The sequence below is a fragment of the Hyperoodon ampullatus genome, assembly GCF_949752795.1.
Source record: "Hyperoodon ampullatus genome assembly, chromosome: 19".
Lineage (NCBI taxonomy): Eukaryota > Metazoa > Chordata > Mammalia > Artiodactyla > Ziphiidae > Hyperoodon > Hyperoodon ampullatus.
The window spans coordinates 14,289,302-14,421,089 of NC_136932.1; the positions used below are offsets into that span (position 1 = coordinate 14,289,302).

The 131,788-nt window shown below is 53.6% G+C and overlaps 4 protein-coding genes across 7 annotated transcripts; 3 read left to right on the forward strand and 1 right to left on the reverse strand.

The window, feature by feature from the left end:
• Positions 1 to 2,303: 2,303 nt before the first annotated feature.
• On the forward strand, positions 2,304 to 58,215 carry NPLOC4 (NPL4 homolog, ubiquitin recognition factor). Of its 3 annotated transcripts, none has more exons than XM_079726233.1 (17): positions 2,304 to 2,389; positions 5,543 to 5,623; positions 13,273 to 13,385; positions 18,095 to 18,271; positions 20,112 to 20,160; positions 20,900 to 20,994; positions 23,187 to 23,310; positions 25,242 to 25,421; positions 28,556 to 28,642; positions 30,592 to 30,663; positions 31,079 to 31,205; positions 36,062 to 36,237; positions 46,985 to 47,056; positions 49,740 to 49,835; positions 50,985 to 51,101; positions 52,717 to 52,819; positions 55,868 to 58,215. In XM_079726233.1, the coding sequence occupies exons 1-17, from the start codon at positions 2,375 to 2,377 to the stop codon at positions 56,023 to 56,025; spliced, it is 1,842 nt and encodes a 613-aa protein (XP_079582359.1). In that variant the 5' UTR covers positions 2,304 to 2,374; the 3' UTR covers positions 56,026 to 58,215. The 3 variants fall into 3 exon arrangements, with proteins under 3 accessions (XP_079582359.1, XP_079582358.1, XP_079582360.1); XM_079726232.1 differs by having other exon boundaries at positions 36,077 to 36,237; XM_079726234.1 differs by lacking the exon at positions 49,740 to 49,835 and having other exon boundaries at positions 36,077 to 36,237.
• Positions 58,216 to 61,078: 2,863 nt separating this feature from the next.
• Positions 61,079 to 71,274, forward strand: FAAP100 (FA core complex associated protein 100; the record flags this gene model as incomplete). The annotated part of the gene is made up of 10 exons (XM_079724603.1): positions 61,079 to 61,243; positions 61,449 to 61,567; positions 62,438 to 63,369; positions 64,569 to 64,725; positions 65,264 to 66,036; positions 66,130 to 66,266; positions 67,527 to 67,643; positions 69,651 to 69,737; positions 70,155 to 70,292; positions 70,598 to 71,274. 9 exons carry the CDS (start codon positions 61,079 to 61,081, stop codon positions 70,284 to 70,286), a joined length of 2,619 nt encoding a protein of 872 aa, XP_079580729.1. The 3' UTR covers positions 70,287 to 70,292; positions 70,598 to 71,274.
• A 2,221-nt stretch (positions 71,275 to 73,495) lies between these two features.
• On the reverse strand, positions 73,496 to 79,016 carry FSCN2 (fascin actin-bundling protein 2, retinal; the record flags this gene model as incomplete). 2 transcript variants are annotated; one of them, XM_079725938.1, is made up of 5 exons in its annotated part: positions 73,496 to 73,701; positions 73,837 to 74,004; positions 74,359 to 74,480; positions 74,861 to 75,017; positions 78,191 to 79,016. In XM_079725938.1, 5 exons carry the CDS (start codon positions 79,014 to 79,016, stop codon positions 73,496 to 73,498), a joined length of 1,479 nt encoding a protein of 492 aa, XP_079582064.1. The 2 variants fall into 2 exon arrangements, with proteins under 2 accessions (XP_079582064.1, XP_079582063.1); XM_079725937.1 differs by having other exon boundaries at positions 74,251 to 74,480.
• Positions 79,017 to 94,282: 15,266 nt separating this feature from the next.
• Positions 94,283 to 97,116, forward strand: ACTG1 (actin gamma 1). Its single transcript, XM_079724948.1, has 5 exons — positions 94,283 to 94,350; positions 94,779 to 95,147; positions 95,423 to 95,861; positions 95,963 to 96,144; positions 96,235 to 97,116. The coding sequence occupies exons 2-5, from the start codon at positions 94,785 to 94,787 to the stop codon at positions 96,376 to 96,378; spliced, it is 1,128 nt and encodes a 375-aa protein (XP_079581074.1). The 5' UTR covers positions 94,283 to 94,350; positions 94,779 to 94,784; the 3' UTR covers positions 96,379 to 97,116.
• The last annotated feature ends 34,672 nt before the right edge of the window (positions 97,117 to 131,788 follow it).

A 131,788-nucleotide genomic window follows, 5' to 3' on the forward strand; every position in this document is an offset into this window, starting at 1 on the left:
GACTCCTGTCCAAAGGCCGACTCCCCTCCACTGACAACCAGTGGGCAAGAGCTTTTATAGACGGAGGGAGGGGGCTACATGCAGAGACAGCACAGTCAGCTCTGATGGTCATCTTGAAATTGGTCATCAGTGGTCTGACCAGCATCACCTTGATTGTTTTAAGTATAGTTAATCTTCAGTTCCAAGGTCAGTTTGTTCCCATTTCCATGAGTCCAATTCTCAGAATTGTGGCAGCTTCTGTCATGGCTACAGTCTGGACATCATGTAGTTAACTTCTTCCACCTGGTGGGGGTTTCAGTATCTATAAAACAGCTCATATGGGCTTCCCTGGTGGCACAGTGGTTGAGAGTCCGCCTACTGATGCAGGGGACACGGGTTCGTGCCCCAGTCCGGGAAGATCTCACATGCCGCGGAGCAGCTAGGCCTGTGAGCCATGGCCGCTGAGCCTGCGCGTCCGGAGCCTGTGCTCCGCAATGGGAGAGGCCACAACAGTGAGAGACCGTGTACCGCAAAAAAAAAAACAAAAACAAAAAAACAGCTCACAGGACACGGCTCAGAATACTATCTATAGCCCTTGAGGTGGAACTAAAGGTCCTTGACTTTGCTTACTGACTTAAACTATTATTGTTTTGTCCCCTTTGACTATTTTCCTTTGTTTCTGTATTTTCTCATTTCTCTGATTAAACTTATTCTTTGGCTAAAGTTTTTCCACAGACAAAAGGTAGGCGGAAGACATGGGGGGCATAGACCAGGGTCCTGTCCTGCTTCAACACTAGGCTGATGTGTGCAGGAAGAGCGTTTCAGGCCTGTAACGTACCTTAGGTGGGAGCAAGCCTGGAAACTTTGAAGAAGGATGGCTGTTCGAATTTTGCTCCAAGTGAGATGGGGAGATGACAGGTGTTGAGTAATGTGCATCCCGACCTGACTCACGCTTTAAAAGGACCACTCAGGCTGCTGTGCTGCAGGCGGAAGGTCAGGCCTTGTGCAGCCAAATTGTGTCTCGTCTCTTCCTCAAAGGGGACACACCCAGCCTCATCAGTTACCGAAATCAGGCTCCAAAGCCAGGCTCTCTGGGAGATGGTCATCACCTCTCAGGCCCCATCTCAGCCTTGTTCTGATATAGAGTAGCCTTCGGATGAAATCATAGTTACCACTACTGTTGTGGGCCGAACTGTGTCCCCCCAGATTTATATATTGAAGTCCCAACCCCAGCACCTCAGAATGAGACTTAGAGGTAGGGCCTTTAAAGAGGCAATTAACTTAAAATCAGGTCATTAGGGTGGGCCATCCTCCAATGACCTTATAAGAAAAGGAAAATGGGATTCAGAGAGACACCAGGGATGCACCTGTACAGAGGAAAGACACAGGAGGAAGGCAGCTGTCTGCAAGCCAAGGAGAGAGGCCTCAGAAGAAACCAAACCGGCTGTCCCCCGATCTCAGACTTCCTGCGGGGAGAGGAAATGAGAGTAACAACCTCCTAACTGTTTTCAGCTCAGGAGACAAACACAGTCTGAAATTGAATCGTGGGATTAAAAAACATACTTTAGCCTCTTAGAGGTTTTCGTAACTTTTTTTTTCATAATCATAGGCAAGGTCAGCTACCAAATGTGCAGGGCCCAGTGCAAAATAAAAATGTGGAGCTCCTTGCTGAAAACTATTAAAGATTGTAAGCCGGTGACGGCAGAGCATTGAATCAAGTGTGAGGCCATTCAGAGCCACACACGTGGGTGCCCGTAAAGCTGGCCCTGGGGGCAATTTTAGGATATTGTACCTCCGTGGCAAAGGAGCATTTATCTAAAATGTGGTCGAAATTCATTCGTTTCTCTTATGTTAGATTCAGGGAAAATGCCTTCTTAAAAAATACATATCATGAAGGTATGATGTCACCTTCCCGAAGCTATTTCTCCATTTCCGTGGGACCAGCGAGGCGCTGGGAATGTCCAGTACGAGCCGACCGACCGCTGTCCTGGGCGAGACGCTTGTTTGTGCTTCCCTCCCAGCTTCTCCGCAGCGTCTCTCCACCGCGTGGCCAGCGGGGGGCGCCCCTCCGCGGGGAGCCCGGCGCGGGGCCGCCCTGCGCAGGCGCGGGCCGTTGGTGGGGCCGGAACCTGGTTGCCAGGCCGGAATCTGATCGCGCGGCCGGAACCTGGTTGCGCGGCCGGAACCCGGTTGCGCGGTCGCGCGGCCGGGGGAGCGCGTCGGGCGAGGCACCGGACGTCGCGGCGGTGGCGGCCGGGCGGTGAAGCTGGAGCGGCGGTGGCGGCGGCGGCCGGAGGCCGGGGCTGGGGCTGAGGCGGGGATCAGGGCTGCAAGGCCCGTGGGGCGGCAGGCAGCGGCGGCCCGGGGCTCAAGCCCGGATACGGGAGCGGCCACCATGGCCGAGAGCATCGTGAGTGGGGCGGCCGGGCGGGAGGGCACCGGGATGAGGCAGCAGATTTGCCGGCGCGGCCTGCGGAGAGGCCCAGCGGCCCGCCCTCCTCTTCATGGGCCGGCCGGGTGGCCGGACTCCCGACCTCCTCTCTTCAGCTCCTCCCGTCCCCGGCCGACGGGGGAGGCCGGGCCGTCCGCGGGGTATGGGTTGTGCCGGCCTTTCCATTCCTGGTCGCGGGGGTCGTGCTTGGAGGGGCTGCAGTTCCTCGGGGCCGGGGCTACGATCCCTCCTCGCCTCCTGTCCGTCTGTCTTGCCTCCTTCCGTCGCCCCAGTGAGTGCCTTGTCATGGGTCCCTTAAAAGGAGAGCACTTTCTGTAAACGGGGACCCCCTCCCACGAGAGGAAGCTGCTAAGAAGGGGAACGGTGGCCTGGTGGATGGCAAGGAGACCTTGACAGCTACTTGTCTGTAAAGGGATGTTATAAAGGTTGATCTCATTTTGTACCCGAAGTCAGGGATTGACACACTCCCTTTCCCCGCTTTAAGTTAAAAAAAAAAGTGAAAATCAGAAAAAACTGGCCATCCCTTAACTTGCGGAAAGTTTCCTCTCAGAAGTCAGTGTGGCCGGAAAAAACCCAACAGACCAGCTGGACAGAAAAATTTTTGGTTAACCTTAAGGACCACTTGGGATTTCCTGGAGGAAGCAGAAGCAGTATGGTGGCAAGTCCTGTTCAGAATTTGGCCATGGGAGAGCCCCTGCAGTTTTGCCAGGTGTCGGGAATGGCATTCATCCTCCTCTCTGGATGCTCTGGGCTGCAGGAACCTCCAGCTCTGGACTTTCAGGCTTTCATCCAGTGACTCCTCCTAATGCAGCTCTCCATTCAGGGGCCCTGGCGTCTGCTCCGTGTTTACCAGCCTGGAGATGAGCAGAGGGCATGAATGCCCCAAGAGAAACGAGCAACTGATTCCTTTTAAAATAAGATTTACTAGTCTTTGGTGACTCATTCTAGAAATAGGTTAAGAGTTAGCACTCAAATCTGCTTCCAGACTTTCTCTTTACTGTAATATTTTTAACCAAATTGAAGTAACCATGGACACGCGAGTTGTTTCAGAGAAGGCTACTTTTCTACTAGTGTATATAAGGCTAGGGTCTCATTGATAGCATGGCTCTCTTGTCAAATTTCTCAGATTGTGAGGAATAAAACATGATTCTTCTGAAATTTATTTCAAAAGTTTTTATTTATTTATTTAGAAAGAGGTCTTCTAAAAATTTCTATGGGATAACTAATTTTTGTCTCACCAATTCTTTGACTCCCCCAAGAAATATTCTGGGCTCATTTTCTTATAAATAGGGAAACTTAGTTACCAAGAAGCTATGTGTCCATGTTGCCTGGTCTGTCTCTTGTGTATTTTACTTTATACCATGTGTCAAAGGCCACGTCATACCTTCCCTCAGTATGAATTATCTTTGTCTCTTGGAGTTAAATACTGAGCTTAGCTTGGAAACCTGGACTGCCATGCCCTGTTGTAAATGAACAAGTAGAATAAGTTCTTAAGCTTTAGAACTCTCCAGAAACGTGTAATCCTGACCTTTAGCTTCTCAAGGTGTGGAGTGTCATGCTCTTGGTCCTAAGTGAACAGTCAAAGCAACAGTCCCAGAATCCCTCAAAGAGAAGCAGAGCTCTTTACTTCTTAACCTGCCTCAGTGTTGGAGACAGATTTCAGAAACAAATAAATGGGAGTTTACCTAATGCCCAGGCTGTGTATTAAGAAAACATTTTTCTGGATATTGAATCCAGAGTAAAGCATACTAGAAATCAAAAGTCAAAATAATTTGAGTGCACATAGATGAGTGAGAAAGTAAAACAGATGTTGTTGAGAAGCAAAAAGAAAATATTTTAGGCTCTTAACAATTGGGATTTCATAAGGCTTGTTCAAAACAAAATCTTAAAAACTGAGAACAATATGGGGACAAAGGCTTCTCAGTTAAGCAAAAGTTATTAGAAAATGAGAAAGACATAGTCAAGCTATTTCAGCAAAATCTAGATTATTCTTAACTTGTTTGGCAAAGGTGGACAGATCGAAAGCCATTGTGGCATTTTGTCCTGTATCAGTGAAAGTCTTTTTAAAAACAACTGCTTGTGACATTTCTTGTCTGTATAGTGTTGTTTTGAATACAATGTACAGTGCAGTAGTTGCTGAGAGGAGTAACTACAACATGAGTACTTTCTGGCACATTCTGTTCATTGTTTCTCCCATGCCTCAGGTGGTTGGAACATCCTCTGTCTTGCTGGCTGCAGGGCATGCCGGTTCATGCTACCCACTGAGGCAGGACCTTGGATGGTTGGCCCGGGCATAATAGCACACATTCACTGGGCTTCGATCAGCATGAAAATGAAGTCTAGAAAGTGATGCTCCGTCCAGTTGTCTTCCAGGCCTAGCAACCATTTCAGGCTTGCCATGAAAGTATATTTTTTTAAAACCCTGCCAAGTTTTACCGTGGTATTAAATACCTTTTTTCTTTTCTTTTATTCTTTTTATTGAAAGTAAATAACAAATTAGAAGATTTCCTGTGATCCTTTTTATGTTTTAAATTGTTTTTTGTTTGTTAGTTTTGGCCGTGTGGCTTGCGGGATCTTTGTTCCCTGACCAGGTATCTAACCCGTGTGCCCTCAGCTTTCACTGCGGAGTCCTAACCACTGGACCACCAGGGAATTCCCTGTGATCCTTTTAAGTTAGTCTAGTCTGTGTATGGATCCAGGAACAAAGTGAGATATTTTTTAAAGAACTCAGTTGTTCATGATTCATGGTGGGTTTTTTCCTGCTGATTTAAAAAAAATTTTTTTTTTTGTAAATCGGAAGAGAAAAATGTTAGTGTTTCAGATATATTCTTTATAAATAATGGTTAAAAATTGAAGTCGTATTTTTCTGAGTGAAACGGTGAGAGTTGAGAATTAGGGCAGTCCTCTTAGGATGTCCTCCCATGTGCTGATGTCTCTCAGACCTCTGCTTCATTTTCTGGAAACATTGGGTTGGGTGTTGGCAAGGGGAAGGGTGAGGTTTGGTTCTAAGTTTCGGTGACCCAGATGCTGAAAGACTGCAGAGGTTAGTTTCAGTAATAGGTCAGGACCTTCCTAGTCTGTGCAGTAACCAACTTGTTTCATTTACCACAGATAATTCGTGTTCAGTCCCCAGATGGGGTGAAGCGGATCACAACAACAAAGAGAGAAACAGCTGCAACATTTTTGAAAAAGGTACTTGTGGCTTGGGTATTGACCTTTCTTCATCCTCTGCTGTTATTCCCTTCCTGTTGTGTACCTTTTCTCTTTTCCCCATATCCTGAGTCCGCCCCCTCCCAAGTTCAGTCTCCTGTGTTGCTTTTCTCTGTCATGATTGGTGGGACTGATACAGGATCAGACATGTCACAGCTGACTACGGCTAACCATTGCAGGACCAAGGGCCCAAAGGTCAGTGTAAAAGGATTTCACAAGAGGAATATTTATGAGTGAAAAATCAGAGAATGAGAAACTTGAATTGTCCATCAAAGGGGAATTGCTAACATGTATAGAATGATCCTACTTTGTTCTTAAAAAATTAAAGCCACATACACAAATTGTTGTGTGAGAATACGGTTTGAAAGAGCACAAGCCAGAGCTAAAAGGGGCAACCCCAGGAGGGGAGGCCAAAGTGAGGACAGTGGCTTTTGCTTTATACTTTGTACCAGAGGTAGGCAAAGCATGGCTCGTGGCTGGCTGCCCGTTTTCATTGGAACACAGCCACACTCATTGGTTTATGCACTGTCTGGCTGCTTTTGAGCTCCAGCAGCAGAGCTGAGTAGTTGTGACAGACTGTATGGCCCTTTACAGAAAAAGTTTGCCAGCCTCTACTTTATACATTCTTTTTTTTTTTTTTTTTTTTTTTTTTTTTGCAGTATGCGGGCCTCTCACTGTTGTGGCCTCTCCCATTGCGGAGCACAGGCTCCGGACGTGCAGGCTCAGTGGCCATGGCTCACGGGCCCAGCCGCTCTGCGGCACGTGGGATCTTCCCGGACCAGGGCATGAACCCGTGTCCCCTGCATCGGCAGGCGGACTCTCAACCACTGCGCCACCAGGGAAGCCCTATACATTCTTTACTATTTGAATTTGTTGCAGGCAGCTGTTACCTTTGTAATGATAAAAAATATCATTTTTCACTGTTCATAAGCAAAAAAAAAAATTGTCAGGTCACAGACTGTTAGAGTCAGAGGGAATCTTAGGTGTCATGTAGTCTGATCTTTTTATTTTCACAAAGGTGGAAACTGAAGTCCAGGGAGTAAAGAGATTTGCTGAGGATCACACTGTGTTCTGTTAGGGAAGCCACAGCACTTACCTGGGAAGTTTGGCTTCTGAAAGATAGTTGCTATCCTGATTCCAACAGTGCTGCTTAAGTGACCATATTTACAAGAATAAAAGGAAAAAATCGGGTGCAATAGACGGCAGAGAAGAGAATCTCTATGTCTTTAAGGACTTTTAAATATCTTACTCTTTGCTTTTTTAGTGACAGCTGACCATTGTCAGCTCGCTCCTGGAGATGGTGCTGGGATACACTAAATGCTCGAGTTCTTGAGAGATTGTCTGAGACAGAGATTAAGCATTACGTAGCTATTGCTTGGACAGTTGTGGGGATAAACATGAGATGTAAGAGGACTGCATACAGTTGTTTTTTACTTTTCTGAGTCTTTGTGATACGGAAATTTCTTAAACTTAAATCTGTAGTAACCAGGGGACTTCCCTGGTGGTCCAGTGATTAAGGCTCTGCGCTTCCACTGCAGGGGGCACAGGTTACGGATTTGATCCCTGGTTGGGTAACTAAGATCCCGCATGCTGTGCAGTGTGCCCAAAAACAAACCTAAAAAAAAAAAAAAAAAAAATCTAGTAGTCGTGTAGAGATATGATTTTGTTTTTAACTTGAGACTTTTGTGCTTGGCATCAAATGTAGAGTTGTTGGACAGGTTAAATTCAGATGATTTCAGAGTCAGGATTGTAGTTCTGACTTTTATTTGCCTCAGAAGTATTCCTAAAATTCTGGTGTTTCCTCTGTTGTTGTCTTGCATAGGGAATATAGACATAGTAGCTGTCATTGGATGTGGGTGGAGTCAGGGAGGTACAGTTTAGTGTTGACTGATTAATCGCTGAAGCCATCATCAACACGGTAGTAATTGTTTAGGAGAAATTTTCTTGGGAATACTCAAAAACAAACATATTTATTACTCTGAAGTAATGTTTCCCCTCAAGTGAAAATCGTTTTCTCTGATTATACAAATAATATAGATTAATTATAAGAGGCTCAAAAACAATACAGGAAAGTATAAAGAAGTAAGAATAACTCAAGATTTTATTAGCCAGAAATAACTGTTAATGTAACGTCTTTATGTGTACACATGTGCAGACACACAGACACACACACACACACACCTCTCTGCATGTGCATGTACACATACTTTCACCAAAATGGGATCGTACTATACTACTGCTGTATTTTCATCAAATCTGACTGAGTTTAAGGAGAAACATTTACTTATTTATTTTTTAAAAAATTAATTAATTAATTTAAAATTAATTAATTTATTTATTTTTGGCTCTTCCAAATTTATATTTGGGTCTTCGTTGCTGCGCGCGGGCTTTCTCTAGTTGCGGCGAGCGGGGCTACTCTTCATTGCGGTGCGCAGTCTTCTCAGTGCTGTGGCTTCTCTTGTTGCGGAGCACGGGCTCTAGGTGCGTGGGCTTCAGTAGTTGTGGCTTGCGGGCTCTAGAGCGCAGGCTCAGTAGTTGTGGTGCGCCGGCTTAGTTGCTCTGCGGCATGTGGGATCTTCCTGGACCAGGGCTCGAACACGTGTCACCTGCATAGGCAGGTGGATTCTAAACCACTGCGCCACCAGGGAAGCCCAAGGAGAAACATTTATGTATCAGTAAGAAAGAAAAAAACGCTGTCACACCTACTTGTAGCATTTTATTTTATATGTAAAGTGCTTTTTTAGACTGATTTGGAAAATAATGTATTTTAATCATGTATTATGTATTTGTAAGGAGGAAAATCCAATTGAAATTAATTGGGTAGGCTCTCCCTATGAACTCATATTCAGAGTCCAGCCCTCCTGAACCTTTTTTTTTGACTCAGCTGTCAATGTCATGCTTACTGAAGGGGTCACTGTCTGCCCTCTCAGGAGGGTCAGTGTGCCAGCTGCCGACAGCTGTTCTGCAGGTGCTGGTGCTAGAGTGCTTACGAGCAGGGCTCAAAAACTGAGATCCCTGTCCTTCCTTGATTGATCATTAAATGGATTGTTTGATAGAAATGTTGAGGGGTGACAGTTGTTTAGCTGACTGGGTGACAGGTTTGCATGAGCCCAGGCAGTGACCTGTATGTCAGCCCTGCTGCCCTGCAGGCAAGAATTGTAAGCCTCTTGCTGTAAGATGCACCCATTCTAGCGAAGTTCAAATCTCACCTTGTGATCATTTGTATCCTGCTTTTTTTCACTTGACAATAGGTTATGGACATAGTTCTATGTCAATAAATGTAGTTTTACGTCTCTTTTTTTCTGTGGTAAGAAAAATAACATAAAATTTGCCGTGTAAACCATGTTTAAGTCTACAGTTCAGTAGCATTAAGTATATTCACAGTGCTGTGCAGCCATTCCCACCGTCCATCTCCAGAACTTTTTCATCTTCCCAAACTGAAACTCTGTCCCCATTAAACACTAACTCACTCTCCCCCTCCCCCAGCCCTTGGTAATCACTCTACTTTCTATCTCTATGAATCTGACTCCAGGTATCTCACATAAATGGACTCATACTGATTTTTTTTTTTAAGATTTTTTTGAGGTGGACCAATTTCTTAAAGTCTTCATTGAATTTGTTACAATACTGCTTCTGTGTTATGTTTTGGTTTTTTGGCTGAGAGGCATGCAGGATCTTAGCCCCTCGACCAGGGATGGAACCCGCACCCCCTGCATTGGAAGGCAAAGTCCTAACCACTGGACTGCTGGGAAAGTCCCTTGATTTTTAATAATTAATAAGTTGTGCATTTGTGCCCTGTAAGTGGGCTTTGAAATGGCCTTCCTGTCCTTCACAGACTTGCCTGAAAAGTGTATGTTGACCACTGTGAACATTGTTGGCTCCAACTTGCTGTCCCCATACTTGACAGCCTTAATCCTGATTTAATATGTGGCATTATGCCCTCTAAGGAAATTGGTTTTACAAGTGTGATGAGATGGCTTGCATTGAAAATCTCTCATAGGATCTTGAGTTACTGGTTCCTTTGAGACCATCTAATGCTTCTCACTCAAGAAGTCCTTCTCGGGCTTCCCTGGTGGCGCAGTGGTTGAGAATCTGCCTGCCAATGCAGGGGACACGGGTTCGAGCCCTGGTCCGGGAAGATCCCACATGCTGCGGAGCAACTAGGCCCGTGAGCCACAACTACTGAGCCTGCACATCTGGAGCCTGTGCCCCGCAACAAGAATAGGCCGCAACAGTGAAAGGCCTGCGCACCGCAATGAAGAGTGACCCCCGCTTGCCGCAACTAGAGAAAGCCCTTGCACAGAAACGAAGACCCAACACAGCCAAAAATAAATAAATTAATAAATTAATTTAAAAAAATAGGAACAGTCATTAAAAAAAAAGAATTCCTTCTCTGTGAACCACCAGACCATAAACCCCTCCAGGACAAGTTCTTCTGGCTATCTTGCTCGCCGGCGTCTTCCTTCACCTCCACGACCCAAGAGTTTGCTTCTGTTGCTGTCACTCCCCTGAATTGGCCCTTACTGAGTCACCCCAGATCCTACCTCTATCTTTTTTTTTCTTTTTCTTTTTCTTTTGGCCATGCTGTGTGGCTTGTGGGATCTTAGTTCCCCAACCAGGGATTGAACCTGTGCCCTCGGCAGTGAAAGTGCTGGACCACCAGGGAATTCCCCTCAGTCCTATCTTAACTGACCTCTCAGCAGCAAGTGACGTTTTCCCTTATAATACTTAAAAGTTTTTTTAACTGTGAAATAAAATACTTGCTAAGAAATGCTTGAAAAATATGAACAGCCAAAATGATTGATGATGAAGCAAATACCCAGGTCTGAGTGGGGGGCAGTGCCAGTCTCCAGCAACCATAGGTCAGCCTTCCTCCTCCCTCACCCTGTCACCCCTCTCCTGACTTGACGGGGGTTGCTCCCCGACTTTTCTGTGTTTTACCACACAGTATGCATTCCTAAACCCTAAATTATAGTTTTGCCTATTTTGAACTTAAGATAACTGGGATCATGCCATGTATTCTTTTCTGTTACCTTCAATTATAAACATTTGTATTAATTTTACTCCATAGCATGTTTCTGGTTTTATTACAGTAGTTACACATCAAGATTACCTCAGGTGTGAAATAAAATTTTTAAGATTTTAATCGTGCTTTTATAAGACTCTGCTAAGATTTTTTTTTTTAATGCCCGGTACCTTATGTTAGATTTCTGTATCTTTAGATAAAGAATTCACAGAGTTCAGAGAAGCAGTTATTTTCACAGGAGCATCATATAAAACCTAATACATGTATTTCTTCATCTCCCAAAAGTGGACTTCAACATATGTGAAGTAATGTTGTTGGTTATTGTATTTGAAAATGCAGCTGAATCTCAGTCCTGGTATAAAGCACAGAGCTCAGTCATGTGGTCACAGGGACATTCCCTCTGCCCACAGGGCTGCCCACATAGCACTCTGCTCCACTCTGGAGATTGCCTTACATCCCAGGAGCGCTGTGCTAACTCACACAGCCGACATTCCTGGTACAAGAGTTCTTTCTCATTCTTGGCAATAATTGCAGTGCTTTGTCTACAGAAAAACAGAATGGTTTTGCAGAATAGATAAAGTGCCACAATTTGTTAATTTCGGTTTATATCTGTTTCAGAAAAAAGAGCCATTATTTTTACCTTTTTTGCTCTTGGGAATACAAATTTCATGGTCTTAATTTCCTGGTGCTTTATTTATTAATGCCACTTTTACCTTGGAGAGAAAAAATCACATGGTATCAAATACTTGTAATACATTTGATACAAAGTCTTAACTTAGTCTTAAAGGCCATTTCTTGTTAGCATTTTCAGAATTTCAGAACGACAAGGTGATTCAGAGTTACCTTCTAAAATTTTTATTTATTTATTTATTTTTGGCTGTGTTGGGTCTTCATTGCTGCACACGGGATTTCTCTTGTTGCAGTGAGCAGGGACTACTCTTTGTTGTGGTGCGTGGGCTTCTCATTGTGGTGGCTTCTCTTGTTGCAGAGCATGGGCTCTAGGTGCGCGGGCTTTAGTAGTTGTGGCTCGCGGGCTCTAGAACGCAGGCCCAGTAGTTGTGGCGCACAGGCTTAGTTGTTCTGCGGCATGTGGATCTTCCCGGACCAGGGCTCGAACCCGTGTCCCCTGCATTGGCAGGTGGATTCTTAACCACTGCACCACCAGGAAAGGCACTAGAGTTACTTTCAATCTTTTTTTTTTTTTTTTTAATTTTTTTGCGGTACGCGGGCCTCTCACTGCTGTGGCCTCTCCCGTCGCGGAGCACAGGCCCCGGACGCACAGGCCCAGCGGCCACAGCCCACGGACCCAGCCGCTCCGCGGCACGCGGGATCCTCCCAGACAGGGGCACGAAGCCGCGTCCCCTGCATCGGCAGGCGGACCCCCAACCACTGCGCCACCAGGGAAGCCCTCAATCATTTTTTTTAATCAGCAGAAAATACTGTTAGTACATAAAGTTAATCTTTAAACTCTTGTTTTCCTTACAGTAAATAAATTCTAGGTTTTATCAATAATTCCGTGTTAAAGGGCGAATCAATCATAGGTAAAAAGCAGCAGGTAGAACAAGGTATAAAATGGGGGGAGGGGGTGAGCCTTTGGGTGCCTCAGGGACATGCGGCTCCTCCCTGGTCCTGTTCCTGACCTGTGGTGGTTGCTCTGTCAGGATTCTCCTGGCAATTCTGTGATGGTTTCCTACTGTGTGATTTGGAGTTCTTACCTTCGTGTGTCCTCTGCGTCGGAGTTTCTGTCTGGTGTTGTTCAGCCTGAAGGACATCCTCTGGCATTTACTGTGGTTGAGGCTACAGGCAACAGGTGCCCTTGGGTCTTGTTGACCTGAGAACGTTTTAATTTTGCCCTTGTATTTGAAGGGTATTTTCTCCAGATGGAGAATTCTGAGTTGACAGATGTTTATTCCTGCCTCAGCACTTTAAAGATGTTGTTCCATTGTCTTCTGGTCTCCATTGATCTTTGGATTTTAGCAGTGTGATGATGACATGCCCAGGCATTAGTTTTCTCTTTATTTATCCTACTTTGGTTTTGCTGAACTTCCTGGATTTGTTACTCTTATGTTTTTCATCAAATTTGAGGGTTTTGGCCATTCTTTCTTCAAATGTTTTTCAGTCCTAGCCTTATTCTCTTCTCCTGAGGATCATTTGATATTGTCCCAGGGGTTCCTAAGACTCTGTTCATTTTTCTTTCAAATCTCTGTCTTCAGATTGTCTGGTTTCTGTTAACCCATCTTTAATTGACTTTTTGTCATCTCCCTTCTGATGATAAGCCCACCCAGTGAATTTTCTATTTCAGTTATTGTGTTTTTCAGTTGTAGAATTTTTGTTTGATTCTATTTTATCATTTCTGTTTCTCTGCCAAGATTCCCTGTCTCTTCTTTGTTTAACTCTATTCTGATGACCCTAAAAGTCAAGCTCCAGATCTGACCCCTCTCTTGGCCCCAGACTCAAATTTCCTCACGAGAGAGCAAAATAACAAGAGAAATTTGGTTAATGAGGAACAGTTTCTAAACTCACTAGTAACGTCTGATGTATATGTGGTCAGAGTAGTGAGACTTCAATATTTTATTAAATCTCTGTTGTTTGGGTCTTGTTTTAGGTCGCAAAGGAGTTTGGCTTCCAAAATAACGGCTTCTCGGTTTACATCAATAGAAACAAGACTGGAGAAATAACAGCGTCATCTAACAAATCCCTCAACCTGCTGAAGATCAAGTGAGTGCCCGAGGGGAGAAGGTGGGGAGTGGGGAGGGCATGTTGGCACCAGTTACCCGCCTGAGGCCGCTCAGTTCTCTCCTTTTTCCTTCTCATGCTACTGTGATTACGGTCCTGAATGCGGACCAAAGTGCAGGTGACTGTGCTTCTTACCAGGTGTTTGGCAGCCACGCTGAATCTGTAGTTACTGTTGAGCCGGTTTGATTGACTTGCGTAATTCGGGGATGTATGTCACAGAGAAGGAGTTATGGTCCTGGATTGTGTGTGCACCTGCACACTCAGCTGCTTCACTGCGGAGAAGGACCTTGAATGTAGCTCTGTGCGTCATTCTTCCTCGGGACCTGCTTGGTAGGTTGGGGAGCCTGGCAGTACAGTGGCCCGTTGCCCACGCTGTATTTCTTGCTGGCAGGACACCCTGGAGTGCCTTAGAATTGATGGGTAATGTCAGAAGGAGTTTCTAGGGTGCAGAGACCTCTTCCTGCAGCCTGCTGCCTGTTTTTCTAGTTTTATGGGAGCATAGCCACATTCATTCGTTTATGTGTTTTCACGCTACAAGGGCAGGGCTGAGTGATTGTGACAGAGACTGTATGGTCTGCAAAGCTGAAAACATTTACTATTTGGCCCTTTACAGAAGAGGTTTGCTGACTCCTGTCTGAACTGCCTGGGCACACCTCACGTATCAGTGAGCAGAACCCTTCAAGTCATCTTTATCCTCAGACAGAGGGCAGGGATTTCTCCCATCGGGGCTACAAGCAGCCTGGCTGCTGTAGCCACTGGCTGAGGGTTGGGCTGGGCTTTGCTGGCACTTGGCTGTGTGCCTTTTACCAGTCAGAATAATAGGCTATTTTGGCAGTTTGTGTGATCATTTTTAGTTTCACAACTAGTATATCTAGGGGGGGAAAAATACAATTTTAGCATTAATTTATTTGTTCTTCAACAAATATTCGCTCGGTACCTGCTCTTTGCCTGTCGCTGTGATGATGTAAAGCCTTTCCCTGTTTTAGTTCGTTTCCAGTGGGTGAGGGTCATCTTTCCTCCCAGCTTGCAAAGGGTTTTCACCTCTTGAGAATCACTTCCTATGGGCGTTACTCGGGTTTGGACTCACACCCAACACTCACAGGCTGTGTGCCTGGGAAGTCACCTAACCTCACTGGGCCTCACCACCCTTGTCTGCAAGGGGGTGGCGATGCCTCCTCCACATGGTTGTCCGGTGCCTGCGTGTGATGAGCGCTGCAGGGGTGGCAGCTGTGTGTCTAAGCTATTCTGATGACTGGATGCCAGAAACGGGGGCTGCAGAGTGAAACACCCTGTCTACCTGAGGTGTGGTCACAGTTGGATGGCATGTCTTTCTGGATTATCCTAGAGCATGTCTTTCCAGTGATAGTTGTGATGCTTGTTGAGTAGCACAAGCCCAAACTTGAGAACCTTGTCCTGTCACCACTCGAGAGTTATCTGACCATGTCTGTGGTCACCCTGAGCTCCTTGTAGGTTTCACTCCACTGCCTCTGCTTCCATCGTCGCAGTTCAGCTGGCTGTTATAATTCTCTTGTTCATTTGTAGGTTCTTTTTTTCCCCTCTGGCTGCTTTTAAGATCTTCTGTTGGTCTTGGGGTCCTGTGGTTTCTGTTTGACCTGTCCAGGTGTGGATTCCTAGTTGGTTGGTTGGTTGGTTGGTTTAATGCTATCTGATGTAAAATGTGTTTTCTGTATCTGCAGGTTAGGTCTAGAAAATTCTTGATCATTACCTCTTTATTTATTTTTTTAAAGATATTTTATTTAGGGGCTTCCCTGGTGGTGCAGTGGTTGAGAGTCCGCCTGCCGATGCAGGGGACACGGGTTCGTGCCCCGGTCCGGGAAGATCCCACATGCTGCGGAGCGGCTGGGCCCGTGAGCCATGGCCGCTGAGCCTGCGTGTCCGGAGCCTGTGCTCTGCAATGGGAGAGGCCACAACAGTGAGAGGCCCGCGTACCGCCAAAAAAAAAAAAAAAAAAAGATATTTTATTTAATTTATTTTTATATTTTGTTTATTTATTTATTTGGCTGCGTCAGGTCTTAGCTGCGACACATGGGATCTTCGTTGCAGTACACAGGCTTCTCTCTCTAGTTGTGGCATGAAAGCTCCATAGTTGCAGTGCACGGGCTCTAGAGCACGTCGGCTTATTAGTTGCCTCGCAGCATGTGGGATCTTAGTTCCCCAACCACGTATCGAACCTGCATCCCCTGTATTGGGAGTCAGATTCTTAACCACTGGACCACCAGGAAAGTCCACATTATATCTAAATATTACCTCTCCCCCATTCTCTCTATTATTTCAGTGATTACGTTTTTCACTTTTTTCTATTTAATTCTGTTTGATTCCTTTCAGCCCTGGCTGTTAGGTCATGTGCTCACAGGGGCTCCTTCCCAGCTCCTGCTGTGCTCTCACACTGACCCCCAGGCTTCCAGTGAAGACTGCTGGGTTCCCTGGAGGCTCTGCCTTGGCCTATCACACACCTGATGCTTCCCTCTCGGGTCTTGAGGTGTCTGGGGTCTGTCTCCCGCGAGTGAATTCAGGGTTTGTGAGGACCCTTTCACACTGTTGCCATTGTTGTCTAGCCTGTCCCTAAGCAGGGGATTTGGGAAGAGCTGCCGAGTCTGCAGCCCCTCCGCCCACTCTCCGAGCCCCTGGTCATTGTGGATAGTCTCTTGTTGCTTGTACTCTTTTTGTTCCGTTTCCAGCTAACATTCCATACGTAAGTTTATATTCTTTGTCTTGAATTCCACACCTGAAGTCCTTGGCTGTCTAAATCTGTTGATTGTTGTCTGCCCTCTGTTGCTCGCAGTGGCTTGTTTCTCTTGTATATTTGGTGACCTTTTTTTGAGAGCTTATATTTGGCCAGTCTTGGTCTTAGGGGGCACTGAAAGATCTGGGATTGGTGACTTTTCTACGGAGAAGCCATTTGCTTCTCTCGGCACAAGGGGGCGTCATGGGCCCAGCACTTGAGTTAATTTCTGTCTGGTTTCCTGAACCAAGTAGCATCCCTGATTTTACCCCGGACACATGGCAGAGCAGGCCTTTGGTTACAGACTTCTCAGCAGTGACTTTTTCCCCTACAGCATAGTGGATGGAGGCAGACAGGATTCCTCCTTGGTTCCTGTTTTCAGCTGGTGGGTTTTTCCCAGCGGTTTAGACATCCTTCAGACATCTGGCTTTGTGTGGCATTTCAGGTTCAGCAGCTCGCTTTGGGCAGGCAGGCTCAAGGCCTCGTCTCTGTCCCTCGTGGCCCAGACAATGGCTATAAGCCAAGCTCAGGGTTCCCATAATGGGCTGGCCAGAGGTTCCTTCACTATTCTTATTTGAGCTGCTGTGGGTTTTTGGACCCTTGGGGAAACTCTTTTCTTTAGAGCTCCACAGTGCATTTTAGAGGATATTTGTTAAAACTGATGTAGCATTTGAGCCATGCATCCTGAAGCTGGAAGGTGTTCAGGAATATCTCATTTGCTCTTAGAAACAAATCTTCAATTACAAGTTGGTGATTTTATCACCCTAAATTATGGGAGGGAAAAGAGGGGCGAGCAGACCCGTTGAAGAGCTGCAGCCCAGCCTCCTGCCATCCCAGCTGTGGTGCCTGCTCCCGTTCTCTCCATTTGTTGGTTGGGGGCTGCAGGCAGTTCTTTCAGTCTTTCTTCCTGTATGTGCATCTTGTTGAGAGCAGTGAAATACTTGCCTGGTGGTGCTGCTACAGCTTTTCCTCCTGTACTGGTGTTGAACACGCTGAGTGTCTCGGGACCTGCAGCGCTCCTGGGTGGGGACTGTTCACCCATACCGGCGGGGTGGCAGTCAGGCTCTGGCAAAGTCAGCGGTGGGTCTGACGGTGGAAGGACACCATTCACATTGAAAATGATTGAAAACCAACTATTGTCCTTTGCACTGTGAATCATGGCAGCCTTTGTGGAAAGCAGTACGTCAGTGGCTTTAGGAACAAACGAACCTCCTGAAGTCTAACGGGCCCTCTCCCGAAAATCTGCCCCAAGGCCGGGAGACCGTGTGACTGCCCGTCTCTGGGCGTTTCCGCAGTGGGGCCTGTGGTGGCAGGTCCCAAGGGAGCCATGTCCGTCATGCGGGAGCAGCAAAGCGTATTGTGAGGCAACTTCACTGCAGAACGTTGATTAGACCTAGACCGTGTTTGGAGGGATTATGAGAGAACAGTAAGTGCAGAAAGTGTGTCTCTTATCTCCTCAGTGACGCCTGTTATGTACACATGTATTTGTGAACGTAGAGAAAGCAGTGGAAGGATATGTCCCAGGCAAGTAAATGGGGGGCAGCTGAAGAGAAGGCCAAGGAACAAATGAGGGAAAGTGGGAGCTAAGCAGAGAGGGAGGAGGGAGGGGGCCATGCAGCTCCAGTGTCAGCTGTGATTTTGTGTGTTCTTTGTGGAACCAGGTGCGTGTATGCATGTGCAGCATAGATTGCGCAGTGTGGTTGTAAGGAAGTTATGTTACAGTCCAGAGAGCCTGCTGCTGACCTTCATAGGGGGAAGAGGCATAGGGGAGGTGGGAAAAGAGAACTCTGGTCTCTTAAAATTGGAAGCCTCATTGTTTAGGCCTGCAGGGTGGTTGATGTTGCTGTTTGTAGGTGTCAGAGGTTCTCACACCTGAGTTGATCTTCTGTGCAGCTTAGGTTGTGAAGAAAGGAAGGTGGCCTCTACTTAATATTTGTCATTTGAACAGGCATGGAGATTTGTTGTTCCTGTTTCCCTCGAGCCTTGCTGGACCATCGTCTGAGATGGAGACATCGGCCCCACTGGGGTTAAAGGCCTGTGGTGCTCCCAACGTGGTGGAAGATGAGATCGACCAGTACCTCAGCAGGCAGGACGGGAAGATCTACAGGAGCCGTGACCCACAGCTGTAAGTGCCTGCAGGGCCACAGTGTCAGTGAAGTGAAATGTCTGTAACGTGCCCTGATAAAGAAATGTAAGTTTTGAGTTTGACCATCTATTTTCAGATTACATCTCACTTCAAGTTCTTCTGTGAGCTTTTTCTCATTGTTTGAATCTCAAAGTATGCTCCATGTGTACTTTATTATTATTATTCTTTAAAATACACTGCGATTGTCTTTTTTTAAATTAATTAATCAGTTTTTACTTTTGGCTGCGTTGGGTCTTCGTTGCTGCATGTGGGCTTTTTCTAGTTGTGGTGAGCGGGGGCTGCTCTTTTTTGCTGTGCGCAGGCTTCTTACTGCAGTGGCCTCTCTTGTTGCAGAGCACAGGCTCCAGGTGCACGGGCTTCAGTAGTTGTGGCACGCGGGCTCTAGAGCACAGGTTAAGTAGTTGTGGCATCAGGGCTTAGTTGCTTCGTGGCATCCCGGACCAGGGCTCGAACCTGTGTCCCCTGCACTGGCAGGCGGGTTCTTAACCACTGCACCACCAGGGAAGCCCCACATGTAGTTTAAAATTTTCTAAGTGTTGAGAACTAAGAGTTCTAAGAAGTCCTCACCGTGGTGTGCCTCTGAGACACCTGAATGCATGTGCAGAGTGGGCTTTAGCAAGTGTGACAGGGTGGAGGGGGTGGTACCTGGGCACCTGCTGGTGCAGGTCCTTGTTCACGTTGTCTCACTTAATTTTAGTGGAGGAATCTCAATCTTCCATATTCAGTACACTCTTTCCGTTCTTCTAGGGAACACTTTATTTGCTGAAGGTGCTGCTCTTTCTTTGAATATTCACTTTTCACCAAGGATTGTATAAAATGCTTATCCTTGTGTACATTTGTTTATTGTAGATTTTTTGCAGTTCTTTTTAAGGAGACTATTTAGAGACTATTTAGAAACATCTGAGTTCACACTCAATGATGTAAAATTGTCTGAGTGAAGGTTGTCTCTTCAGTGGAATCTTTGTAACTGCATCACCCTGTAATCAAGACATTGAGATATTGGGATTCCACATGCTGCATTAGTGACCTGTATGTCTCAGATCAAAGGGCCCCAGATGGTTCCGAGCTGCAGTTGGCGTGGAGCCACTCTGTGGCCGTGGCCATCAACTGGCTCTCTGCCCCCATTTGTGTTCCTCCCAGGGACCCAGTGCCACTCCTACCCCGATCCGTGTTTGTGAGGCCTCATTAGGAATCGTTTTGAGTGTGCATGTGCCTGTGCGTGCATCACCTGCAAGAGTCTGCCTGTTGGGAGACTCAGGCCCTTTCTGCTCTGAAATATAGAATGAGGTGCACCTAGGAGTTCCGACCCCATGTGGACAGTGCTGTGACTGAGCCTGTTGGCGCCCGAATGCATCTCCACCGTCCTACTGTGTGCAGACTGAAACCCACAGAGCCAAGCGTTCTTTTCATGCTTTTTTCCAAAATATGCATGAAGTGGGTGTTTTCCACACTTTAGCTATTTATGTACCATTCTCAGGGTTTTTGCCATGTCCATGTACCAACTTTCTTAGTCTTTACCAAACATTTTTATTTAAATTGACTTTAAATCCATTCAGTTTTGCTTTTAGTTTGTGTTAATATCCATGAAATCAGTTAATATCCATGAAATCACAGGTTTGGTGCACTGGTCGGTATTTTCTAATACACACCAAAATATTAAACCATTAAAAACTGTTCACCACATACCATTTCAGATAATTTCATGTGGATGGGGAGGTACTTTATTAGGTATGAGTGCCTTTTAAGTATCAACATTCAGGGAGGCAGCAGCAGAAGAGTAGTGTGCTGACGCTGTGCGTTTCTCTCCCCTGTGCTCTAGGTGCCGACATGGGCCTCTGGGGAAGTGCGTGCACTGCGTTCCTCTAGAGGTGAGAGTCCGAGTAGAGTGCATTCCCAGAGCCGTCTTGACAATTCCCCTAAGTCCCTGGGCTGGGTCGGAGTGGTTCAAGGAAGTTACCTATTTATTGCCCTGGGCCTCGTATTCCCACTAGTGCAGGCTGCACTGAGAGGACGAGCCTTTATTTATGGGAGTGACCTTCTGGGTGGATTATGAACGGCTGGGGCATGGGTATTGCTGTGATAAAGGGGCAGCATTTACACTGGGCTCCCTGGACAGTCCTTTTAAAACCTGACACAAAGCCGGGCCTGGCGGTTTTCGTGCTCATCATTGTTTTGATTTACTCTACCCTGAATCTCACGTCTCCTCTACTGATTTGTCGTGGTGAGGTTGAGAGTTACCACAATAATGCTGGCTGGTGACTGGTTAACGCTCAATTTACGGCAGGAAGGCCAACCTGATTTTCTTCATGAGGCTCCTCTTGCTTCATCGTGTGGCTTTTTTTTTGGCAAAATTTACCTGATATTTATTTGACTTGGAGCATTTTGTGTTTAATAGAGATTCATTTCAATCTTGAAAAGATAACTGGAACACAGAGAAGAACTTGGTTCTGACTTAGAACGATAGTGAGGACCCATTGCCAGTTCTCCCTCACTGCCTGCCCACCCGCCTCGGGGCTTGGCGGGTGGAGGCTGCGACCACCGCGACCGCGACCGCGACCCCGACCCCAGTGGCAAGTGCATGACTGTGTTGACTGTGTGTTTTGGCAGCCTTTCGACGAGGACTACCTAAATCACCTGGAGCCTCCCGTGAAGCACATGTCCTTCCACGCCTACATCCGGAAGCTGACCGGAGGGGCCGACAAGTAAGCGGCCTGAGGGCAGGGGGCGGCACCCATGTGGCTTTGGGGCGCAGAGTTCTTTTCTGTCTCTGGCACGTGCTGCCTAAAGCCCCTGGGCCTATGAGTGAGAAAAGTAAAGATCAAAGTCTGGGCATGAAGTGTTTGTATTCGTGAATCTTGTCCTGATTCTAAAAGAGAAACAAGTGGGGGGAGACTCTGGTGCCTGCTGTAATCCACAGTGCCCAGTGCATGGGCAGAGGCCAAGCAGGCAGAGGCCAGGCTGTGGAGGCCCGGGGGCACCCCGCTGACCTTCCTTCGGGTATGCGGTACCCTGGCAACTTAGTTGTTTCTGAACCTGGATGAGATAAGGCGTGATGGTGGCCAGTCCTGTGTCCGTGGAGTCTGCCCTTTGCCCTGGAAGCTGCCTCTTTTTCAGCTCAATTTCACAGCTGTAGCGGGGCTGAGGCAGTGGCGCTGTCCATGGCTTGGCCTCTGGTGCCTCAGCATTGCTGTCTGCAGGCTCGGCCAGGCGGCAGCGTGGGTGGGGTTGGGCAGTGGGGGCAGCTGTCCCTTGGCTCTTAGAGAGCACGCTGTGACAGTGGCGAGCTGAGAGCAGTTTGATTTCTTTTAGACTACGTCAGGCACTTGCCTGTGCAACCCCCTTCTGTTGATATGCTCACCTCACCAGAAAGTAACGGACTTCTTACTGTGATTTTATGATTCCTATCCGTGCAGGGAGAGGAGACGGTGGCTGAACCCGAGTCAGCAATATTTTATGAAGAATGTCATGTTGGCCTGCTCGTAGTTTTTCTCTGACAACTCGCTAACATCCTAAAATGACTTTTTAAAAAAGTTAGACCAGGAAAAAAAAGATCCCACCAAAAGCCCATTTTTGCCCATCTGTGGGGTAAGCTCTGGAGCTGTCTTGACCAGAGCATGAGTGTGCTGGGACCTGTCTGCCTTTTGTCAGTCTAGGTCAAGGGCTCACTTGTTGCTGTTGTTAACATGCAACCTAGGTGGCAATCATTGCTTCCCGAGTGCCATCGTTCCAGCATGTCGCTGGCTTGTGAGGACAGGACTGATCACTGGACCATTTGTGAACGGGAAAGTGGCAGAGGGTGAAGTCACTTGTGCAGACTCACCCCAAGTCCACAGTGGGGCCCAGGACATCCTCACTGACCAAAAGCAGAGTGAAGATATCTTTGTTATGTATCCTAATCAGGTTTCTTCTATGAATAAGAATTTTGTACAGAAGTCTAAGTACTAGACTCATAAAGTAAATGTTCCTGATAAATTGATGGAACTTAAAAAGAACTTCATTTTCTGTCAGTGGCATAGGTTAGATCTAGATATTTAGCAGTACTGTTGAAAATCTTATGTGGTACATATATACAATGGAATATTACTCAGCCATAGAAAGGAACGGAATTGGGTCATTTGTAGAGATGTGAATGGACCTTAGAGTGTCATACAGAGTGAAGTAAGCCAGAAGGAGAAAAACAAATATCATATATTAACACATATATGTGGAATCTAGAAAAATGGTACAGATGAACCTATTTGCAGGGCAGGAATAGAGACGTAGACGTAGAGAACAGACATGTGGACACGGGGGCATGGGGAGTGTGGGACAAATTGGGAGATTAGTTTTGACATAAATACACTACCACGTGTAAAATAGATAGCTAGTGGGAACCTGCCGTATAGCACAGGGAGCTCAGCTCAGTTCTCTGTGACGACCTAGATGGGTGGAATGGGGGTGTGGGAGGGAGGTCCAAGAGGGAGGGGATATAGGTATACATATACGTATATATGTAGTATATATGTGTATACATATATATGTGTGTATATATATATATATATATATATACAGATACTTCATTGTACAGCAGAAACTAACACAACATTGTAAAGCAACTATAATTTAAAAAAAAAAGAAAAAGGAAAAAACTCTTCATAGATGTTAGTGGTAGTGAAAATTAAAACTTTTTATTGGAAAGTAGTTCTGTATTCCTGTACAGTCCAGTGTACAGGACAGAAGCTACAGCTCCATTAGAATAAGTTTTAGCGCGTTTTCCCTGCTGTGGATACCACGTGCTTAGCTCCTGAGAACTCCCTTCAGGAAGTGTAAGATACCTGACATTTTATTTCCAGCCTCCTGCTACACTTTTCACCATTTTAATGTTTAATTAATTAAGTTGCCTTTTCTTTTTCAGGGGGAAATTTGTTGCCCTGGAGAACATCAGTTGCAAGATTAAATCAGGGTGTGAGGGACACCTTCCGTGGCCTAATGGCATCTGTACTAAGTGCCAGCCAAGTGCCATCACGCTGAATAGACAGGTGAGATGTTCGCTGTATCCATCTAGACGCAGAAAGCAGTAGATTTGTGTTCATGGCTGAGGAGTGAAAATGTCTGGAAAAGCCCCTCCTTGGAAAGGAGCTGCCGGTAGCAGTGTGAGTTACATGGGGCAGAGTCTCGGGTATTTTGGGGCTGATTGACGTTTTTATGGAAATCATACACTGAGGACATTATTTGTAAGATCTCTAGCTCTTTCAAGCATAGAGGGGAGCCTTCAGTTTTCTGTTTTGTTCTGTTTGTGTGGAGGCAGAATTTTCTTGGTGACTGTTGAAAATGCTCAGTGGTTGTGACTTTACCTTTTAAGAAACTGTGGCTCTGGAAGTTGGTAGTTGAACAGAACTGCCCTGGGACCAGCTCAGGGTATCTGTCCAGGCCAGGTTAAGAGGGGAGCTGGGCTCAGGAAGGAGCGAAAAAAAAATCAGGGAAAACTGTGTGCAGTTATTCTGGCTTTTTCCACTCTTATTGTCCAGCCCTCCAAAAATAGCCCTCCTCATCTTTCCCCTGCCACTGCCAGCCCATGTTTAGCTCCTTAGAATTCCACCCCTCCTTAACTGTTTGAGAACCTTTCTTCCCTTTCTTTCTCTCCTTCCCTCCCTCCCTCCCTCTCATTCTCTTCTTTCCTTCCTTCCTTCCTTCCTTCCTTCCTTTCTGTTTATTTTGGCTGCATTGGGTCTTCATCGCTGCATGCGGGCTTTCTCTAGTTGCGGCGAGTGGGGGCTGCTCTTTGTTGCCGTATGTGGGCTTCTCATTGTGGTGGCTTCTCTTGTTGCGGAGCACGGGCTCTAGGCATGCGGGCTTCAGTAGTTGCAGCATGTGGGCTTCAGTAGTTGTGGTCCTTGGGCTCTAGGGTGCGCGGGCTCAGTAGTTGTGGCTCACGGGCTTAGTTGCTCCGTGGCATGTGGGATCTTCCCAGACCAGAGATTGAACCCCTGTCCCCTGCATTGGCAGGTGGATTCATAACCACTGCACCATCAGGGAACTCCCCTCCATTTTTTTTAAAATTTTGTTTTTATTTTTTTTGGCCGCGCTGCACGGCATGCAGGATCTCAGTTCCCCAACTAGGGATCGAACCCTCGCTTCCTGCAGTAGAAGCGCGGAGTCTTAACCTCTGGACCACCAGGGAATTCCCCTTCTCTCTTTCTTTCTGTCTTAATTTCTTTTTGAAAACTGTTTTTTTGACCTAGAGATTGTGAAAACCTGCATTTTAGGCAAAATCCCAGTAAGATTAATTTGAATTAATTTAATGAGAGTCCCACCCCTACCCCTCCCACCCACTAGAATCTGAAGTGGTCTTAAGGGCATAGCACATTCTTTTTTTTTTTTTCCCCCGCCCCGTGTGGCATGCAGGATCTTAGTTCTCCAACCAGGGATTGAACCTGTGCCCACTGCATTGGGAGCACAGAGTCTTAACCACTGGACTGCCAAGGAAGTCCCGAGAGTACATTCTTTTTTTTTTTTTTAATAAATTTATTTATTTATTGGCTGTGTCGGGTCTTCATTGCTGTGCTCAGTCTTTCTTTCGTTGCAGCGAGTGGGGGCTACTCTTCGTTGTGGTGCGCGGGCTTCTTGTTGCGGTGGCTTCTCTTGTTGTGGAGCACGGGCTCTAGGCGTGCAGGCTTCAGTAGTTGTGGTGCATGGGCTTAAGTTGGTCCACGGCATGTGGGATCTTCCCCGACCAGGGCTCAAAGCCATGTCCCCTGCATTGGCAAGGGGATTCTTAACCGTTGTGCCATCAGGGAAGCCCCTGAGAGTACATTCTTAAAGTGTGTGTGTGTGTGTGTGTGTGTGTGTGTGTGTGTGTGTGTTTTAAAAAGCTAGGTAAAAGATACTTGTGAACAGTTTGTGATAAAATAGTAAATTATTTATTTTTGATGGAGTGTTTTAATTTAGCCCATTGTTGTTAACTCTGCAGAAATACAGACATGTGGACAACATCATGTTTGAGAATCATACAGTTGCTGACCGCTTCCTTGACTTCTGGAGGAAGACAGGGAACCAGCACTTCGGGTACTTGTATGGACGGTACACGGAGCACAAAGACATTCCTCTTGGTATCAGGGCTGAAGTGGCTGCGATTTATGAACCTCCTCAGGTAGATGTGAACAGGATTTGCACTCTACGGGTCTCTGTATTGCTTTGTTTTGAAGGCTGTATGGGAGCCCTTTTCAGGTTGCATGCTGCTTCTCTTACTGTATCATTTGCCCAGTCTATCTCTCTCTATATATACACACACACAGTATTTATTTTCTGAATTATTGGAGAGTAAGATCATGGCCCCTAAATATTTCAGTGTATATTTCCAAAGAATAAGGACACGTTCTCATATAACAAGTACATTGAGCAACTTAAGTAAATTGAACTTCGATACAATATTTTTATCTAATCTGCCATCTTATTCAACTTTTGTCAGTTCCCCCAAAAGTGTCATACAGTTGCCCTCTTTCTTCTGCTTCTGTTATCTCCTCTGCCCATGCCTACAATCAGCTGTCCCAGGATTTATGGAATTAGAGTCACAAAGCTACTCAAGTTCTTTATCTTATGCCACACATGTAACTGTCTTAATAACAATATCAAAATTACCACCAATGTAGGACTGAAAACAGTTCAAGATTGTTTTGGTGGGAGGGGAGGGCCCCTAGGGTATATCCCACTAGGGACCAACAGCTGGTTACTGTGTTTTAAAGTCACTTGGAAGATCTTCCCTGTATGATTACATCACCAAAGAGTTACACATTTATGTTCATCTGTTTTATTTTCAGTAGTTAGGGATTGGCTTTATGTATATATATATATTTTTTTTTAATTTATAAAATAGATTTATTTACGGCTGTGTTGGGTCTTCGTTGCTGCCTGCGGGCTTTCTCTAGTTGCTGCAAGCGGGGGCTGCTCTTCGTTGTGATCCGTGGGCGTCTCGTTGCGGTGGCCTCTCTTGTTGCGGAGAATGGGCTCTAGGCACGCGGGCTTTAGTAGTTGTGGTGCGTGGGCTCAGTAGTTGTGGCTCGTGGGTTCTAGAGCGCAGGCTAAGGAGTTGTGGCACACGGGCTTAGTTGCTCCTTGGCATGTGGGATCTTCCCGGACCAGGGCTCAAACCCGTGTCCCCTGCATTAGCAGGCAGATTCTTAACCACTGCGCCACCAGCGAAGCCCGTATATATTTTTTAATTTGTATAATTATGTAAAATGTTTATATGGTTGTATAGTGTATGTTATATAAAATATTTATTTTGTTTTATTGTATATAAGTTTACTACAAAAGTGAAGATTGGAACCGTATTGCATCCTGGTTCATGATGTGCTGAGGTAGTTGGGGGAGGGTCCTGTGCCTGCAGGTGACTGTGATGTAAAAACACAAAACAAGGTGCACTGAGGCATGGCCAGAGGGGTGAATGGAACAGAGGAAATGTTAGTGGCTGAATTAGGTGGTGGGAAATTGGTGTTCACTGTAAATTCTTTAACCTTTGCTGTATGTCTGAAATTTTTTATTTAAAAAAATGTTGGAAAAGTAAAAAAAAATTTGCACATTTGCAAAGTGAGATCTACAAACAACGTCTTCCCCTTCATCTAATTTCCTCCCTCTCCTACAGGTAGCCCCCACTTTAAGCAGTTTTTGGCTTAGATCTCCAAAGTTTGATTTTTTTAGTATAAGCAGATACACAGATATTTCACACTATCCCCTCCTTTGTCTCTGGGTGGGCACCACGCCATACACAAGTGTGTCACCTGTGCCGTGTTCTGGAGATCTCACCGTGACTGGTCAACTTTTTAAATAAACCAGGGTCTGAAACTGCAGGCCTTGTGGCCACTGGCTGGTGTGCAGGTGTGTGGCTCCTGCACAGATGCCGTTTCTTCCCTGGCTGTGTTTGTACAGAGTGTGTGTCGTCTGCCCCCTTGGATATTCTCATTATTTCCTGAGAGCTACAGAGGAAATGTTTGACCAGGCCTTTTGTGATGGCTCACTTCCAGGGAGACATGAGATGGCAGTAGATGCTCACCCAGAGACCCTGCTTGTCTGACTCTTCGGGCACTGAGTGTGCTCTGTCAGCGGGAGCTGCTTTTGGAAGCACAAGACGTTCCAATTCAGTTTTGAGGAGGGTCCTTTCATGAAGCATTTCAACAGTTCTGTTAAGAGTATGATTGAACAAAAATCGGAACAGAAGCCTCTGGTGTCCAGGCTGCTAACAGCATCATCAGAGCTCCCAAATTGGGGATCTTGGAGGTTGAAACACTTGACCTCTAATAACCTCCAGCTCATTAGAAGTTGAAGCTCATGCTGCCACATGTCATGAGACAAAATCCTTAGGTTTGTTCTGAGTTTGTGCTTTGACCTGTGCCCTGGAGGTATTAATGATCTCCATACGGGTCATACCCACCAACATAAAGTTCTTTTGTTGTTTTGCCGGGATTTGACTAATTTACAAGGATATACCCAATTAGTATAACTCAATTTGGAATTACCTTCGCTTTCATATTCTATAGCCGGGTCTTCTGCTCAGTATGATGCTTAGCTTTATGAGCTGCATTTCAGTGCAGATTGAAGATTTCAGCAAGCTTTGTCCACTGCAGGAAGTGGGATCCTGTGGCCGGTGTAGGTTGCATGTGAGCCAGCCCACGCCCCCCGCCACTGCCCCAAGCTGAGGGCTCTGCCCACCGGTCAGCAGGTTACCGATTTCAGGTGCCCTATCCTTGGCTTAGGGTGTGTGTATCTGTTGTACTCTCTCACTCTGCCTTGCCTGTGAAGCTAAGCACTGTCCCTGCAGGAGCTGCATACGAATTTTCCAAGGCTGTTTTTTGGGAACGAACGTTCCCTTACAGCTCTAATCTTACCTAATCTAGCCAAGCCTATTTGGAGTGAAAACTATTTATCCAAGGGAGTTTTGAAACTAACTTCTATCCCCAGTGAAGGAACCTTAAGGTGTAGAGAGCCTTCCCTAGTCCTAAACAACCACATGTTTCATGTGGAGCTGCTAGCATGAACCAGCCTGAATATAGCCTCTTCATGTTCTCTGAATCTTGATTAAAAGCAAAGCACAGCCCTAGAAGGGAAGAGCCTGGAGGGCTTGGCCTGTGTTATCTAGTCGAGCTTTTCCTGCTGCCTTAACTCTCCTTTTTGGCAAGGGGGAGACTGGTGTTCCTTTGTGACACCTGAGCCAGAAATGGAACAGAGCTGCTGTGCAGCTTTTCTGAACCCCTCCTCTAAATCCATCTTCTCTCTTTAATACCCCCACAGATCGGTACACAGAATAGCTTGGAGCTTCTTGAAGACCCAAAGGCTGAGGTGGTTGATGAAATTGCTGCCAAACTTGGCCTGAGGAAGGTACTGAAGTATTCTCTTGGCCTTGAGGGGAGGCCCCGGCTCTGTGTTGGGGACATCTGGGTGGGTGGTATGGCCAGGCCTGGTCTGGGACTGAACTCCCAACTGCACAACGTCAGGTGCAGGCCTGGCACGTTTTGAAACCTCGCTTGTGTTTATTGGGTGCTCATAGGATCCCAGTGCAGGGACCGTTATATTTAAATCCGCCAGACATACTTCTTGAGGCTTGCCTCAAAGTGGGGGAGGAAAGAAGCAGCAGGAGCAAGACCCCTACTTCCTGCCGGAGGGGACCTTGACGCCAGGCTCTTAAGGCACATCCTCCTAGGTGTGAGCTCTCCCTTCACGTGTCTGTCTGCGCTCATCGTTTTCTGTCCCTCACACTTGGAGCTTCTCGTGGTCCCTCTTCAGTCCTCATTGAACCTCCTGTTTATAGTTGAGGCAGCTGAGCGTGTAAAGCCTTCTTAGTTTTCCTGGGCAGTTAGAAGACAGAGGAGAATTTTCTTTTTGAGTCTGACGATCTAGTTTATCTCACATCTTTGGTTAAGTTCTATAAAGATGGCGTTTTATAGATAATGTTGAACTGTGAATTTGAACACATCTTAGGAATTCACTCTTAATAGCTATGTATGTTTTATCCTTTGTTTCCTAATCAATTTAGACAATGAGAAATAAACTCCCTACAGATAAACAGGGAAAACTGGAAATGTGCCTTATAACCCAGGAAGGCTGTGGAACAAAGTCACTGTGTCGTTTTAAGAACAAAAAAGTCCTGTTGTTTCTAACAAGGAGTCAGCATCATGATTTAGGGGCATATTTTGGTTTAAATTCTGGAATTTTCTCTTGTTCAAAAGAGAAATCAGTGTAATTTTTTTTGCCTATGTTTGTTATAACTATTTGGTCATGATAGTCATACTTAGAAGATCTTGAAGTTACTTAAATGCCTTTCTCCAAACACTGGTTCCTTAGCCCTAATTTATCTCAGCTTGATTTTGGCTCTGCTTTATTTACTGCTAAGTTACATTTATCCTTTAAGTCTCATTTTCTCCATTGCCATCCTCCTCGGGGGTTTTGTTCATTTGGCATTTTTAAAGAAAATGAAAGTCTCCAGATTTTCCTGGTCGTGTCTGCAGGAGATGGAATTGAAGAGTTTCATGTCAGGGTTGTGCTAGAGAGGGTCATAAGCACCAGATCACTTCTCCGAAGGACAGAAGTGGGTGTGTTTCTGGATTCCAGCCCCGCTCTTAGACCTCCCAGCCAGGTTCTGGTTCAGGAATGGTAATCAGCTGTGAGGTTCGTGAGCACAGGAAGGCCAGGGATCACAGAGCACACAGACAGGCACTGTTGCTGTAGCAGGACGTGCCAGGGAGGCCGACCCTGCCCCAAGCCCTGGGACTGGCGTTTCAGATCCCTGTACCCTCAGATGCTTCCCTTAGCCCCACACCGGAGCTCAGAGGAGCAGCTGCGCGAAGTCTCTGTTCTATCATTCTTTTTTATTTTGCATGCATTCTCTGGGGAGTATGTTTTCCTGTCTTACTGAGAAAGCCCTAGTATCTTAAGTGGCATTGTCTTTATTTGCTTGCTCGTTATCTGTCTTCCTCTCTGTAGTGTAAATTCCCTTTTCACTGACGTTCTGTTAATTTTATGCCCCCCGGGGTCCCCTGCACCTAGCATAGTGCAGGGCACAGAGGTGTTGCTGAGAAGACTTTTTCTAACGAATAAATGAGATGTGCTCGTTTGCCCTCATCTCCACCCGACAGCACCAGGGGGAGGACGGCCAGTGTCAGCCGAGTAGAGTTTGAGAGCCCTGGTGTGGACAGTGGCTTAGCTGAGGAGCTGACTCACCTAGAAAGAAAGAACTGGCTTCCAGGAGTCTCCTCTCTGGGCAGAAGCTAGAAGACATTCGTCACCTGTTTCAGGGAGAGACTCAGAAGGTATTCTTCTCTTTTATGCAGGTTGGCTGGATATTTACAGACCTTGTCTCGGAAGATACCCGAAAGGGTACAGTTCGATATAGTCGAAATAAGGTGAGATGGGGCAGGGATGCTCGCTCGGCCAGAGCTTGTTATGGACCAGCTCTGGGCTGCACTCTCCGGTGTCTCTGCACAGCTCACCCTGGCTTTTAGACCACGTTATTTTCAGCACAGTGTTCTTGATAAATTAAGGCTGGGTCTGTTCATTCTGTCTCGGAGATCAGAGAGACTTTTCCTTTATAAACCACTGCTTTTTGGAGGTCAACCCATGAGGTGGATTGCCTGTGCTTCTGGCGTTACTGGTTACACGTGTTTTTCTGTGAGGAGTTGGTAACAGGAATTATAGGTACTTGCTTCACCGTAGTTTGTGATGTGTCATAGTTTAGTTCTTAATATTTTCTAAAGAAGAAATAGAAGCATATTTTGACATGATGCTATAAAACTTGGTATGCTGATTCTCTTTTCTTAGGACACCTATTTCCTGAGTTCAGAAGAATGTATCACTGCAGGAGACTTTCAAAATAAGCATCCCAACATATGTCGACTCTCTCCAGATGGACATTTTGGATCCAAGTTTGTTACTGCAGTGGCTACAGGTATAAATGGGGGGCATTTATATTGTAAATATTACTACCTTGTTAATATGTTTTGTTCCTCTTTCAGTAGCTTTGCATTCTTAACTTAGTTACAATAGATTTTCTTTCTTTCCTTCTTTTTTTTTTTTGGCTGCATCGCGTGGCATGTGGGATCTTAGTTCCCCGACCAGGGATCGAACCCGTGCCTCCTGCAGTGGAAGTGTGGAGTCTTAACCACTGGACCGCCAGGGAAGTCCCTACAATAGATTTTCTTAATGGGCCTGTGAGACATAAGATTCTTCTTTTTTGGTTTGCGGCAAAAATCTTGAACTACTCAGCATCACACAAAACTACTAGAATTGCGGCCTCAGTGTAGCCCTCCTCTAGTCCATTCTCTTGGCCTCAGTCCAAGTTCACTTGGTTCTGGATCTGAGTTCTGGGCTATCTTTGACCCTTTCCAGTAACCAAGGATGACTCTGTCTAGCTGTGCAGGAGAAGAGGGATTTACTGTTTCTGTTACTTTTTTATTTATGAGTGGGAGTGTCATTTTAAGAAACCATTTCCATAAAGCTTTTTTTGGGAGTGATGAGTGTGTGTGTGTGAGATGTTGTGCACATCATACTACATGTTATGTACATCATGAATATATAATAATAAAAGACTGTGGCCTGTAAAAAAGTGCCACCAAATCTTTTATAACATACTTGAGATGCTGTCCTAGAGAAAAGCCAGGCATAAGACCATATGATTTAAAAGAAGTAGGAATTTGAAACTTGGAGAACCAACTAATAAAAACAATCTCTTTGGTCAGTTTTTTAAAGTAAAAGCTAACCTCTGTCCTGTGAAGACTTGGGTTCTACCATCACAGAGATGATAATCCAGTTTGTTCATGGTAACCATGCTTCCTCTAGTTCAAAATACCAGTTTACAAACAGCCCAAGCATGTAAGTAACTAGATCCCTTATTAATCCCAGCTGAGCCTGTTACCACTGCCATGGGAAGGAAAACATCTTTCATACTGTCTGAATTTTTAAGATCCATTTGATTTGAGATCCATTTAGAGTGACCAGCACCTTCTTTTTTTTTTTTTTTTTTTTTTTTTTTTTTTTTTTTGCTGTACGCAGGCCTCTCACCGTTGTGGCCTCTCCCGTTGTGGAGCGCAGGCTCAGCGGCCATGGCTCACGGGCCCAGCCGCTCTGCGGCATGTGGGATCTTCCCAGACCGGGGCACGAACCCGTGTCCCCTGCATCGGCAGGCGGACTCTCAACCACTGCGCCACCAGGGAAGCCCAGCAGCACCTTCTTTTTGAAATGAATGTACTTTGGGGGCATGAGAGGCCATGGCTGCATTGTTCACATGTTAGCATAAATTAATGGGGTCAGATGCTTAAGGAAGTGGATGGGAGTTTGGACTGGGATTTGCGGAGGCAGTATTTCTGTAGCATAGAGTCCTTCCACGGGGGCAGATGGGGCAGGGGGCCTGTTGTGATGAGAGCGCTCAGGGTAGCAGGAGCCAAGGAGGAGAGCAGAGAAGAGACACGTTTTACATAATCAGAATCTTGCCAAGCCAGCTTTCTGTTTGATGAAGGGGAGGAAAGTATTCTCTTTCTACTTCCTGCATCACATAAACCCCTGCCCCCTTCATTTAGGCTGAGATTCTGGGTCCAGGCATTTAGGCTGGTGGTTCTCAAGCCTATCAGACTGGACACCCTCTCTTTAGAACATTTGTGACACCTCTTTACTATCCAGAAAGTAAAATTCATAGATAGTATACCTGCCCACACATCTGATTCTAAAAAAGAAAGCAGAGTAGTAGGCTGACTGTAACATTAAGGAGAAATAATAGTGAAAGAGCATGCAGGTAAGAAGACAGTGCATTCTGCGTGCCAGTGCCTGGGGACTGGTGCCTGCTGAGGAGAGCACAGGGGAGGAGCCGGAGCTGCCAACCTTGTGGGGCGGGGCCTGCACAGGCATGAGTGACGTGGGTCCTAGACCCTCAGCAGCTCTCCACGGAGCTCTGAGCCAAGCAGGGCCCTTCCTCAGCTTACGTGGTATCATGCTCCTAGAGGAGTCGCTGTGTGTTAAAGCTGGGCGTGTTTGTTTCTGTGGCTGTGTATACAATACAATTGATTCTAATCCTAGATCATCACAAATAGGGGTTTTGCCTACAGGAGTGTTCGAGGGACATTTCAAGGCCATGTGGAATGTGGAACAGTTCTTTATTGTGTGGGACTCCCTGGACACAGCAGGACGTCTGGTACCTTTGACTCTAGCCTGCTAACACTGGCAGCCCCTGCCCCCCGCTGCCCCCTTCGCTGAGACAACCAAAAATCACCTCCACAGATTTCCAGAACTGCTCCTTGTGAGAACTGCTGTTTTAGGCTTCCGTGGGCTCCCATTGGTAACCTAACCCCTTTAATTACTGTTTCTATGGGGAATTATTCAGTGGGCCCAAAGAACTGGTACATGTTTTGAATTATAAATAGTTTCCACCTTGGGGGCTGCCTGTACTTTCAGTTATTGACTCATACCTCTTGTTGGGAATTTGGAAATTAAAGATTGTCCTTGGAATTTTTGCCTCCCAAATTGGCACTTTACTAGGGTTTTAGAACTATAAGGCAGAAAATCACTTAACTTATAATAAGATCTGCAGTTAGAGTCCTTTCACATCTGTGCTGATTTGTCCCTCTTGGTAATGCTGTGAGATGCTCAGACTCATAATTCCTCTCCCTTTCCCAGGGGGCAGCGATGGAAGGTGGTTATCCAAAGTGTCAGAGATCTTCTGACTCCAGACAGATTGTTCTCTTCCTCCGCATCAGTGGTTCTTGACCAGGGCCATGTTGGTACCCTGGGGAGCTGTTTGAAATGCCCTTGCTGAAGTCCCATCCTTAAGACCCTGATGGGACAGGAAGGAGCAGTCCTGTGTGTTTATGGCTGTCTCCCGGGAGACTGGCCGGTGTGTCCCGGGGTTCATGGTGCTTCCATGGTCACGCTGCTGTCAGCTCCCCACAGCTGCTGCTGATGCTGCAGGCCCAGGTGCTGGCTGGGGTGTGGGGGCCTTACCATTTGGCCTTGTGTCTGCGGATCCCATCTAAGAACTTCTCTAGCTTGAAACCTTTAGGGGAAAAGAGTGATGATTACATGTGGGGTTTGCTCATGTGCACATGAAGGAGCTTGTGGAAGGAGAATCATCACAGAGCCCAAGTTTAAACTCCCTGCCACGATGCTGGTGTCTGTGTCTCGGTCACCTGGCACACTCGCACTCATTTCTCAGCTGTGCATGTTACTTTCTGGGCTGCATCTCAGACTCAAGAGCAGCTGTCCTTTATCACCACCCCTTTCCATCACACAGTGGACTTCCTGATGGACTGATTTGGAAAGGGAATGAGAGTTAACTGGCCTGGCCTGCTTAATCTCAGGGATGGTACCAGGTTTCCAGCAAGGTTCAGAGAACCCCTCAGGACCTGGTTTCTTGCTTTTCCACATGGAATGGGGAGCCTGAGGTTCCTGTCAGTGACTCTGCCTTTGGAGACTATCCATATGGACTGAGTTTGCTTGTTTTAAGAATCTTCCGTTTTACAAATACTGCTTTCCATTTGTCCCTGGTTCTCACAGGCCAGATCTATCTCAAAACCAGCACAGGTTTACAGTACACACACCAAGGGCGGCTCCTCCATGTTCCTTCCCGACCGCCTCTGCTCCTTGTGAACTGCACATTCATTGTGCTGCTATGACGTTCATTCCCCGGATTGCACCAGAGGGTCACATGCCCTGCGTTTGCTGCCTTGACCTTAGTTAGCGGTCATTGTCCAGGGCTGGCCACCTCCCCCGAATGTGTGAGTTGAGGGCCAGAGAGAAGATGCTAGGCTTGACTGTCCACCGGGCCTTTGGAGCCCAGCGTGACGCAGCATTTGGAAGCCAGCTGCTGTTGGCCTCTGGTGTGCAGAGTCGAGCAGACACAGGCCCCTGTTTGTCCCTTGGAGGCTGGCTCTGCCCTGTCCTTCACATTTTTGATTGCTTGGCCATCAGATCTGCTTTCTGGTAAATGTTTGAAAGCCAGACAGATAGAATTTCTGTTCCCTGATCAGTAACTTATTCTGCTTTTGTCAAAGAAACTAAGATAGAGGTATTGAAGGTTTTTTAAAATTTTCCAAAGCCATAAACATGAGGCTGTTACAGTTGTCAGAGTGTGACCCTGATTCTGCAGGGGAGGAAGACGGCTGCGTGCTCGGTAATGCCTGACCTCCTGACCCATTTGGGATGGGTTTTACCCTTGTCCCAAACTGTAAGCCCTACTGTGGGTTTCTTTGGAGCAGGGCCTGAGAGAGGTTAGAGTGGAAGGCGTGGAGGGCAGGGCTCGGTGCAGGGAGAGCAACCTCCTAGGCATTGTGGTGGGGTCCACGCCTCCTTGATGTGCCAACTGCACAGGCGTCTGAGGTCAGGGCTGCTCTCCATGCTGTGCAGATACTGACACTGTTTGTGCTGGGAAAGGTTTCTGTCTTCTCCCATCCACTCCCATTCGTCTCCCTGCATTCACTCAAGAACAGAATTTGCTGGAACACAGGGCTCTGTCTGTTGTTCACATCTCTGTGATACTAAAAACCAGGAGCCCAAGTATGCTTTTGGGTGGGTGTCGGAGAAGGTTTAACAGTCTTGCGTCCCGATTCTGAGAGAGCGTGTCGCTGGTGGGGCCTGTTTGAGGAGCTGCAGTGGCATCTGCACACCCTGTGTTCAAGGTCTTGTGCCCAAGGCTGTCGTAAAACTGCTGTTAATCATTTTTGATTCTTACCCAAGACACACTCATGAGAGTTGGTTCTGCAGGTCCAAGGTAAAGGATGACACTTGTTTTGAACGTCCTTTGGAGGATTCTCGCTGAAGGTCTCTCTCTTGCAGGTGGCCCCGACAACCAGGTGCACTTTGAAGGGTACCAGGTGTCCAATCAGTGCATGGCGCTGGTCCGAGATGAGTGCCTGCTGCCCTGCAAGGACGCCCCTGAGCTCGGCTACGCCAAGGAGTCCAGCAGCGAGCAGTACGTGCCTGATGTGTTTTATAAGGTAAAAATGCAATGGTACCGAAAGAGAGAAGTGGATGGAGAGCAGCGGGACGCTGACCTGTCCTGGACGTTGCTAATTTTGGTGCATTCTGGCCATAGGAGCTGTTGGTCAGCCGTGGTCGTCTAGAGCCTAGCTTGTGGATAAGGGACTCTGTGGCATTTCCAGGGCCTTTGTTAGCTACTCAGGCAGGCTTCTGTGGTGGTAGGGCTTATAAGCAGAAGTGCGGGTGACATGCACTGGGTTTAGGGGTACATAATACAAGTGAAACCACTGCAACTCAGACTGTTTCAGTTTCTGAAAAGGAGAAATGGTGCCTAACAGGGCCTCAGCAGGAGTGAAGGTTGGAGCTGCTCGGCAGAAGTTAGGCTCTCCTGAGGGGACCCAAGTTTAGGTTAACCGCTTAGACAAGCAGTTGTCTGTTTCTAAACCTTTGTTTCCTGTGAAAGCTATAAAAACGATTTTTTTGAAAACTGTGATCTGGTTTGAACAAGTCGGAGTTGGGTGCTTCCCTGGGAATTAGCAACATGGCTCCCATCCTCCTCATGGGAGTTGCTCTGGTCACAGGCAGGCACCCTGCCTGTTCCCCATCCTGGGCAGACTTTGGTTTCCATCTGGCACCGCTCTGTCTGGAGGACCCCTTTAATATTTCTTGTATTCCCGGCTGCTTTTGTGTGTCTGAGAAGTACATTGTTCTCCATTTCTGAAGGATATTTTCACTGTGTAAGGAGTTCTAAGTTGACAGGTCTGCTCACCATATCACTGCACTTAGGCCACAAAGACCTGCTGGCAGAAGGGGCCTGGAAATAAAATAGGCAAGCAATGAAAACCCAGAAAGAGTGATGATCTAATTTCTTTAAAATGATTTGATATCTTTCAGCAATTTTTTTATATCAGTGTGTGCACATCTAGTCATTGTTTTCTTGTTTTTATTGTTCCAGCAAGTCTGCATTTTTATTTATTTATTTTTTAAAATTTTATTTAGTTTAATTTTTAAAAATTCTTTCTTAAAAATATTTATTTATTTGGCTGCACCAGGTCTTAGTTGCCGCATGTGGGATCTTTGTTGCCGCATGCGGGATTTTCGTTGCGGCATGTGGGATCTTTTAGTTGCAGCATGTGGGATCTAGTTCCCTGACCAGGGATCAAACCCAGGCCCCCTTCATTGGGAGCACGGAGTCTTAGCCACTGGACCAGGGAAGTCCCTAAGTCTGCATTTTTAAACAGCTTTATTGAGATGCAATTCACATACCACACAATTCACTCATTTAATGTGCCCGGCTCAGGGGCTCTTAGGATGTTCGCAGGGTTGTGTAGCCATCACCACAATCTAATTTTAGAACATTCTTATCCCCAAAAAAGAAGCCCTACATCCTTTAACAGTTACGCCCCAATCCTCCCAACTCCTGGCAACCGCTGATCTGCTTTCTCTGAGGTTTCCCTGATGGAATCCTACAGTGTGTGGTCTTTTGTGACTGACTTTTCACCACTTACCGTAATGTCTCAAGGTTCCTCCATGCCTGCAGCCTGCAGTACTTCATTCTTTTCATTACCAAATAGCATTCAGTGGTATGGGCGCAGCTTACTACCTGCGGGATGCATCAGACACCCAGGAGAGTGCCTAGAAGCTGAGGGGCTCCGGGGCCTCGTCCTGGTGGTGATTTGGAGACCAGAGACTACCTGATGTGACAAAGACTTCACCTCTTCAGGGATCAGAAGTGGGGCCGAGACCCCGTCTGGAGCTGGCTTGTCCATGCTGTGGGTGTCTGTGGCAGCGGGTGATGTGCAAAGGAAGGGCACAAGGGCCTGAGAGTCTTGTCCCTGTTCCTGGTCTCCTGCTCAGCTCTTTGGAATGAAGGTCTTCAATCTGCTTCTGAATCAGTGCTGCTGCGTGGTCCGAGGGCTGCGGGGGCGGGGACTGTCACTGAGCCAGGAAGGCCAGGCCAGTAGGTAGCAAGCAGTCTGTCTTTCCTCTGCAGCAGGCAGGCCTCGCTGTTGTATATGCTCCTTTCAGGTGGTAGCAGTGGAGGGATAAAGTGAGGCTGGCCTGTGACAGCTTGCTTAGATGACCCCTCAGGTTTGGGGACAGTAAGGAGCCCTGGGAAAGGGTTCTCCATATCATTCTTGAAAGAAAATATTTCCAAAGAGCCTTGTTTAGGAACTCTCATTGTCTCTTCCCTCCTGTGGTTTTTAATAGCAATTACCTGGCTTGATAACACAGATCTCACCCTTACACAAATCCTGTGTAGGCATCAGGTACTTTGAAGAATCACACATCAAGTCACACCACGCTGGGAAACAGTGTGAGGGTTCAGTCTTTCCCTCAGAAGTTTCTATCTTATAAGATACATTTGAATGGCACTGTTTTGGAATGCAGAATCTACGTTTTGACTCATTTTTAGACCCTGAGACCTGGTGGTCCTGCTGGCTGCCGTCCTGAGCATTTTGGCACAGCTCACTGGTCTGGGGGCCGTAATGGGGCCTGTTGTCCTTGTGGAGAGCCCCTCCCCTTTAGCCACAGAGGCTTGTGCGGCCCCGGTGCGCTCAGTGTGCATGAATACATTGCTCCAGGGTCATCAGGCTGCCATTTCTTTCTCTTTTCAGAGTTTTAAAAATTAAACATAGGGCCTCCCTGGTGGCGCAGTGGTTGAGAGTCCGCCTGCCGATGCAGGGGATACGGGTTCGTGCCCCGGTCTGGGAGGATCCCATATGCCGCGGAGCGGCTGGGCCCGTGAGCCATGGCTGCTGAGCCTGCGCATCCGGAGCCTGTGCTCCGCAACGGGAGAGGCCACAACAGTGAGAGGCCCGCGTACCACAAAAAAAAAAAAAAAAAAAAAAAAAAAAAAAAAAAAAAATTAAACATAGGGACTTCCCTGGTGGCACAGTGGTTAAGAATCCGCCTGCCAATGCAGGGAACCAGGGTTTGAGCCCTGGTCCAGGAAGATCCCACATGCCACGAAGCAACTAAGCCCATGCGCCACAACTACTGAGCCTGCGCTCTAGAGCCTGCGAGCCACAACTACTGAGCCCGCGTGCCACAGCTACGGAAGCCTGCATGCCTAGAGTCCATGCTCCGCAATAAGAGAAGCCCCTGCAGTGAGAAGCCTGCGCACCACAACAAAGAGTAGCCGCTGCTCACCGCAACTAGAGAAAGCCCACACACAGCAACGAAGACCCAACACAGCCAAAAATAAATTAATTAATTAAAAAAATTAAATATTGAGTAGATATGAAAGATTATTTATAAAACATATTTAAGGAATAAAAAAAGCAGAAATACCAATCCCGAGTCTCTGCCCCAGAGTTAAGGACCAGAACGTTCCTGTAGCCTCTGTAGCTGCTGGATCCTTCTCTCTGCTTCTGTCTCCTTTTCTCCCCCCTCCAGAGGGAGCACTACCTTCGGGGGTGCACTGTGACTTTCTTGCTTTTCTTCTAGTTTTACCTCCTTTGTGTGTTTTCCTAAAGCAGCTATTGTGAGTTTTATATGTTGCTGCACACTGTAGACCCAAAACTGTGTTCTTCTGTCCTTGGAGATGGGCCACATTCACTTACCCTGGTGTGGCCTGAGACCTGCCTGCATGTGGCCATCGTGTCACCTCGGCATGTGCCCACTGCGAGCAGAATGCTGTGCGAACCACCACACTCCGCAGCCTTGGGCCCGAGTCCCACTCCCCACTCAGACACCCATGGGGCATTTCCTTGAGCTGTAACTGTGCCGTCCTGATCATAAGTGAGGCCAGGCTCCTTTTTCATCGTTGGTTGGCTCGTCCTGTCTCCTGTGACGTGCTTGTTGTGTCTGTTTCCTCTTCTTCCCTGGGTGGTTCAGTCTTTTTCTCCCTGCCTCTAACCCTGTCAGTCAGGGGTGTGACACCTCTGCCTCTCCACTCGCCTGGTGTCATTGAGACAGAAGGTTTACATTTCCGTGTGGTCAGCTTTCTGGATCTTGTCTTTATGCTTGGCATTTTGAATCACAAAGGAAGTCTGTTATCTTGTCTTCTCCGGGGTTGATGTTTTTGGCTTCTTCTTCCACCTGGGATTATTTCAGATGTGTGGTGTGAGATAGGGGCCCAGTTTCCTTCTTAGTTTTTTTTAGTCATATACTGTCTGAACACCATTTATTGGGAAAAACCCTCTTCTTTCTCTGTTGATCTGTGGTGCCTTTCCATTACCAGTCGTCTCTGGGATCGTGGCTGTGTCTCTGTCCTCCCGTCTGTCCACTGGCCGGTGTTCCTCACCCAGCACCAACGTCGCACTGTCCGAGTCACTGTAACTTGACTCTTCGTCCCTGATCCATCACAGCCCTTCCCCGCTTTTCTTCCCGAGAGCTCTGACTGTTCCTGACCCTCCACTCCGTCATGGAGACTTGCTGCAGGTTGCACAAAACAAATAGGTCACGCCCACCCCACCCCACCCCACCCCACCCCACTCCCCGCAATGTGTGATGCTGCCCTTTGTTTCTTGTTCTTTGACCTCTCTCAGAAAGTTAGGATTTTTCTCCTTGAGAGTCTTGTCCATCGTTTGTTAGATTGTTCCTACGTACTTTATAGTTTCTACATATTATAAAAACTACCATTTGGCAGTTCAGCTGTTACTTGTTCCTCTAATTTGTATGTGTGCTCTGGGTTCTCTACACAGATGAGTTATTATCCAGGAGTGACAGTTCGTTTTCTCCCTTCCCTTCATTTTCACTCCTCGTGCTGGCTAGGGCTTCTGGAACAATGTCCAGTGATCAGCACTTTTGTCTGTTTTTTAATTGTAAAGGATGTGCTTTCGGGATTTCATCATTAACTATGAGTTTGCTGTGGGTATTTTTGGTTTTTTGTAGTACCCTTTATCAGGTTGGAAATTTGCTTTTTATTTCCATGTCTTGTAAGTTTCTTGCCCTTAAGAAGAGAGCTCCCTTTTGTCGTGGAACACATGTTATTTCCTTAATCATGTGGCTGTTTTCTTAGATCGCTCACTTGCCTGTTAGTGAGAGCAGGCTAGAAGGGCTTCCCAGGATTGTTTATAGCCCTGTAGGATTTGAGACGCTCATTTCTCATACGTTTCAGGAAAATATCAGTTTGAGCAAAGAGACCTATGAAAACAAACATTTAAGTCATCCTTTTAGTCCTCCTGTGGGCTTTGGGGTTGGATTTAAAATATACCTTGTAAACAGGACATGTACCCATATTTGTCTAAGGCTGTTCATCATGGTGTTATCTGTGGTAACAAAAACTTAAAGCAATCTAGAAGTCTAATAACGGGCATTGAATTACAATACATCTATATGGTGGGATATTCTGTGATCACTAAAGGTGTGTGTTTGAAAATTACTTGAAGATATGGGATAAAACTCATGATGTAAAATTAAAAATGTATCTATATACAGTAAAATCCCAATTAACTTTTTATTTTTTAAAGGCACACTTGTAGATGTTGATGCCTGTACGTATACACGTTTGTATGTGCGTTCACACAGGAGATGGGGGTGGAAAGCTTGAGGGTCCACCCTTGTCTACAGCTCTGATCTCTCTGTCCTGGGAAGTCCCGTGCAGCCAGTGAAAGAATGGCCGGGGAGCATCTCCTGTAAAGGTGGGGAGAGGTGCACACAGGAGGGTTTTGGAGCGAGGATCTAGGCAGCCAGCGAGGGGATGCTTGGGGACGGGCAGCAGAACAGTGAGGTGGATGGTTCCATGTGCATTAGGAGTGCAAGCCTTCTAAATATTAACTAAGAACATTTTATTAATGTGAAATCAAATGTATATTTTTATGGGAAATCCTGCATTACAGGTTAATAAGAAAATAGACACCCCAACACCCGCCTTCACCTGTCCTTCCAGCACCCCGCGTGCATGCATGGACACGTGGACGTTGACAAGGCCTTTCCTCTGGAACCGCAGCCTCTGCACTCAGTCCAGCTGTGGATAGGGTGCAGGGTCCCTCGCCAGACCCCGGGGCTACAGTGATGAGCAAGTCACAATCATCCTCTCTTCCCAGGTGGTCTGTTGGTGGCTGTTGAGGTGTCCAGTGTGGCGTGGAAGTTAGCCAGGTGGGGAGGAAGCCCATCTGGGGGCCACACGTCCAGAGGGCATGGTGCATCTAGGGGGCCCAGGCTCAAGTCTAGCTGGAGTGTGCATGTGATGGGGGTGGTGGGCAGTGAGAAGCCAAAGAAAGAAAGATGGAAGGTGATTCTGGAACGATCTTGCTGGATGTGGCGTGAAGAGGGGTCTGGAAGCAGGAGGCTTTTGCAGCAACATGAGTGTCACATGCCAGGGCCGATCCAGGAGGGGCAGCAGGAGAGACATGTGCAGTGGGGCCTGCCGTCCAGCGTGAGGTGTGGCTGGAGGAGCTGAAGGCCAGGCCGTGCGGAGGGAGCTCCCCGGTGTGGAAGATTCTTTCTGGGTACAGAGTCCGGTGGCCAGTGAGAAGGCTGGTGCCACAGTCCAGGTGACATGTGTCTGCTCCCCATGGCGTTTGGGGATGGAGAGGGTGTCCTGGAGCCAAGAGCTCCATGGGCCTTGCACGGTCCCGGGGAGGACAGGATGGAACTGGGTCTCTGGTTTGGGTGAGTGGTGGGTGCTGGAGTTGTAAACCTTGATGAGTAGTGGTGAGAGCAGGGTGGGTGGGGTGAGTTCAGGTGCCCGTGTTTGAAGTTTGATGTGGTGGGACCGGAAGGAGGTCGAGAGGTCCTTTTCACAGTTATCTGCCCAGAAACCCCAAATTAAAGCCTTGGAAGTAGAGGAGAGAAGCCGAGACTGTTCAATGGACAAAGAGGGTCTTGGAGACCCCAGGGAACACTGCTCTTAGGCAGCTGCCCAGGCGGAGGGGCAGCAGGGTGGGTTCCTGGCGTGAAGGGTGGTTGTGGGCTCAGTGCTGAGGAATTGGAAGAGCTGACAGGTGGCTGCAGCAGGGAGGAGAGAGCATGCAGGCAGCTGCGGCGTCGCGGCTGTGGAGGGGACCAGCGCTCTCTGGGGGGACTGTGGAGTCTTCTCTGTCCTAGGCATCATTTACTGACCTGTCCTCAGCCCGACACGGGTTTGTCCCAGCATCTGGCACTTACCAGAAGTGCTTTGTGGCTCATCCAGGAGCTCACTCCATGTGTGTGCTGAGTTACTTGAGACATTCCAAGCAAACCATTCCAAGCGTTGTTTTGTCAAAGGATGACATACATTTCCAGGGTTTCGTGTGGTCTCCCAAAGTTCCTCCAAGAAGGCTGCAGTTACATGCTCAGACTGTGCCGCAGGCCAGCCCTGCGCTTGTCTGATTGCCTGCCTGGGCCCTGCTCTCAGGACCCCATGCTCTGCACTCACTCTATCCCAAGTCTTCTGTGTGTGTTGGTGTTTTCTTTATGAATCGCCTCTGTGTGCCCTGAGGTATTGGTAAGGTGGTTCATCACTTTCGCATTCGTTTGTGAAGTCTTTATACATTAACCCTCTGTCATATGTTGCAGACATATGCCAGGATATCATTTTCTTTATACTTTTTTTTTTTTTTTTTTTTTTTTTTTTTTTTTTTTTTTTTTTGCTGTACGCGGGCCTCTCACTGTTGTGGCCTCTCCCGTTGCGGAGCACAGGCTCCGGACGCGCAGGCCCAGCGGCCATGGCTCACGGGCCCAGCCGCTCCGCGGCATATGGGACCCTCGCGGACCGGGGCACGAACCGGCGTCCCCTGCATCGGCAGGCGGACTCTCAACCACTGCGCCACCAGGGAAGCCCTTCTTTATACTTTTAATAAGGTGTACCATTTTGTGATTTCAAAGGTACGTTAATCCTTTTTCATTGTAATTCCTGCCTTTGTCATCATACTTAGGAAGTAATTCTTTACCTCAAAGCTGTATATTTACCTACATTTTCTTTTAGTGCTTTTACTTTTTTAAATTTTTAATTTTTTAATTTTTTTTTTATTTGGCTGCGTTGGGTCTTTGTTGCGGTGCGCGGGCTCCTCATTGCGGTGGCTTCTCTTGTTGCGGAGCACGGGCTCTAGGCACGCGGGCTTCAGTAGTTGCAGCATGTGGGCTCACTAGTTGCGACACGCAGGCTCTAGAGCGCAGGCTCCGTGGTTGGGGCGCATGGGCTTAGTTGCTCCGTGGCATGTGGGATGTTCTCGGACCAGGGCTCGAACCCATGTCCCCAGCATTGGCAGGCGGCTTCTTAACCACTGTGCCACCAGGGTAGTCCTAAACGGGATTCTTTAAGAGACTTTGTCCTGAGAACTTTTTTTCTTGCTTTATTCTGCGAAGTCTCAGAAACTGCTAGTTTCACTTGTTACCTTCTTGCCAGTTTTGTAAGAAGAAAAGCAGTACATTAAGGATTTCATTTTCCTTTTCCAAAGCAAGATGGTGCCACCCAGTAAGTGGAGTTTGCTGTCGTCCTGGCACAAAGCCTGCCTGCCTTTGAGCTAACAAAGACAGAGATCCCTGGATTTCTTGTTGATGTTTACAGACATGGCCGATAGCAGGTAGCGAGGCACCAGGGACCTCAATTTCTGACTCTCCCAGTGTCTTGCTCCAGGTGGAGATAAAATTTCTGACACTTTGGCGGCTGCCAAACTAAGAATTAAGATGTCTTCCTCCTAGTGTACTCTGCCTGACATTTGCTAATGCCCATAAAAAGTAATTGCCTTTTAAAATGGTACGTGGGGGCTAGGGCTTGGTTGGCAAAAACATTTGAGTGAAGGCATGGGGGAGAGATAGAAGGTACCTGCTTTTCCTCCAGGGAAGAGAAGGGGATGCAGCACCTTTATTTTCTTGGGGAGCAGAAGGGTGCAGTGGGGTAGTTAAATTTGAAAGAGAATAGCATGACACACAAAAAAGAGAGGGGGGCATTTAACAAGAATCATCCCTAGAGGGGAAGATTAAAGCGAACAGGTGCTGGGAAAATGTCTCTGCATATTAGAGCTTAATTAGATTTGAAGATGAATTCCAGACGGGCTAATTATGTGTGAATTGTTGCAGGTTGTTTCTTGTAGGGGCAAGCGTATATTTTTGGAAATGGTGATTTAGTTTGATTGGGTTTGATTCCCGCCTCCTACCGTATTTCCTCCAGTGAGAAACTACCGCTTCTGGGGCCCCAGGACCCACTCAGCAGGCCATACCTTGGGCTGCCACTGTCAAAGCTGGTAGAGCCACGGAAAGCCAGGCCCAGCCTACCTGCTGCAGCAACGAGCATGCGGAAGGACCAGGGACTCTTGCCCAGGTAGAAGGGACAGTATTCCAACCTCAAAGGAAGGCAGACAGAACGGATATTGTTTCCAGGAACCTGTCCTTTGGTGGTGCTCCTGCTCGCTATGTAGCTGGCTTAGATGTGTTTGGTTAGGTGTATTTGGACCGTTTTCTGGAAGGGCAGAGGGGCAGGTTCTTGCTAGCAACTCTCTGGGTTGTGAACAGAGAAAAGGTAGGGAAGGTGTGGATAATCTGAGATGTGCTGCGGACCACAGAGTTTAATTTCTGGGAGAAGAAAAAAAAAAAAAAGAGCAGGGCCACATGGAGCCTCTGGAATTCCTGTTAGGATAATGGACTCGGTTTAATGCAGGACAGCCTGAGAAGGTTGTCTCAAAAGATGGCATGGGCCTCTGACATCCCCGGAAGGTGTGATGTGCTAGGGGTAGCTTTGTGTCACCTGCACACCTCAGGGAGATCTGCTTGACATCCATTAGGGTCTGAGAGCTTTAATAAACATAAACTTTTATGTAAGGCCCCATAATTGGAAATTATGGATGTATAATTTATATATGACTCGATGAGTGATTTATATAATGTTAAGTGATGATTTAGATAGAAAATATGACCCCCCTTGCAGAATCTTTAATGAAAAGTGTTGGTTCTTATGAATTTATTTCTAGAGCTGTGTTTGAACTCAGCAAGTTTGACATAAATCAGATCTAATTGTCATTTTATGATTAATGAACATATGCTGGCCATTTTTCCCCATAATTAAACTTTATGTTCCATGCATCTGATAAAGAAAAACAAGTTTAGACTTTGACAGATTGGTGGTGGTTTTCCATGTCTGCGTATTTGTGTGTATGTGTACTGATTTGTGTGTGTATTTATTTTATTAATGTATAAGGATTAAGTTTCCATTGAAGTTGCGTTTCCAGAGGTGTGTGTAAGGTTGTTAAGAGTTAGCATTCAGGTGTGAGACTAGGAGAGCTTATAGAGGAGGAGGGGCACAGATGTGGCCTGACGAGGTGGGAGCCCGGGGTCTGTGTCTCCACAGCTTTAGCATCAGGCTGGTGCTATATATATATATATGTATATATTTGTTTGTTTGTTTGTTTGTTGCTACGTTGGGTCTTCATTGCAGTGTGTGGGATTCTCATTGCGGTGGCTTCTCTTGTTGCGGAGCATGGGCTCTAGGCGTGCGGGCTTAAGTAGTTGTGGTGCATGGGCTTAGTAGTTGTGGCTCACAGACTCTAGAGCACAGGATTAGTAGTTGTTGTGCATGGGCTTAGTTGCTCCGCAGCATATGGGATCTTTCCGGACCAGGGCTCGAACCCGTGTACCCTGCATTGGCAGGCAGATTCTTAACCACTGCGCCACCAGGGAAGCCCCCAAGGCTGCTTTCTTGAGTCGTGGCCGTCATCGAGAGCTCCAAGAAGTGATGGAAGGTGGATTCACTGCAAAAATATGTACATTTTCCTCTCTGCTTTTCATATACTTCAACAAGAATTGTAGTAATTTAAGGGGTGAGACAAGCATGTGAATGGAAAACCTGTCATAGGTCGGCACACCTGCACTCACGCCCTGGACCTTTGTCTTGTGTTTCAGGACATAGACAAGTTTGGCAACGAGATTACCCAGCTGGCTCGCCCCCTGCCCGTGGAGTATCTGATCATAGACGTAAGTGTGTGTCATCTCCCCACTGGAGGTCAGGATGGCTGGGGGTGGCCTCACAAGGGCGGCGGCTTGAATACCTGCTCCTCTGCCTGCACAGGACAGGCATCCAGAGGTGTTTTGAGTCACTGAGCTCCTGGCATCCCTGAAAAGCTAGAAACCTTAAGGGCTTTTCGTTTTTTATTTCCTTAAAAACAATTTAAGGGGTTAACTTCTCCCAACCTAAAGTGTAGCAAAGGACCACCGACAAGACCAAGCAGCCTCTGGAGGTCAGCGAGCCTCTCCCTGGCTCTGTGCACAGGTGCTGCCCTGGCCACAGCTCAGCTGCCACAGCTCAGAGGCCCACTCGTGGAGACAGCATGGTCTCCTGGGGGGCACTCCAGGGGCCAAGAAGGTACCTGGTACCGACACGCCTTCCCCAAGTCTCGGCTCCTTTCTGGGGGCATGCTCTGCTCACGGAGATGTGGCCACAGTGCAGAGGGGAGTGCGTGCTGCAGGACTAGAGCCTGATGCATTTGCAGTAGTCAGCGCTCTGTCCAAAGGGTATGGGAGGCGGCTCATTTCCTAATTGCTGCCTGCCAGGATGAATTCAGGCTGCATTTGGACTAGGATGGGCATATGATTCAGGCTATAAAGTATCATTGCATTTGGAGCAGTGGGTCCCTGTGAGCTGAGCTCGCCAACGCTCCATTCCAACTGACAGCTCCCGAGAACATATTTATTACCTAGGCCATAAAGGCATCTGCTTTTTAGACTACCTAGGGTGTAATTAAGATGAAAACAGATTGATGGAGCATACACTTAGGAGGAGTCTGCGTGATTTAAAGCCAGCTTCCTGAGGTCTTCTCTCCCAGTGGCCTCCCCATCCCCTTCCTTTCACGAAGGAGCTAAGTTCTTTCTTGCCTTAGTGGTTGTCACCGTAGTGTTTGGTTGATGGGGGAGCATTCCACCCTGTGATACCCAAGCGCTCTCTTACTGTGGAAGGAGGTTGGAGCAGGTGCCCAGACAGGTGTGCTCAGCTCCTCACCCGGCCCCAGACCCCAACCTGACCAGGGCATCTGATGACTAAACCTCATGACCAGGTGGCTCTTCCAGGCTTCTGCAGAGGTGCTCTGCAGGTGGCCAGGCATCAACTAGGTGACAAGGCAGGCTGGGTAGGGAGAGGGTTTGAGCACAAAACAAAGTGCTGACCACCCTGCATCCTCTCCCCCGGCATCTGGGATGTTCACAGACTGCCGTGCGAACCTCGGTTCTGTTGCTCCCCAAGGTCTGTTGCAATTACAGGTCTAACAAGTACTTCCCTTAATTCCACATTTACTTAACTAGTGGGTCTGCTGTTGTTGCTGGTCCACTCCTTTATCTGCCTTCCAAAGGGAGGGGCGAGAGCAGGCCACAGGCCTTGCCTCTGCAGCAGAGCGGCCCCTCTCCCATCTCTAGAATCATGACAACAGCTGAGACTGAGCCCCACATGTGCCACCCATTCTGCGGGCTCCACGTGTCTGGGTGCATTTGATCCTCACGGCAGCCTTAGGAGGCTTGGGCTCTCTGGTCGTCCGTATCTCTCTGATGAACGGAGCGAGGCCTCACAGTAGGACTTGGCAGTGTGCTTGAGGCCACACCTTGTGCCCTGAGGCCACGTGGTCTCGTCCATAAAAGGCCAGCGGGGCTCGATTTAGGGAGCTGCTGATGGCTCAGCTTACTGTTCACAGCGCTGGCACGGTCACAGCAGGTCCTGGGCCAGCAGGCCTGGAACAGCTCGCTGCCTTCACTGATGCAGAAAACAGGCCAGAGCAACATTTTCATTCTTTAGAAATAGTCCCGAAGGAACCAGAATAGCTACGCTAAATCTGGACGAGGTATAATCTGCTGCTGCTAGTGTTATATTGCAGAGAAAAAGCTGTGTCAACCAAAAGATGGCTGATGATGGCTCACACTTGGGTGCGTTTTTGGGGAGGGGCATCTGCCAGGAGGAATGAGAAACTGTATTTGTATTGATTCTTGCACATTTGCCACTGTCCCTGCAGCTTCTATTGATTGTTGGATTTAAAATCCCCTCTGTCATTTCTAAAGCATGTCTGAGCCAAATGAAGGGCTTAGGCTCCCCTTTGGACACAAGCTCCTGACTCCAGCCATCTTCAGGCGAGAGCCATGCCTGCATCTCAGCGGCCTTGCTTCTCTTCCTGCCTGGACATGCCCTGGCTCCATGGAGTGGTGCCTGGGAATTCAGAAGGTTTCAGCCAGCTCGCTGGAGGGCACTGTGGCTCTCAAAACCATCAGGGGCTGGTTCTGCACATGCCCTCCAGACCCGGTGACAGGAACAGAGTCTGCTCCTGAGACGGCGCTCACACCTGTGCTCTTCCCTGTGGCCCACTCTCTAGTTCACCCGCGGCAGCAGGACAGCAGCTGTGTGAGAGCCCGTCCCAGTGGGGCTGGAGTTAGGAACCTGCCCACAGGCACCGTGATCTTACCAGTCATGAAAAATGGTTCTTCCGTTTGCCTTCCAGAGTCACAGTTTTCAGAGTTTTCATGTAGGGGCTGTCCTAATAGTTAAGCATTCCCTTCAGTGTAGAACAGTTAGGACTCCTGCTGCTGTGAGCAGCTCAGGGCTCCAGGGAGGGGTGTGCTCAGGGCCCACACCCTTGTTTATAGCACAATTAATTTATCACGGGTTTGTGTTTTCGTTCATTAGATCACAACAACTTTCCCCAAGGATCCAGTTTATACTTTTTCTATTTCACAAAATCCATTTCCTATTGAAAACCGGGATGTATTGGGTGAGACACAGGTAAGCTCTTTGTCTTTAGAAACATAATTTAGAGTCCCTACTGTTTGTTTATCTAGTGTCACTATTGTTTTTCTAGAAAGTAGCAAGCTTTCTGACTCTCCTGATTTGTTTTTGTGACAAAACCTGGCTAGGCCTTTTTCTAAGACACTGCTGATCACATGAGCCCTCTCCAGGGCAGGGGCAGTGGATGAGCACAGAGGCAAATCCCTGTAAGTCCTCAGGCCTGTGGATGTGCTGGAAGGATTCTCAGGGGGCCTGTTTTATTGGTCACTTTTTGTCCTCTCCCAACAACGTTATTGATTGTTGGTAAGCGTTGTCTTTTGTGACAGTGTCTCACTTTGCTGCATGTTCTGCCCCCTACCTCATCACCCTGCCATGTTTCTCAGGCACCATCCAAGCCGTGGGGGCTCATGTGGCCTGGCCACCTTGGCTCTCACCTGCACATCAGGCCCAATCAGAACTGCTGTGACTGCCTTGTCCTGCCACATCAATGGTCTGTGAACACACATCCCAAGTTGATAACAGGCACTACGGAAAGGGGCCTGGTTAAAGAATGTGTACAGTGAGATTGTCTTCTGAATCTGTGATTAGTTTACAGGGCCTCTCTGATGCTTTGGTTTCCTCACTGCCCATCTGCCCAGGTGCTTGTGGAGGTGCAAAGCCACTGACTGGGGTGGCACTCTTGAATCTCCCGCTTTCACTCCTGTTGAAAGTGTTAGTGTCACGTAATCCTCCCCACCACCCCCCAATTCCTACTCCTCACTACCGTGCTGCCCTGGATCAACAATGTACCTAGACAGACGGGGCTTCTCCCAGCCCCGCAGTGGCCCTTCCCACTCCCAGGCCCCCAAAGGTGAGTTTGAACATGTCTCACAGCTGGGTCAGCTTCATAGACATGTTGCTTACACTCTTCCATAAGTCAAATGTACTGAGAGTGTTTTCCTGGGAGACGAGGCCACAGCTTATTCTGCAACTGTGCATTCCTCTGTCCTTGGCTCCCAGTAAGTGGTTCTGGAAGGAGACGGGGAGGCCCATCCATCAGCGCCGAACGTGTTCAGTTCCATCTTTATAGGACAGTAGCTCTCCTGCGACTCTGGCTTGGGACTAACGGGTGCTTGTGTCTGTCTCCCCCCATACCTGGCGCTCCAGGACTTCCACAGCCTGGCCACCTACCTGTCTCAGAACACCTCATCCGTGTTCCTGGACACTATCTCGGATTTCCACCTCCTGCTATTCCTGGTCACCAATGATGTCATGCCTCTGCAGGTACGGGCCAAGTGGGCTTCCACTCCTCAGACCAGAGCACGCTGGGCAGCACCAGAGCAGCTAAGTCCCCCTTAACCTGTCCTGTGGGCAGCAGCTTTGCACAAAGGCCTTGATAGAAAGGTGAATTTTCCACTTTTAGCGTTTACACTGGAACAGCTTGTTCAAAAGTGTCTGCCCTCTGTGATGGAGGACAGTTCCTCCGTTTGTTAGAACCACGTGGGACGCAGAAGCCGCTTAGCTCTGTGTCCTTCTAGTGGGAACATGACGGATCCAACAATTTAAAAATTCCTGTTGGAACAGTTTGAGAATCCCAGCCTCTGCTTCTTCCCGATCTCTCTCCCCTCTTCCCGAATCAGCTCCAGTTTATCACCTTGGCCCAGAAGGTTGGCCAGCGTCCAGGCCCCAGGCACACAGCTGCACAGTTGGCGTTTTTAAGACATGCTGTTGGGGGAGATGAGGGCGAGTGTTACAGATGGTGGCTGCTCTCTGAGCAGCACAGGGCCAGCAGGGCCAGCCAGGGAGCCCCTTGCATGGGTTGTGTCATGGCTGTCCTTTTACTTTGGCCCTTTTTCTGCCTGGGACCCAAGGAAATGCATTTCTGCGAGGTGACAGAGTAGAAAGGAGAGGCTCAGTCCTCCCACTGCTTTTCTATGTCAGGTGGCCTGTAGCTATTCTTATATCTTGTGTCTGTGTTTTGTCCAACCTACCCATTTGTGATACTTGACACCAGGCACCCTGAAACTTTTCACTGGCTTTGCCTTCCCTGTTAAGCCCAGAGAGTTGCACCTCCAGCCCCCAGCTTAGCTGCTGCCCCTCCGGCTGGGGAGGTGGTGAAAGCTTAGGGCCTTCTCCCTGGAAAATGTGTGCTGTTTTGCAGTCACTTGCTAGGAAGCATTTTCTGTAGATACTGCCTGAGAGCCCCTGGAAGGCTTTCGAAGTCTCTCATTATAAAAACTATTTATGGCTTCCCTGGTGGCGCAGTGGTTGAGAGTCCGCCTGCTGATGCAGGGGACACGGGTTCGTGCCCCAGTCTGGGAAGATCCCACATGCCGTGGAGCGGCTGGGCCCGTGAGCCATGGCCGCTGAGCCTGCGCGTCCGGAGCCTGTGCTCCGCAACGGGAGAGGCCACAACAGTGAGAGGCCCGCATACCGCAAAACAAACAAACCAACCAACAAACAAAAAACTATTTAGTTCTCTTCACTTTGACCCTGGAGGCCTAGGATGCAGAGTGTATTGAGATACAGACGTGATGGAGAAAACAGAGGGCCAAGGGGGTTGTGAGGGAAGAGGGTGGGCCTCACGGCCATGAGGCTCCTGCCCATCCACCCAGGCCCTCAGGAGAAGGGCTGTGAGCTGTGATTACCTAGGGGGTGGGGCACAGCCAGCCTGGGACACAGAGTAGCACAGCGGCCAACGTGGGGATCTCTGGGAAGAATTTAGCACTTGTATTTATAAACCTAAGTGTGTGGGGTTTTGCATTTCATAGTGACAGCCTGTGAGATTTTTGAAATTCCCTCTGAAGTGTGTCTTGATGCTGGGGAAAAAGAAACTTGTGAACAAGTCTATCTACCGTCAGTGAAGCGAGTTGGAACCTTCTTTTTTGGCTTCTTGCAGGACAGCATCAGCTTGCTGCTGGAGGCCGTGAGGACCAGAAATGAGGAGCTCGCCCAGACGTGGAAGAAGTCTGAGCAGTGGGCCACCATCGAGCAGCTCTGCAGTAAGTGTCTTACCCTCCCGCAGTCCCCATTGCCAGGGCCCAAACTCCTGCCCTTCAGGGCTCCAGTACTTCTTCCCGGGCCCTGGACACCTGACCCCAGATGCCTTCTGACAGCGTCGTGGGCAGTGGAACAAGCAGACCTCTGCTGGGGCCCACAGATGTTTTCATCACTATAACATATGCGTAAAGGCCACAGATTTTGGGTATACAGTTCCATGGATTTTTGTACACGTACATAGCAGATACGCTATTCTTCAAGCATCTTAGGAGCCGTTTGAAAGTCATTGTTTTAGATGAACAGAAACTTCACACTCACCTAAGTGCTGAGTGCGGAGACCTTCTGGACTCCTCAGGCTTTTCTTTTCCCCTTTCCCATCAGTTCTCAGAGCATTCTTGGTGGATAAGGAGGAAAAGAGTTAGAGAATAGAGTTCGGGGATCTTGTGTCTCCCGGGTGAGCGCCTCTGTCAATCAGCCTTGGGAGCTGAGGGCGGTGACCATGGCGGCCCTTTTCCCTGTGGCTTTAAGTACTGTAACGCCCCCTGAAGACAACAATGAAAGTACATATAAAAAAGTGTTTAAATATTTTCTCAATCTAATGGGCTGATACTTGAGCCAAAATTAGCCAGGAAACCCTCAGTGGAACCCAAGCCACAGGGAGTCCAGCAGGGTTCTTATTTTCTCTCGACACTAAGTACCTAGAAGCTCAGGGGTTGAGGAGCTTTGGTATTCATTGTGTCGTTCTTCTTCTTAATTTTTCTTTTTATACGATTCTTACAACCAAACAGTAAAAGGGCTGAATGTGCCGTGTACTCTTCTTGCCCTCACGTTCTGAAACAGAGGACCCATTGTTCCCACCAAATTCCCTACAGCGAAGCCCACGGCCTTGTGTCCTTGGGTGGACAGTGGTGAGGTGCCGGCCAGAATCTCAGCACCTGGTCCAGCTCTCCCACGTACTGGGCTCTCCAGGCCCCTGGTGTTATTCTTCAAATGCTTCACACGCAGACATTGAGTGCAGCAGCTTTAGTAGTTTGAGTGCAGCAGCTTTAGTAGTTTGGAGCCCTCTCTCTCAGCCCAGAAAGTGCACACAGGGAAGCCGGGACAGGGGGTGGGTTAGCTAAGAGGTTATCCTGGACAAGCATTGGCCCAGTTGGGGGAAAGGAAAACTAGATCAGGAAAGGTTTCAGTCTAAGCATTTGGCTTGCTTTTGCCAACCCCATTAGACACTAATGAAAAACTAGCGACCCCATAGGAGCTGGGTCCCATTGGCTTCATGCCTCATACTTAGGGTGGGAAGAAACCCAAGCCCGAGTCAGGTGTCAGTCCTCCGGCAGCAGGGTGACACTGTCTGGACCTGCTGCCTGCAGCCTCTGTTGGGAGAGCGCCTGGTGTTCACCGACACTCACTTTGCTAAAAAAGTGCTACGTGATTGTCAAATGCTGTCAACAGATACACTACTCGTGGAATTCCAGTCACTGCATAGGGTTGGTAACACAAATTAGCAATAGAGTACCCTTTACAGATGCAGAGTCACAGAACACGAGAGATCTCGGGACATAGTCAGTGGAAGCCACGTAAGAGCTCTTTGCTGAAAACTAACACTGCCAGAAGAAGAGCTAAGCAAATGGAAAAGAAATCCCACTGTCTGGACTGGAAGACAAGATATTTTTAACATGTCAGTTTTCCCTAAATTGATCAGTACAATCTCAGTCAAAATCCCTGTAGACAGGGCTTCCCTGGTGGCGCAGTGCTTGAGAGTCTGCCTGCCGATGCAGGGGACACGGGTTCGTGCCCCGGTCCAGGAAGATCCCACGTGCCGCGGAGCGGCTGGGCCCATGAGCCATGGCCACTGAGCCTGCGTGTCCGGAGCCTGTGCTCCGCAACGGGAGAGGCCACAACAGTGAGAGGCCCGCGTACCGCAAAAAAAAACCCACAACAAACAAACAAAAATTGGTCAGGACTTCCCTGGTGGTACAGTGGTTAAGAATCTGCCTGCCAATGCAGGGGACACAGGTTTGAGCCCTGGTCCGGGAAGATCCCACATGCTGCAGAGCAGCTAAGCCCATGCGCCACAACCACTGAGCCTGCGCTCTAGAGCCCACAAGCCACAACTACTGAGCCCAAGTGCCACAACTACTGCAGCCCACACGCCTAGAGCCCATACTCTGCAACAAGAAAAGCCACCGCTGTGAGAAGCCCACACACCGCAACGAAGAGTAGTCCCCGCTCGCCGCAACTAGAGAAAGCCTGTGCGCAGCAACAAAGACCCAGTGCAGCCATAAATAAATAAATTTATTTAAAAAAAAAAAGATTGGTCAGTTGGACTTTATCAGAATGAAACACTCATTAAGAGACACTGTCAAAAACTTGAAAAGGCAAGGAACAGACTGGGAGAAGATATTCCACAGAAGATGTTCCATAAAAAGAATTACAGTGATGGTCACCATCAGTCATCAGAAGAATGAAAATTAAACGAGGTACCATTACACGTCTTGAGGGTGGCTGAGATGGAAACACTGGCCGCATCGCGTGCTCACGAGCTCCCAGAGCAACTGGAGCTCTCGCACGCCCAGTGAGGATGACCCAGCGAGCCCACTGCTACCCAAGAGACATGCAAACACAGATCCACACCAAGATTTGTTTAAGAATATTCATGGCAGCTTTGTTCACAATGGCTCAAACCTGGCAATGACCCAACTGTCCATCAGGAGGGGGATAGATAACTAGGGATGGTGTTCACACCGAGCTCTCCTGCTCAGAAGTGAGAAGGAAGGAACCACTGACGCAGCAAGCAGGGAGGGCGGGCAGGTGCATGAGTGGCCACAGCTGACAGCTTTCCGCTCTGCAGACAGCACCTTTACTTATCGGTGTTCTGTGTTTGAGCAGGGGACCCACGGTAGGGGCTCTCAAGCCGCATCTGTCCGCGCCTGCAGCAGTTGCTTTTAGAGTCCACTCCTACCCTGATAAGCAGCTGTGCAGAGCTCTCAGATCGGGTGGGACAGCTTCCCAGTGCAGCAATGATGCACACTGCTTCTCCTCCTGCCCCACAGGCACAGTCGGCGTGCAGCTCCCAGGCCTCCACGAGTACGGAGCCGTCGGGGGCTCTGCACACACCACCTCGGCCGCCATGTGGGCTTGTCAGCACTGCACCTTCATGAACCAGCCAGGCACCGGCCACTGCGAGATGTGCAGCCTCCCCAGGACCTAGGGCTCCCGGGCCCTGCTGCCCGGACTGGGCCCACCCTAGCCCTCTCTGAAGCCAGGATTGTTGCAGCCATGCCCCACCGCAGGCAGCGCTGAAGGCGAGGCGGGGGCGGCTGCCCTGGGGGTCTCTGACCCATGAAGCTTCTCAGCACCAGGCTTCCCTGGAGGGAGGGAGCCAGGCTGGTGCTCTGTGGGCTGAAACCAGTCTCTTGGTGGAGGCACCGTATGGCCCCATCCGGATGCCCTGCAGCAGCTCCCACTGTGGTAGAAGGACTAGGTGCCTCTAAACCATCACCTGGAATTGAGGGGGTGGGAGGGCTTGCTGGCACCATCCAGCTTTCTTTTTTCCTTCCTTTGGATGCTTTTGGTTCCTGCCCCTCCCATGTTTTTGGTTGGGAGCTCTTGGTGACCTCTGTACCCCCTTGCTCTGGGGCAGACCCTGCCTGTGAGGGCCACCTCTTCCCCTTCCAGTAGCCATCGTGTGGTGGAACTGCGTGGCCACGGGCTCGCTGGTCTCCTGTCCGCTTGGTCTGCAGGTGAATCTGCTGCCCGCCCTTTCCTGCTCTCACCCAGCGTCCAGGGGGGATTTTAAAGTCTGCTTTGGTTGTAATAACAGTTATCAGTAATTCCTGCGAAGAAGACTTTTATTTATTTTTTTTTTAAGATAAAAACTGCATAAAAGGAGAGAGACTAGTTTCCACCTTCGTCCCTCCTTCAGTGAGTCCCTGGAGGTGTGTGCAGCCTGGGTGGGTGGACGGGGGACCCACAGTCAGGTCTCCTCACAAATGAACCTCAGTGCCTGAGACTTTCCTGCCAAGCCACACGGCTGGGACAGGTGCAGACCCAGGTAGTCCGAGCAGGAACCTCGTGCTGGCTCCCACTGAGCAGGCACCCTCTCCGGGGGGCCAGCACTGCTGACCTGGCCTGCATGGGGTGAGCTGGGTGGCCCAGGCAGGGCTGGAAGCTCTGGTCCCCTTCACCCCACACACCATTCCTTCCTGTTGCCCTGCCCGGGCCCTGGCCTCTGACACGGTGATGTGGCCCCAGTACAGGCCAGGCCACAGTACAGCAGCTGTGGGGCTGCTGCGGGGACATTGGAAAGTAGGTACTGTGCTGAAGTATGGGTCCAGGCTATCCCAGGACAAAGGTTGTGGTCAGACTTTGCATGTGCTCTGGGGTCCCTGCGTTTCCTCTCTGGTTGGGCTCCGGTCTGGCCTTTCCCTGGGAGCCATGGACATCCTGATGCCTCTTTGCCTTAACAAGAGCCGTATCTCTGAGCTGCACTGCACCCACCCGTGGGAGAGGCTGACCCAGACACAGGCTGCTTGGGGACTTCATGTCTCTGTCCTAGAGCAGGAGGCAAGCCTGTGTGACCCTCCCTCGCCCTTGGCCTGTGAACAGAGAGCACTTGGGCATGTGTTCACCTGTGGCAAGGGCTGTGCCTGGCACTCCAGGTCCACCTGGCGTGGGACACCAAGTGGCCGGTGGGGTTGGGTCTGGCTACAGCGGATCTGTTCTGGGGGGCAGAAGGTGCAGGGCCCCCTGTTTGCCCAGTTCCTCTGTGGCCACCTGCCAGCAAGCTGGGAGGACCATCTGGCCCACGTCATCTGCTCCGTTGATCAGATGCGAGTCTGCAGGGGAAGCAGGAGGGCGCTGACCTCAGGCCTCGCGGCCCCGCTGCTCCTCCTGTACTTGCTCTGGTCTTCATCTACTGAGCTAACTTCCTTTTCTCTTTGACCAGTGTCCTGCTCACCCTGAAGTTCTGGCATCTGCATAGTTCATTTCCTTTTATCTTTTAGCTAAAGAAGAAGTGTTGTGATTTCTCTGCTTCTGGTTTTGAGTCACTCTTTGTTCAGTAATGCACTTTATTTTGTCCAAAGAGAGTCGGGGGTCAACATAAGGAGTGGGGGTGCCCTGCCAGCAGGCTCGGGCCCAGGCAGCTTAGCCATCTCCTCCTGCATAGGGGAGGGGCCCCCAGCTCCACCTTCATCCTACCTGCCCTTGTGTGGACATACCCTCTCGTGCCACCAGGCACCAGGCACCGTAGCTCAGCGAGGGGGGACCAGGTGCCAGACCAACCAGTCTGCTCCCGGTGCTCCCACTTGGGGCTTGCAGGTGTGTGTCGGTTGGGTTTGCAGTAGCGTTGCCTGGACTCCAGCCCTGCAGTTGAACCAATAAAAGCACCTGAAGCGACCGCCAGCGCCGTTTGTCCTTCCTGGGCCCCAAGGCCTCTCCCTGCCCAGAGCCTTGACTTGCCTACCTTGTCAGGCGACTTGATGACTTTCCCCTCCACACATCACTGTTCTCTGCTGACATGTTTAGAGTATTGAAGGGTAGAGACCCACTCCTCCTGCCCAGGCTCCTCGGCCCTGTGCTCCCAGCGTAACGTCCACTGGAGGAGGAGAGCCTGGCCTCCCTCCATGCCTTTTCTGCACCTTTTCTGCCTGTCAGCCATGTGGCTGCTCCTGGCCTCTGCGTGGTGGGTGAGGTGCACTCCGCCAGGCAGCAGGTGAAGGATAGTGCCCAGAATCCCCCAGACTTGCACAGATGCAAGGGGAGCAAGGCCTGGAGGGGACACTTGTTGAGTGACAGCCAGGGGGCGCTCCCCCTGATGTTCAGGTACCAGCCTTCACACGCACCTTACCACCCGTTCTGTCCTTTGGCCACTGGCTCACTGCTTCCTGAACAAGTATATAAGAAACACTGCCCACTGATGTCCAAGGGGCCCTGGGGAGAGGCAGGCCCAGCCTAGCTTCTGGACTGTGGTGGGTGGGCCCTCAGCACCTGGCTCCAGTCCTGTCCCTGAGCTTGCCTACTTTTACCAGCAGTGTCCTGCCCTCTCTGTGGCTCAGGCTGCTGACCTTGTTGGTTCTGTGAAGTGATGAGGTTCTGGAACGTCATCCCTCCCCCTGAAATCAAGCAAGTGGAGTGTACTGCTTGGAAATAGAACTCAGGGTCCTGCCACCCCCTTTCCTGGCATGTTCAACATGTTGGCAGGCTGTGCTGCCTAAAAGTGCCTGGCACAGCCTGCAGCTTCCCTGCACATGCTGTGTCCTGTCCCTCCCCACCCCTAATGCCGTCTGGAGGTAGTTTGTCCTTGGGAAGATGTAGCCCCCACGTGTGGCATAGAGACCACTGACTGTCCACAGCACGCTCTGCTGTCTCACAGGCCTCCTGCCACAGGCCTTCCATGTACACCCACATGAGGGGCCTCTCACTCCACATCACCCCTGAGCTGGCTAAGCCCTTTGCTCTGTAACCTCCGGGGGGATCAGCGTTCAGGGCCCCCTCGCTGTTTAGATAGACTGTTGATGGTCATAAATCCTTGTATCACAGAGTGTGGGTCTTGCCTGGACTTGGGGCCAGGAGCCTGCTAGCCCCCCTGAGCAGAAGGGAGTGGGACAGGAGTGACCAACTTTACAGTGCCTGGCCAGTCAGGGCTGAACCTGGCAGGTGAGGCCTGGCCAGCTAAGCCCACCTCCCAGATGCACTTCCCCACGCGGTCATTTTCTCTAGGACAATCCCGGTGTAGTGCCCTTGGTGTCGGGAAACAGTCTGGGCGGGCCAGGTTGGGAATTGGTGCGAGCACGTGGCCACAGGACTGGTGGTCAGAAGACCAGCCAAGAACACTTGTGCACTCAGGTTGAGGGGGTCGGGGGTGGAGGTGGGATTCAGAGTGGTGTGTCTCTTGAAAGGAGCATGTCCTCACTTCTAGTTCCAAAGGCCACGTGGGAGCTGGTCTCAAGAGGGCAAAGGACAGACTGCAAGTGCCATACTGATGCTGGCTCCAACCCAGAAACACTGGAACAGTAGCGGTCCACTGCCCTGGGGGTTGAACACCAACCTCAACAAGGGGAATTAGAACTTTTGCTACTGGTTCTTCATTTTGGCAGGTACACCAGCCTTGGTGAGGTCAGCTGAACTCAAGCCCAGAAAACACTTGGCAGCTGGGCTCCTTCAACTTGCCCTGTCTGGCCACGCCCCTCCAGATGCCTCTTTCATTCATGGGTGTCTGACCTTGGAGACTCTCCCATTGGCTTCTTAAAGGAGAGGGGTGTGATTGACCTGTCTGCAGGCACCTTTCAGGGTCGCTCTGGGTGTCAGTCTCATTCGGAGAACTCTTGGCCCCTCTGATAAGCACCCCTCCCCAGAGCCTTGGAGGACAGGGTTGGGAAGGAGAGGTGTCTTGCCCTGTCTTCACCCTGACCCTCCACGCTGACGGATGGTGAGCTGCGCCCCCTTACCAAGGCCCAGCCAGTCATTTTCTTCATGGTCTTCTGCCCTCAACCCAGAATTCCTCTGGCTTACCCTTTTTCCCCACTGTCCGTTCAGACCAACACACCCACAGACAGTTCGTTCAGGCATGAAAAAAGGGACACTTCTGCCCATGTTAAGCTCAGACGCGGCAGTGTCCTGGGGACGGGGTAGGCGTGGGTGTGGCTCAGCAGCTCAGAGGGAGGAGACTCATCCCTAGACCGAGGGCAGCCCCCGGCTGTGGAAGGGGCAAGACCTGACGCTGCCCGCCCCCTCCTGGAATTCGCAGATCTAACCGCCCCCCAAAACGCTAGAAGGTCCTTTAGGAGCGCACCGTCCGCTCGGAGACGTGTTCTGACGGGCCGCCGTCCTGGGGGAGCCAGTGTACTGGTCCGGGTCCCGGAGCCGGCCCGGCCCTCGGGCGCACGAGGGAAGCGCGACCTCGGGCGGGTCCAATGGAGCCCCGGGGGAGGACGGACGAGTGGAGAGACCAAGGCCCTTGGGCTTCCCGTGTTTGGCTTTAAACACGTTGGCCCTTTGCCAAACCGTTCTGTGTCCACTAGCTTTACCTCAACGGCGTGGCCTTCGGCCCAGGGGCCCGGGCTCCCGCGGGGTCCCCAACACCCGACGCGCAGCCGCCCCGCCCCCAGCTCCGGCCCCGCCCCCGCCTCGCCGCTGTACGGCGGAGCCCGCGCTGCGACCTGGGCGGCCGTAAAGCGCCGCGCCGCGCCCCGCCCCGCCCCCGGCACCGGCGCTGCGAGGCCGAGACCCCTCCGGTGGCCGGGCTCCCTGGCGACCCCACGATGGCCGGCCTCGCGCCGCGGGTCGAATACCTGGCGGGCTTCTGCTGCCCGCTCGGGGGCCTGGCGGCGGGCAAGCCTCGCGTGCTGTGCCACGGGGCGGAGGTCTTCCTGTCCACTGGGAGCGAGCTGGTCTATGTCTACGACCGGGAGGGGCGGCTGCTGATCGTGAGCACCCGGCAGGCCGGGGAGGGGCCAGGGGCCAGGGACCGGGGGAGAGGGCGGGGCGGAGTGGAGCGGGGTTCCTGAGCCCTGGAGGGGGCGGGGCCGGGCGGGAATCCACCGAAGGCCCGGCGTATTTGAGGAGTTTGTACTCCGCCTCTTCTGGGCCCCACGCGCCCGGCCTGACTCTGCGTTCTCCCCGGACGTCCAGGCCGTGTACAAGTTTCCCGGTCAGGTGTGGCACCTGGAGCTCCTGGCCCTTCGCAGGGCGCTCTACGTCCTGTGCGCCCGGAGTGGCATCTATTGCTTGTCTTTGGACCAGGCGAGCAGGTGAGGCATGGTCGCTGGACGGCACTGCTTTGGGCGGGTCCACACTTGCCTCTCCGGGGTTGAGGCGGACATGGCCTCAGATGGGCTTCTCGCTGTCTCTGACTGGTACTTCCCTGCCCTCCTCAAACACTGCCCCTGTGACCTATACGGTCCGCTTACCCCTGGACTGGGTTCAGAATGAACACTCACCAGGCCTCCAAGGTGGGGATGGTGGGCTCAGGGCCAGCTCTGAAGTCTTGGGGGCCCCTGTCCTCAGCGCCTGCCTTCTCTAACAGGCTCCTGCTCACAGAGAATTCTTAGTAAACGGGGTTCAAGCGGCTGAGTCTGCAGCCGGGAGCAGGATGCTGCCCTTTTGGCTTTGATGGGCCTTGGTGGGTCTGGCATGACACACTTATGAGGTGGGTCTCTGTGAACCCTGAGTCAGTGGTTAAAGGAGTTTCACCATCCCGCCCCCGCCACCCCCCAGTACCAGTGCAGAGCCTAGAGCCTAGACTCGGGCACCTATTCACTACTGGTTTAGAAAATAAAAAGATAGCAGGTGTGATTCACAGCTAGGGCCTTGGGGGTCTGACAGTTCTGCACTGATGAGAATTTTCTGTCCAAACCCCATTTCTGGAAGGCTTGGTACATCCTATTATGCACGTGTCCCTGGGCGACTGGTGGGGAGCAAAGCAGTCCGTGGAGCAGGTGGGAGGCACTGTGGCATGCCAGCTGCTCCCTGGTGGCTATAAGTCACTGAAATCGCTCCTTGTACAGACCCCAGGCCCATCATGTCAGTGGCAGGCTGTCACGAAGGGAGCTTGTGAGCACTGTAACTGACATTTGCCTGTGTTCTCAAAGGTCTGTGAGCCGGGATGACAAGGATGACAGGGACGACCAGGACAGTGAGGATGGGCAGGTTGATGAGCTCCCTGCCCCTGTGATCCCCGTGCACCCAGACACCTGTGTGCTCCCCAGTGCCACACTGCATGCCTTCACCGTGCTCGATGACGTGCTCATCACCCTGGCACAGGGCCCCACCCAGTGGAAGATGCAGCTGTTTGAGCGTCCGTGTCCAGGGGAGGACCCTAGACCCGGAGGCCAGATTGGCGAGGTGGAGTTGTCCACCTGCACCCCCCCAGCTGGGAGCCTGGGGGAGCCCACAGCCCCCCGCTTCCTCCCAGTGCTGTGCTGTGCGTCACCACCAGGCTCCAGGGCCCCACATGGCCACCCGTGGGGCTCTGGGGGCGTCACGCTGGAGGGGGCCCTCTTTGGGCTACTCTTCGGATCTGATGCCTCCCTCCTGGAGTCGCCCGTGATCCTCTGCGGTCTCCCCGATGGCCAGCTCTGCTGTGTGGTCCTCAAGACCCTGGTCACCTCCAGGTCTGCCCCTGGTGATCCGAAGGCCCTTGTCAAGATCCTCCATCACCTGGAAGAGCCTGTCATCTTCATTGGAGCCTTGAGGACAGAGCCGCTGTCCGAGGATGTGGAGGACGCGTACTGTGACTGCCTGGTGGCACTCGGTCACCATGGCCGGACACTGGCCATCAAGGCCAGCTGGGACGAGGCAGGGCATCTGGTGCCAGAGCTGCGGGAGTACAGCCTCCCGGGGCCTGTGCTCTGTGCGGCCCGCGGCAGGGGCGGCCATGTGTACCACAGCACCCCCTCGGACCTCTGTGTAGTGGACCTGGCTCAGGAGGGCTCCCCCTGGGACCTCACGCAGCGTGACAGGGCCCCAGGAGGCCTGCCCTCTGTGCTGTGTCCAGCCAGCTTGAGTGTCTGCAGCGTCGTCACCCTCTCTGTGTCATCTAGGGCGCCTGAAGGTACGAGCCACTTCTGAAAGCTAAAAACCAAAGCCATGGGGTGGGTGGAGCCTCCGCTCTGATGTCTCCTCCCTGTGAACTGGCCGTCCTCCTCTATCTGCCTCATTCCTGTTCTCCGTAAAACTGCCCGGGCAGGCCTACCCTCCCCTGGCATAGCCTCGTGGTTGATGCTCCTTGTCTTGGGGTCCTGTGTGGGTTTAGGGGCGGGGGCTGTGCCACTCTGCCTGGGTAGGGTCTGCACCTGAGTGACCCTGGGCAAGAGCATCTTCCCATGGCCAGTAGTGCAATGGAAATTCAAATCGGTTCAGGTCAAACCTTTATGTTTTTTTTGAAACTCACTTATCATGTGGCCTCCAGCGAGTCCACCCTGCACCAAAGGCAGGGGGCATCGCCAAGCTCGGATGTGTGTGTTCTCCTCAGACAGAACTGGAGGGGGTTTCAGCCATGTTTGCCCAATGTTAAGGGGGAGGGATAAGAGCCCCCCTCCCCCTAGTGCATATTCCCCTTAAGATAGCCCAAGAATGCATTGTAAGGCCTACCGTGGACCATACTCGATACGAAAGAAATGCTTTCGAAGTGAAAAGACTGCTGTCTCTCCCACAGGGAAAGAGAGACACATGTGGCAGGGAATGGGGGAGCCACACCTCTGGGCGGGTCTCAGGGCCTAGTGGTACTGGACTTGGAGAACCAGCAGGTCACAGGAGATGGAGCCTGTTTCCCGGGGAGCTCCCTGGTAGGCCAGGAGTGGGAAAGGAGACAGAAAGATGTCGAGGAGAGGCGGCAGGCTTCCAGAAAGGCCCCAGTGAGAGGCGACTGGCCAGTGGAGGAGGCCTGGGGCCTGTGTAGCACCTCCTTCTCTTAGGAAATCTCAGAGCAGCTTTGCTGGGGGTTGGGGGGCTGTTGAGGCGGGGAGGCACCCAGCTGATTTGATGGCCCTTGTCTGGCCCCTTTTAGCCCTGTCCATGTATAAGGTGACGCCTCTGCTGTGCTGACACCCCGTCCCAGGGAGGGCCCTTCACAGCATATGCCCGGCCCAGGACACACCCCAGGCTCTTCGGGGATGTCTCCAGAACCCTCTTTTCCTCACCTGGGCGCAGGTGTTCTGCCAACACTTATCTGAGTCCTGGGAACTGCCGCATGTTCCCAGCAGCGTGCCTCTCCCTGCCTGTTGACCAGGCCCCACGTGTGTCCACCTGCAGGGGGTGCTGAGCTCCTGGCCCTGTCTGCCAAAGGCCGGCTGATGACCTGCAGCCTGGACCCGCACTCTGAGACGCCTCACCCCACCAGAGTGACCTCGGCGAATGCTGGCCAAAAAATTAAGGAGTTGCTGTCTGGAATTGGCACTGTCTCTGAGAGGTGACCAGTGGGCTGAGGCTCGGGCAGAGGCTGGCATGGTGTCCACGGAAGGCGGTGTCCCGGGTGGTGGCACTGGTCCGGGAGAGGCCTGTTACTTTGCCTCTGGCCCCCGCGATAGCCCCAGCCGTTGTGTTGCCTGGCCAAAGGCGGCACTAAAGGCCAGCTGTGGGCGCCAAGCCCCTGTGTTTTAGGGTCATTTCTAGGGTGCCTGCCATCCTTTGGGATGTCACGGTGGCACCGCAGAGGAGCAAAGGAGCCGACTTGGAACACGTTGGGGAGCACGGTGGGGGTGGCCAGCCCCACCGTGGGCACCCCTGGCTCAGTGGCCCTGAAGGGGGTGAAGCCTCCATGAGCCCGGTGGGTGAGGCCAGGCTGCCAAGTACAGGCTGCCCCAGCTCCATCCTCTGCTGCTGGAGAAGGAGGTTGGGTCAGATGATTGCATGGGCAGGACAGGAGCCCCTGAGGTGGGGGCTCTTCACCTGATGCTCGAGGAAGAACGAGGTCTGGGCCCTCTCTCAGCAGCCATGTCTGTTTCCAGAGTGTCTTCTCTGAAGAAGGCGGTTGACCAGCGGGACAAGGCCCTGACCTGCCTCAACGAAGCCATGAACGTGAGCTGCGCCCTGCTGTCGAGCCGGGAGGGTCCTAGGCCCATCTCCTGCACCATCACCACCTCCTGGAGCCGCCTGCAGCTGCAGGACACGCTGACAGCTACCTGCCTGCTGGAGAACAGCAGTGGCTTCAGCCTGGACCGGGGCTGGGCCCTGTGCATCCAGGTGCTCCGCAGCTCCCAGGCCTTAGACCTGGACTCGGCTGCCTCGGCCATCACCTACACCATCCCCGTGGACCAGCTCGGCCCTGGCGGTCAGCGTGAGGTGACGCTGCCTCTGGGCCCGGGAGAGGACGGTGTGCTGGACCTGCCCGTGACCGTGTCCTGCGCACTCTTCTACAGCCTCAGGGAGGTCGTGGGTGGGGCCCTTGCCCTCACAGACCCTTTCAAGGACCCCCCTTCGAATGAATGCACCCCTGACGTCCTGCCTGAGCAGGAGGGCGTGTGCCTGCCCCTGAGTGAGCACACAGTGGACATGCTGCAGGGCCTGCGCTTCCCCGGCCTGGCTGCACCCCACACGCAGGCCCTGGGCCCACTCAGCCCTGCCAGAGACCCCATCCACACCTTCCTGGCAACTTGCCGCAGGCCAGTCAGCCAGCCGGCAGGACCAGCGTCCCTGCGGGCCAAGTACTTGCCCCCGTCAGTGGCCACCATCAAGGTGTCGGCAGAGCTGCTCAGGGCCGCCTTAGGGGACAGTCACGCAGGTTGGTGGCACCAGCTGGCTTCGCTGAGGCCTGGGGCCCTTCCTCCCTCTCCCAGGATCTGATCAGCCTCACAGCCGCACCTCTCTCCTCCAGGTGTGTCCCTGTGTTGTGCCACCCTGCAGTGGCTCCTTGCCGAGAATGCCGCCGTGGACGTCGTGAGGGCCCAAGCACTGTCCTCTGTCCAGGGAGTGGCCCCAGATGGCACTGATGTCCACCTCATCGTCCGCGAGGCAAGCAGGGGTCAGCTGTCCTGCCTGTGGGGAAATTGGCCTCGACAGCAGCAGTTCTGAGTAGGGTCCCTGGGTTGCTTGAGAGGAATCAGATTCTGGGGCCCACCCTCCAGAGGATTCCGACGCATCCGAGTTCGAGAGGCAGGCTGTGATGGGGTGGCCTTCGTGGGGCCAGGGGCAGCGTCGGCTCCCAGCCAGGTCTCCATGAGTACTGCCCTGTCCAGCGCTCTCCACGCGTGGCCCCTGCCCTGCGTACTGCTGGAGTTCACAGCCAGCCCGAGCAGGTCGCTCACTTGTACCCCCAGGGGCAGCACGAGCGACTCCAGACTCCAGGCCACTAAACCCCTAGACCACCAGGGTGCCGGGCCCCATCACAGACGCCCCATGTGCAGGGGCCGCTGAGACACCAAGGTGGAGCTCAGTCCTCTAGCCCCGTTCCTCGCACAAACCTTCCTTCCCGAGACCCTCCTGGCAGCCTCAGGGTCATGTCCAGCAGACCCTTGTGCTGCAGTGTTGGAGGCTCTGGCGGAGCATCCTGTGTGGCCGGGCACACCTTGCTGAGGATGGTGGGTGGAGGCTGCCCACTGGACAGCCCTTTCAGGTCAGGCCAAGACTAGGCAGTGTCAAGGTCGGGTGTCCCTGGGGCCTGGTGGTGGTTCTGCAGGTGGCGGAGAGGGGTGGGTGCCCCAGTGCATCCTACGATTCCAGAAGGAAGAGCTGCCAGAGACAGTGTCCTTCCTAAGGTTCCTAGGCCCCTGGGGTCTTGCCTTGTGTCCTGGCTCTCGCCCATCTTTGCCAGATTCCATCTTTGGCTGGAGGGCACTGGGCTGACCTCACTTGCCCAGCCCCCTCCCTGTTTTCACACCTGCAACCCAGACCCTGCTGTCTAGTGCCTCAAGATGCACAGGGTGGGCCATGGGTGGGTCTGGGCGTGGGCTGTCCGTGGTGGTGCAGCCACAGCAGGCACTTTTTCTGGAGTGAGTGCCACGGATCTGGATGCTGAGGGAAGAGGGGTCTTCCTGGACAGATATTCCAAAGGAGCAGCTTTGCTGTTGCTTGGCTAGCTGGGTCTTCAGGTGAAAATTCATGTTGAGTGTGGAGATCCAGCCCCGGGAGCCCCCTGAGCTTTGCCCACAGTGGGATGTAGAGGGCAAGCCCAGGCTTCACATGCCCCTGCCAGCTTGGACACTCCCGCCGGCCACGCTGCCCTCGGGCAGGTCAGGGCTCTGGACGGCCAGTGAGGTTCCTTGTGTGTTGCAGGTGGCCGTGACCGACCTGTGCCCAGCAGGGCCCATCCAGGCCATGGAGATCCAGGTGGAGAGCTCCTCTCTGGCCAACATGTGCAGGGCACACCACGCCATCGTTGGGCGTTTGCAGGTCTGTCGGTCATCATGGGCTTGTTTGGGAAATCTCTGTGGGGTGGTGGGGACACAGGACCCTGGTGGTCTGTGGCTTCCTGCCTGGGGTTGCAGGTAAGCTGTGGGCGGTTGGGAGGTAGGTGGGGGACTTGCTTCTCACCCTCCTGGCAGTAGCACCCAGTGGCCTGTGAGCACACGTGGTTAAAGGGAGACAGTCCACTGGAGACCAGCGTGAGATTTCTTCTACACTTGCCTAGAGAAGCCAGGCTCGGGCCCCGGGACCAGGTGTCTGCTCGTCTGGGCCTCCACGTCTTTGCCAAGAAAGCGGGAGTTGGCAGCCAGCCCCTCCCATACACACAGCCCCAGGGGCCCTTCCTGCCGCTTCACTGCCATGCGCGGCTACTGGGGCTGCAACCCCAGGATCTGAGGGGAGGTCTTTGTGTTCCGGAGGGAAGCCTGTCAGCTGGTGCCCTTGGCAGGCTGGGTACAGGATCAGGTGGCCCATCTCCTGCCTGTTCTGAGTGTGTGCAGCCTCGGCTGCGCAGAGGGGTCCGAGGTGGCAGCTATCAACTGATTCCCACGCTTTTCCTTAAACATGGACTCTGTGTCAGCCTCACCTGGGAACTTGGTGCACGTCCCTAGGCCCCACCCCAGACCCCAAGAGTCGGAGAACCTGCAGTCCAAGCTCCGCCAGGGATCCGAGGCTGCTGTTGTAGACCTACCAGTGCACCCAGGCGAGCCTGGGGGCCAAGCCATGACCAGAGGTCTCCCTCAGGCACTACTGTGACAGCCCTGCTGTGGCACATCCATGGCCTCATGCCTGGGCTCAGGAGTCCCCCGTCCCCAGAGCAGAGCTCCCACGCCTGCATTTCTCTCCCCCAGAGGGCGCCCCGTGTTGCTCTTGCCGGACCTGAAACAAGCAGGGCTGTCTCCAGACCCACTGAGCTTGGCAGTTGAGAGGTGGACAGTTAGTGAGAAGCCGGGGGAGGAGCGTACCGACCAGACTTCCAGCAAGAAGGGGAGTTAGTGTCCTGGGGCTGCCGGAACAAAGTGCCGCAGACGGGACACAGTGCGTTCACTTTGGAGACAGGGATCCAGGTGTCCGCGGGGTGGTTCCTTCTGAGGCCTCTCTTCTGGGCGCATGGATGGCCGACTCCCCGCTGTGTCCTCACGTGGTCATCCCTCTGCATATCCGTGTACTGATCTTTTCTTAGAAGGACACCAGTCCTGTGGGATTAAAGCCAACCCACGTGACCTCATTTTAACTTGATTATCTGAGAAGACCCTCTCTCCAAACACAATCACCGGGGGTGCTGGGAGCTGGGGCTTCCAAGTGTGAATTTGGGAGGCATGCTTCAGCCCCCAGTGGAACGCTGGGGACACGTCCTCGATGGGAATCTTCTTGTGGGCTGCAGACCTCTGTCCTCCGTCTGCTGACACTATGCTTGTGTAATGGGAGTATTCTCGTGACAACTGGCGTTCATTCACCTGGCCGCTTGGAGTCTGGGGGGCCTTGTGAGGTGTGCAGCTTCTGCCACTGGCAGCGTCTCCTGCTGCCCCTTGGGGTGTCGGGGTCTCTTCTCAGTGCTCTGCCCCAGAGGCCAGCGGGAGCCTTGCTTCCTGGGTCCGTCCGCAAGCTTGGGTTCAGCCCTGAGAGCCGGCCAGGCTGCCTCCAGAAAGCAGGACGTGAAGCAGCCCTCTCGAGGGCCAAGACAGGAACAGCGGTGCCAAGGCCTGAGGCCAAGGATGGGGAAGGGGTGGCGGTAGGAGGTGGGTAGTGAGGGGAAAGGGCCGACAAGAAAGTTACTTCCAAGTAAATGATCGTCAGGCTGGGGCTAGTGTGCCCTGCTGCCCGAGGTGAAGGTTAACTGGGGGCGAGGCAGGGAGGCCTGATGGATGGCTCGGGGAGGGGGAAGGGCCACCTGGCTCTGCGGGCTGGGGGACAGGTGCCAGGAGCCCCGGGCGCTACCTTGGGACACATGGGAGAAGCACCCTCTCCAGCCTTGTGCCCCTTGTGTCCCCCCAGAGGCTGGTCATGGAGCAGGCTGCCCGGGGCTCCAGCCCGCCTGACCTCCGCCTGCAGTATCTCCACCAGATCCAGACCAACCATGAGGTGAGGTCCTTCAGGGATCCGAGCACTGAACCTTCCACCAGCCTGGGCTCCTCTGGGGACACACAGGCACTGGGGTATTGCCCAGCTTGGCAGGGCCTCCCAGTCCTCACAACCGAGTCGGGTCTGGGCTCCTGTTGCAGGGGTGAGGTGGGGACAGAGTGGACACGGCCACTCCTCCAACCTGTCCCACATTGGCTAGGACACGCCTGTCCCCTGGGGACATGGTCTTCCCTCAGCCCAGCCACGCCTCCTGTCCCGAGGGGTCATCACGTTAAGGCCACAGATGAGTGTTTTTCCTGGGCCACCTACCACAGTCGGAGTAGGATCTGCGCGTGGCGGGTGTCCCCCAGAGGGACCCGCTGACGTGCCCAGTGGGAAGGTGGGGCCCTAGCTGCTGCCGCCCATTCCTTCCTGTAGACGCTGCTGCGGGAGGTGCAGACCCTGCGGGACCGGCTGTGCACGGAGGACGAAGCCAGCTCCTGCGCCACCGCCCAGAGGCTCCTGCAGGTGTACAGGCAGCTCCGCAGCCCCAGCCTCCTCCTGCTGTGATGCCAGGTAGGCCCCACCCCGCCCGGCTCTGTCCCTGCTTCCGGCCCCTCTAACAACTCACAGTACCTTCGTGGTTTTATGGAGAAAACCTGGCTCCTGACCTGGGCGGCACTGTGGGCCTGGTTACAGCTGGGGAAGGTCTGGGATGAGTGCAGCTGGCCCCCCAGATGGCCACCTGGCGCCCCCGGGGTGGGTGTGCTCAGAAGAGGCAGCTCGTTTAGCAGCTGTGTCAGGGTAGCGAGGCGGTCCGTGACCCCGCTGGGCAGGGGCCTGCTCGTCCCCCCGCATCACTGCTTCCTTTCCTCCAGCAGCTGCCACGGCCTCCGCGCTCAGCCTCGACACCGCTGGGCCGCCTCCCACCCAGAACGTCGGGGCTGGATCACGGACATCTCTCCACTCAGAAGCTGGGCCCCAGCCATGGGGTCCGGACTCCAGAGCAGGAGCGTCGTTACTCCAGAGCAGGAGCGTCGTTGCCCTAGCGGCCTGCAGAGGCCGCAGAGACAGGGCTTCTGGGTTGAGCCTCGGGCGGGTGTGTTTTGGTGGTTGTCGCATTCCCACCGTGGTGCCCAGAGCCCAGGGCTACCCCTCTTGGCAGCACCATCCACCCACCCACAGACCTGTTGTCCAGCACTGTCCACACCTGTCCAGCCGCCTCGCTCTGGGTGCCTCGACCCCGCTTCTCTGCAGCCGCTGGGGTTACTGGGTGGGAGGGTGCTCCCTGTGACCAAAGCACAACGACTGTGGGGGAGGGGGCATTCCTGCAGGTGCCCTGTGGCCAAAACAACAACTTGGTGCCTCCGGCCGGGGCCACACCCAGTGCCCAGCACTGTGCATTGTTTCCAAGGGTCCCTGGGGGCAGACAGCAGCCCCAGCGTGGCTCCGGTGCTTTTGGGGAGGGTGTCTCTCCCCCAGACTTCACACGGTGCTTTCCTGCTGTGCGTGCAGGGCCTGCGAGGCACCCTGCCTCAAAAAATGACCCTTTCTGGTGTTCTGCCTTGGCCTTGGCTGTTTTTTAGCCCTCCCCCTTCAGTCTGGTGGCAGCTTTGACCTGGATTCCTGGACACACCCCCAGCTCCAAGCCCCCGACAAGTCTGGTGGCCACTGCACGGCCCAGATGAGCCTTGAACTGACCTCTAGGGGGCCCTCAGGCCAGCAGGAAGCTTCAACACTGGGTTGAAGTGGTCCCTGCAGGGCCGTTCAGGCCATGAGGGTCCCTGCCCAGGAGGACCAAGGCCACCTCCTCGTCACCCTCCATGGAGGGAGAGGGGCTGGTGGGGTGCTCTGAGTTGGGGTCTGGGAGAGTGGCTGATCGCCACATGGACCCAGCACTGAAGGGTTCTTCAGGGTGGGAGGGAGGATGGGGAGGGGGGCCAGCCCACTCAGTACTGTCCTGTTCCTTCTGTCCCTGAGGTTGCTGGGAGCAGTGTGACAGCTGCCTTCTCCAAGGATGAGCAGGCAGTCCACCTCCAGCTTCTGCTGGTCCTTAACGCAGCCTGGAGGGGAGCTGTGGCCCAGCCAGCGAAGGGCCTGCACCCCCTTAGTCCTGTCCCCGGCTGTTTCTGAGGGTCGTCTTTCTGTCACCTCCCTGAGTGCCACGGGGGAGGATGGAGCAGCCAGCCCAGCCCAAAGGGACCCCCAAGCCCTCTTCCCTGCCTCCCCTCTCCAGCCGCTGCCCCAGGCTGTGTGGGTTCCACTCAGCGATTGTCTGAAGCCAAGTACACTGCCAGGCCAAGGTCAGAAAACAGGAGACCCCTCCTTGGCACCCTGTGGATCACCTGAACACTGGTGCCAGCTTCTCTCAGGTCAAGAGTGCCCCGCAGATGGGCCCCCAACCCTCCTGTCCCATAGGCCACCAGGGGGCAGTGCAGACCACAGCTCAGGACAATCACTCGTTCCCTCCGGGGCCCGGCTCCTGTGTCTGGTACTTGCAGGGTCAGTTGGAGCCCACCTTGAAGTGCGTTGGCCCATTTGGCTCCCAGCCCTTCTTCATCCCTAAGGTGAGGGGAGGCCAGCGAGGCGGGGAGTCAGCGAAGGGGGGCCCTGGGGAGAGACTGGGGAGGGGTCCTTGCGTTTCTTCCCCACCCCCAGGATGCCTCACCCCTTCCTGTCCTCCCTGGCCATATGTGTCCCCTCCCCTCTGGAACCAGCTCTGCACCCCTTCCTTGCTGCCCTCCTTTCCCAAAGTGCCTCACTGGCCACACTCACTGGAGGTGGGGCTTCAGGCCCCAGGCAAGGGTGGGGCTGCCCAGGGTGGGGAGATGGGTGTGGGCTGAGGGGAAGGGTCGGTGAGGTCACCTGTGTCTGTGGTCTCCCCCTACTCCAGGCTCTAGACTGTACCCCCAGCCCTCCATCACCCCAGTCCCCAAGGTCCAGGTCAATCCCAGGGGGCATGCCTCCCACCCCACTCCCACCTCCAACGGTCCAAGGTTACCCAGCCCATAAGAGACACTGCCCTGGGGGGGGGTCCTTGGGGACCCAGGGGTTTTGGGTGCCAGCTGGTTTGGGGAAGCACATGGGTGAACCATGGGCCTTGTCCCAGTCATCCACCCTTCCTAGGCTGGGTGGGGCTGGGTGGCAGCAGGCCGGTGCAGAGGCTGAGAAGGGCCCTCTCCCCCATGGCTGACCACACACAGCCCTGTTTGGGACAGGTGGGTGTCACTTTTCCATCAGGTGCTTCCAGGATTCCCTAAGACCCTGCCCTTGGGGAAGGGAGCAGTGATGTGCACTATGGGGACTCCAAAGACCCTCTGACCTACCCGACTTGCTGGGGCCTGGGACCAGGCTCCTTCCAGCTCCCCCAACCCCACCCCGGTCCTGCTGAGTAGAGTGGGGGTCCCCTCTCCCGGGCTTAGGGAGGGGACATGTGCCAAGGAGAGACAATCCCGGGGTGGGTGGGGGGTGCGGACAATAGGAGGCCCGGGACTGGTTGTCCAGGATGGGGTTGTGGGACGTTCAATCGGCTGGACCCTCCTGGACAAGCCCCGACCTTGGATTTTCTGGGCATAAGGGATTGGGGGGGAGGGGGTAGTTGTCCAGCGGCCATCGCAGGAGCCCCAGGGCGGAGGGGCCAGGGGCTGCTCCTGTGCAGCACTCTGAGACCAGCGAGCCTGCAGACCCTCCGCGCACACCCTTCCCCACCCCGAGCGGCGCCACTGACCCGCGAGCCGCTGGTCACAGACACGGTTTAATGGGGGACAGGAGGGCGGCACTCAGTACTCCCAGAGCGCAACCCCGGCCGGTGCGTCTGCGTCCGCACGCAGCAGCCCCGAGGCGCCGCCGCGCAGGTACTTTCCGCTCCGGGCGCGGATGGCCAGGCGGCCGCGCTCACGGAACTCAAACAGGAAGTCCTCAGCGCGCTCGCCGTCGCTGCACACGCTGCCGTGGCTGCCGGTGTGCCAGAACCCGCCGCCGCGGCCTGGGGGTTAAGAGGAGAGGGGGTCGGCGGGCGGCTCGCTCCCGGCCCCGCTCCCCCCATCCCCCTCGGCGCCCCCCACTCTCTCCGGGCCGCAGCTCCTCGCGCTCCCCCCGCCCCCATCCCGCACGCCCACACCTCGGATCTGGTAGGCGCCATCGCTGAAGCTCAGGTGGAACACGTCGTAGACGGAGCGGTTGGTGTCCAGCTGGTTGGAGCCTCGGCGGTGGCAGACGAAGCCGTCCAGGCCCCGCAGCACGAGGATGGGCCGGTTGATGAGCTTGAGGATGAACTCCTCGTCCTCACCTGATGGCGAGAAAGGGGTTGAGGGGCCTTAACGGGGCTCCCCTGGAAGAGCTCCAGGCCCGGACTCACTGCCCAGCTTGTGTGCCTCGATCTGCCACTGCCATTGCGTTATGTGGCCTTAGCCAGGGGCCTGCAGCCGTTGAGCCCCCGGTTCCCCAAATGTGCAGCAGTGATCAGGGTGCTCTGGATCTGCTCCCCCACGTCAAGAACAATGATCTGGACTAGCGAGGACAGCAGCAGCTTCACGGGGAGGGAGAGGGGCCAGCCCTCGTGGAGACAGGGTCTCGGAGCTGGCCCTGGCCCCAGGCAGAGGGCCCCGCCCCAGTCTCCCCAGGGAATGAGAGGAGTGCTCACCCACAAAATCGCTGATGGCCGCCAGCTGCCCATTCTTCTTCATGCACACATAGCGCCCATTGCTGGCCTTGAGGGCCACCCGCCGGCCCCGCCACTCCATCTCAAACATGGTGCTCGCAGAACTGGAAGGGGCAGGTCAAGGTCCCCTCAGAGGAGCAGGACGTGGGGGCTCAGGGTCAGGCCTCCCCATCGCCCTCAAGTCCAATACCACCCCCTCGGAGGAACAGGCACTTGCCTTCCACTGATACCCCCACCACCATTAAGAGCTGTCCCTCACCCCAGTGGGCATTCTTCCCTGGCTGGGCTGCTGTGTGGTCCCCGTGGTTGAGGTGGAGGTGGTAATGCAGGTGGTAGTGGTAATAGAGATGATGGTGATGGTGGAGGTGGTGGTGATGGTGAAGCTGATGGTGATGGTAGAGATGGTGATGGTGGGTGGAGGTGATGATGGTGATGGTGGAGGTGGAGGTGAAGATGGTCATAGAGGTGGGGATGGTGCACTCACACTTGTGTGGCTGTGGCCTGGATCCCCCCGTGGGTGACCAGGGTCCAGTAACCCCCAGTGCTGGAATAGAAGGTGCACTTCTTTGTCTCCCGGTCAATTTGCATCAGGAAAGTCTCATGATCCAGTTCTTCGTCTTGGTTGGCTGAGACATTGATCCCTGGAGGGAGGAGATGGGAAGCCCCTCACGCCTCACCCTGGGTGGGGTGGGGAGCAGAGGGATGGGGAGGCATGCTCTTGGGGCAACCCTGAAGTCAGTGGGGGTCTCATCTAGAACTCTCTGGACTCTAGAAGATTTGGAGCTCTGCCCCAGGGCCGTGTGAGTGCGTCATGGACCCATACACACTGCTTCCAAAAGGTACTTGCCCAGCTCCCACCGCAGCCCCAGGAACCAGGCCCTTCCGTGCCGGCAAATCCCCTGCCTCTGCTAATCGTGAGGTAATCTGCTTGCTCCTGCTCTCTCGACCCAGGACTTACACCAGCCTCTATTTATAACTCTCCCCTAAGCCACTGGATGGACACAGTGGGGTCCCTGTCCTTCCCCAGCCATGGCTCAGGACACAGCAGGGGCCTGGGGTTTGCTCCTGGGCGCTGAGCAGGGATTGGACCCCTGTCACCTCCCCAGCCCCTCACTCACATGTGCGTGGTCTCCCAAGAACCCTGAGGGAGGGCAAGGCTACTTGGGGCTCTGCTTGGGGTTCCTGGGAGGGAGACGAAGGGGTCATCCGTGACCAGGGTGGGGGGCAGCAGGCAGGCGGTAGAGCCTCCCCAGTATCTTCCCTTAAACCACATCCCTGTTCCATCACAACTGGCCACTCCAAGAGATATGGCAGATCACAGAGGTCCCCTGAGGCTGGCCTCCAGCGGCTCCAGCTAGGGGAGCGGGAGGGAGTGTGGCAGACCCCCATCGGAGCCTGAGGGTCAGGGCCACATCCTGTCCTGCCCTTCCCCCAGCAGGCAGAGCCCAGACTGCAGAGGCCAGGACCTGTCACCCTTCATGGCTGTGCCCTCCAAAGCCCCCCAAGCTGGGGTCTGTCTCCCTTCTTACACAGATCATTGCTCAGAGCCAAAGAAGGTGGCCCAGCATCCTCACTGCCAATCCCACCGTCCCATCAGCGATCCTGAACAAAGTGAGCGCCAGCTGCCCCTGGGCCCGTGACCGGCAGTAACGAATCAGACAGCGGCCCTTGCCCTTCTAGCACTGGTCCGTGGGGAGCGGCGGACAACAAGAATGGTGGTACATCCAGTGCCCGTGAATGCTGTGGGTTTTGGCCAGGGACAGCCTCACTGAAGCAGACCTGAGGAGGTGAGGGAGCCATCCCTGCAGGGACTAAGGGGGGAGCGAGGCCAGGGGTCTGAGGCTGTGGCTGCACCTCCACCCCCATCTCTGAGGCCAAGCCGTTGGTGTCCCCAGCGTTGCCCCACACACACCCCTTCCAGACAGGATGCAGCCTAGGGGCTCCGTCTCACACAGCTGGCTGCTCCTGGGGCCCTGGCCTTGAGGCAGGAGAGGCTCCACGGAGTCCTGGTTGCCCGCAAAGAGTGTGGACCCCACTGTTCCAGGAGGGATTGGTCAAGTGGTGGGTGTCTGAGAGCATTTACAGGAGAACTTTCCTTACTCCTGCGAAGACTCAGAAGAGCCAGTGCCCCTCTTTCCTTTGGACTTTGTCCTGTCTGGATGTGAGCCTGGAACAGCAGCAGCCGTCTTGTGACCACAAGGCACCAGCCTGAGGTCAGAGCTGTCCTGGGAGAGAGGTTCCTCGAAGAGGAAAGAGTGGAGGACTTTGGTGATGCCACTGAGCTGGCAGTGGTGCCTGCTGGGTATCCCACCACCCCCGTGCCTCCAGACTTCCATTTAGGTGAGATAATCAGTGTCCTTGTGGCTTAAGCCAATTTGCGGCCATTGTTACTTGCAGCAACGAACACTGCCTGCTGGGCGGCCCCACAGCAATGCCACATCAGTGAGGGCCGGCAGCGGGCACAGCAGAAACAAGCAGAGCCTGGCTGATAGAGGTTGCAAAAGAAAAATATTGGCAGGAGAAGCCAGGGTGCTCACCAACACTCCAGGGGGAAGGAGATGGGTTTGGGGACTGCCTGACCAGCAAAATGACAGGGACCGAGGCACCACCACTCCACAGAAGCCGCCACTCCAGCTACCTTGGAATCTAGTGGCACCGCTCCCCTCCTCCCACAGCACTGAGATGCCACACTCCACTTCCCCAAATCACTGGTAGCCAAGTCAACATCTGAATATCTCGGGGCCAGGTCCTATGCCCTCAGGCTTATTGTAAGGAAAGCAAGGAGGCGAATACTTTGTATCCAGCATCTCCTTTGACTCACAGAGAAAGCTTTTTCACACTGCTGCCCACCTTTTACTGACAAGCCAAGCACATGGGCCTTGGCCTAGGCCAGAAAGCAGTGTGGCCAGACAGTAGGACCTGACATGGGAAGGACCAGGGCTGTCTGTCTGCCCTCCTGCCCCAGGACCCGACCACATGCCGCAAGTGCTTGGGGGTGTTCGCTGAATGCCGGTCCCTGCTCTGCACTAGCCTTGAAGACCTGGACTACAGGCAGGGGCCCCTGGAGCCACAGCTGGGCCACCCCTCCAGGTGCTCAGGGCCGGGTCTCTGCCTTCTGGACCAGGTGGTGGCAGTGAGCCGGGTCAGGGTATGCCCAGCCACTCCTGGGTGCACAGAGCCAGGAGCCCAAGCAGCTTGGGGCCACTCTGGGACCTCACCTTCTTCGAGGGGAAGTAGGAACTGCCCACGTTCACCCCACAGGCATGTGATCACATGTGGAAGGGCCCACCGGTCACATGAAGCAGGTGACCGATGATCCGGGACTTGGGGGGAGCCACGCCACACCTGTTGGGTAGAGACAGTGTCTCCCCACCAAGGAGTCCAGGCCCTGGAGGGGCCGCTTACATCCCGCTGGACTGGAGGAACCCCAAGACCCCTCCCCACTCCACTCTTGCTGTCTCTCCTTGCCCTGCCCTTGGTCGTCTCCCAAACCCTTTAAAGTTCAGAAGTGGGGTGAGGGAAGGGAAGGGAAGGGGAGGGGCGGGCAGGGGGCCAGCCCAATGTGGGCGGGGCCTGCCCTCCTACTTCTCACAGCAGCTGACCTGGGCCTCAACCACCTCCAGCTGGACGCTGCCCATCCTGCATCCAGTAGCTGTCCAGCGGGCCCAAGGCTCAGGAGGGACCCCATACGTGGCCCACGGCCCACCCACCTACGCTGTGTGCTGCCACACACACGTCCCCACCCATTGGCTGCCGTGCCACTCGCTGCACAAGCCCCACACTGAGAGCATGGCTGGCCCCGCACCCTCATTACCTTGCCGCACGGACACGTAGCGGTGGTTGGCGGCCACCAGCACCACCTGCGGGTGACTCTCCTCCAGGTCGAAGAGTTCGTCCTTGCCGGGCCGTGTGTTGCGGCCAGCCCTGAGCGTGCCTGCGGGTCCCACGGGCGCCAGGTAGCGGCCGTCACAGTCCTTGAAGGCCAGCTTGCCCGCCTTGAACTCGAGTGTGTAGCGGGTGCGAGCCTCGGGCTCCCAGACGAGGCGGCCATCGCTGCGCAGGTAGCGGCTGTCGCAGGACTTGAGGCAGTACTGCCGGTTCTGGAAGATGAGCGTGACGAGCGCGTCCACGCCCCACGGTGTGTTGCTGTCCGCCGCGATCTCGTCCTCCTGCGGGCACAGGTGCGCGTAGCGCCGCCGGCTCACACTCAGCAGGTGGGCCTGCGGGTGGATGGCCAGGTGCACGGTCCACAGCTCAGCCGCGGTGATGGCTGTGGCGAAGCAGGACAGCTGGTCCTCAGTGCCGCCGAAGAAGCGGCCGTGCGGCTCCGACTGCAGCACCCAGCGCCCGTCAGGCTGCGGCAGGACCAGGAAGCGGCAGTCGCGGCCCGGCCGCTCCGCCTCGCAAGCCACACGCCCGTCCTCCTCGGCTGACAGGTAACGGCCCAGGTGGCTGCTGCGAAACAGCACAGCTGTGCCCTGGCCCGGGTCTGGCTCCAGCACCCACGTCTGCTTCCTCTTGAGGCTGGGTGCCGAGGCGTTGACCTTGAAGCCAAAGCTCTCAGCCGTCAGGTAACGGTCAGTATCATTGACGAGGCCAAACTGGATCTTCAGCACCTGGTGCAGGCCATTGGTGGGCATCTTCGGGCCTGGCTGAGGTCCCCGAGAGGGGCCTGGGAAGCTCTCTCTGTGTGCTCACGGCCCCTGAGGTCCCCCAGAGGCCTGGCTCGACGGGGTCGGCCTGTGGCCCCCAGGCCCAGCCGGCGTCATGGACCTGCTGCCCGCTCGGATGCTGCCTCTGGCCAGCGGTCACGGGCCCAGGCAGCTCTTACATGGCCAGCGGGCAGCAGAGGGCGGGTGGGAGGGCGGATCAGAGCTGTGCCGGCTTAGGAACAGCAGCAGCCTTTCGTTACCCCAGCTTGGATTTCAGCCACTCCCGGACTGCCCAGGGGCCAGAGCCCAGGGCCGGCAGGGCTGGAGAGCGCCACCCGCCGCAGGGCTGACCACCTCCTTGTCCTCGCTGGCAGCTGCCCGGGCCCCAACTCGGGCCCTGTGCCCCGCCCTCTGGCCCCTGCACGTCTTGGCTTCTCTCCTTGCCCCCCACCTCCGGGCCCCCAGACCCACTGCACAGACTCCCCAGCCCAGCCCAGCTCTTTCCCGAGGTAGAGAAAGCCGCCTGGTGGAAAACTTGCATGTGGCCGCAACCCGATCGCAGCCCTCCACCCTCAGCCGCCAGATCCAGTTACTGCTTCTCTGATTCCTGCTGCCAGGAGTGCGGCAAGGCCTCCAACCCGGGCGGCTGCAGCTGAGTCGCATGCCATCCCCCTCAGTGGCCCCTGGGTCACAGCCTGCAGCCCTGAGTCTGATGCTTCCCGAGGGTGGCCTGTGGCTGGGAAAGTGGCAGGCAGGGCTGTCAGTGCCAGTGAGTGGGGCCAGGCGCCCCTGTCCCCATCCTGGCACCCATGGCACCCAGATCCAAACCAGGTGTGGAGAGGCAGCCGCTTGGCCGAATTCACACTGGCCAGGGGGCCTGGTTGTGTTGGGCCCCGGGAAAAGGGCCCTTGGTTTGGGCTGAGGTGGCAGCTGTGTGATGGAGAGTTACACCCGCCTTGCAGGTTGCACAGCGGGAGGGTGACATGGGAGCATGAACGTGGAGCAGACATGACTCCAGGCAGCACAAGGAGGTGGCAGGCTGTCAGACTCGGGGTCACGGGGCCAGGCTGACCTGACCCCTGTACCCTGAGCAACTCTCAGGGCCCATAAGGTTGCTCTGTCTTCTACGGGCAAGCTCTGGTGAAGCCAGCCTTGATGGGTGGCCTTGGAGACCGCTGAACTGCTGTTCACATTGCCAGAGCGACTGGCCTGACTGCAGGGTCTTTATGGGCTGGGTCCGGGGATCACGTAGGGCGAAGCTTTCCCAGCAGAGGGATGAGGCCAGCAGGCTAGGAGAAGCCAGAGCTGGCTACCTCTGACCCGGCATCTCCCAGCCCAGCCTCTGGGGCCACCCCATTGCACCTCCCCACGCCCCCGACGCTAAGCCTGAGGGGGCTGTCTTTGGGAGCTGCAGCGGGCCTGCTCAGCCTTGCCCTGCCTGTCTGTCTCTTGCACCTGCCTCAGGGGCCAGGAGCCAAGTAGTGAAACCAGAGCTGCCTGTCCTGGGCCCGGGCCAGCCTTGGTGTCCTCTTCCTCATCACAGCGTGTGACCCTCAGGCCTCCCTTCTCTGGGGACCAGGACTGGGAGCCACAGGGCCCTTCCAGCCACGGCCCCCAGAGTCTTGCCCTTGATGTTCTAGGCATCACCCCTCCATCCCTTTCGAGGCCATATGGGGGTCCAACAGAATGAAGGGGCCTTGGGCTGGGCATGCGTAGGCCCCAGGGAGTGGGTGGGGCAGAGGGGCACATGGGTCAGGACTCGTTCCTCCATTTTCCAGGTCCCGGACAATGACCTCCCCAGGCACGTGCAGACACTGAGGAGGAGACCAGGAGACCCGACCCCTTGCTTGGGGGGTTCAGGTTGGGGTTCAGGGAGGTAGGCCTGCACACAAATCCCCATGACAGCATAGTGCACGCCACAGGTCAGCTGAGCGAGGGGTTGGTCTTGGCTCTCCCTGGGGGCTAGTGTTGTCCACCTCTGCGACCCACACATTTATGGGGCATTGACTGTGTGCCTGGCTAGGCTGCATGCCAGGTACCCCATGGTAGGGAGATGCAATTTGGGGTTGCACTCCCCTCCCCAGAGATGATGCCCACAAAAAATCCCCCCAAGTTCCTATGGGACTGGGTTGCCCAGGCCTTGATGCCAGGGAAATGTCCTGGTTTGGAGGTACAAGCCATGATGCTGTCCACACTTCAGGTCACATGTGTACGGGGGTGGGGAGTGGGCTGAGGGGCAGCTGTGCCCACGGCCACCTCCAGGCATGGGCACTGGTCTCTCCTCTGCACCCCCAACTCCCAGTCAGGCTGCAAAGGAGCTGGCCGGTTCCGATTAGCATGACGGCCTCATTAGCGCTGACTGGTGCTGGCAGGGCGCTCATGGGCATCACGTGCCCCACGGGAGGAAGCCCAGCCGCCAGGCGCTAAGTGGGCCTGGCTCCAGGCAGCTTCTCAGCAGCAGAGCCAGAAAGAAGGGCCTGCGGCCTCTCAATTCTAGGGCCCCACAGCCCCAGGTGGGGGTGGGGTGGGGCTCCTTGGCACTAACCCAGGGGCGTGAGCCATGGGCTGGCCTTTCAGGCCCCAGGGGGACTCTGAGAGGCGAGCCTTCCAGCCCAGGCTTCCTTGGAGGGAGGTAGTTTGCACAGATGGTCCCCCCTCCCTCCCTCCCCCTCAGGATCTCAGGCCCTCGTCCAGCTGCCTGCTAGGGTCATGGTTCTTTTCTGGATTCCCCAAAAGATTCTGGCACACAGTAGGTACTTAATAAGTGCCTGTTTGGTGTAGGGCTCTTATGTGATGGGCTGAGCCTCTGCTGATAGATGGGGCGGTGTGCATGGGAGTCTGGGCCGTGTGTGTGTGTGTGTGTGTGTGTGTGTTTAAGTACACACAGACAGGAACTGGGCAGCGTGAGCCATGGCCACCTGCTGGGTCAGCCCCAGTCTGGAGATGCTGCTCTGGATCCCAGCCTCAGAGCGCACTCATATCTGCCCAGCAGGGTGACCAGGCTGTGCACAGCATAAGTGAATCTGTTTCAGGGGTGCCCCTCACACCCCAGATGTACACTCCTTACGAGAGCCTGTGGTGGGCTGGGTGTTGCAGCCCCGCGGCAGCATCCCCAGGCAATAGGGAGCACCCTTCTCACAGAACCCCATGCCCCCTGCCAGAAATTGTCTACACAGCCACCCACTTGGGGCACACAAACGTGCCCACCACTGCCCTGTCCAACCTACACTCTGGGGCATCCAAAGTCCCTGCCACTCTGGGACCCCCATTCACCTGCCCCTGCTCACTTCTGAAACTGACACAGTCCCTTCCCAGGGGTGAGGGCACAAGCCCAGTGTGTCCACACCACCCTGGGCTGGCATCTGCAACCTGGACCAGGCCTGGGCACAGACGTCAGGCCACCTGACACACCAACTTTAATATGTTTGACTTGAGGAGGGCAACTTTTCCAAGCTGAGCAGCACCTCTGGCTCCCTACTTCAGGGAGTGGCCATCTGCAGATGGACACAGCCAGATGGACCCTTATGGCCACAGCTGGGCCCAGAAGGCAGGGGTGGCCTCAGCTGTCAGAAGGCGCCAGCAGAAAAGGCTGGGGCCGATCCTCAGCCTCCTGCTGTCTTAGTGTCCAGCTAGAGCCAAGAGCAGAGAGGGCCTTAAAGCCCCCCAGGCCCCTGGCATCCACCCTGGAGCTCTCAGGAAACTCTTCCTTTCCTGGGGTGCTGGGGGATGGGCAGCCTTGGCCATTTGGAGGGTCCACCTCCCACTCCACCCAGCCAGGCCCCTCTGGCGCTACCAGGGAAAGCATGCCCACTTCCGCATGTCTAGACAGCCAGCCCTAGATGCTAGAGCCCAGCCCGGGCTCCTGCCAGCACACTACCTGCTGCCATGGTGACCAGCGCATGCACCAGGCTCAGTGCCCGGGCAACACTGATGCTGGTGGTGTGAGTTGGCACAGGTGCTGTGTGTGTGCAGGCTGGGGGAAGGGGCCCTCCCCACCTCAGCTGGCCTGGAGCCTGGAAACTGGGAAATGGCCCAGGATGGAGGCCAGGACAGCCCCACCGGCTGAGGGACCTCCATAGTCACACCTTTCCCAGACTGAAGTCTTGGCCCCCTGCGTTGAGCAATGCCAGACAGACCCATCCCGCAGGGCAGTGAGTCTCTGGGAATTCCTCCTCACAGAGGAAATCCCCAGCGCCCCACCTCGCTTTCCAGAGCCTGCGCCTCAGCCCCAGGCCCTTACCAGCTGCTGCTCTGGTTGGCATTCCTGTCCCAGGCCATCCCATACTCTGCCCCTCCCATGGCCAGGCCTCTGCCATACCCCTTTGGCCCTCTGCCCCCGGACTTCTTGGCCCCGCAAGGAGGTGAGGGCCACTCTGCTAGTCCAGATGCTGCTGGGCACAGCCTGAGGCCCTGATTTCTTCACTCCTGGGCCCCATCACCTTCTCCTGGGGTCCAGCTTGGCAGGCACCCAGGGCCCAGCCTCCTGTATTGTTCCTGAAACAGGCCCACAGCTTGGTGTCCTCATGATTTTTTCATGGCAGAGCTCTCCGCTGCCCCACAGTTCCACTTACATGGGCGGGCGGGGGCCTAGGTTGGTTTACTGGAGGCCTGCAGGCGGTTTAGGGTGACAGTTCCCCTCAGCAGGGCAGAAGGAGGGGCTCACACATCTCAGACTGCGCGGTGTGTGCAAACACTGGGGGTGCCCAGCCTGTGCCTCCCGCTTGCTCCATGTGAAAATCCACATCCACCACCATCTCTCAAGACCCCTCCCTTCCCCCATCCTACACCCCCCTCAAGACCCTCATCTTCACACACATGCACCCAGATACACACTGTCTTGGCAAAGCAGCTCCTTGAAAACCTCTCCTGCCTGGTCCCCCCGCCCCGCTTCAAGCAGAGAGCTGCTGGCTGGGCTGGGGAGGCCCCCACTTAGGGCTTTCAGGGTACAAAGTTGGTGCAGTCTCCTGGCTTTTGTCTCTTGTAAAACCATAAGGTCAGGGGTCGGGGAGAGGGGCAGATGAGGGCTATATCCAGCAGGAGAGGGGAGGGAGAGACCAGAGGCCTCTGGAACCCAGCAAGCCTGAAAGTTCCCGAAGGGACCACGAGGACAGGATTGAGGACATCTCAGCAAGCTCAGATGTCCCATGACCACTGGGCAATCTTCCAGCACCCAAACCTTAGGACCTTTGCACATTCCTGGGACAAGAGAGGAACACTTGCAATATCTGAGAGTGAGCCCTGGCTGCATGGGGCTGAGTGAGGACCAGGTCAATTTCATCAAAATATGGATATTTACTGCCCACCTGGGCTTGCAGACACACAGGTGCCCAAGATGTGTCAATACCTGGCATGGACAATCAGGAGCTCACAACTCCGCAGGTGACCGTGGCAGCCTCTGCCCAGCCCCTGTCTATGCGCACCTTCACACACATGCCCAGACATGCATGCACACAGACACACAAACACACAGACACAGACACCCGTGCACAACGCCAGATCTATCTGCAGAGGCTCAGCACATCGTGAAAGAAACAGACTCCCCATGTCAAATAATCACAGGCACTTATTAAGTACCTACTGTGTGCCAGAAATCTTGCTGGGGATCCAAAAAGGAATAAACTCCATCTCTGACTTCTGGGCCAAAACAGAAATGGACCATTGCCTTCTACAGTCAAACAGGCTCTGCACGTGGTCACCTTCCTTTGTCAAATGGCTCCCATGGGGACAGTGTCATGCCACTTAGCTCGAGGCATTAGTGCTGGTCTGCTTCTAATAAAAATCTTCTCACCTATAGGTGATGCTATAAACGGTGCAGAGGACAGGAGAGAGGCCCTGGGGATTAAGTATGTCATAGGTTAGGACAACTAAATGCGATACAGATCCTGGATTAGGTTAGGGAAAAATGCTATGTGGGACATTATTGGGACAACTGTCATCACTGAAATTTAGATTGCAGATTAGATTAACTGTGCCATATTGATGTGAAATTGCCTGATTTGGGTTGCTGTACTGTGGTTATATAAGACAATGTCCCTGTTCTTTGGAAAAAGACACTGAAATATTAAGGAGTAAAACGCAGGATGTCTGAGACTGACTCCCAAATGGTTTAGATATGAAAAGGGAAAGATAAAAAGAAAATAAGGCAAGTGTGACAAATGGTAAAAATTTATTAAGTTTTTAATAAATTCTCAAAAAAATTGAAAAATAAGGCAAGTGTGACAAATGGTAAAATAAGGCGAATGGTAAAAATTTATTAAGTTTTTATTAAGTTCTCAAAAAAATTTAAAAGCCATAATAACTAGAATTTAAGATCCCACTGCAGGGTCAGAAGAAGTCAAATATTCCAGGCAGTTAAAAAAGATAAAGAGATAGAAGAAAAAATAAGACTATTAAAGGATTCAACTAGGAGATATGACCAGCCAATTAATAGAAATCCCCAAACAAAAGAACAGAAAAAAAAATAAAACAGGAAAGAGGGAAATTATGAAAAAAATAACACAAGAAAATTCCCAAGAACTGAAGGACATTGAGGGCCTAGGGCCTAGAAGTGACCAAGACAAGAATGAGGTCTTCAGCACGGGTACCCCAGAAATCTCAGATCGGCTGGAAAAAGGGAAAAGCCCAAATGCTCGTGCAGAAACACAAAAAACCATGGACGCTGGATCGGGACTCAAATGACAACCATTTCCCAAGAGCAACAGTAGGGAAGAGTCAGGGAGTCAAGCCTTCAAAGTCTGAGGGAACATGGGACTTCCCTGGTGGTCCTGTGGTTAAGACTCATTGTTTCCACTGCAGGGGTCACAGGTTTGTTCCCTGGTCAGGGAACTAAGATCCTGCATGTTGCGCGGTGTGGCCACACACACAAAAAAAACCTGAGGGAACATTAGCATCTCAAAACTCCCTCCCTTGTTCCCAGGTAGGTAAAACACAGGCACCTGCAGATATGCAAACTCAACCCCTACTTAGAGGCCCCAGGCCTGTCCCTTCCCAGCTGGGTGGCTCCCCGCCCCACACCCCCATGCTCAGTCTGTGCCCGGGCAAAGTGGGGAAGAGAATGTTGTGAGCAGGAGTGGGTCTGTGAGTCTGCTCAGCACTGCTGACCTTGGCTGTGGCTCCTGTGGGTCAGGGCTGCTCCTGGGGGCTGGCTCCCTGAGACAATTCACTCACACAGGCCCTGGTAGACACACAGGTAGGGCCGACCCACCTGTCACCCAGGGAGGTAGAGGTACAGCTCTGGCCACCGGCCCATGGGCATCCTCTGGCCTTCCCCAGGAATGACCTAACCCCAACCTGGCTCTCTCTGCCCCCCACGCATCCAGCTTCAGGGTGTTCCGTGTCTCTCTGCTGCCCGCCCTGGTGTGGCAGTCCAGGTCCCCCCGGGGCTGCATCCCTGCCGGCCCCCTCTCCCTCCTTCCTGGGCTAGCCCAGTCCCAAATGACCTAGCCCCACAGCTCACAGCCCTTGGGCAGCCCCTGGAGAAGTGGAATGAACGCACACCCCTTTGTTCCCCAACCTCCGCCTCCCCACAGCCAGCAGGGTGTGTATAGTTGGGGGAGGGGGCTCACAGTCCCACCCCCTCCAATCCTGCTGTGTGACCTGGAACCAACCTCAGCCTCTCTGATCCTCCCTCTCCTCTCTGAATTGGTTATCTATGGCCATCTGCCCAGGTGGCCTAGCTGCTGAAATAACCCAGTGTGTCCAATGAGCAGACAGCATGGCAGCTGGCATCTAAACCCTCCCAGGGAACCAGCTGTGTATTCAACAGACACACTCAGGTCCAGGGTCTGCCCTACCTTTGGGGTCCCTCTGTGGGTGCTGTCTGCTCCCTGAACAGAAGGTACAGGGACATAGGGGTGGGCTGGCCCTGCCTGGCTGAGTGGAGGCCCTGGCCCTCCCCTCTTCCGTTGCCCTGGGTGCTGGCTGACCCCAATCCCACCTTGTCACCCTGTGACAGCACCGGCTGAGGTCACCGGCCACTCCCAAGCCGCTCCCTGTCACCCTGGGGCGGCAGTGACTCAGGGGCCACTGGCAGCATTCTCCCCAGCCCGAGTCAATGGCTGCGGGGGTCGTCCGGGCTCTGGGGAGGGCCGGGGTAGTTGGGATGGGGCGGCAGGGGCGGCCCCGACTCCTCTACCGGCCCGGGGCGCTTAGCCGCGATAGCGGGACCCACCTGGCGGCCCACCTGGGAATGACAGCAGCCTGCTTCAGAGCTGGGCGCTCGGGGCCGCCGCAGCCGGCCGGAGCGCCATCTCCTGGCCCAGGCCGCCGAGCTCTCCCCGCTTGGGAGATGACCCCGCGCCCAGCCCGTGCCTGACCGCGAGAGGTGCGTCCTGAGTGTGGGCACTGCGCCCGTCTCCCCCGTCCGCAGGGCCCTGGGTGCCGTGCCCTGCCCGCAAACCGCCGGGGCAGAGGAGATGCGGCTTCTGCGGTGCAGGGGAGGGGGCTCTGACCCCAGGTCTGAAACCAGCTAACGGAGGGGGCGCAGAATGGCCGCGGGTGGCAGGGCGCCCCAGGCCTCCGGCCCTGGTTGGCACTGTTTCGGTGGCAGCCTGTTCCGCACTCCCTCGGCCGCCCGCTGGACCTAGTCTCTCCCGGGACTCCCGCGCCGACACCAAAGGGCTCAGAGAATGCTGGCGCTGGGGTCAGGCTCCCAGAGGTGGAGGCGGGCCGGGGCGCGGGAAGGTGCACGCTAGGACTCGTGGCCCGGGAAACGCCCCGCGACCAAATTAGGACACGCGGCCCGGACGGCTGTGAGCGCCCGGAGCCCTGCCCCCAGCCCGCCAGGGCTGTGCGTCCCAAACCGGCTGGAGCGGGCGGGGCTGAGAGCAGCAGGGCCCGCCCCCTGGGCGCCGCTTCCCTGGGAAGTCCGAAACCGGGAAGGAGAGCGCCGGGAAGGCCTGGGTGACCGGTGCGGAGCCGGAACTCGAGCTCAGCCGTGACCTCACCTCCCTCCACTCTGCCCACTCCAGCTGCAGCCTTTGGAGCAGTGGTAGGGAGGACAGAGCACCCAGAGCAGCGGCCTCCTGTCCGTGTCTTACCGGGGGTGGGGACACCTGTCGCGGCAGCCCTGACCTTGTCCAGCTCAAGAGAGTTTGGCTGGCCGGGCAAGCTCCCCGCAGCACCGTGCCAGAGCGGGAAGTGCAGGAGGGGTGCCCCACCCTTGTTCCCTGCAGCCCCCGTGAGCCTACCAGCTTGGGGGCTGGGAGAGGGTCCCTGAGGGCAGTCAGGTCTCTGCTCCGTTCCCTCTCAGCTCTAGAGCTATATCCTCCCTTTGAATATTGGAGTCAGGGTTGGGGGCACAGCTCGGCAGCTCCCCTGTCCCCCTTCTGACTCTCAGGGAAGGCCCTGCCCGCTTTCAGGGCTGGAGCCCTACTCTCTCCATTCCTTCTGCCCACATTCCTGCTTCCTTCCCCAGTATAGGTACCAGGGGACACCAGCTTCACCTTGTGTCCAGAGAACCTACACTCTGGGGCAGAGGGCAGGGACAGACTGAATAACCAACATTCAGGTGGGAGGTGGGGACTTGCCCCAAGGCCAGGGGATGACCTGGAGGCCTGCAGGGAGGAGGCGGCCAACAGGAAAAACTTTCTGGGCAGGTGCTGGTCCTAGGCTGGAGGGCAGTGAGTGAGAGGTATAGTAGGTGAAAGGGTGGAGGGTCAGGCAGAGCTTGCCATGAAAGCCTCCAGCAACAGAGTAAGGGGTTTAGGTTCTATCTTGAGGCAGTGGGTGGCAGCATGGGGAGCAGGGTGATGTGATGTGTAATATTAATTGTGGGGAACCAGGAGGCTGACAGCTGGACTGGACACAGGTCAGGGGTGTGCAGAGTGTGCCCTGGTCTGGTGGGCACCCTGGTTTCTGACTTTTTATTCTTGGCCACACCGTGGGCCACGCGGGATCTTAGTTCCTCGACCAGGGATGAAACCCATGCCCCCTGCATTGGGAGTATGAAGCCCTAACCACTGGACTGCCAGGGAAGTCCCTGGTTTCTGGCTTTAGCCACATGCTGAGGTAGAACTGTCATGAAGCAGCTGGAGGCCTGGCCTCCTGGGTTTAATCCTTGGTTCCCCTTTGCAATCTGTGGACACAGCTCACCAAGAATAAGAACTATGCAGAGGTGAAAAGTGGTGACCTCCGGGGGCAGGGCCCACACAGGTGGGCAGTGTGTGCTCTGGGCAGTGTGTGCAGCAAAGATGAAGAGCAGACTGTGACCATTTCTGGACCACTGTACCAGGTCCAGCAGCCTGCTCAGTGGTGTAGGCAGCGCTGTCACTGTCCCCCAAGGCCTGGGGGGTGTGCCCTTGGAAGCAGAGTAAGGAGGCCGCCGCTCCTGGTAATCTCAGGTCTGACACACAGGCGCTGAGTGAGTACAGCTTAATCATCATCGAAAACTGAATGCCTGGGGACACTGAGGCCAGAGGTCTGGAAAACCTCAGTGGTGAGGCTTGGGGAAAGTTCACTGGACCACCCAATGGTCTCCTGTCCCCAGACCTACCATCCAGTGCAGGAGGGGTACCAGCCTCAGAGCCTCTGGTGGGCCACACACCCCTCACATCGTTGGCCCATCTTCTTTACAGAAGTTGAGACTCAGAACTCAGGTCCTGACTCCGAACCTAGTGTTCTTCCAGAGGCCTCCTTGGTTCCTGCTGCACCACAGTGGGGAGATGGGAACCTCCAATAAACTCCACTGGGGCCTGTCTTCAAAATGCCTGGAGCCCTCCACTGCCGGAACAGTGAAGCCTTGGCCTGGATGTCTCTGTGTACCTGACATCCCAACTTCATGTGGGGGCTGCACACTGCGAGGCTCAGTTTCCCTGCCTTATGCAGTGAGGACTGAATGACACATGAAGAGGCCTGGCCCAGTGCATCCTGGCACAGAACAAATGGCAGGGTTGAGCACAGAGCACCTGACAACTCACCAATGCCTAAGTGCCCGAGCAGCTGGCCGCCAGGGAGGCTCCGCAGGGCGTGGGGCTGGAGCCCTGGCGTCCAGGGTGCCTTGGGATATATGGACCCTCCATGACTGTCTGTAAAGTGCCGGCAGGAGAACAAGCCCCACTGGACACTTAGACCAGAGACAGAAATGTGTGGCCCTGACTCTGTTCATTGACCTGAAACTCAGAGGCAGGCTGGCCAAGCCAGCAGTAAGCTGACCTTGCCTACCAGGGCAGCCTGGGGACCCTTGTTCCAAGCAGACAGAGCCACTCCAGAGGCTGCCCCTGCCCCAGTGGGAGCCAGCCCAGTGACCTGGAGAAGGCTTTAGGTGGCAGAACACTCATCTTGCATTTGACCCACAAGCCTAAGAGAATAGGACAGTGAGCTGAGGGTAGGGAAACTTTGGTTTTCCTTGGCTTTTTTTTTTTTTTTTTGGCTGCACCGCTCCGCACGTGGAACTTCCCTGACCAGGGATTGAACCCACACCCCCTGCAGTGGAAGCGTGGAGTCTTAACCACTGGACCACCAGGGAAGTCCTCCTTGGCATTTTTAAAATGAAGTTTTTATTACGAGATAATTTTAGATTTACACAAATGTCACAAAGACAGTATTAGCATTTCTGCAGACTCTCTACCCGTTTTCCCCTAATGTTCACAGCTTACACAGTCATGGTACAATTGTACTGAGAGATTGACTTTGGTACTTAATTAATTAAACTCCAGACTTTATTCGGATTTCACCAGTTCTTCCACTACCGTCTTCTTTTGTGTTCCAGGATCCAACCCAGGATCCCACGTTGTATTTGGAGGGAGGGGAAGGAAAGACATTCCTGGCAGAGGCAAAGGCCCGAAGGGGGACTCAATACCAAGTTCCCTACCCTGTCTGCCTGGCAAGTAACTGGCTAGTTGGGAGGTGGAGAGAGGCAGGAGGCAGGGGTGGGGTGATGGGCTGGGGGTCAGGCTACCAGGTGCAGAGGTGACATGGATCCTGGGAAGCATCCCTGGAGGCTGGAGCAAGGAGACGCCAGGCTGGTGTGGGTGTCAGAGGGAGAGACAAGGGAAGGACCCTGAGCTGGGGTTGCCTGGCAGTGTCCAGGGCTGGGGAGGCCTGGGGCTAAGTCTCAGCTACGCCAGACTTCCTTGCGAGGTGATGCCACCTCCCTGCACCAGTCTTCTCAGCCGTTAAATGGATGGAAGATGAAACGAGATGCAGCAAGGTCACAATAAATGCACCAAACCAGCACTGGGCTAAAAAACTCACATCATTTCTCTGAGCCCCAAGTCTCCATCCTCAAGATGGGAAGGACACACCCACTTCTGGGCAGAAGTGCAGCTGCTAACTCTCTCCCTCCTCCCAGGGCCTCCCTGCTCACCCAAGCCAGGGGCTGCCACATCCGTGTGGTCCCCTCCCAAGGGGCTCCAGGGCCTCTCCAGCTTCAGGAGGGGTGGGGGCAGCCGTGCGCTTCCATGAGCACAGCCCTGAGATGACCTTGGGCGAGGCTTCGCACTGCCCGATTGCAAAACAGAAAAATCTCAGCGCAGAATGAGGCGTTCCCCAACCCCCTGTGCGGGGCTTGGAGGTCTCGCTCTATCTGGGGCCCGGTCCCTGGACCCACGGCGTCCACTTACTCCTGGTTCCGGATGGTGCTTCCCAGGAGGGTCGTCGCCCCCTGCCCGCCCCCCCACCGCCAAAGCTCCAGCTCCGCTTCCCCTCGCCCGGGCCACGTGACCTCTGGGCCCGCGCGCACCCCCACCCTGCACTCTCGCGGCCGGGCGTGACGCGATGCAGCGGGGTCTCCCGGACCCGCGGAGGCCCGCGCTGAGGGTGGGAGAGGCTGCCGGTCCCCTCCCCACCCCGCCTCCTCGAAGGCGCCGGGGCCGCCCCGCCCCCCGCCGCCGCCCCTTTGTTCCGCCGGCCAATCCGCGGCCTCCTTGACTAAATAAGGCTAGGAGCGCGCCCGGCGCCCCCAGTCCATTACTTCCGCCCCCCGCCCGGCCGGTGACTCAGGGCCGGCGGCGGGCGGGGACGGGGCTGCCCAGGCTGCGGCTTCCCGGGCGGCGGGCGGGGCTCCGTCGGCGCCGAAATGGCCAAATATGGCCGCGCCGCGCGCCACCGCCCCGCACCCGCACACCTGCGGCCTCACCTTGACCCCCCGCCCCACCGCACCGAGTGACACAGCCGCGGAACTGGAAGCTCCTCCCCCACCCCAGCCAGCGCCAGGCCGGCTGAGAGCGCCCCTTCCCCTCCCCCGCAGCCCGGCCCTGCGGGTGGCGGGCTGGCGGCCTACCGAAGGGGGAAGCCCCGGAAATCTCGGGGCTCCCAGGCCCCGCCCCACTTCCCCCCACAACCCTTCGGCCGTGCACCCAGCGCCCTGCGGACTGCAAGGTGGGAAAGAAGGAAGGGGGGACGGGGACAGAGGTCCAACGGCCTCTGCCCCCTCCCCATCTGTCCCACGAAGGAGCCCAGGCACACCAGACAAAGGAGTGCCAGAGGGAACTGGAGTCCGAGGAGGGGAGGCCCCCGCAGTCGAGGGAGCCTGAGTGGAATGTGGGGTGGGCAGACACAGGACGCGACGCTTTGGATACTGGATACTTCCCACTTCTCGTGTGTGACATCTTGGCACCCCCAGTGTTGCAGTCTTCTTCGCACACGGACGCCCCCACCTGGGGGTTGAAGGCCGGTGGTTGTGCCCAGGAGCGCCTGTAAGGGTGGGTTTTCCGGAGGCCCAGCCCCAGGTTCTTCCATGGGTGGAGCACACACCTGATGGACAGTAGCCTTGCCCTACACCCTTGGAAAGTCTGGGGAGTCTGGGACCCAGCTAGGCCTGGTGGCATGGGTGGCCATAGGCATGGCCTTGGCATCTGGGTGACTGCAGTCCGCAGGTGGGCTGGGCGGCTGCTTTACCTGCCTAGCCCAAGGTAGATGTGGACACCAACTGACCTTTCAGGGCTCTTGGGGCGCCCGGCCTCGCCCCCTATCAGACACCAGCCCGGGTAGAGCCCAGCGCACCCGGACCTTGGACGAGTCCCCAGAATCACTCAGTCCGGCACCACTGTCACCCCTCATGGCCAGTGTGCTCTTACACATGCCTCCTCTGATGTTTAATTCTGTACTGAGCAATCCCGAAAGCTTACAAGTAAGTCCAAGGAAACCGTAGTACCTGGTTCCCTCCGGGCATAACGAAAGCACTGGAAGCAGCAGGTGTGACCAGGACCCTGCCAGAGATGACAGGTCTTCAAGAGCAGGCTCCTGGGGGAAAGGGCGCGCCCTGGACCCGGGAAAACCACAGCCCCAGGGCTGCCGGGGTCCATTGGGTTTACTCCTAGTGTCATAAACAGAAGAGAGGGTTCCCCTTCTCAAGTTTAGGGGTGAGTTGACCGTTCAGGCAGTCAAAACTACTCTTTCCCTGCCTCAGTTCCCCTACGATGCCCAAAGATGATTAAAGTGAAACAAAGCTCCACCCTCTCCCCAACGGACAGGGCGGGGGTGGCCCCAAACCCGGAGTGGAGCCCCCGCCTGGGGACAATCGGGCTTGCGGTTTGAGGGTCAGGATGTGTTGGGTGTGGTATAACGGGGCCAGTCTCTGCACCGTCAGGGACCCCGAGCGCCCCAACTCCGGCGGAGGGGACTACGCGGTCATGGCTGCGCTAGGGGACGGGCGGCTCCTTTCCATCGTGACAGGGGCGAGGTCACGGCTCCCCGGGACTCCCCCAGACCATGGGGCCCACAATGCCGCATGGGCAGCCGGCTGGGACCACCACCCTCCCCTCCCCCAGCCCGGCGCCGGGAACCCGCCTTCGCGGCCTGCAGAGCCTCGGGGAGAAAGCTCGAAGGAGGCGCCCGGGGAGCTAAGCCCCCCTGCGGGGCCGGCCGCGGGCGCGCAACCGGCTCCGAATGCCGCCCAGCCCCGGGCCAGGCGGTTTCGGGGTGCAGCCGGGCCCTCCCCAACAGCGCGCGGCAGTCGCGGGGCGGGGCCGGCGGGTCAGCTCCGCGGCATCCTCTGCACCCCGCCCTGCGATCCCCGGGGACGCCCACCCACCCCCGCCCCCGCGCCGGCCCGCGAGTGGTCTTGCTCGCAGGGTCTCGGGCGCGCGGGGGCGGCGCGGGCGGGGCGGTTGGGGGCGGTGCGGGTGGGGGGCGGGACCGGGCTCGGGGCCCCCACGTGCCCCAGCCGGGCGGGCCAATGGGCGCCCGGCGTTCGGAAAGATCGCCATATATGGACATGTTCTGGGGCCGCGCGCGCCGCCGGCCCGCGCGCGCGCCCCGCTTCGCTTAAATACGGGCGGGGGAGACCGTGGTCGATCTCACTCGCTGCAGCCGGCTCTCGCTCCTCGTCCTCTCGTCGCTTGTCTGCTCGTTCCTCCGCGTCTTACGGCCTCCTTCTCCGCCGGTAAGTGACCAGGCCTGCGTGGCCCGGCCTGGTGTCCGGGCCCCCGCGCCCCTCCGCAGGCCCGCTTCTCGCTCCTGGCCCCAGAGGCCCGGCCGCGCCGACGTCGGGAACAAAGGGTGGCCGGGCGGGGTGGAGTGGGTGAGGGTGGGACGCGCCCCGGCGGGTCCATGGAGGGCTCAGTGGGGGTGCTGCCGGCGGAGGGGGCAGGGCGGGGCCGGGCCTGGGCCGCAGTACTGAGAGCCCCCGTACGTATCTTCGCGGAACGACGCTGTTGGGGGCGTTACATAAAAGCCGGCACCGGTTCCAGACGGTTACTCTGCTGCCGGGGCGGCTGGTCGGGGGGAGGCGGAACGTCTCGCGGCGAGGGCATTTGTGCAGGGGCCGTTCCTGGGCCAGGGCCCTCCTGAGTTGGTTGCATTTTTGAGTAGATCGCAATGGAAGAAGAAATCGCCGCGCTGGTCATCGACAATGGCTCTGGCATGTGCAAAGCGGGCTTTGCTGGGGATGACGCTCCCCGGGCCGTGTTCCCGTCTATCGTTGGGCGTCCGCGACACCAGGGCGTCATGGTGGGCATGGGGCAGAAGGACAGCTACGTGGGCGACGAGGCCCAGAGCAAGCGTGGCATCCTGACTCTCAAGTACCCCATTGAGCACGGCATTGTCACCAATTGGGACGACATGGAGAAGATCTGGCACCACACCTTTTACAACGAGTTGCGTGTGGCCCCCGAGGAGCACCCCGTGCTGCTGACGGAGGCCCCCCTGAACCCCAAGGCCAACCGTGAGAAGATGACCCAGGTAAGCGTGGCCGGGTCGATTGGGCCGTTCCATCTGTTTCACAAGTCATTTCATGCTCAGTTTTGATTTTTGAAATTCAAGTTTTTCTTTCACTATTTCCAGGGTTCTGTTCTTCTGGCATTTCCTCCCTGAAGTCTCAAGGTTTCTTATTTGTGTTTCTGCTTGCCTCTTTTTCTTTTCTTCACACATCACATTTGTGGCATGCTGGCATGGTGTGTGAGCATGGGGTGGTCCTGGGTCCCTTCCTTTGACTAAGGAGCTGTTGCTTCTTGCAGATCATGTTTGAGACTTTCAACACTCCGGCCATGTACGTGGCCATCCAGGCTGTGCTGTCCCTGTACGCTTCTGGCCGCACCACTGGTATAGTCATGGACTCTGGGGATGGGGTCACCCACACGGTTCCCATCTACGAGGGGTACGCCCTCCCCCACGCCATCCTGCGTCTGGACCTGGCTGGCCGGGACCTGACAGACTACCTCATGAAGATCCTCACGGAGCGTGGCTACAGCTTCACCACCACAGCCGAGCGGGAAATCGTGCGTGACATCAAGGAGAAGCTCTGCTACGTTGCCCTGGACTTCGAGCAGGAGATGGCCACCGCCGCGTCCTCCTCCTCCTTGGAGAAGAGCTACGAGCTGCCTGATGGTCAGGTGATCACCATCGGCAACGAGCGGTTCCGGTGTCCAGAGGCGCTCTTCCAGCCCTCCTTCCTGGGTAGGTGTCAGGCAGGCAGCATGACCTCCGTCTGAGGCTGTTGAGAGCCGAGGTGCCTTTCACCTTGAACGTGACCGCTGAGAGTGACCTTTGTCTCTTAGGTATGGAGTCCTGTGGCATCCACGAGACTACCTTCAACTCTATCATGAAGTGTGATGTCGACATCCGGAAGGACCTGTATGCCAACACAGTGCTGTCTGGTGGGACCACCATGTATCCCGGCATCGCCGACAGGATGCAGAAGGAGATCACGGCTCTGGCCCCCAGCACAATGAAGATCAAGGTGAGTCAGAGGTGGCTGTGGGCTTGGGCTTTGGAAGCCTTGTTGGGAAGACAATGCCACTGACTAAAAAGCACGTTCTTGTTTTTCCAGATCATCGCTCCTCCGGAGCGCAAGTACTCGGTGTGGATCGGGGGCTCCATTCTGGCCTCACTGTCCACCTTCCAGCAGATGTGGATCAGCAAGCAGGAGTACGACGAGTCGGGCCCCTCCATTGTCCACCGCAAATGCTTCTAAACGGACTGCGAGCAGATGCGTAGCATTTGCTGCATGAGTTAATTCAGAAGTATAAATTTGCCTTGGCAAATGTATACACCTCATGCTAGCCTCATGAAACTGGAATAAGCCTTTGAAAAGAAATTTGTCCTAGAAGCTTGTATCTGATATCAGCACTGGATTGTAGAACTTGTTGCTGATTTTGACCTTGTATTCAAGTTAACTCTTCCCTTGGTATATGTTTAATATCCTGTGCATATCTTTGATTTAAACCCCTAGTTACACGCGGCTCCGTCACTTTGTGGCTGAGGTGAGAACACATTTATGGAAGAGAAATCCAATGGCTTGATGAGAATCTGGGAGACCAGGAGTCTCTCGATCTGTGCAGGGTATTAATGTGTCAGAGCTGCCTATTCCAGGATTTCTCTAGAGGCTGGCAGGAGTCCTGAACCAGTTGTCATTTCTGTTTTGCCGGTCTTACGGGGTTGGGAAGGTCTGAGCCTTAGGACTTGCTTTCCTTTCTTACCGAAGTTTTCCCGCCAGAACACCGTGGGTTGTTAACTTACCTTGAGTTGGAAAACAGTTTGCATTCACACCTGTAAATTTATTCATTCTTTTAATTTATGTAAGGTTTTTGTACGCAATTCTCAATTCTCTAAGAGATGACAACAGATTTTGGTTTTCTACTGTCATGTGAGAACATTAGGCCCCAGCAATGCGTCATTGTGAGGAAATAAAAGTGCTGCAGTAAACTGATAAGTGCCTCCTGTTTTGGGGAATGGAGGGTTGGGTGAGGGTGGAACAACCTCGGCTCAAATTAGGCAACAGTTTGGTTTCACCCAAACCAGAGGTGAGCAATTGGTCCTAATGAGCATCTCTTCACAGCTGGAATCTGCCTCGCCTTGTGGGCTTCTAGGGAAAGGAGAACCTGTCTGGGATTGGCCCCCAAGCTGGTGGAAGGGGAGGAATTTTTTTATACTTGGTGTCCTCAATCTAGCGTAAGGCTGTGCTGCCATAGAAGCACTTGGGGCCACAAAGGGCTTGGCTTTCTCCACACACACGTAGTGGATGGCATGGCTTTCTCCACACACACGTAGTGGATGGCATGGCTTTCTCCACACACAGGTAGTGGTGGGGTGGGACTTGTTCTTTGGTCAGCATATCAAAGTGGAACAACCGTGGGGTTAATAAAATGGAGCCTGACTGTTGAGCCATGGAACCTGCGATAGAAGTGTCACCTGGTGACACGAACATGACTCGCAGGCTCTGAGCTTGATGGCTTCTGCCCCAAAACTTTCTGTAATGGCAGGCAGAGTCTTCCTCAGGTATTTCAGATTTTCAAACAATTATTTGCAGGTTGGGTCAGAAAGGTAAGCTTTCTTCGCTAGATTGAAAAAGCTTAAGGATTGGGAAGAACATGTTTTTGAAATCTGGAGATTTCATGCCTTTGCTGTTGGGAAGCAAGTTTCACCAGTGGGGGCTGCTGGTGCTTTCTAGCCTAACCTCCAGGTAGTTGGGGAGAGGGCTTAAGGGTCCGGTGTCGGGGGAGGCCCTGTTAGGCTGGGCTGGATTGGGAGTAAGGGGCCCCAAGAACATACAACTGAGGGAGGTGTGGAGTTTCTCCTTTGGGGGGCAGAAGGTGGACCCTGCCAATCTCACACCTCTGTGTGCTTTGCTCCTGTCCCCTTGCTCATAGCCTCCCTGTGACCACCTGTGGAACGCACAAGAGTGACAGGTCAGAAATCACTGTTCTGCCCTGGGCAGCATTCCGCTTTCAGTCAGGACTAGAAAATCTGATTTGAAGCATGAGCAGATTCAGGGAACTGGATAGACCGGACTGAGGAGAGCCGGCGAGGACAAAACACCTCTAGGAACTGGGAGGAAAAAGGTGGCTGCCTGGGTGGCCACAATCCCAGCTCCATCCACTCGTTTGCATTGGGCCCAGTGGGCAAGGCCCTCTACTCCTGGCCTCCGTGCCCTCCGTTCCCTCTGCAAACTGGAGAGCGGTGCTTGCTCCACACGGAGACCAGGACACCCTCCCTGTGCGTGGAAGGGGCGTGTCAGCCCACCCTCCTGCTCCTGGGGGGTATAGCAGAATTTCGGCAGCACAGAAGATGCTGGCCATTCTTTGTGGTGCTCTGGGGACAGTAACAGGATGTCAAACCCAATCAGTGTACCCACTGGATGACGGCCGTTGCCTGGCCGAGCCTGTTGGAGAGCTTGGCACGCTGCCATCCATCAAAAGACACTTTACTGCCAAAGCGAGGCCCTCACGGTGACTTCTCCCTTCGGGTCCCTCCTCCAGCCCCTGTGGAAAGTCTCACCTTTTGTCAGCATCGTTTCTCCGGGTAGCTCTGCGTACTGAACGCACGAAAATGCTAGGCTTTGCAAAGGAGAGGAAGCTTGAGGAAAAGATTGACTGTAGCCACCATGACTTTCGACACGGAATCTGCTCAAACCCAAGCAAGATGTGGCCAGTTCTGCCTACTTCTACAGAAAGAGAAAGGAGCTCTTCACGGGAGAACATCATCAACAGGCACTTGGGATGCAACAGCTTCCAAGTGGAAAACGGAATTAATCTCCAGGCCATGGAAGGACTGGAGATCTGCAAGGAAAAGTTGGGAGAACATGTAGGCAGATGACAGAAAAGTATTCAAATGGGCCACTTAGAGAAGATGAAACCTCAAAGGCTGATTGTCTTAATCAGCTTAATGAATGGAAGCTTCTGGAAGGGCTGCCTCAGAGAAATGTCTCATATCCTGGGGGACTCCATGATGTGAACCCTCGAGAGGCTCCCCTTCCCCAGATCCCCCAGGTGTCCTGATGCTGAGACAAGTGGAAGATGCCCTCTGAGTGGAGCAGGAAGCTCATGGGTGCCTCCTTCCTGCAGTGCAAGGAGCCTGTCCACATGCCCAGCGGACGGTCAGCAACCACTCCAACTCGAAGTTACCATACCCTGGCAAGAGGTGGACGTTGTGTTTATTGGATGCAATTGCAAGTTCAAGGCCCTTTCATCCCAAATGGTCAGTGTTTGAGTAGAGGACAGAAACCATTTCAAGAAGGGAGTTCAAGGATTCACATTAGAAAGGCTGGCCTCTGGTGACCGAGAGATTGTGGCTTCCCAGGACCCTTTCCTGGTTAGAGGCCCCAAACATCAGACCTGGAGAGCTCCCCATGGGGTGTTCCCCCTGAGAAGCACATAAGCTGCCACTGCTGGGGCTGCGTGCTGCACACAGAGCCCCACATGGTCCCCCACAGCTGTGCTGGCCTGCACCATCAACCCCCAATGACCAGTGGCCATCCAGATGTTCTCTCCTGCAGGAAGCTCACCCTTCCCTTTCAGCTCCCTGCTAGGACCATGAGGGTGCCCTCCAGGGGGGCCTGCCTCAGTGCATGGTTCTCAGGCGTCCTCTAACACTTGCAAGAGGCTGCCCCTCTCTGGTGGCCATTCCACTTCCCACCCCGTTGATGGCGAGTTTGACCCTGGACACGTAGACAGTGAAATAGGAGTGAAGGGGCTGTAGGAGCCAGTGTGGGAGCCAGCCTGCTCTCTTTTCCCTCTGCTCTGGGACCGCAGTGTTCCAGAGAAGGGCTTCTCCATCAGCCTGGAGGCCTGAGAGACGCCATCAGAGCCAACATGGTCGACATACAGCCTGAGCAAGAAAGAAATCCTTACTGCTGTAAGTTGATGAGATTGTAGAGTCACTTGTTATGCAGCATAATCAAGCCTCACCTGCTTGATACAGCATCATCGTATATATGAGTGGCAACCCCTAGAGTTGTGCAGTGCACCACCTGTGCAGCTGTCCGTCGTATCCCTGCACAGCCCAGCCCTGCCCCCTGGTGCACCTATCCCACCACTTCAATGCCTGTATTATTTGTCTCCGTCCCTGGTCTGTAAGTTTTTTTAGTTTTCTTTTTCTTAAATTGTGATAAACATATGCATAACATAAAATTTATCCTTTTTACAATAGCATCAAAAATAAAATACTTAGGAACGAATTTCACCAAGGAGATGAAAGACTTGTACAATGAAAACAACAAAACATTGCTAAAAGAAATAAGACACAAACACATCCCATGTTCCTGGATTGGAACACAATATTGTTAAAATGTCAGTATTACCCAAAGCAATCTACAGATTCAATGCAATTCCTATCAACATCCGAATGATATATATTTTTTTTTTGCAGAAATAGAAAAATCCATCCTAAATTTCATATACAATCTCAGGCACCCTGCATAACCAAAACAATTTGGAAAAAGCACAGTGCTGGAGGGCAAACACTTCCTGATTTCAAAACTTACTACAACACACAAGTAATCAAAACAGTGTGGTCCTGGGACTTCCCTGGTGGCACAGTGGTTAAGAATCCGCCTGCCAATGCAGGGGACACGGGTTCGATCCCTGGTCCTGGAAGATCCCACATGCTGCAGAGCAACTAAGCCCTTGCGCCACAACTACCGAGCCCATGCACCACAACTACTGAAGCCTGCACTCCTAGAGCCCATGCTCTGCAACAAGAGAAGCCTCCGCAATCAGAAGCCCACACACTGCAACGAAGAGTAGTCCCCACTTGCCACAACTAGAGAAAGCCCATACACAGCAATGAAGACCCAATGCAGCCAAAAATAAAGTAATTAATTAATTAAAAACAAAAAAACAGTGTGTTCCTAGCATGAAGACAGACATAAACCAATGGGACAGAACAGAGAACCCAGGGGCTTCCCTGGTGGCACAGTGGTTAAGAATCCACCTGTCAATGCAGGGGACACGGGTTTGAGCCCTGGTCTGGGAAGATCCCACATGCCGCAGAGCAACTAAGTCCATGCGCCACAACTACTGAGCCTGTGCTCTAGAGCCCGTGAGCCACAAGTACTGAGCCCAAGTGCCACAACTACTGAAGCCCGCGAGCCTAGAGCCTGTGCTCCACAATAAGAGAAGCCACTGCAATGAAAAGACCACACACTGCAACAAAGAGTAGCCCCCGCTCACTGCAACTAGAGAAATCCCGCACACAGCAGCAAAGACCCAATGCAGCCAAAAATTAAATAAATAAATAAATTTATATTTTAAAAAAAGGACAGAGAACCCAGAAACACACCCATATATGGTCAAATGATTTTCAACAAGGTTGCTAAGACCTTTCTTTTTTTTTAAACTTTTTTTTTTTTTTTTTTGGCCATGCCACATGTCTTGTGGGATCATAGTTCCGCAAGCAGGGATTGAACCCAGGCCCTTGGCAGTGAGAACGTGGAGTCCTATCAACTGGACTGCCAGGGAATTCCCAACTAAAACCTTTCAATGGAGAAAGGATAGTCCTGCCAACAAATGGTGCTGGGAAAACTGGATCTCCACACGCAAAAGAATGAAGTTGGACCCTTACCTAACACCATATACAAAAATTAACTCAAACTGGATTAAGGGACTTCCCTGGTGGCGCAGTGGTTAAGAATCCGCCTGCCAGTGCAGGGGACACGGGTTCGAGCCCTGGTCCGGGAAGATCCCACATGCTGCGGAGCAACTAAGCCCGTGCGCCACAACAACTGAAGCCCACACGCCTAGAGCCCGTGCTCCACAACAAGAGAAGCCACCGCAGTGAGAATCCCATGCACCACAACAAAGGGTAGCCCCTGCTCGCCACAACTAGAGAAAGCCCGCGTGCAGCAACAAAGACCCAGTGCAGCCAAAAGTAAATAAATAAATAAATAAATAATAAATGAATTTATTTTAAAAAATGGATTAAGGACCTAAATGTAAAACCTAAAACTATAAAACTCTTAGAAGAAAACAGGACAAAAGCTTCATGACATTGGATTTGGTGTGCACATATACGTATATATTTCTATATACAACCATCTGTACCTATACTAAGCTAAACGTGAGTTCCTACTGATGTCCCCAACTCTAATCATTACCATCAGGTCAGTCTACACTTTGCCCTTTGTTTATCTGTAAACTCTCACTCTGACAGTGAGAAACCTAGCTCCCAGCATCCACCATGCGTTCACTTAATCGTTCAGTTCCAGTGTATATGTACAGGCAGAACTGAGATATTGCAGGTTCGGGTCCAGACCACCAGAATAAAGCAAATATTGAAATAAAGCGAGTCACATGAATTTTTTGGTTTCCGGTGCATATAAAAGTTATGTTTACACTATACTGTAGTTATTAAGTGTGCAGCAGCATTGTCTAAAAGAAATGTATGTACCTTAATTAAATACTTTATTGCTAAAAAAGGCTAACCATCATCTGAGCCTTTAGTGAGTCCTAGTAGTAACATCAAAGATCACAGGTCCTGTAACACATATGATAATAATGAAAAAGTTTGAAATATTGTGAGAATTACCAAAATGTGACACAGAGACACGGAGTGAGCAAATGCTGTTGGAAAACTGGGGCAGACAGACTTGCTCAACGCAGAATTGTCAACAAACCTTTGATTTGTAAAAATCACAATAAAGTGAAGCTCAATAAAATGAGGTCTGCCTGTACAGCGGTTTCAGAATTAACCAGTACCAGCGGGAAACAATTTTACCAACTACAGTATGGTTTTGTGTAGTGTTCTTTTGCCTTTAGTCTTAGGGATCCACTCATTCCTGAAGTTACTTAGGTCAGCACCTTCCCCCATCCCATTTAGTGAGGCGGTTTCATCCATTTGTAACAGTCTGCATTCCTTCCTGGGATCCCTTGATCTTCTAAATGTTTTTTTTTTTTTTAAAGCTTGCATACATCGTGGCTCATTTTTTCTGCTGTAAAGTTCTACGGTTTTGACATTACACAGTGTCAGGTATCTACGATCACAGGACCATCAGGAATAGCCTCCCCACCCCAAACAATGCCCTGTGCCCTCATCTGTTACATCCTCTTCTCCACCCCAAACCCTGGCAACCATGGATTTTTTTTACTGTTTCCAAAGTTTTGCTTTTCCCAAAATGTCGTATAAATGTATGGAGCCTTTTCACACTGGCTTCTTTCACTTGGTAAACATGCACTAAGATTCTTCCATATTTTTGTCCTGGACCAATAGCACCTGCCTTTTTTTTTTGCGGTACGCGGGCCTCTCACTGCTGTGGCCTCTCCCATTGCGGAGCACAGGCTCCGGACGCGCAGGCTCAGCGGCCATGGCTCACGGGCCCAGCCGCTCCGCGGCATGTGGGATCTTCCCGGACCGGGGCACGAACCCGTGTCCCGAGCATCGGCAGGCGGACTCTCAACAACCGCGCCACCAGGGAAGCCCCTGGGTCTTCGTTTTCGTGCCCGGGCTTTCTCTAGATGTGCTGAGCAGGGGCTACTCTCTGTTGCAGTATGCAGGCTTCTCATTGCGGTGGCTTCTCTTGTTGCAGAGCACGGCCTTCAGTAGTTGTGGCACATGGGCTCAGTAGTTGTGGCTCGCAGGCTCAGTAGTTTTGGCACAGGGACTTAGTTGCTCCGTGGCATGTGGGATCTTCCCAGGCTAGGGCTCGAATCTGTGTCCCCTGCATTGGCAGGCAGATTCTTAACCACTGCACCACCAGGGAGGTGCCGGTTGTTGAGTGTTAAACCAGTCTGGTATTCCTGGGTTAAACCCCACTTTGTCATGATTCTTTTACATATTGCTGATTTGGTCTGCTAGTATGTTAAGTGTTTCTGAATCTGTGTTTTTGAGTGACATTCATTTGTATATGGTATTCTTTTCTTGTAGTATCTTTGCCAACTTTTGGTGTCAGGGTTTGTGATTTTTCTCTTTTTTTTTTTTGACCAGTTTTATTAGTTTGCTAGAGCTGCCATAGCAGATTACCACAGACCAGGGGGGCTTAACCAATAAACATTTATTTTCTCACAATTCTGGAGGCTAATAGTCTGAGATCAAGGTGCCGGCAGGGTTGTTTCTCCTGAGGCCTCTCTCCTAGGCCATTTCCTCCCTCGGTCCTCACAAGGTTGTCCTTTGTGTGTGTGTCTGTGTCTTCATCTATTCTCATAAGGACACCAGTCATGTGGTAGATTAGGGCCCATTCACATGACCTCATTTTAACTTAATTACCTCTTTAAAGACCCCCATTTCCAAATACAATCACATTCTGAGGTACTGGGGGTTAGGACTTCAACACACGAATTTTGGGGGGGACACAATTCAGCCCATAACACCTGGGGCAGCTAAAGTTTTATCAAAGTTATTGAAGTTCTCAAAGAACTAGCTTTTGCTTTCATTGATTTTTCTCTCCCGCATATTCATTTTCTATATCATTTTCATTGGTTTTTTTCTATTTTCTTTGTCGTTCCTTCTATTTTGGGTTTAATCTTCTCTTTTCTAGGTCTTAACCACAGAAGCATAGGTCATCGATTTGGGGCCTTCTTTTTTTAATATAAACATTTAAAACGATGTATACTTTCTAATCACTGTTTTAGCTGCATCTCCAAAATGTTGATATATTGTTTTTTTTCTTCTCTGTGATTTAGTTTGGATAGTTTCTATTGTTGTGTCCTCCAGCTCTTTGGTATTTTGTTTTGCTTGTCTATCTACCTGCTGTTAAGTCCATGTGGTTCATTCTTAATTTCAGGTATTGTATTTTTCCGCTTTAGAAGTTCCATTTGGCTTCTTTTAGATCATCTCTTTCTCTTTATTAGCTTTGTGTTTTGTTTTACATTTGTGAACAAATATGTAATATCTCTTTTAAAATACTTGTCTGCTAATTCCACCATCTCTCTCATATCTGGGCCTGTTTCTATTGACTGATTTTTCTCTGGTATGGGTCACATTTGCCTGCTTCTACGTGTCCAGTAGTTTTTCATCAAATGTTGGACATTGTAAGTGTTATATTGTTGAGTCTCTGGATTTTATTGTCCTTTTTGTAGAGTGTTGAAGTTTGTTCTCACAGGAAGTCAACTTACTTGCAGAGAACTTTGATCTTTTTGAGGCAATTTTTTTTTTTTTTTTTTTTTTTTTTTGGTGGTACGTGGGCCTCTCATTGTTGTGGCCTCTCCCGTTGCGGAGCACAGACTCCGGACGCGCAGGCCCAGCAGCCATGGCTCACGGGCCCAGCCGCTCCGCGGCATGTGGGATCTTCCCGGACCGGGGCACGAACCCGTGTCCCCTGCATCGGCAGGCGGACTCTCAACCACTGCGCCACCAGGGAAGCCCTGAGGCAATTTTAAAGCTTTGTTAGACTGAGTCTAGATTAGCCTTTGATTCTGGTTTAGCGCTGCTACTAGTATGACTCCTACGGAATCTCCATGAAATGCCCTGAGTGCTTAATGAGGTCTGTTGGGAACCCAAATGTCTCTGAGTTCTAGGAATTGTTCAGCTTCACACCTCTCCAGGAGTTGTTCTTTGCTGAGTCTCATGGGGTTTCCTGTACATGTGCACAGTTTAACATTCATAATTAAGCGGACCTCTATATAGGTTTCCAGAGCCCATTGTCTGCACAGCTACCTCCTTAGGCACTCTGCTTTGCAAATCCCAACCGTTTCAGCAGCTCTAAACTCCAGTCTCTGTCTCAGCTCACAAGACCTCTGTGTTCTGTACCTCAGCCCAGAAACTACCTCCAGACAGAAAGCCAAGGTAATTGTAGGGCTCACATTTGATGTTTCCCTTCTCTGAGGAATCACAGTCCTGGGCTGCCTATTGTCCAATGTCTAAAAACAGTTGCCTCATGTTTTTTCTTTCCAGTTTTCTAATTGTTAATGTCAGGAGGGCTAATTCCATACCAATTATCCCATGATGGACAGAAGTAGAAGTCCCTCCTATACTTTGTAATGTATATATTGACAAATTTTTATTTGCATAAAGTTATATTTTTCCATGACCTGATTTTTCTTTTCTTTTTTTTTGGCCGTGCTGTGTGGCATGTGGGATGTTAGTTCCCAAGCAGGGATCAAACCCATGCCCCCTGCAGTGGAAGCATGGAGTCTTAACCACTGGACCAGCAGGGAAGTCCCTGATTTTTCTTTTACTGACATGTTAGTGACAGCTTTCCATGTCAATACATTTAAATGTACCTTCCTCACAGCTACGTCGTATTCTGCTGTGGAAATTTACCATCAGTTAATTACCTCTCTACTGATGGTTACTGAGGTGGCTTTAAATTTATTACTAATTCACATAACACAGTGATAGGCTTTCTTATTTATGCATCTTTGTGAACTTGTCTGGAAATGCTCACTTTTGCAAACCTCTTAGCCAACCAACCTTGAGCTTTCTTCAAGGGCATTTGCTTTTTAAGACTTTTCCTAATTTTCATGGGGAAATTTCTGTTTAAATGTGGAGACTCTTCCAAACCTTTCTGTCAACTAAGTTCAAATCAGGCAGGCCCATGCAACTGGTTTCTTGCTTTCAGTAAATAATACTTCATCAGACTTTGCCAAGACAACCACAGGCCCATCCTGCTCTTTTCATTTGCCATTTTAACCCAAGCATCTACCCAGATTATTAAATATTCTTTGTAGGGACGGCTGGGCCAGGATTCACATACTCTCATTGGAAAAGGCGGCTGCTGCCATGGGTTGTGGTTATAATCCACCCTGTTGTGATGACACAAGTGTTAGCGCTTCCCCACCGTTCCTACCACCATCCTGGAGAGAGATTACCTAACGTGAAAGCACTGGGCCTAACCCTAACCCCAATGCATAGTGGCTAATTGGGGGGGGCGTGGATGATGGGAGGCCACCCCAACAGGCAGGAAGCAGCGAAGGCAGGGATTAGGGGCACGGCTTCAAAGCCAGCCTGAGGGCCTGAATCCTGGCTCTGCCACGCAACAGCTGTGTGATCTTAGATGAGTTCCTTGGCCTCTCTGAGCCTCAGTCTCAGTAGTAACATTGGAGCACTTACCTTGTGGGGGTTGCAGGGACTATTGCGTGAACCTGTGTAAGTGCTATTATCCTCCTCACCACCTCCGCCTTCTGATGAAAAACAGACTGCAAGTTGATGCTGCCTGCCCCGAGTCAGCAACGTTTATTAAGCGCCCACTGTATGCCAGGTGCGGTTCAAGCAGATCCTTGAACTTGGGTAATGCCTGCTGCGGGCGGGGGGTGGGGGCAGGGGGATGACTCCATGGCGGAGGGAATGCCTGTGCAGGCAGAACCTCCCTGGAAGGTGGGCAGGAGAGGGCCTTCCTTTGCACAGGAGGGCCGAGAACTTTCTGGGCAGAAGGAACTCTATGTGCAAGAATGCTAGGATGGGGAATTCCCTGGTGGTCCAGTGGTTAGGGCTCTGCGCTTCCACTGTTGGGGGCATGGGGTTCGATCCCTGGTCAGGGAACTAAGATCCCACAAGCCTGGAGGCATGGCCAAAAAGGAATGCCAGGGTGGATAGCTGACCACAGAATTGGCCAGCAGCCCCCAGGAAACGGGGACCTGCAGGGCCTGGGCCAGGACCCCACCCCAGGGCTCTGACCCCAAATCCAGGCTCCACCCGCTGCCCCTTGTCAGGAAAAGAAAACCATGTAGCCACGGGGTCCCTTCCCTTCTGTCCTGTTCCGTTTGCATAACCCGCTCATCGAGGATGCCGGGCTCTGTCTATGCTGTCTGCTGCTTTTGGTGGTGGGTGGGTCTTTGTGTAACCAACTGCCCCAAAACTCAGAGTCTTAAAACAACCATATCCGAGGGTCAGGAAGTGGCCTCCCTGGGTGGTCCTGGCTCAGGGTCTCCCACAAGGTTGTGGTCAGGCTGTGGGCTGGGCCCATGGTATCTGAAAGCTCAACGGGGACCGGCTCACGTGACTATTGTCAGGAGACCTGTGTTGTGCGCCGAGAAGAGGAGGTGATGGATGGAGCTGCGGACTCACAACCTGCTCTCAGAAGTGCCATCGCTCCGCCCTCCTCTGCTGGCCACCAGACCCGCCCTGGCCCAGTGTGGGAGGGGATGGGGGCTTGAGGACCAGGAGGCAGGGCCTCTGGGCCACCTTGGAGGCGGTCACCACAGTTGGCTGCCGTCTGTGTGTCCGCCTATCTATGTGTTTGGGTTTTTTTTTTTTTTTTTCTTTTGGCTGCACCTCGTGGCTTGTGGGGTCTTAGTTCCCTGACCAGGGATCGAACCCAGGTCCCCCCGGCAGTGGAAGCAGGGAGTCCTAACCACTGGACTGCCAGGGAATCCCCTATGTGTTTGTTTTAAAAGCTAATTAGCCAGTTTTATTCTTAAGACACCTCAAGTCCATCTGAAGTAGGTTGATGCTCTCCTGCTGGCATTATTCCAGAATCCTTTCTTGGGAGGTCCTACGGGCTCAGATGGCCTCAGCCTGTCCAGTGTAGACGAAGAATTACCTTGGATTCCTTCTCCAGACTTCTTCTTGCTGAAAGCACTCATTTGCTGCAAATAAATCCCTTTTTGTGATGCTCACAGATCTTGCCTGTCTTGGTGATTTAGGCAAAGAAGTAATCCAAACTGTCCCTGCAGCTTTGTCAGGCCCAAGGAGGGGTCCACCCCCCTACCCCTACCCCAGCCCCAAGACTGCCTATCTCCCTGGGAGGCATGGACGAGAGAGGCCCGGTCCAGGACTGCCTCCTGACAGGGGTCTCCTGGACTTTATGGGTGTCCACAGCTATGCGGAAATGAACCAGCTGCCGAGGACAGCACCAGCTCTGATGTCACTGCACGGGGAGTGGCCCAGAGCCAAACTGAGAAGCGTCCAGGAGAAGGGGACGGGGCCTTCAGCACAGGGGACCCATTACATCAGCCATCCAGGGTCAGGAGATGATTTGTCAGCTTTTTGCCCCACATGGCCCCTGTGGAAATCAAACAAGCAGTCTTGCTCATTTTTAAAGATAAATTAAATGCATCAATATAAAACGTCAGGCAGCAACATGGAAGGGAGAGGGTAGAGAGGTGGATGGAGTTGCGTGATTTATCGGCTCTTTAATAAGCATTTCTGGGGCTGCTCTGGCAGCCTCCCACCAACCACACAGTGCCCGAGGGCCCCTTCACTGAAGCTGTGAACAGAGCCAACCCCTGGTCTTGGCACCCACTGGCCAGGCCAGAGAGGTGTGTGTTCTCTCAGCTGGTGTCTGGGAGCATCGAATACAAACTGCACTGGGGAAGAGAAGAGAAGGAGCAAGGGGTGGGCAGGCGGGGGGCCATACTGGCCGGGGAAGGTCTCACCAGCTACCTTGGGGCCAGGCCAGGTTCTCCTGTGTGGTTACACTTTGGGAGCCTTAGCACAGCTGAGTGCCTGTCGGAGCTGGAGCAGAGCGGGCCCCTGCTGGCTGGGCTCTCTGGGGTCCTCAGTGAACCTGAAAGGGCCCTTCGAGAGCTTCTGCCCTCCCTTCTCCTCTCTCCCACCACGGGCACCTTTTCCTCGCATCCCACCAACACCAGCCACAACCACCTAGAAAAGTTTTGCCAGTCTGGTAGGTGACAAATGACACCTCCTGGTGCATGACTGATTTTTGGAGGGCTACAGCATCTTTTCATTTGTTTGGGGCCGGCGTGGAATGTCTTATCGTAACTGTTGCCTATTTTCTATTGAAGAACTGCTGTTGCTCCTCGATGGTTAATAAAGACCCTCTGCTGTGTGGAGAATGTTAATGTGACTCTGTGTATGTTACACACAGTGGCCTGGCCTATTGCCACAGCACTGGCTCTGGTGTGTAGCTGGGAGGAGGGTCGACCTTGATCTGAAAGGTGGTCTGCAGACTTTCTGGGTTTATATTCACTACTTTATTGTCAACAAATACTTAGAGAGGGCCTCCTGGGAGCCAGGCAGGATACAGCCGGAAACGCAAGGGGCAGAAAAAACTCACATCCTAGTGGGGTGGGGGTGTGTGTGTGTGGGGAAACAGACTCTTAAAACAAGGAAACTGCAGTGCATTGGAGGGGATGCTAGCTGCAGGAAAGCAAAGCTGGGGGACTGGGGAGGGGGTGAAAACTTTAAGTGGGGGTTAGAGGAGGCCCCTCCGAGAAGACAACATTTGAACAAAGGAGGAGATGGGGGGCAAAAGAACAGTCCCCAGAGAGATGGACAGTGCGAATGCCCTGGGATAAGCGCAGGCCTGGGTGTATTCCAGGAACTACAGGCAGGTCAGTGCATCTGGAGGCCTAAGAGTCTGGGGTCATGAGATGCTGGTGGACAGAGCAGGGAGTTCAGATTAGGCAGGGCCTGTGGGTTCTCTCAGTGGTGGGTGGGCAGGCTGTCAATCCTCTAGCAGGGCAGTACAGGCAGCAAAATAGGATTCCCAGTTTGGGTGAGGCCACCGAGGCTGGGAGCAGAGTGACTTACAGAGGTTTACAGAGACAGAGGCAAAGCCCCGCCCAGCCCTGAGTCCACAGGCCCCTCTGAGGACCTCCTGGTCTGCTCTGCCCTCCTCCTCTCTGGGAGTTGGGGTTCCTGATCCGTACCCAGGCAGCTCTTGGGGAGCAAAGGCCCAGGCCTGGTGACAGGAAGGGTAAGGAGATGGGGGTGATGGATTTCCCCAGTCACATGTCCCTACAGCTGGGGGAGGGGGCATTGTGCACAGGGGCGAGGGGCTGCCTGCCCTGCCGCCCACGTCCTTCTCCACAGGGCTCCCCAACCAAGCTGGGCTCCCCGGAAGGAGTGGGGCAGGGCACATGCTCGCCAGCCCTCTCACTCAGCCCGTCCTCCTTTCTGGAGGCGCCACTGGCCTGGAGGGCCCCCTGTGGGCTGCCCTGGGGCCTCACTCTCAATCATCTGGGGCCAGGTCACACGCGAGGGCCTGAGGCCGCGGGTCCCAGCGGCCTTTGTGCAGAGCCCCGCCCTGGCCACCTGGGCTGGCCTGAGGCGGAAGCAGTGGCGCCCTCCGCCCCAAGACCGAGCCGGCCCGACGGGTGGAGAGGGGGCGGGGGCCCGCGAGGGGCCAGGCTCCCAAGGGAAGGGACAAGATCCTGTCCAGGAAGTGCCCTGTTTCCCCGAAGGCCCTTCAGAACCCCTGATAAGTTATCTTCACAGAAGGGGCGGGCGTCGCGGCCGCCCTTGATTCTACTAGTTATTCCCCGAATCAGAGCTGACTTAACGAAAATTCTCCTGAAGCTTTTTCTCTTAACCTTACCGCTCGGCTGCGGGGCTGGGGCAGGGAAGGGAGGCGAGCGGAGGGAGGGGAGGAAAAGAGGGAGGGGAGAAGGGGGGAAAGGGCGGGAGAGGCGGAAAGGACCTGGAAGGAATGGGAGGGGGAGGGGGAGGGGGAAGGGGGAGGAAGGAGGGGAAGCAAAACGCGGTGGTGGGGGCAAGCCCGCCCTGAAGTCGGGGTGGGGGAGTGGTGGGACGCGATCCGCCACCAAGAGCCCCCCCTGCCCCCAGGTGCCGCCTCCCCGCGCCCGCCCGCAGGACTGACAGGTGGACCCCCGCCACTGCGGCCTCGCGGGCCCGGGGGCGCCTTTGTCTCTGGATAAAGGGACACCTCTCGCAGCCAGATGTCGCCCACGGGCTCTGAGGGGGCCATCTCATAAATTCTGCGTCTCCCTTTTGTACTGAAGCGTTTATTCTTTTACAATAACGACAGCTCTGCAGCAAAAGAGCCTTCCACCTCCCGGTCCTGGTTAGAGGGTCCGGGGGATGCGTGGGATGCGGGGCCCCCGGAAGGGGAAGGGAGCACCGACTCTCGGTCAGGGCGGGGGCCTCCATACGGCCGGCGAGGGGCGACGCATCTGCAAGACTCCCTGCCCTCGCCCCCCAGGTCCAAAGCCGGGAGGAAGAACTGGTTAACACGCGGCGCGAGGACCCTAAGACAGCGACCCCCGAGAGGCGGGGGCGGGGCCGCGCTCAGGGCCCAGTGCGCACGCGCCCGCTGCCGCCCGCCAGCCTCGCCCGCTCTGGGCGAGCCGGGCCGCCTTCCCCGTGATTGGCTCGGGCGGCCGCGCTCTCCGCCAACGGGCGCGCGGCTCCCGGAGCTCGGCCGCAGAAGAGATGGCGGCGGGGCCGGGCTGGCTGTTCAGGTTGGGGTCGCCTTCTCGGGTTCTCGGGTCTCTCCTTAACCTTTCTCCGCCGCCCTTCAGTAAGGGAAATGAGGCTGCGAGCGAGCCCTCGATCCTGGTCGCCTCCAAAGGTCGCCTCTCCTTTGCACAGAACTGCAGTCTGCCGGATGTGAAGCCCCCGTCCCATCCCACGCTGGCCGCGGTTTGCCCTCAGCCTTAGAAAATTAGCAAACGAGCCTACACTTGTAAAAACCGACAATATCACCCAAAGTTAGCCGTGGTCTTCTCTAGGTGGTGGGGTTGGAGATGAATACAAAGTGTTTTTCTTCTTTGTAGTTTGTAAGTTGTTTTCAACAAATAGATATTTTGTAATGAAAACATTACTTTAAAAATTCATTTGTTTAACGATGAAAGTCACAAGTGTTGGTGAGATTGTAGAGAAATTCGAACCCTCATACAATGCTGGTGCAGCCTTACGGAAAACAATTTGCTCACCCTCAAAAAACTAAAGAGATTTCCTTTCACTCCTAAGTACACACTCCTGCGCAGGGGCTGGAACAGATACTTGTAGGCCAGTGTTCCTTGTAACATTATTCACAATGGGGAAAATGTCCATAAACAGATGAATGGATAAACAAAATGTGGTCTATCCAGACTAAGGAATACTATTCAGCCATGACAAGGAATGAAGTTCCGGCATAACGCTGCAACATGGGTGGACCTTGAAGACATTATGCTGAGTGACAAGCCAGACATAAAAGCACAAATATTGTATCATTTCACTTATATGAAACATCTAAAATAGGCAAATTCATAGAGACAGATTAGAGGTTATGAGGTACAGGGGGAGGGAGGAATGGGAAGTTATTGCTTAATTGGTACAGAGTTTCTCTTTGGGATGATGAGAAAGCTCTGGAAATGGATAGCGGTGGTGGTTGCTGAACACTGTGAATGTATTTAATGCCACTGACCTGTACACTTGATAATGGTTTTATTTTTTTATTATTATTTTTAAAATTAATTTATTTATTATTTATTTTTGGCCGTCTTGGGTCTTTGTTGCTGCGCACGGGCTTTCTTTAGTGGCAGCGAGTGGGGGCTACTCTTCATTGGGGTGCGCAGGCTTCTCATTGTGGTGACTTTTCTTGTTGCTGAGCTCGGGCTCTAGCTGCGCGGGCTTCAGTAGTTGTGATGGGAGGAACTCTAGAGCGCAGGCTCAGTAGTTGTGGTGCAGGAGCTTAGTTGCTCCACGGCATGTGGGATCTTCCCCGACCAGGGCTTGAACCCGTGTCCCCTGCATTGGCAGGAGGATTCTTAACCTCTGTGCCACCAGGGAAGTCCTGATAATGGTTTTTAAATGACATATTTTGTTATACATATTTACCACAATTAAAAAATTAATGTAATATACCCAAACCATGGAATTGTACACTTTAAACGGGCGAATTGTATGGGGTGTGTGAGTTATATTGGAAACAGTGTTCACCGTCTCTTTGCTCCGAAAGTGCTCTGGGCCTGGGTGTGGTAGGACTTGAGTTCGGAGGTGTTGATTATTCCTGGCTGGGCTAGGACCCGCTGCTTTATTAGGTGTGTGTGCTACTCTTCACTCCACCTGGTGAGCTGCGAAGGGCAGAGTGCCTCATGGGGCAGCTCCCTTTTTGGTTACCAAGTTACCTGCGATCCAGTCAAGAATACTGGGCGCCGAGAGGGGCGGGGGCGCTGGGGTGCGGAGGGGCTCCTCAGGCTGGATCCGCGAGGGCCGCCAGCTTCCCCCGCAACCGGTGCGCTCCCTGAACCGCCCGCTCTTCGGGTCTTTAGGTCCGCCGCCGTCCCGGCCGCAGCCGCTGGAGGGCGCCCCCGCACCGCCCCTGCCGGCCGCCTGCTGCCCCGGGGAGAGCCCTTGGGGGGCGCCGGAGATTGATCTCTTGGTTCACACGAGGATGGTAGACCGAGGGTGGGAGCGGGCGGGCGGGCGGCGACTTCCCGCCCCGAGTCTGCACCGCAGCTGGTGAGGTCGGGGCCTAAAATGCAGCAAAGGCTCAGTGGAGGAAGCAAGTACAGTTCCTTCCTTCCAGGGCCCCGTGCCTCCCTGTTAACTGCTCCTCTGCAAGCAAACCTGCACTAATCCCACTCTACTGAGGGGGTGCCTGCCAGGAGGCCTGAACGCTCACTTCCCTTAAGACAAGGCACTAGATGGCCAAGACCTGATATCCCTCTCGGGTCCCTGTGGCCCATCCTCAACACCTCCATGCCTCAGAACTCTACCCATGGGGGAGGTGACGGGGGTCTGAGTTTGGGGGTCCTCAGCAGGTGACATGCAAGCAAAAACCAGGAAATTGATTGCCACCTTCTCCCCTGGTAGGACCCTTGGCTATAGCAGCTGCCAGAAAAGGGCAGCATCCACACTGACAGCCCTGGCTAGGGGCTGTGGCAGCTGCAATGGTCTCCTCTTCATCTCCCAGTGAATTAACCCTGGTCCCAGGATAATTTATGGAAGTGGGACTCTCAGCCAGTCCCCGGCCCAGACACTAGTCAGTGCCCTTTCTCAGCCTCTGCCCCGGGAAAGTCTCCCAATGACCAACCACTCTGTCCTCCGTGGAAACTTGCTGATGAGACACCGTCTACCTCAGGTGGCCCAGTAATGGTCATTTGACATCAAGGGACAGATGTGGTCTGGCTGTCCAGAGTGACAGTGAGATCATCACCACCGTGGCATCTGAAGAGCGGAGCAAACGTACTTTGGGGAGTGCCTGTACCAGGGTGGCAGCTGGGGGTGGGTGGGTCCTGGCCCAACTCACAGAAATCCTGCCCCTGCAACAGCAGCCGGAGGAGACAGCACCCACCCCAGGACTCTGGGGAAGGGCATTTGAGGAGATGGCTCTGCTGCCCTTGCTAGAGTCAGGGAATGGTGTAGCACTGGCAGGGGGACGCTCCAGCAGCTGCTTGGCCTCCCAAGCAGTGGCCAGCCCTGGGTCAGCTGAGTCACAGAGCAGCCAGCTCCTAAATCATTCTGGGCCTGCCCAAGGGGAGGCTTCCGCTCCAGGTGGGTGACCAGCTGCCCTTGCTATCACCTCCAAAGTCTGTTTCCTCTTCCCTCTGCTGGCTCTTCCAACCTCCCTGGGCAGCCTCCTCTCTCTTGGGTAGAGCCTCCAGCTTCCGGAGGCCTCCATGTGAGAGCAACAAAATGCCATTGAAAGGAGCCTATGGTGTTGGGGAGCGCTGGTGCCCCAAGGATCTGTAGGGCAGATGGTTGAGAAGCCCAGAGGGCCTGCATCCTGGATGGAGAAATGGGCCAGTCCCTGCTGAGTTTCCTCCCTGTCACCACCACCCCCGCCCCGTAACTTGCCCCAGCACCCCTGGCTGGCTTGTGCTTTTGCCCCATGATCCTCCCTCCCTGTGGTCTGCATAGAAGGTCCCTGCCCCCAAACAGCCAGAAAGGGTGTGTGTTCCACTTGCCTCTTCACCCTGAACCCTCACTGGCGAGATGCCCCTGAGACGGGCCGTGTTGCCCCCTTGCCTCTGCTCCTCCCTCCTTCCCATTCACTGGGCTCCCGGCCACCCTGATGGGGCCTGTTTAATTGATTCCATTTGTCCAACAGTAAAAAACAGTCCGCAGATGTCAGGCTCCCAGCACCCCACCCCCAGGGAGCCAGCAGACACCTGCCAAGGCCCTGAGGCTGGGAGTCCTTCCAGGGGCCACTATAGCCAGGCTGCAGGGGAGGCCTCTGACCCCCATGCTGCTTGCTAGGAGCTGGAGTGGGTGGCCCAGCACACCAGAGAAGAGGAGTCACAGTGGCTGAGGCCCTGCTCCATTGATGGCATGAAGAGGCATTCTGATCCTGATCAGATTCGAATCTGTCTTCCTCAGGGAATTACATTTTTACAGACTCTTAGGTCCGGGGTGATCTTGGAGGTGACTCCCATTTTGGTCAAGCTGCTGTCCCTGAGCCACCATCAGGGCTCCATCTTCTCCATCAACACTGGTTTGGAGGCTTTTCCAGGTCAATGGGGGTGGGGAAGGGTGCTGAGGAATCCCTGGGGCCTGACCTCCTCCCTTGCAGGGGCCCTGTTCCTCCTGTCGTCTCAGTGGTTTCCTTGGTTACCACCTCATGGAAGGAAAGGGGCTGAGACTCCGGGCTCCCAGGGGTGGGTGGGGGACCCTGAGCAGGAGGGGACCTCAGGCCCTAGTCTAGAGATCGGGGCCCTGTGTCCACAGCCTGGGCAGCACTGCAGCCTGGCTGCCTCCAGAGATTTGTATGTGGCCACCATCTCACTGGGAATTGCCTCCAGGCACTTTCTGGGGGAAGGTGGTGGGCTGGGTGGAAAAGGGACCAGACCTGAACCCCTGACCCCCTAGCCCAGCCCAAGGCCTTCTCTCCCTGCAAGGGCCCCTGGCTCCTGGGGCCACCACTTTCCACCCCAGAGGGAGGCCACTGTGAAGTGATGGAAGAGGGAGGATGATTTAGGGAGAGTTTGCACAGCTGGCCCGGCTGAGGCAGGGGCTTCTGCCCCATCCCCCACCCAGCCCCTCTGATTAGGAAAGGACTGTCACTCTGAATACGGTCTCAAGTTAGTAACATCCGGACACTTAGTCTCCTCTCCTCGACTATGGAGAGGTCCCTCAGAAAAAATCAGAGACTTCCTATCACTCACTAGGTACATTTTAGCGAGAGCCTGAGCTCTTTTTTTTTTTTTTTTAATTATTTATTTATTTTTGGCTGTGTTGGGTCTTCGTTTCTGTGCGAGGGCTTTCCCTAGTTGCGGCATGCGGGGGCCACTGTTCTTCGCGGTCCGCAGGCCTCTCACTATCGCGGCCTCTCTTGTTGTGGAGCACAGGCTCCAGACGCGCAGGCTCAGTAGTTGTGGCTCACGGGCCTAGTTGCTCTGCGCGGCATGTGGGATCTTCCCAGACCAGGGCTCGAACCCGTGTGACCCTGCATTGGCAGGCAGATTCTCAACCACTGTGCCACCAGGGAAGCCCCTAGCTCATTTTTTATGGGCTCTCCTTGTCCACAAGTCCTAGGAGACAGGGAGAAAGCAAGGGTAAGGGAACCGAGGGACAGAACTGAAAGGGCTTGTCCAAGGTCAGCCCCTGGGCAGGCCGCGTTTCAGGCGGCTGGTTCTTTCTCCTGTGTATGAGCAAGTTGGGGGTGGGGAGGGGGCTGAAGGGGAGCCGTCCCCCGGAGCGGTCAGCTAGGAAAGGCCTCGGCTGCTGCCTGCAGCCCCCCGGCGGCTCCCAGCGGCCCCAACCCCGGCTCTGGGGTGGGGGCACCCGCGGCGTGCAGCCCAGGCGGCAGGGGACCCCGAGGCGGGGCCCGTGGTGCCGCGGAGGAAAGAACAAAAGGAAGCCCCGCCCCTCCCTGGCCCGCTCCCCTCAGCCAATTGGCGAGGCAGCTGCTGACAACGCCCTCTGATTGGCTGCGCGTCGGCCAATCGGGCGCCGGAGCCGCGAGCCCGTACGGCCCCACGTGGGGCGCCGTGCCCGGCGGTTCTCTGGCCGAGATGGGCGGGGCGCGTACACTTTGGTGTGCCGGGGAGATAGGAGAGCGACCCGGCCCTCCGCGCCGCGCCGCGCGCCGCGCAGGGTACCCCCGCCCCGAGGACCCCCGGCCGTCCCCGAGGGTCCCCGAGTGCCCTTTGTGCGCAAAGCGCTGTGCCATCTTCTGGGTCATCTGCTGTGCGGGGCTGGGGTCGTGGCTGCTCCCTTTGCACACGTGAAGTGACAGCCTCAAAGCCACCCAGCCTGTTAGGGTGAAGGCCCCTGGAGACCCGGTTCCCGATTCCGCTGCTCGGCCGCGGGTGGGTCCTCGTCTTCCCTGGGGGCTTGGGCACAGGGCTTCTCCACTCACCCACCGCTGTACCCTGCCCCCTGCTCTCAGGAGATGAGGAAGGAAAGGGCGTTCCATCTGGGCTTGGCCGTGGAGGCTGAAGCAGGTCGGGTGGAAGGAAGGAAGAGGCGATCTGCTGTTGGTGGTGGAGGGGCCAGGTGGGATCAATTCATTCATTCATTGAGTCAGTTATTGACACCTCCTGCTGTTATCCTGGGGACACAAACAGCGGTGGCCCCAGGCTTGGAGGCTAACCTCCCCCTAGTTTCCATTAGTCTCCCCTCCGAGGTACTCCAAGTGGAACGTGGAACATACAAAAGTGTTCTTTATGGGCAATTGACGTGGTCTTAGTCTTACATTTTTATGGCACCCTCAGACAGGGTATTTGAGGAGAGTTGAATAAATGGAAAATGAATGAATTAAAGGAGAGATGGTGCAGCCCAGGGCCAGCAACAAAGGGGAGCTATTACCACTTTGAACTGAAGGGCAGCTGTAGCCATAGGAGAGGCCCGTCCAGCATGAGTTCTGACCTTGGAAGGAGGGACACAGCAACCTGGTTGGGAGGAGCCTGGTGATATATATACCGACCTCACTTTCCTCCTGCCTGCTCCTCTCATCTGCAGGCTCCTTTTTGGCTGAATTCCTATTAACACTGTGCCCACAGGTCAGCCTCAAGCCACAAGGTAGGGCAGCTGGGGCAGAGAAATGAGGTGTCCAGCACCTGTTCTGAAGTGTGAATAAAAGCATCTTAGAAACATTACTGTTTTGTAGGCAGTGACATAGGATGTAAGTGAAACCCCTGTGCAATCCTGTGCAGAGGTAGTTGAGAAATGAAGGGGTCAGTGTTGGGCTGAGCCCCTCCCTCCCTGGTGCAGACCATTCCAAGCCTCTCCAGGAGTGGGAAGACAACATGCAAGTGGTGAGTTCAACACAGAGGCAGAGCGGTGGATGTGGAGCATGCCTGTCAGTGCACGTGGGCCGTGCAGTTCAAGCGCCTCCTCCTCCTCCAGGAGCTCTCCCTGATGCTCCGTTTTCATAAGCAGCTGTCACAGGGCACTGTTGGGACCGTAAGTCCCAGGGGCAGGGACTGGTCTTGCTCACTGTTGTCCGCTCCTGGTGCCTGCACCCATCCACAGATGCTCAGCACACACTGGCAATGGATGGACCATGTGTTTTGCCTTGGCGATGTCTGACAAGCTTCCCTCTGAGGCAGGGAGCGTTTATTCACTCAACACATCTTTTCAGGGGGCCTTTCTCTGCCAGGCCAGGTCTCAGCCCCAGGAGGCTCCAAGGAGGAAAGGATGTGTTCCAGGTGTGAAGTTCATGGTCCAACAAATATAGCCAGAACAAATTCAGGATGAGACACCCTGCGCCAAGGACCCCTGGGAGGTTCGAGAGGGAGGGGGCTCCTTGCAGAATGGAGATGAGGGAAGGAGGTGGCGCTTCATGTGGCTTTGAAGGGCAGGTGGAAGTTGGAGCCCTGGAAAAGGTGAAGAAAGGCACAGGGCACAGAGGTGAAACCTCGAGGTCCAAGGATGTGGCTCTGGAGAGTCTGGCAGTGTGCACACCCCACTACGTGGGAGTCAGGGGACCTGGACCAGGTACCCCCACCTTGGTTTCCCACCTGTCATATGGTGGTAATAACAGGATTATCAGGCAGTTTGAAAGAGAATCTACGTGATGTGCTTAGCAGTCTTGTACTTGGTAATTATGGGCTCAATAAATACACGTGAGCTGTCATTATAAGCATTCGTTGTAGTCAGGGAGGTGGTGGGTTTGGTGGGATTCGAGGAGCCTGTATGGGGGCAGTGGGAGTTTTAGGGTGAAGATGGCCCTCAGGGACAGCAAGGTTGCCTTACATTCCTCCATCACATATGGCAAATGTCACTAATCCATCAGCCACTCTTTTCTGAGGAGCCCCGAGGTGGCCTCAGAATCCTTCTCAACACATTCTCCAGGCAGCCCTCTAATCAATTGCAGCAGGCACATAAGATGACCAATTTGCTATCCCTGACTTGGCCAAGATCAGAAGTTGGGATTTGATGGCCTGGAATCAGGAGTGCCAATTTCACACCTGGGTTCTCCCGCTGTGTGGAAGGAAGCCAGGGCAGGTGGACGGGATGCTGCTCAGGAGTGGGGAGGGCGTGTCCTTAAGAGCACGAGCACCTTCTGGCGTACAGGGTCAGGATGTGCAGGTGCCCTTGGCACTGTCAGAACAGCCCCGACCCAAGGCCAGGGAGGCCAGTGTGGTGGTACCTGTCAAGGTCAAAGAGAGAGAACGGATCAGAAGGAGCATGAGAGCGCAGAAGCACACGGCTGCTGGGAGTGTGGGGCTTGGCTGGGGGACTGTGCAGAGCCCGGAGCCTCAGGGCGGGAGACCAGCGAGTCCTGAACAGAAGAGGGGATGGAGGAGGAGGAATGAGGGCTGGTCTGGGGGGTTACAGTGACAAGACTGTCCTGTGGACCCATGTTCTGTGTCCCCAGACCATGCCTCCTCTTTTTAGAAATTCATCTATGGACTTCCCTGGTGGTCCGGTGGTTAAGACTCCGCACTTCCACTGCAGGGGCACAGGTTCGATCCCTGGTCTGGGAATTTCTGCATGCCGTGTGGTGTGGCCAAAAAAAGAAAATTAAAAATCAATCATGCGGGCTTCCCTGGTGGTGCAGTGGTTAAGAATCCGCCTGCCAATGCAGGGGACACGGGTTCGAGCCCTGGCCCGGGAAGATCCCACATGCCGTGGAGCAACTAAGCCCGTGTGCCACAACTACTGAGCCCATGTGCCACAACTACTGAAGCCCATGTGCCTAGAGCCCGTGCTCTGCAACAAGAGAAGCCACTGCAGTGAGAAGCCTGCACACCACAATGAAGAGTAGCCCCTGCTCGCTGCAAATAGAGAAAGCCACGCACAGCAAAAAAGAACCAAAGCAGCCAAAAATAAATAAATAAAATAAATAAATTTATTTAAAAAAAAAAAAAAAATCGATCATGGACTTCCCTGGTGGCGCAGTGGTTAAGAATCCTCCTGCCAATGCAGGGGACACGGGTTCGAGTCCTGGTCTGGGAGGATCCCACATGCTGTGGAGCAACTAAGCCCGTGCGCCACAACTACTAAGCCCACATGCCACAACTACTGAAGCCTGCACTCCTAGAGCCCGTGCTCTGCAACAAGAGAAGCCACCGCAGTGAGAAGCCAGCACACCGCAATGAAGAGTAGCCCCAGCTCGCCACAACTAGAGAAAGCCCACGTGCAGCGACGAAGACCCAACACAGCCCAAAATAAACAAATTTATTTAAAAAAAATCAATCAATCAGTTCATCTAAAAATCCTGAGGTGAGAGCACCAATCTCAGATTTACGGGTGGATGGAGTTTCCATTTGTGTTCACCATGCAACCACCATCCCACCCAGATAACTACCCACCAGAGGCTCCGTGGTGCCCCTCTCATCCCAAACCCCAGAAGTGCTCCCTAGAGATAAGTTTTGCCTGATCTTTATGTTCCAATTAATGGAGCCACACCGCCTGTCCTGAGGCTGGCCTTGTTCCTTAACGTGAGCTATGTGATTTCTCCCATGCTGTGTGTGTCCGTGCTGTGCTCTTTTGCACTGCTGGGTTGTATCCTGTTGTATGGGCATGCCAGTTTATTCGCCCAGTCTCTTGTTAATGGACATGCAAGTAATCTCCAAAGTTTACAAACAGTGCTGCTATGAACATTCTAGTGCATGTCTTCTGAGTTTGTGCCTGGCAGTGGGGTTGCTGAGGAGGCAATATTTAGCTTTAGTAGATGCCACCAGTTCTCTAAATGTCAGTCCTGACCGCCTCTCTTACCAGTGGTGTGGGTGATTTCTGGTGGCCCCACGCCTATGTCAGCACTTGAGATTGTCTTTTACTGTTAGCCATTGGGGGTTGGGGGAACATGTTCCACCTCCTGATCTTCCTAATGCCCCTTTGAATAGGATGCTTACCTGGGTGGGGGTGGTATTATCCTCATTGATAGGACAGGAAGAGGGGGAGGGCCTGAGAAGTGAAGCCACACCACCGGTAAGCACTGGAGCTGCTTCTGGAGTTCCAGTGTCAATTCTTTCCTCACCTATGAAACCAGAACTCATAAACTGAAATGTGGCTGGTGTGGATAGCTGGAAGGCCCTGGGGCTTGGAGATGGAGTGCAAGATCAGGACTGGTACAGAGCAAGGAGAGCTGTGGAGGGAACTCTGGGCATTGGGGGAGGGAGGGCAAGGGAGGAGGGTGGGAAGCAGTAGGGGCTGTGGGAGCTGAGGAGCGGGGGTGGGGAGGACAGTGGTGTCAGCAGGGCCAGCACCCACCTGGTGCACACTTGTGCCCAGGCCCTGAGCTGGGCACAGGGACATAATGTTGAACCCACACAGGCAGGGGCCCTGCCCTCACATTAATGACAGTCCTGGGAAGCAGGCAATCAAGGAAATCCACAATAAATACATAATTACAGGCTGTGATGAGCGCTCTGTGCTGTGAGAGGGCCCGACCTGGTAGTGACGTCAGGACTGAGAATGAACCACATCAGAGATCACATTGCCCGAGGGACTCTTAAAAGAGGTGTCCCAGCAGAATGGGGGTGGGGGTCTGGGAGGGAATGGCAGCAGGAGGTGGAAGTGGAAGTCCTCAGCACTGACAGACAAGCAGCAAGAAAAGGAGAGCCTGAGAGATGGGTGGTGGAGTGAACCAGATCCAACACTCAGTGAGGATTAGATTTCATTTCCACAGAAACTCCAAAATAACAGTGACTTAAACAATGGAGAGATTTCTTTCTCTTTCACATAAAGCCTCCAGGGCAGCTTTGGAGGCTCCACAGTCATCAGGAACCCAGGCTCCTTCTCCTTCTGTCTTGTTGCTCTACTGTTCTCAAATGTGGCTTCCTCCTCATGATCCAAGATGGCTGCTCAAGCTCCAGCCATCACATGTACATTCTAACCAGCAGGAAAGGAGAAAGGACAAAGAAGAGCACAGCCCCTATGTTAAGGACACATCCCATTGCACATGATGTTGCTGTTCACCCTCATTGCCCAGAACTCAGAATAGCTGCAAGGGAAGCTGGGAAATGTGATCTTGACTCTGGACAGCCAGGTGCCCAGTTACAAGTTGTGGTTCTATGACTGAGGAAAAAGGGGAAGACAGATATTGGAGCAACACAGTCTCTGCCTCTCCTGGTAACTGGAAACGAGGAGATGATGCTGAAGACAAGAAATGACCAGTGGACTGTATCTCTGTCCCTCCCTGCAGATAGTGTCATTGTTTAGGCCCAGCAGCTCAGAGACCATGGGGTACACAGAGCATGCAGGAGTCTCCACCAATGAGCTGTCCTGTTGGCTGCACATTTCATCTCATTTTCACAGACAGGGAAAGTAGGTCTCAGGCAGGCAAGTGGCTTGTCCAAGGGCCCATAGCTGGGACACAGGCCAAGAGAAACAGACCCTGCTAAAAACTTTGCAAACTTCCACCCATCTGGTGAAGGGGGCTCAAGACCATGAAGCTCCCATCACTTCCTTCCCCAAGATGCCCAAGGCTGTCCCCCTACTCTTTAAACAGGACACAGGAGTGACCATAACCACCCACCTTGCCCCCATCTTCCCAGAGCATAGGAGGCAAGGCAGGGACTGGAGGCAGGTGGCCAAGCTCTGGATGACTGATGTGCCCTTGGTGCTGGAGAGGAGCACAGGCAGAGAGGGGAGGACATGGGAGCTGCCCCTCTTAGTCCCAGCACACACCCCAACCCTGACGTTAGCCCCTCATTTGGGCTGGAGGGCAGTGTCCTCCCGCTGCCAGAACTGGGCTGCTTCTTCCTTAGTCAGCAGATCATAGGGCTCCACGGAGGCCATGGGTTTTAGGCAGGAGCGGGTTCCAGTGGTCTCCTGTTCCTTCAGGGCTTTCTTGGCCTCCTCTGTGTGCACCATTCTTGTCCCATGATGGACAGCTGCTGGGTATCCCTGCTTATGGCCAGGTGGGCTGGGGAGCACCCAGTTTATATTGAACAGTTGGGTTTCAAGTTCAACCCATTGTCCCGCAGTAGCAAATAAATATATGATGTCGGGTTAAATTTATTATTAAAAAAATTTTTTTTTTTGATGGTGCCACGCGGTATGCGGGACCTTAGTTCCCTGACCGGGGATCCAACTTGTGCCCCCTGCAGTGGAAGCACGGAGTCTTAACCACTGGACTGCCAGGGAAGTCCCAGGATATTGGGTTAAATTTAAATCTCAGACAAACATTAAATAATTTTTAGTATAGGTATACCCCTATTACTGCATGGACCATACTTCTACTAGAAGTTATTTGTTTATCTGAAAGTCGAATTAAACTGAGCGTCCTGTGTCTTATTTAGTGACCAGATTGGGTCAGGAGTTGGTTCTGTAGGAGGCTGGTACCAAGCCAGGAGATAGAGGCTTCACCTGCGTTACCGTGGGCTCATGCACCCCACCTGGCTTTCGAAGCAGGGCTGTGCTTACATCTCCAGCTCACCTGAGAATCCCAGGATTAGACCCTGATTGGCTCAGCTTGGGTCACATACACACTTCAAAACCAACCACTGTGGCAGAGGCACCCTGATTGACTAGGCTGAGGTTATATGACTAGAGTGCGGCCTGGCTGCCCGCATGGCCTCATATGTGCTGTGTGATGCAGTTCTCCCTGGTCGTCCGGGTGTCGACTGTAGAGGAGGCTCTTCCTGCTGGGCCAGGGGCTTTTGGGCCCCTGGGACAGTGGCCTTGGGCAGGCTTCAAGTGCTTTGGCTTTCTGCATGCACGGGTGGCCTCAGGAGGGGGTCCCGTGGGGCTGGGGCGGCGTGGTTTCCCTGCTGATCCCACGGAATTTTTGGTGGCTTGAGCAGAGGCTGCCCTGGCGCTGTCCTGTCCTTGGCAGTGGGCTAGTGTCCCCTTCTGGGTCCCTCCACACCCACTTCCAGCCTGCGTCCAACGGGTACCCCAAGAAGGGAGCCATTGCAGGAACCTTGGGGAGCCCCGGGCCCGGGATGCTTTGCCCGGGATCAGAGGGGTCGGCTGAAGGACCTGGTGGAGAAAAATATAATTACCCTGTCAGTGCGAAGTCTCCTGACACTCCCCCTGCTCACCGGCAGCCCCCGAGTCTGTTTTTTATAAGTGAAAACAGATTTCCTGACAAGGGGCAAGATCTTAAACTTGTTCAAAAGCTCCCAAATAAAAAGGGTGGTTTTGGGCTTCCCTGGTGGTGCAGTGGTTAAGAATCTGCCTGCCAACGCAGGGGACATGGTTTCGAGCCCTGGTCTGGGAAGATCCCACATGCCGCGGAGCAACTAAGCCCATGCGCCACAACTGCTGAAGCCTGCACGCCTAGAGCCTGTGCTCCACAACAAGAGAAGCCACCGCAGTGAGAAGCCCGCGCACCGCAATGAAGAGTAGCCCCCGCTCGCCACAACTAGAGAAAGCCCACACGCAGCCAAATAAATAAATAAATAAATAAAATAAAGTACTCTGCCCATTTAAAAAATAAAAGGGTGGGGGCTTCCCTGGTGGCGCAGTGGTTGAGAGTCCGCCTGCCGATGCAGGGGACACGGGTTCGTGCCCCGATCCCGGAAGATCCCACATGCCGCGGAGCGGCTGGGCCCGCGAGCCATGGCTGCGGAGCCTGTGTGTCCGGAGCCTGTGCTCTGCAACGGGAGAGGCCCGCGTACAGCGCAAAAAAAAATAAAAATAAAAAAATAAAAAAAAAATAAAATAAAATAAAAAATAAAAGGGTGGTTTTAACTTTCCCCTCTTAGCAAACCAAATTGTGAGGAGGCCTCTGGACCATTCCATCACTGCAGGTAGGATTGGGGGGCCTGAGGCTCCTGACTGCTGGGAACCTTGGGACAGAGGGGCTGTGGGAGGCCTCGGGTTTAGCCCACCCCACTGCCACCTGGAGCGCTTTTTCTCAGTGGAGCCCCAGTCTCCACTCCCAGGCTCAGGAAGAGCAGAGCTCCTGCTGGCCTCAGGGCCAGCCTGCCCCCAAGCTGAGACCTCAGGCCTAGAGCTGTTCTCCGTGTCACTGTTTTCTGAGGTGATGCCAGTGGAAGATGGTTCTCACCCAGCAAACTCCTAGTCCTGCCGTCCTCTGAAAGCTGCTTCAGCTGTAATTTTTTTCTTCAGATTAAACCAGTTAAAGGAAGCAGCTGTGGATGCCCCTAGAAGCGCTTCTGTCAGGGGCTGAGTTTCCTGGGAGAGGAGCTCCCCTCCCCCGCACCTGGTCCTTGACCTGGATTTCTCGGCCTGCAGCTGCTCTGTGCTAAGGAGGGCCCTGCACAGCTTCTGAGTTCAGTGGATACCGTGGTTTCTGTGCCAGCCTTCTTCCCTGTTGAGCTCAAGCTCTTGGAGGGTGGGGACTTTGGGTAACGCCCTCGACGCTTCATTCTGGTGCCTGGCACAGGGCCCAGCACACAGTAGGTCTTCAGCACATACTTGTTGAAATAATAGACGGATGGATGGATGAGTGGACAGATGGAAACAAGTGCTCTTGCCAGGAACAGATCACATCTGCGGGAGTTGAGAAAAGATGTAGGCCATGTCCTTCTGTGATGGGCAGGATGGCTGATTCTAGGATGTTTGGAAAGGGCTGGAGGCGTTGGCTGTTTTCCCACTAGGCCTGGGTATCACCAGGGGCCCCTGTCCTTCTGCATCGAGGGAGACAGGACTGGTGAAGTTTTTCCCCGAACAATAGGCATTGGCCCAGCAAGCGTAGGGTGCTGGGTCAGTCTCTTGCCTTTTCTTTCTGAAGATGGATGCAGTCTGCCTCCGGAGCCCCACAGTCAGGCGGGAAACACTCATTCGAGTAGGCCCTGCTGACCCTGAGGCTGGGGTGGCTTGCGATGGAGAGCGCCTGAAAGCTCAGGTTAAGGAGAGGAAGGCGGCAAAGGATGCTGTCAGGGGAACTTGGAACCTAAGAAAATAAAAGCTTTGCCAAGCTCTGCAGTGGCATTAGGCGCCCACAGCTGTGTGGCAAGCTTGTTCCAAGCCCTTCTCTCGGTTCTGAGCGCTCACTCTTGGTCAGGACAATTCTTTGGCTGCTCTTCTGAGATGGCTGCTTCTAGACGATGCTTCTTCCTCTTGGGGAGGGCCTTCTCCCCAGCCGTCGAGACTCGAGTAGGCTGAAGACAAGTTGAAACGTGTCTGAACTTCAGAACTGATGTAAATGCCCGGAGAGCTCTGGCTCCAGACTCGATTCCTTCAATATGGCACCAAACACAGAGGAGTAGTTTGGAGGCCAGCCTGTCCTCTTTCTGCCTGAACTGGGCCCTCCCAGGTCTCGTGAGGGTGTGGGGCGGGGACAGGAACCTCTGAGAAGGGGGTGTTAAGACAGCAGAATGTGGAGTCAGGGAGCCGAACAACTCAGGGGGCCTGCCCCTCCCAGACTGTTCGGTTTATGGCCTTGGTTCCCATGTCCTGCAGCGGCCTCACGCTACGCTGGCCAGGCTATCTAGGTGTGACCGAATCTGGCATGCCTTGAGTAACTGACCTGCTTTCTGTTCTCACCAGAGCTGGTCTGGGCTCCTGGTGAGGGGGGGTGAAGGAAGGGGCCCCAGTGCTGTCCATCAGGGCCCACACCACCATCCAGCACCATAGCTCCCGGGGGGCTGGTCCCTGGCAGGTCTGGTGGAGACTGTCCCTGGGGCCTGGGCTGGCCTCAGAAGGACACAGAGCTTGACAGATGAGCAGCGCACCTGTCAGGCCGAGTTCTGGGACCTGGAGCCTGGTGAAGGGGCAGCCGGTAGGCGGAAGGGGGGCGGGCAGGAAGGAGGAGCATTGGCCCCCAGCCCAGTTTGCTGCTCAGAGCGCTCCCACCCTCGGTCTCTCTGCTCACTCCGTTTCTCTCCCTCGGGTCCTCTTTGTCCCAGAGCGCTGTCCCCAGCAGCCCCCACGCTCCTGCTATCTTCAGGGCTGGGCCGAGGGCTGCATGGGGGCCCTGGGGTCCCAGGATAGCGCGGAGGGAGGGAGGTGTGGCTTTGGGGACCCGCCAGGCATCCCCTCTCACATAGGGGCAGCAAGTGGATGCATATCTGACATCTAGATGGCTCCGTGCATATTTGTTGGGGAGGGTAGGCAGTGCCCCCAGTGCAGCCAGAGGGAAGCCCCAAGCCCCATCAATCCCCGGCCAAGTGCCTGGGGAGGCCAGGGGGCTCCTTGGTGGAGTTGCTGGGGCAGCTTCCTGGGTGCTGAGGCTTCCCCAAGTGGGGGAGAGCCAGGCCCCTGAGGCAGACAGTGGGGTGGAATCCAGCTCCACTATGTCCAGTCCGGGGCCCACACATATCCCCACGCTCTGAGCCTTGTCACTGCCAGCCAGGAGGGCTTAGAGGGGGTGGCGTGGCGGACAGTGTGAGGCGCCCAGCCCAGAGCTCTGACGGTCACTCTCTTCCTACCTGGGCAGTGGCGTGTGGCCCATAGAAAGGGCTCTGCCCACATGTGGACCCAGAAATCCCTTGCTACCTCCCATGAACCTCACCCCATCCCCATAAGTGGGCAAGCGTCAGGGACCCGGTTCACAGACTAGGACTCTGCGCTCCCACCGGCCACCTCGCCCAGCCCGCTTCCTCCTGTCCTTCTCTCCAGAGGCCCGAGTCACTCAGGCCTCTTCTCGCCCCTGCTAGTGGCACTCTGGCCCCGGGGGGCGCACTGAGTGGGGCCTCACCTTGGTGATCCCTAGCCTGTGTGTCTGCCTGGACCTTGTGCACCGAGCAGCCCTGCTCTTGTCACTGTCCTGGATCTCAGCAGGTGGTCTGACTTTTAGAGCAGAAATGGCTTGGGAGGGGTGCTGGCTTGTCACCGTGAGCCCTGGGGAATGGGGTGGGTGGCAGCAGAGGGTGGGGGGCATGGAGGTTGGAGGTCCGGACCCCAGCTTCTCTCCGGGAGCCAGGGAGCCCTTAGGGTCACCCTATTTGGTGCTGCCCTGGTCCACTTCCTCACTCAGGGGCCCCAGAGGTGGGTCCCTCTATGGGTCCCTCCTAACCTGGTAGGGCCTCTGTGCAGACTCAGGAGTCCGCCAAGGGCCCGGCTGATCATCGGCCTTTGGCTGGCTGAGTGCCCAGGTGACCTCCCAATGGCTAGGCTGCAGAGCCGAGCTCCCCCATCCCTGGCCTGGGTCTGAGCTCCCCACCCAGCCCCCAGCCACCTCGCCCCAGCCGGGCACGAACATTTCAACCCCTGTCCCCGGTTGGTTTGTGGTATTAAAAACAAATTGTGATCAGCCAGATTGTCATTTCTACCTGATAAAACATCACTTTTATTGATCTCGCTCACCCAATGCCATCACTTATCTTGCTTCAGCATTTCACATAATGGCTCGTTTGTCTTGATTCAAGTGTAGTCCCGTGTGTTTAACCCTTGGGGCTCTGCAGCCTCACGTGCCCACCCCCGTCCCTTGCCCAGGCCCTATTCTGGGAGGCAGGAGGTTCTGGAAGGCAAGGGCCACCCTGTCTGAGCTCAGGTGGGAAGAGGGGGTGGGTGGGGGAGGGGAGGAGGAGATGGTGCTGCTGGGGCTGGACCCCTGGGGGCTCACCTAATCCTGCTGTGGTCCTCACTTGCTGTGACCCAGTAGTCACCTGCCTCTCAGCTCACCCCCACCGGCCCACATTCCTGGGCCCATTGGCACCCCTCCCTGGTTTCTGGCCCTCAGGGCCCCCTCGTCCTCCAGCCCAAACCTGTGCTCCTGCCCCCACCCCAGGCCCTTAGAGTCTTTCTCTGGTGTCAACTCCTCCCTCAGGTGCTGGACAAGCCCCTGTAACTCTGACTCGGGGGTCACAGAGGGAGTGGTCTCAATCTGATTTCGGACTCTGCCTAGAGCCTTCGGTGTGTCCCATAGTCCAGCAGACAGTGCAGACCCTGTCTTGCACTGAGGGCCCCTCAGGGTCTAGCCTCTGCCACAGTCCGGCTCCAGCTTCCGGCCCTCCTGGCCACCAGCTGTGCTCCTCACCTGCCCTCTTCCCTGCTCTGGCCCAGGTCCTGCGTGGACTCTGCTGCAGCACGTAACCGAAGGTACTGAAGATGGGTCTTCCAGGCCTACAGGGGGTCTCTGCCCCCTTTCCCCCAGACAGAGGGGCTCTGAGCCAGAAACCCTGGTCCGCAGGCATTCCTTTCTCAGACCTCTTCTGTCACTCGTCCTGGTCCCAAGGCCTCCTCTGGACCCACTCGCTCCCTCTCCCTGCTGCAGCCCCTGGAATTGGGCTTCCCTCCTGAGCAGCTGGAAACCCAACTCAGCTGCACAAAGTGGGGGCTGCTGACTCATGGACTCGGAGAATCCAAGGGCTAGGTCGCCTGCCTTCAGGCACAGCTGAACCTGGGCACTCAGACTGTTTGTCCCAACTCCTTGTGGCCCCAGGCCACCGGCTCAGGAGTCTCACTCTAACCACTCTTGCTTGCTGGGCTCGGAAGGGGCCAAGGGAAGAGCTTGTCAAGACTTGCCTGGCCTCGGTCTCCATGTTCTGGGCCCTGGCCAGTCCTTTTGCATCCCAGGGAGGGGTCTTGCCCCTCTGTTCTCTCGGAGGAAAGGGGCATGGTCAGGGCTGGCCCGGGGCAGCCCCAGAGTGGGTGGGCTGGCAGTGTGTCTGTGCATACGTGCAAATGGCCCGCAGCTCCTGACAGGCCGGTGGGGTGGGGGGAATGCTGGTCACACTGGTCACAGCCCCACGCCCCATGCTTATCTGCCCTGACCTGGGGTCCCCTCATCAGGGTCCCCAATCCCAGCTGAGGGGGTCCCTCCCCAGGGGGTCCTAGAAGCGGAGGAAAAACAGCACCCCCCCCTAATTGGTAGGGTTCCTGGAAAGCCCTCGGGGCTGCAGCCTCACTGGGTGGGGCTCTCTGGTCGGGGGATGCATTGAGATGTACCCCCGCCCAACACGCCTCAGGCCCCGGGGGGGCCAACCCGCCATTGACCGATCAGGACTGCTGTTTACTACTCTTGCACAGCTGAAAATGTTTCTCAAATGAGTAAATTCATGCCTTCCTTGAGGAGGGCGTCTGCTGTCTGGTCTGCACAGACCCCTCCCCTGCACTTTGGGGACCACCCTTCCTCCTGTGTCTGTGCCCTCCACTCCTCCCCTCCAGGGGCACCCGGCCTGGCCACATGGACTGGTTCAGGCTGAACATCTCACCCACCATGGGGGAGATCTACTAAGATAAGGGACCCTCATCCTGGGGGGTTTCAAAGGCCAAGGCCACCCCAAAATCATTCTGGTTGCATGTGCCTCTCACGGGCCCAGCACCCCAAGGGGCTCTGCTCGGCTGCCGCAGCCGAGGTAGGCCTGACCCAGATGTCCCAGTCCCTCATCTGCTGAGACCCTAGCCTCTGGGGCCTCCAGGGAGTCCCCATGGGACACGCACACGGACACTGGGATGAAGTTAGGATTCCGGACCACTGAAAACCTGCACAATAGTTCATATATTTATTCTTAAGCAAGTTATCAATAAAAAATTTAATACTAAAATGCCTTTACATAGAGTTTGCTGTTCATAAAACCTTTGTATTTTTTTTTGTTTGTTTTTAGTGTTTACATTGAAAAAAAAATTCAGCCATCCTCTTAGTTTACACATTTACAAGAGTCGTGCTTTTGCCAGGTTTAACCATGGTGGGAGGGGCCGCGCTGTCCGCACGCACACGGACAGAGGGGGATGGGAAGAGAAAAGCAAAGGACAAAAATCCATGGACTAGGGAGAAGAACCAATGGGAGGGCGGGAGGCCAAGAAAAGGCTGCCTGTTCGTTTGCTCCTGCCTCGGTGCTTGGGGTTGGAAGTAG

Excerpts from the sequence above, each read along its gene's own strand:
- NPLOC4 (XM_079726233.1), top strand. Across the intron at positions 23,311-25,241 it reads CCATCACGCTGAATAGACAG|AAATACAGACATGTGGACAA; the intron begins GTGAGATGTTCG and ends TTAACTCTGCAG. Across the intron at positions 49,836-50,984 it reads ATGTATTGGGTGAGACACAG|GACTTCCACAGCCTGGCCAC; the intron begins GTAAGCTCTTTG and ends CTGGCGCTCCAG.
- ACTG1 (XM_079724948.1), top strand. The coding sequence starts at position 94,785 with ATGGAAGAAGAAATCGCCGCGCTGGTCATCGACAATGGCTCTGGCATG. Across the intron at positions 95,862-95,962 it reads CTTCCAGCCCTCCTTCCTGG|GTATGGAGTCCTGTGGCATC; the intron begins GTAGGTGTCAGG and ends TTTGTCTCTTAG. Across the intron at positions 96,145-96,234 it reads CCAGCACAATGAAGATCAAG|ATCATCGCTCCTCCGGAGCG; the intron begins GTGAGTCAGAGG and ends TTGTTTTTCCAG.